The sequence below is a fragment of the Passer montanus genome, unplaced genomic scaffold (assembly GCF_014805655.1).
Source record: "Passer montanus isolate IOZ18808 unplaced genomic scaffold, ASM1480565v1 scaffold101, whole genome shotgun sequence".
NCBI lineage: Eukaryota > Metazoa > Chordata > Aves > Passeriformes > Passeridae > Passer > Passer montanus.
The window spans coordinates 820822-949817 of NW_024356616.1; the positions used below are offsets into that span (position 1 = coordinate 820822).

At 59.0% G+C, this 128996-nt stretch overlaps 16 protein-coding genes and 1 long non-coding RNA gene across 28 annotated transcripts in view; 8 read left to right on the top strand and 9 right to left on the bottom strand.

The window, feature by feature from the left end:
- LOC120505834 overlaps nucleotides 1-1905 on the top strand; it is a 7517-nt gene extending 5612 nt beyond the window's left edge. The window contains exons 1-2 of the long non-coding RNA XR_005628353.1: nucleotides 1-152; nucleotides 239-1905. The exon at nucleotides 1-152 is cut by the window's left edge and continues 5612 nt beyond it. This is a non-coding gene — a long non-coding RNA (uncharacterized LOC120505834). The remainder of the gene's footprint in view (nucleotides 153-238) is intronic.
- A 5574-nt stretch (nucleotides 1906-7479) lies between these two features.
- ERLIN2 (ER lipid raft associated 2) lies at nucleotides 7480-18063 on the top strand. Its single transcript, XM_039716630.1, has 11 exons — nucleotides 7480-7638; nucleotides 7729-7810; nucleotides 8031-8077; nucleotides 8252-8313; nucleotides 9346-9471; nucleotides 11088-11161; nucleotides 11544-11602; nucleotides 12455-12546; nucleotides 12881-12970; nucleotides 14481-14560; nucleotides 15622-18063. The coding sequence occupies exons 1-11, from the start codon at nucleotides 7532-7534 to the stop codon at nucleotides 15829-15831; spliced, it is 1029 nt and encodes a 342-aa protein (XP_039572564.1). The 5' UTR covers nucleotides 7480-7531; the 3' UTR covers nucleotides 15832-18063.
- Nucleotides 18064-18913: 850 nt separating this feature from the next.
- On the top strand, nucleotides 18914-24124 carry LOC120505768 (pyridoxal phosphate binding protein). The gene is made up of 8 exons (XM_039716616.1): nucleotides 18914-19063; nucleotides 19284-19391; nucleotides 20364-20399; nucleotides 20955-21030; nucleotides 21375-21509; nucleotides 21620-21762; nucleotides 22201-22299; nucleotides 22566-24124. The coding sequence occupies exons 1-8, from the start codon at nucleotides 18968-18970 to the stop codon at nucleotides 22686-22688; spliced, it is 816 nt and encodes a 271-aa protein (XP_039572550.1). The 5' UTR covers nucleotides 18914-18967; the 3' UTR covers nucleotides 22689-24124.
- Nucleotides 23174-44068, top strand: ADGRA2 (adhesion G protein-coupled receptor A2). The gene is made up of 20 exons (XM_039715515.1): nucleotides 23174-23189; nucleotides 27515-27833; nucleotides 34481-34552; nucleotides 37190-37261; nucleotides 37367-37438; nucleotides 37570-37641; nucleotides 37745-37908; nucleotides 38073-38286; nucleotides 38619-38783; nucleotides 39203-39404; nucleotides 39480-39629; nucleotides 39760-39921; nucleotides 40023-40238; nucleotides 40307-40508; nucleotides 40758-40966; nucleotides 41102-41229; nucleotides 41625-41748; nucleotides 42277-42422; nucleotides 42558-42647; nucleotides 42889-44068. The coding sequence occupies exons 1-20, from the start codon at nucleotides 23174-23176 to the stop codon at nucleotides 44066-44068; spliced, it is 3975 nt and encodes a 1324-aa protein (XP_039571449.1).
- BRF2 (BRF2 RNA polymerase III transcription initiation factor subunit) lies at nucleotides 44066-49885 on the bottom strand. Its single transcript, XM_039716644.1, has 4 exons — nucleotides 49711-49885; nucleotides 49050-49109; nucleotides 48121-48442; nucleotides 44066-47318 (listed from the first exon to the last, which is right to left on the bottom strand). The coding sequence occupies exons 1-4, from the start codon at nucleotides 49862-49864 to the stop codon at nucleotides 45977-45979; spliced, it is 1878 nt and encodes a 625-aa protein (XP_039572578.1). The 5' UTR covers nucleotides 49865-49885; the 3' UTR covers nucleotides 44066-45976.
- Nucleotides 49886-51070: 1185 nt separating this feature from the next.
- On the bottom strand, nucleotides 51071-64766 carry RAB11FIP1 (RAB11 family interacting protein 1). Its single transcript, XM_039715525.1, has 6 exons — nucleotides 64682-64766; nucleotides 63144-63528; nucleotides 59622-60064; nucleotides 58673-59447; nucleotides 54398-54503; nucleotides 51071-53538 (listed from the first exon to the last, which is right to left on the bottom strand). The coding sequence occupies exons 1-6, from the start codon at nucleotides 64764-64766 to the stop codon at nucleotides 53320-53322; spliced, it is 2013 nt and encodes a 670-aa protein (XP_039571459.1). The 3' UTR covers nucleotides 51071-53319.
- Nucleotides 64549-67823, bottom strand: ADRB3 (adrenoceptor beta 3). 3 transcript variants are annotated; one of them, XR_005628376.1, is made up of 3 exons: nucleotides 66457-67822; nucleotides 65407-65591; nucleotides 64550-65224 (listed from the first exon to the last, which is right to left on the bottom strand). XR_005628376.1 is itself a non-coding variant. In XM_039716894.1 (2 exons), the coding sequence occupies exon 1, from the start codon at nucleotides 67713-67715 to the stop codon at nucleotides 66453-66455; it is 1263 nt and encodes a 420-aa protein (XP_039572828.1). In that variant the 5' UTR covers nucleotides 67716-67823; the 3' UTR covers nucleotides 64549-65591. The 3 variants fall into 3 exon arrangements, 2 of the variants coding, with proteins under 2 accessions (XP_039572828.1, XP_039572813.1); XM_039716894.1 differs by having other exon boundaries at nucleotides 64549-65591; nucleotides 66453-67823; XM_039716879.1 differs by having other exon boundaries at nucleotides 64550-65591.
- An 8244-nt stretch (nucleotides 67824-76067) lies between these two features.
- On the top strand, nucleotides 76068-80140 carry EIF4EBP1 (eukaryotic translation initiation factor 4E binding protein 1). 2 transcript variants are annotated; one of them, XM_039716735.1, is made up of 3 exons: nucleotides 76068-76306; nucleotides 78538-78708; nucleotides 79812-80140. In XM_039716735.1, the coding sequence occupies exons 1-3, from the start codon at nucleotides 76159-76161 to the stop codon at nucleotides 79844-79846; spliced, it is 354 nt and encodes a 117-aa protein (XP_039572669.1). In that variant the 5' UTR covers nucleotides 76068-76158; the 3' UTR covers nucleotides 79847-80140. The 2 variants fall into 2 exon arrangements, with proteins under 2 accessions (XP_039572669.1, XP_039572675.1); XM_039716741.1 differs by having other exon boundaries at nucleotides 76070-76306; nucleotides 79815-80140.
- Nucleotides 80141-85812: 5672 nt separating this feature from the next.
- NODAL (nodal growth differentiation factor) lies at nucleotides 85813-87580 on the bottom strand. The gene is made up of 3 exons (XM_039716353.1): nucleotides 87174-87580; nucleotides 86049-86794; nucleotides 85813-85965 (listed from the first exon to the last, which is right to left on the bottom strand). The coding sequence occupies exons 1-3, from the start codon at nucleotides 87559-87561 to the stop codon at nucleotides 85813-85815; spliced, it is 1287 nt and encodes a 428-aa protein (XP_039572287.1). The 5' UTR covers nucleotides 87562-87580.
- Nucleotides 87581-88295: 715 nt separating this feature from the next.
- On the top strand, nucleotides 88296-96313 carry ASH2L (ASH2 like, histone lysine methyltransferase complex subunit). Of its 2 annotated transcripts, XM_039716339.1 has the most exons (17): nucleotides 88296-88423; nucleotides 88588-88657; nucleotides 88893-89038; nucleotides 89681-89769; nucleotides 90073-90167; nucleotides 90253-90348; nucleotides 90553-90648; nucleotides 90817-90892; nucleotides 91411-91428; nucleotides 92700-92793; nucleotides 93552-93769; nucleotides 93944-94111; nucleotides 94193-94386; nucleotides 94718-94810; nucleotides 94932-95030; nucleotides 95342-95401; nucleotides 95749-96313. In XM_039716339.1, the coding sequence occupies exons 1-17, from the start codon at nucleotides 88317-88319 to the stop codon at nucleotides 95854-95856; spliced, it is 1827 nt and encodes a 608-aa protein (XP_039572273.1). In that variant the 5' UTR covers nucleotides 88296-88316; the 3' UTR covers nucleotides 95857-96313. The 2 variants fall into 2 exon arrangements, with proteins under 2 accessions (XP_039572273.1, XP_039572282.1); XM_039716348.1 differs by lacking the exon at nucleotides 91411-91428.
- On the bottom strand, nucleotides 96292-99805 carry STAR (steroidogenic acute regulatory protein). Its single transcript, XM_039716366.1, has 7 exons — nucleotides 99616-99805; nucleotides 98646-98759; nucleotides 98302-98429; nucleotides 98060-98218; nucleotides 97450-97634; nucleotides 97189-97282; nucleotides 96292-97103 (listed from the first exon to the last, which is right to left on the bottom strand). The coding sequence occupies exons 1-7, from the start codon at nucleotides 99677-99679 to the stop codon at nucleotides 96996-96998; spliced, it is 852 nt and encodes a 283-aa protein (XP_039572300.1). The 5' UTR covers nucleotides 99680-99805; the 3' UTR covers nucleotides 96292-96995.
- A 3018-nt stretch (nucleotides 99806-102823) lies between these two features.
- Nucleotides 102824-104734, bottom strand: LSM1 (LSM1 homolog, mRNA degradation associated). Of its 3 annotated transcripts, none has more exons than XM_039715475.1 (5): nucleotides 104605-104734; nucleotides 104372-104440; nucleotides 103809-103924; nucleotides 103191-103298; nucleotides 102826-103035 (listed from the first exon to the last, which is right to left on the bottom strand). In XM_039715475.1, exons 1-5 carry the CDS (start codon nucleotides 104648-104650, stop codon nucleotides 102988-102990), a joined length of 387 nt encoding a protein of 128 aa, XP_039571409.1. In that variant the 5' UTR covers nucleotides 104651-104734; the 3' UTR covers nucleotides 102826-102987. The 3 variants fall into 3 exon arrangements, with proteins under 3 accessions (XP_039571402.1, XP_039571409.1, XP_039571392.1); XM_039715458.1 differs by having other exon boundaries at nucleotides 103135-103298; XM_039715468.1 differs by having other exon boundaries at nucleotides 102824-103298.
- Nucleotides 104611-108756, top strand: BAG4 (BAG cochaperone 4). The gene is made up of 4 exons (XM_039715391.1): nucleotides 104611-104906; nucleotides 106235-106474; nucleotides 106841-107086; nucleotides 107434-108756. Exons 1-4 carry the CDS (start codon nucleotides 104649-104651, stop codon nucleotides 107920-107922), a joined length of 1233 nt encoding a protein of 410 aa, XP_039571325.1. The 5' UTR covers nucleotides 104611-104648; the 3' UTR covers nucleotides 107923-108756.
- On the bottom strand, nucleotides 108333-110548 carry LOC120505150. Of its 3 annotated transcripts, none has more exons than XM_039715413.1 (4): nucleotides 109866-110548; nucleotides 109391-109663; nucleotides 109096-109143; nucleotides 108333-108526 (listed from the first exon to the last, which is right to left on the bottom strand). In XM_039715413.1, exons 1-4 carry the CDS (start codon nucleotides 110290-110292, stop codon nucleotides 108363-108365), a joined length of 912 nt encoding a protein of 303 aa, XP_039571347.1. In that variant the 5' UTR covers nucleotides 110293-110548; the 3' UTR covers nucleotides 108333-108362. The 3 variants fall into 3 exon arrangements, 2 of the variants coding, with proteins under 2 accessions (XP_039571347.1, XP_039571339.1); XM_039715405.1 differs by having other exon boundaries at nucleotides 109096-109311; nucleotides 109559-109663; nucleotides 109866-110547; XR_005628172.1 differs by lacking the exons at nucleotides 109096-109143; nucleotides 109391-109663 and having other exon boundaries at nucleotides 108391-108526.
- A 118-nt stretch (nucleotides 110549-110666) lies between these two features.
- On the top strand, nucleotides 110667-120492 carry DDHD2 (DDHD domain containing 2). The gene is made up of 18 exons (XM_039715537.1): nucleotides 110667-110686; nucleotides 111004-111305; nucleotides 112397-112587; nucleotides 113136-113225; nucleotides 113503-113623; nucleotides 114466-114555; nucleotides 115250-115385; nucleotides 115923-116131; nucleotides 116460-116530; nucleotides 116650-116769; nucleotides 116960-117055; nucleotides 117143-117265; nucleotides 117356-117511; nucleotides 117591-117693; nucleotides 117779-117943; nucleotides 118285-118447; nucleotides 118709-118820; nucleotides 119074-120492. Exons 1-17 carry the CDS (start codon nucleotides 110667-110669, stop codon nucleotides 118797-118799), a joined length of 2247 nt encoding a protein of 748 aa, XP_039571471.1. The 3' UTR covers nucleotides 118800-118820; nucleotides 119074-120492.
- A 471-nt stretch (nucleotides 120493-120963) lies between these two features.
- The window catches only part of PLPP5 (phospholipid phosphatase 5), a 9033-nt gene continuing 1000 nt past the window's right edge, over nucleotides 120964-128996 (bottom strand). Inside the window, exons 1-7 of one of the 3 annotated variants that reach the window (XM_039715448.1) lie at nucleotides 124741-124932; nucleotides 124554-124662; nucleotides 123017-123107; nucleotides 122854-122917; nucleotides 122423-122547; nucleotides 121890-122060; nucleotides 120964-121507 (exon numbers count right to left, since the gene is read on the bottom strand). In XM_039715448.1, the coding sequence (XP_039571382.1) occupies nucleotides 121413-121507; nucleotides 121890-122060; nucleotides 122423-122547; nucleotides 122854-122917; nucleotides 123017-123107; nucleotides 124554-124662; nucleotides 124741-124802 (717 nt within the window). In that variant the 5' untranslated portion in view covers nucleotides 124803-124932 and the 3' untranslated portion in view covers nucleotides 120964-121412. Of the gene's footprint in view, nucleotides 121583-121889; nucleotides 122061-122422; nucleotides 122548-122853; nucleotides 122918-123016; nucleotides 123108-124553; nucleotides 124663-124740; nucleotides 124933-128996 lie in introns of those variants that run through there. The other 2 variants (XM_039715430.1, XM_039715439.1) reach the window with 2 other exon arrangements.
- NSD3 (nuclear receptor binding SET domain protein 3) overlaps nucleotides 124967-128996 on the bottom strand; it is a 39184-nt gene continuing 35154 nt past the window's right edge. The window contains exons 24-25 of one of the 2 annotated variants that reach the window (XM_039715326.1): nucleotides 126274-128996; nucleotides 124967-126183 (exon numbers count right to left, since the gene is read on the bottom strand). The exon at nucleotides 126274-128996 is cut by the window's right edge and continues 1661 nt beyond it. The gene's annotated coding sequence lies outside the window, so the exon portion shown is untranslated. The other variant, XM_039715335.1, reaches the window with a different exon arrangement.

A 128996-nucleotide genomic window follows, 5' to 3' on the forward strand; every position in this document is an offset into this window, starting at 1 on the left:
ATCCAGCAGCTCCCACCTGCTTCTGGGATGTCCTGGTGTGGAGCAAACCCTGAGCCTTCCTGGCTGTGGGGGAACCCCTCAGGGTACTGGGACTGTCCTGCTGGGTTTGGGGACTGGCTCTGAGCTCTGAGCACTGGAGGCGTGCACAGCAGGTGAGTCTGGGGGAGATGGGGGGGGTACTGGGACTGTCCTGCTGGCTTTGGGGACTGGCTCTGAGCACTGGAGGTGTGCACAGCAGGTGAGTCTGGGGGAGATGGGGGCCAGGGCAGCGCTGGCAGCTCTGGGGTGCTCTGTGCCAGCAGGGCACAGCACCACAGCCAGGGGTGGGCAGCGGGCACAGCCCCCCAGCCTGTGATCACACCCCAGATGGCCACAAGCCCCCCAGGGCAGCGATGGGCTCTGGGGACAGATCTGTGGGTGCTGTGTCCATGGGGCCAGCGATGCTGCTGGCACCCCGGGCTGCCCCTGCTCATCCCCCTGGCCCTGCCCTTCTCCCGCGGCCGGGAGCTGCCCTTTCATCTCTCGGGGAGGTACAAATGGAGCTGTCAGATGCCATCAGCCCCGCGATATGACAGGTTGTGGGGCCGGGGCCCCTCGAACAGAGCAGCCTTGTCTGTCAGAGCCGCCTGACACTCCCCATAATGGCCAGATGGATGAGACTCTGAAAGTAGGGCCCGGCGCGTTTTCAACTCTATTTTGGGTGAAAACACTTCTTGAAAGATCTTGAAAGGAGCTGGCAGTTTAGTAGTTCAAATGATTAATGAGCACTGGCTCTGGCGGGTGGATTTCTCGCGCCGTGCCAGCAGCTGGGCCGCTCCAGCGGGCCAAGACACGCCGCGCTCCCCCCGCGCCCCCCGCTCCCCCAGCCCCCCTGGCTTTCCCGGAAATGACACCAAGGCGACAGGCCCTGCATATGGAAAAAGTTAAATATAAATTACTGCTGAAAGAGGCCTCGCTGAGCGGAGTTAGTTAAAGATGTTTATGGATTCAGAAACACGGGCCTGCATATGTATTTAGGGATGACAAATGTGATTCAATAAGTCAGGAATTTCTCCGTGGGCTGAGGCGGGACCCGCGCGGCGCGGGCGCTGCTCTGGGCTCTGCAGCTCAGTGCCATAAATCCTGCAGACAGGCTCCTCGCTCCTTCCCAGCCTGCTTGGGACTGAGTCTCGCCTTTTCCCTGCGTCTCACCGAGTCGCAGGAGATGCTGTGTTTGGGATGTGACAGCCCTGCTCCCTCCACGGGTGTCCCCTGGGGCGGGTTTGGGGGGCTTGGGAAAACCCATGGGGGCACTGGGGACCATGCCACCACCAGTGCCAGGCACATCCCTGTCCCTGGGCTCTGGCAGCAGCCAGGCCCTTCAGGACTGTCAGCAGCTGATTAACGACCGACAGCTCCAGAGCAAGTTTGGGGTTTGACCTGGTGCTTAACAAGTTCAGCCCCAATTCTGCAGCCCCTTCACATGGGCAGCTGGGGGGTCTCCTGGAGCCTGGGGAGCACCCACCCAAACTGCCCCCTGTTCCTGCTGCTCTTGGGGTGCACATCAGGGACCACTGAAGCAGGAAACCCTTAAATTAAACTCCAGCTGCTGTGGTGGGGGCCTGGCAGGGGTGCCAGCTCCTTGGCAGGGGTGCTGGATTTGGGGTGCCCACCCCCAGCAGGCCCCCAGCAATGGGCAGTGCAGGAACCACCCCCTTGGCTCTCCTCATCCCACACCTCTGAGGCTCAGAGGGAAATGCCTTTCGGGGGGTCAGCGCCCGGCCAGGCCTTGGACCCACATCCACATTCCTTTGTCCTGATTTTATTCGTTAGCAACATTTGGCCTGGATATGGAGACAGCTAATGAGGGACGGAGTTTATTGCAGTTTGATTTTTCTGTTAAAACAATACAATAAAATAAATGCACTTGGAAATCTGGTCTGTGTTTGTACATAGGAGATTTATGGCTCTGAAGGCTTCCAGAGAGACGCAGCCTTTCATTCCCTTCCTTATTGGAACAGATCATGTTGCAGAGTTTAAAGGCCTCTGGAGCTGTGATTTATTTGAAGGGAGAAATAAGGGAAATCCAACTATCTGTTCCCTGGCTCGGATCATCCAGTAACTCCCAGCCAAGGGGACGGATCTGCACCTCCTCCACGGATTTTTTTTATTTTTTCCCCTCCTGTCGCTTACATTATCCCGCTCTAAATATATCACCGAGCCAGGGATGGCTCCTGACCTGGGCGTCAGCACCTCGCCGAGGTTTCCCCAGCCCTTCCTGGAATCCCACAGATAAATCTCTCTCCCTGAGCCCTGTCCGAGCTCCTCCACACTGCTGATGGGACGGGACCTGCGTGGGGCCAGCTGCTGCCTTGATCCAGAGCTGAGGTAAAGGCAGGCTCTTGGGGTTATCTCTGAATTCAGGTGGTAAATTCATGTCACCTGTTCCTGCTCCCCTCCCTTGCTGCTCTCCTGGGCAGAGAAGAGCACAGCAACTTGGAAGCAGACCAGGAATTGTGCCTGAAAACCTTTTCCATGAACTTGGAAACTCAGCAGGATGATGCTGCAGCTCCCACGCTCCAGGCTGGGGCTGCCACGGCCGCCTCCCTCCCACCCTCACGGAGGAAAACTGTGTTTTCCCCTTCTCTGAGGTTTCCTGCTGCCCAGGGGTGAAGCACTTGGAAGGCTCCGTGCTCCTGTGGTGCACCCCAGCCCATCCCAGTTACCCCAGTGGGTGCCCCCAGCAGGAGCAAGGTGACTAAAACATTTTTGAAGCACCAGGCATTTACAGGCTGGAGCTTTGTGGGTTCTCCTGCTTCTCCCAAGTATCTCCTGGACTTCTGGGAATGGTGAGTGTTGGCCCCATCAGCACCATCCATCCTTTGCTGTGCTGTTGGGACACACATGACAGGAGAATTCCCCTCTCCATCGTCACCATCTCACTGCGGGTCAGGGAAGGAGTGACCAAGGTTCAGCTGGGGAGGTGACCTGGCTGTGACAGCCACTCTCCTCCTCCTGGAGCTCCATCCCAGCTCCTCCAGCCCATGTTTTTGGCGGGCTATTCCCTCCCCCTGCACACAGACAGGCTCTGTTTGCCATTAGCTCCCTCCTCTGCCCCAGGAGCCCATCCCAGCACTAATTCTCACGCATGTTTCGGGTAAATCTACTTTCTTTCCCGGGATGAATTGTGGTTTCCAAGCACCATTAATCATTTCCCTTTAGAAAACAGCATTGGGGGGCTGGAAACACATTGCTCCTTTATTTACTGGGGGATGACCTGGCACGCTGGCACCCGGCCACGGGGCTGGCGCCTGCGGGACGACGAGGGGCGCGGAGAGAAGCCTCGGGGAGAGCTGGGAACGGGCTCCCAGCGGGATCAGCTCCCCCAGGACAGACCCCAGCTCCTGCCCAGGGGCTCGGGGAGCAGGGGATGGTGGTGGGGAGGAAAAGGCTGGGAATGCCAGCTCTGTAGCGCTTTCCCAAGAGCCTCCTCCCTGGGGCTGCTGCCATGGTGAGGGCAGGAATGTCTCCCCACTCCTCATCCACCCCACCCTGCCAAGAGGATGTGGGTCCAGGACCCTCAGCTCATGGGTTTGGGGGGACCCAAGGCAGAGGAAGCCCCCCTGCCCTGCTGGCCGTGGGGAGGGGGCACAGTGACCACGTGTGAGCTCCGGACTGTCAGGGGATGATTAATGGCCCACGCCACCGAGCTGCCAAGTGCTGCATTGTTAGAGCTGACAGGGAACGAGCCCGGACACTCTGGAACACAGCTCTGCCCCGTAATCAGCAAATAACGTTCCATGGAGGGAACTGGGGAAGTGTTCCCCCACACAGCCCCCTCCCTGCGCTGCCCTGCCCTGACTGAGCCACAGCAGAGCAGGAAAGGGCCCAGCCAAGCACCCTGCGGCTCCCAGCTCCTTCCAGGGATTTCCCTTCCTGGGCTCCACTGCTCCTTCAGGTTTCAGCTAGGGGACAGCTGGGATGGGATGGGATGGGATGGGATGGGATGGGATGGGATGGGATGGGATGGGATGGGATGGGATGGGATGGGATGGGGATAGGAATGGGGATAGGAATGGGGATAGGAATGGGGATAGGAATGGGGATAGGAATGGGGTGGAACTAGAAATGGAGGCAGAATTTGGGATGGGGTCAGGGACAGGATAGAAATGGAGATGGAGGCAGGAGTGGGGTTGGGGCAGAGCTTTGCACCCCCCGCTCCAGCTGCACAGGTAACCCTAAACGCCAAAGCAGGAGCACGGGGCCGGAGTTTTTCCAGCCCTATTCCCAGCTGTCAGGCAGTGATTAATGACCAACAGCCTCGGAATTGCCTTTATTGCCAGCCCGGCATTGTTACTGTGACAGCTAACGAGGGCAGACAGGCTTTACACCGCGCCTTGCGCCGCCCCGCCGGGACCGGGCCGGGCCTACCGAGAGCAAGCCGGGCCTGCCAGGACCAAGCCAGGCCTGCCAGGACTGAGCTGGGCCTACCGGGACCAAGTTGGGTCTGAGCGGGGCCTACCGGGACCAAGTTGGGCCTGCCGGGACTGAGCTGGGCCTACCGGGAGCAAGCCAGGCCTGCCAGGACCGAGCCAGGCCTACCGGGATGGAGCTGGGCCTGCCGGGACTGAGCTGGGCCTGCTGGAACAGAGCCAGGCCTACCGGGACCAAGCCGGGCCTATCCGGGAGCAAGTCGGGCCTGCCGGGACCAAGTTGGGCCTAACGGGACTGAGTTGGGCCTACCGGGATGGAGCTGGGCCTACCGGGACTGAGCTGGGCTTTTCCCACCCAGGGCTGCCCATGGGGAACCCAGCTATGCCCATGGCCATCCCAGCTCTGCCATGGCCATCCCAGCCCTGCCATGGCTAATCCAGCTCTGCCATGGCTAATCCAGCTCTGCCATGGCTAATCCAGCTCTGTCATGGCTAATCCAGCTCTGCCCAGGGCCATCCCAGCTCTGCCCTCATCCCACCCAGAGCAGAGAACCCAGCTGTGCCCATGGCTATCCCAGCTCTGCCGTGGCTAATCCAGCCCTGCCATGGCTATTCCAGCTCTGCCATGGCTAATCCAGCTCTGTCATGGCCATCCCAGCTCTGCCATGGCCATCCCAGCCCTGCCATGGCTAATCCAGCTCTGCCATGGCTAATCCAGCTCTGTCATGGCTAATCCAGCTCTGCCCAGGGCCATCCCAGCTCTGCCCTCATCCCATTGGGTCCCATCCCAGCTCCATCCCCATGAGCACCCAGAGCCCCCCAAATTCTCACTGAACTGCACAGAAAACCCCGCAGGATATTTTTACAAGGGCAGCGGGATGAGGTAGGGATGAAGGAGCTGGAGAGAACTGGGCGCAATAAACCATTTATTCCTACAAACAGCCCTGTTAAAACCCCGAGCGCCGTGGCACAGACACCGCTGAATGTTCCTGGACTCGAGTCCAGGAGCGGTAATGATTTTTTTTGGCTTTTATTTTTTTTTCAGGATTATTACAAATAATATTTACCTTTGTGCTGGTTCACATCTTGATGCTGTTAAACACGTGGCCACAGCTGGTTTCCCGCTCAGGGCAGTGATATAGTGCTGGTGTTATGAAGCAAAACCTCTTCTGCGAGCCAGAACACCCCACATTTAAAAACCTATTACTTTTCAATATTCCATGGATGCATTTTGCTCCAGCTCAGAGCAATTTCCTAGTTTACCCTTATTAAACTGAGAGGGGCTGAGCAGAGGCTGGTGATTTATGAAACACATACTAGATTCATTAAAACCTTTAAAGATTTAATACATTTTATCAAGGCCTTAAATCTGGGCAACCGCCTTTAAAAAAACACCAACTACAGGGTGTTTTTCATCTCTGGCGCCCTTTTGCGCTTCTTTAAGAGCTGTAAAATTTGGATTGACAAATATCGTGGATATTTCATTCCTTATTCCTAAATGGCGCTGAACCCTCCTGACAGGGTTGTTATACATAACCTCAGAGATCCATCACGAGTAAAGATCAAATCCTTCCCCTTTATTGACGTTTTATGTGTGGTTTTTAAGGCCCTTTCCAGGATTTCAGGGCTGGATGATTCTGTTGCCTGGCCCATCCCATTTCCTGTGATCCCAAAGCAGGTCCGGCCAGCGAGCAGGGGGGTCCGTGTGGGGGGTGACAGCAGGGGAGGTCAGAGATGAAATAAAAATGTTGTGGCTGCGAACAAGAATTGACAGAGGCGGAATTTGGGCTGGACATCAGAGTCAGAGCTCCAGGAGCATTTGGATGATGCTCTGAGGGACACGGTGGGGTTGGTGGGGTGAACTGTGCAGGGCCAGGAGTTGGACTGGATGACCCTGTTTTGGACAATGCTCTGAGGGACACAGTGGAGTCGGTGGGGTGTCTGTGCAGGGCCAGGAGTTGGACTGGATGACCCTGTGGGCCCTTTCCAGCTGAGGGTCTTCTGTGGGAAAAGTGGAAAAGTGAGAAAAGTGGGAATGTGGAAAAGTAGGAAAAGTGGGAATGTGGAAAAGTGGGAAAGTAGGAGAGTGGAAAAGTGGGAATGTGGAAAAGTGGAAAAATAGGAAAAGTGGGAATGTGGAAAAGTGGGAAAAGTGGGAATGTGGAAAAGTGGAAATGTGGTAATGTGGAAAAGTGGGAATGTGGAAAAGTGGGAAAAGTGGGAATGTGGGAAAGTGGGAATGTGGAAATGTGGGAAAAGTGGGAATGTGGAAAAGTAGGAAAAGTGGGAATGTGGAAAAGTGGGAAAGTAGGAGAGTGGAAAAGTGGGAATGTGGAAAAGTGGAAAAATAGGAAAAGTGGGAATGTGGAAAAGTGGGAAAAGTGGGAATGTGGAAAAGTGGGACAGTGGGAAAGTGAGAAAAGTGGGAATGTGAAAATGTGGGAAAAGTGGGAATGTGGGAAAAGTGGGAATGAGGAAAAGTGGGAAAAGTGGGAATGTGGAAAAGTGGAAATGTGGAAAAGTAGGAAAAGTGGGAATGTGGAAAAGTGGGAAAGTAGGAGAGTGGAAAAGTGGGAAAGTGGAAAAGTGGGAAAAGTGGGAATGTGGAAAAGTGGGAAAAGTGGGAATGTGGGAAAGTGGGAATGTGGAAATGTGGGAAAAGTGGGAATGTGGAAAAGTGGGAAAAGTGGGAATGTGGGAAAGTGGGAATGTGGAAATGTGGGAAAAGTGGGAATGTGGAAAAGTAGGAAAAGTGGGAATGTAGAAATGTGGGAAAGTAGGAGAGTGGAAAAGTGGGAAAAGTGGGAATGTGGAAAAGTGGGAAAGAGGTAAAGTGGGAAATGGAAATGTCCCAGCCCGTGGCAGAGGCTGCAGTGGGATGAGTCTCGCTGTCCTTTCCGACACCTAACGTTCTGTGCCCGGTGCCCCTCTCTGTCCCCCCCGCCCGGAGCGGCCTCGGGGGGCTCCGCACCCCAACCCCGCGGGCGCGGGCGGGTCTCGAACCCGCGGCCTCCGGCGCCACATCGCCGCTCCTCCACCGCCCCCTGGCGGCGGCGGCGGCGCGGTCGCGCGGTGATGACGCCAGTGGCGCGCCGCCGGTGCCGCCGCCGGTGCCGGGCATGGCCCAGCTCGGCGCCATCGCCGCCCTCGCCCTCGGCGTGGCGGCCGCCGCGCTCCTCTCGGCCGTGCACAAGATCGACGAGGGGCACATCGGCGTCTACTACCGGTGAGGCAGCCCGGCGGGGAGAGAACCGGCCCGCGGCCAGCCCCGCCGCCGCTCACGGTTCCCTCTGTCTCTCTCCCGTTCTCTCCGCAGCGGCGGCGCGTTGCTGACCTCCACCAGCGGGCCTGGCTTCCACCTCATGCTGCCCTTCATCACGTCCTACAAGTCAGTGCAGGTGCTGCTGGGCGCGGGCCCGGGCGGGGCGGGCACCGGGACACCGGGACACCGGGACACCGGGACACCGGGGTACCGGGACACCGGGACACCGGGGCACCGGGACACCGGGACGTCGCACGGGGCTGGCCGTGCCCGCTACCGGCGGCTCTCGGGACGCTCGCTGCCCTCCGTGCCGGGGAAATCCCTCTCCTAAGCCTCTTTCCTTCAATCCCCTGCAGACCACGCTGCAGACGGACGAGGTGAAGAATGTCCCGTGCGGCACCAGGTGAGAATTTCAGCTCTTCCCCCTCGGCTCCTCACGAACCGGGACACCGGGAGGACAGGGAGCCCGCGGGGAGCGGGGCTCGGGGCGTGCTGGGGTGGTCCCACAGAGGGGGCAGTGCCCCTCGGAGCCGCCCAGCCTCCCGCAAGGATCATTTGGTGTTTTCTCCCTTGGCAGCGGGGGAGTGATGATTTATTTCGACAGGATCGAGGTGGTGAATTTCCTCATCCAGAGCGCGGGTGAGTCACAGCTGTGCCCCGGGGCGGGGCTGCGGTGGCAGGAGGGGCTGCGCTGGGTTTGGTGGGGCTGGGTTTGGTGGGAAGGATCCAGGCTGTCCACAGGAGGAGCTGGATTTACCTGGAGGGATCCAGACTGTCCCTCAGGAGAGGCTGGATTTGCCTGGAGGGACTCATGTTGTCCCTCAGGAGGAGCTGGGCTGGGTTTGGTGGGGCTGGGTTTGGTGGGAAGGATCCAGGCTGTCCACAGGAGGAGCTGGATTTACCTGGAGGGATCCAGACTGTCCCTCAGGAGGGTCTGGGTTGGGTTTGGAGAGGGCCAGGCTGTCCCAGAGGAAGGGCTGGATTTACCTGGAGGGAGCCAAGCTGTTCCACAGGAGGAGCTGGGCTGGGTTTGGTGGGACTGGATTTGGTGGGAGGCATTCAGGCTGTCCCTCAGGAGGACCTGGGGCTGAATTTGGTGGGAGGGATCCAGATTGTCCCACAAAAGGAGCTGGGCTGGGTTTGGAGGGACCCAGGCTGTCCCTCAGGAGGAGCTGGATTTACCTGAAGAGACTCAGGTTGTCCCTCAGGAGGGGCTGGGGGCTGGTTTGGTGGCAGCCAGGCTGTCCCACACGTGTGCCCCAAGCACCTGGCAGAGCCCTGAGCTCCTGCTGTCACCTCTGCCCTCTCCCCCAGGAATTTGGGCTGTGGGTTGTCTCCATCCCAGCCCCCCCGAGCTGTGTGCAGCAGGTTGGAGTCAGGGGAGCCAGGGGCTGTGGGCAAAGGCTCCTCTGCAGCCCAGGGACAGCACCTGGGCAGCCTTTCCCCAAATCCTTTGGGTCTGAGCCTGGCAGTGCCTGGCTCAGCAGGGAGCTGGGGGTGTGTGTGCAGCCCCAGCAGGGCAGGGGAGAGATCCTGGGGAGACCTGAGCAGAGGCTGTGAGAGCAAGGGCTCCTTGATTTCATACTGCACTGAGAGTGAGCTGCAGGGCTTTCCCTGAGGGTGCTGAGCCTGCTCTCCTCTCCTCTCCTCTCCTCTCCTCTCCTCTCCCAGTGTACGACATCGTCAAGAACTACACGGCCGACTACGACAAGGCTCTCATCTTCAACAAGATCCACCACGAGCTGAACCAGTTCTGCAGCGTGCACACCCTGCAGGAGGTGTACATCGAGCTCTTTGGTGAGTGCTGCTGGGGGCTGTCCCCTTGGGCTGGCACTGCAGAATCCCAGCTGGTGCCTTTTATCCACGAATCCCCAGCTGGCTCTGCGTGGAGCTGGGGTTTTTAGGCAGCTGCCGTCGTTTATCCCTGTTATCTTTTGGAGCTGAGTGCTTCAATATGTTGTAACAATGAGCTCCAAGGCCAGCCCTGCCAGCAGCCTCCCTTCAGGGAAGGCAGCAGCAATTCTGTGGTGTTCTCTGTGCGTGCAGCAGCTGTGATGGATTGAATTGGTCACAGGATTGTCTGATCCAGATGGAAGAGCCTGGCTGGGCCTCTCTGCTGCCACAGAAACCCTGAGCAAGCACCACTGGCTCAGCTTTTGGGCCTTTGTGCCACAAGGGCTGGCAGGGGCCTGCTGCCCTCCCCTCCAGGGAAGCACAGGGCAGGAGGGCTGAGCAAAGCTGTGGTTTCCTGGTGGGATTGGCCCAGCAGCTGCCAGTGCAGAGTGTTTTGTTTCTGGCTCTGGGCTGACAGGAAATCCTCCCAGGCTCTCAGCACTGCTGGCTGTGGGCAGGGGGCTGCTGGGGGCCCAGCAGGACGGGCTTTGTGCCTGAGTGAGCACAGGGTGTTTGCAGGCTCCTGTTCTCCCTTCAGCCTGGCTTTCCAAGGAGCCTGGCTGCCCTTCCCACACTGCTGCAGGGGCTCAGATCCCCCCAGTTCCAGCTCCTGCTGGTGGCTGGACGGGTTCCTGGCCCGTGCAGGCTCCAGATGTTGGCAGCTGCTGCTTGAAATGGGCTGAAAGCTCTCACTCTGCACAGAAGGAACTTGTGCAAACTGCCTGGAAGCCCTGGGCCTGGCTGGGGCTCTGCAGTGGGGCACAGCCCCTCTGAGCAGCCTCAGTCACCCTCTGCCCCCACAGCTGCCAGCAGGTGCAGGGAACTGATAACAGCTGCTTCCCAAACTCCTGGCTGGCCTTCATTAGGAGCCTGAGCTCCAGATAGGAAACTGGGCCCAAAGCAAACATCCAGGAGTGTGATGTGATCCCTCTCAAGGCCCTTACTGTTTGATTTTCCCTCTGCACTTCCCAGCAGGCCCCAGCTGGAAGCACTGCCCTCCTTGGAGCTTTCATCAGAGCAGGGTTTTAGGTTGTGTTTCCTTTTGAAATCCTCAGCTACGCTGGAGTTCTGGGACTCCTTGAGCCAGAGAGACATTACTGATGATTTTTGCAGCCTGCTCAAGTAACTGATGCTGCCATTTCCCATTCCTGCCTTTCCATTTGCTCCGTGTCCTGCTGGCACAGGTGCAGGTCAGGATTTACCTCGTCACTCCAGGATTTGTGGGGCAGTTCAGTTCAAGGGGGTCAGAGCACAGATTGCTGGTTGTGGAGATGCTGCCTCTGGCTCAGGAAGGTTCCAGACTGCAGGTTATGGGAAACTGCAGGGTTTCCTTTCATGCTGCCACGTTCCTGTGGTGTGTCCCATTGCTGGGAGCCTGCCTGGGGGTCAGCCCAGCACTTCTTCAGCCAGCTGCCATTTGTGCCTTCCAGGAATAAGAAATGGGAGCCATCCCAGCTCACTCTGGGTGCTGACACTGCCTTGGGGGATGTTTCATTCCCTTTTCTTTTCTCCCCATTCAGATCAAATTGATGAAAACCTTAAACTGGCCTTGCAGCAAGACCTAACCACGATGGCCCCCGGATTAATTATACAGGTAATCAGGGTTTGATTGAGATATTGAAGGGGCAGACTCTGAAGAGGGGAAAGGGCTAAAGAGGAGCAAGAAATTGAGATTTGTTTAGGAAATTGCTTTACAACAGAGATTTTATTTAACCTGGGGAGTGGGAGCAGTGTCCTTCTGGTCCCCTCACAGTTTTGGTGTGTTGAGTTTCTCCTGGAGTTCCTCTGGGTGCTGCTTTGCCCAGGTTACAATCTCCTCTCATATCAGGAGACCTTTCAGTGCTGTTTCTCTGTGGGTTTTGGGCCTGCTCACAGTCTGTGCAGCTCTGGTGGCAGAGGATGCCCTGAGTGCCACCCACAGCCCCAGGGGCCACGCGGCTGCTGGCCCAGGCTCTCTTGTGTGTCTCTCTCTGCAGGCAGTCCGAGTTACAAAGCCAAACATCCCTGAAACCATCCGGAGGAATTACGAGCTCATGTGAGTGCCTGTGTGTTCCCAGAAGGGGCAGCTGAGCTCAGGGCTGGGGCATCCTGGTGCCCCTCAGGAAGGGGCTGGGATGGGGCAGCTCTGAGCTCTCCCTGGGATGCTTTTCCCTGGGGCTCCTTCCCCTGGCCCTGTGCTCCAGAGCCCTCCCAGAGCTGAGGCTGAGTGGCAGAGGGATGGATTTCACCACTAATCCTCTTGTTTGACTGGGATGGAGAAACTGTTGATTCAACAAGCTGAAGACTTGCAAAGCTTTGAAATAACTCTCTTTGACAGCACTTGACGTGCTGATCCCCCTGCAGTGCCCTGAGCCAGCTGCCAGCACTTTGCTCAGCCAGGATTGGATCCCTCTCATGCTCTCTGCTTCCCCAGCACTGCCTCTCACCCTTTGGGCTTGTGGTAAATCCTGTGTGCTGTGGTCGTGGCAGGAGGCCCCAGATCAGCCTGTGCTGTGTTGCCATAAATACAGCAGGACGTGTTGAGAAACTCAGTTCCAGTGTCTCTTCCCTGACTGGGAGCAGCAGCAGAGTTTTAATTTCTGTTCACTTTAAAAACTCATGAATGTGAGTAAAAACCAGTAAGATAGAAAAGGCACCAGTGCAGCCTGCAGGGACTGTCACAGGGAAATCTTCCTGCTGTGGAGGGGAGGAAAGAATGCTTTGATTCAGGCAGAAAGCTCTGTGCAGGTGCCTGCCCTGACACTGCTGATCCCAGCTGCCCTGGACACATGCTGGAAGGAGGGGAGAGCCAGCAGCTCGTTCTGGGGGTGTGCTGTGTGTCCCACACCAGTGAGCTCCTGGTTTTAACTGGTTCTAATGGGTTTAACTGGTTTTTCTTGCTCCCCAGGGAGAGTGAGAAGACAAAGCTGCTGATAGCAGCACAGAAGCAGAAGGTGGTGGAGAAGGAGGCAGAGACAGAGAGGAAGAAAGCTCTGATTGGTCTGTGGGGCTGGGGAAGGGATGGGGGGGAAAAAATAAGGGTTTGGGTTTGGGTTAGGATTAGGGAAGGGGGGGACAGGGAGCAGAGAGACCCCAGGTCCCAGGGAGGGATGCACGTGGTTCACTCTGGGACCTTCTCTGATCTGATACTCCCAGAGAAGCTCAGGAGTTTTTCAGGTGGGCTCCAGCTTTGTTCTCTGTGGGCTGGAAATGTTTCCCACCGTTTATTTCCACCTGAAGTAGGTGATGAGTGAGGATTTTCCAGGGTGAGGCTGCTCCTGGTGTTAGGAAAACGTGTGATGACAGCGTGGGCGTGTTCTTGTTTTCATTTCAGAGGCAGAAAAGATTGCACAAGTTGCTGAAATAACTTATGGACAGAAAGTGATGGAAAAGGAGACAGAGAAGCGGATTTCAGAGATTGAAGGTGAGTGGGGGTGAGCTTTCCAGTCAGTAAATCCTGAAGGAGTTCTTGAAGTGTGTGTTGGCTGTTCCTCAGTCCAGGCTGATGTTCACAGGGGTGAAGTTCCTGACCACAGGCAGGAATAGGAATTTCTTTGCAGGCTGTCCTTCTTGAAACTCCCTTTCTCAAGGTGATCTTTGTAGCGGTTTGAACTTAAGGAGATGTTCCCTCACCCCTCTGGTAAAGTCAGAGAAACTCCAGGGCATGGAGAGGGCTCTGCAATTCCAGCTCAGGAGTGGCAAGGCTTTTTTTCCCCTTATATTCATTAAAGTCCCTGACAAGCTTTGCAGAAGCCACTGAGGAGCCAATTAAGAGTTTTACAGGTCAGCAGCTTCTCATTAAGAAGTTCTTTGCAGGAATACAATGGGGTTTGTTTCTTATAACTGTGTCAGCAGGTGTCAGCCCTCAGTCTGGCTCTGTGCTGGCAGAGGATTCCTGCCTCCTCCTCTTTTCCTGGTGTCTCTGACTGGGACCAGCCTCTCCTTTTAGCCAGGAGGGGCAGATGTGGGCCAGACCATCCAGCTGTTTACAGGATCTTTAAGTGCAGCAGCTCCCAGGCCTCCCTGCTAGGGGAAGTAAACAAATGGTTTATCCAGCTGTGCAGCTCTCAGCCCCAGACTGACATGTTGCAATTGTGTGGCTCCGTGCCTTAGGAGGAGTGGCAGGAGGTGGCAGGATTCCACTCATTTTATCTGTAACCTGCTGGCCTGATACCCATCATTATCACTGGATGGATGCAGCGAGGAAAAAGTGCAGTTCAGAAAGGGGAAATGTTCCTTAAGTGTCTGTGCCAGGAGTCAGGAACTGCAGTATCCACAGAGACATGCTGTTGATACAGCAGAGAAAAGCTCTCCAGCATCTGTGCAAAGGGCAGAGCCTGTGGAGGTTGAAATCCCCTGCTCTGTGTGCCAGAACCTTCATCTGCATATCCCAAATCCCAGCTGGGAATGCCATGCACAGCACAGACCTCACTGCACAGTCTGCTGGGCTGCCCAGGCTGCTGCTGGCACCCTGGGCAGGGGCTGTGGGTAAATCCCACCTCTGCAGGAGAGCAGTTGCTGTGTTGGAGCACAAGAGTCAGCCCTGGCTCGAGAAGAAAGGCTGAGCTCAGCCCACGTGATGGGGATAATCAAACCCTGATGTTTGTGAAGTTCTTTGAGCTCTGCAGTTGCAGATGCAATTTGCTTCTTCATGCTCTTGTTCTGCAGCCATTTGGCTGCAGTAAATTGAGCTCCCATTTCTGGGTTTCCCATTTTGTAAATGGGAAATTGAGCTCCCATTTCTGGGTTTCCCATTTTGTAAATGGGAAATTGAGCTCCCATTTCTGGGTTTCCCATTTTGTTCTCTCTTGCCTTGGTTGTATCCTGTGTAGCTCAGAGGTTCCCCTGGCCACCTCCAGAATAGTTAGCAGCTGCAAGCAGTGCTGACGTGGCTGGAAATAAAAATGTCACTCAGAGCATGTGTTTGCTTCCAGATGCTGCATTTCTTGCACGAGAGAAGGCGAGAGCTGATGCTGAGTGTTACACTGCAATGAAGGTGGCTGAGGCCAACAAGGTACTGTGCTTTCCTTTGTGGTGCCTCAGAGCAGGGCCCCTGGCACCAGGCTGAAGGGAAATACCAGCACAAGGGCAGGCAGTGATCCTTGACGTCAAAAAGCAAAACAAGGCCATCTCCTCTCAGCAAAGCTTTCATCTGAAACAATTAGTCAACAATTAGATCCTTATTTGCAAGTTCATTTTGTTCTCTGGATGGATCACTGTCGGAGAATGTGAAATCTCTGCTCTGCCAGGTGCTCACTGGTCCTGGCTCTCTGTGCAATATCACTTTCAGTGCTGCCCTTTCACACTGTTGTGATGAGAAATGTGGTTTCATTCCAGTCTCAAGCTGGCAGGCAGAACAGGGAGATCTCCAGGGTGACAGGCAGGGGCAGAATAAACCACAGTGCAGAGAAAGAACTGAGCTCAGACCCCTTGGAAGAGCCTCAGTACTGCGAAGTAAAAACAACAAAAAATCCAACCTGGAAACAGAAAAATGGCATGGATAGAATGGCCAGGTGTGCTCCTGATACAGCAAGCTGCCAGCACATCCCAGCAGGGAGTTCCAGTTGTGTGGTGGTCAGTGAGAAGGGGCAGAGGGCCCAGGTTTTGTCCTCTCTGTTACAATGTCCTTATCCTGAAGGAGTGAGCTCCTCTCAGCCAGACAGGCTGGTGGATCTGCTCCCTGGAGGGAGACAGGGATGTTTCCCTCCTCAGCTCTCCCTGCAGGGGCTGCAGTGAGGGATGTGCTCCCTGGAGAGAGCCAGGGATGTTTCCCTCCTCCTCAGCTCTCCCTGCAGGGGCTGCAGTGAGGGATGTGCTCTGGAACACTCCGTCACGCTTGCACTGAGCCTTCCCTTTCCATTCTGCTCCCTTCCCTTTCCATTCTGCCATTTAGTCCCTGGGTTCTGGAGTGCCCTCAGCCCTGCTGGAGGAGAGCCTGGCTCTGGGCACTCTGTTTTCCCTGGGGAGGGCTGGCCATGCCTGCTGGGCTCCTGGAAAGCCTGTGCCTCATGTGCTCAGGCAGGAATTCCCTTTTCCCACCCCCGAGCTCTTGTGACCCGTTTTCTCTCCCTGCAGCTCAAGCTAACTCCTGAGTACTTGCAGCTGATGAAGTACAAGGCAATCGCAGCCAACAGCAAGATCTACTTTGGCAAAGATATTCCCAACATGTTCATGGACTCTGCAGGGAGCCAGAGCAAATCTGCAGAGGGACTGGCAGAAGGAATCCAAGAGGAGGACGGGGCAGGAACCAGTGAGGACACAAAACTACTTCATAACATCAACTGAAAAGAAAGATTTCTATTCATTTTATATCAAAAAATAATGAACTGGGAAATTCCTTTTAGTTTTCCCCCTTTTCCTGTGCTGAAAGAGATGAATCAGATTTAATCCTTTCAATCTTTTATATGACAATTAGACACTAGGACTTTGGTATTTACGGGGTGGGTTTTCTGGTAATTTCTAAGCCCCAGGTATGTTTTGTAGCTGCTCTTGGTCACCCAGACCAAGGATTTGGGAGAGGTTGTCATGCCTATCAGCTTGGGTGGGAACCTAATTTGGGACTGAGGTGGTTCATAGCAGTTGCAGGTAAAGAAATGTTGAGGTTTTGGAGGGAGGGGATTTGCTGCTACAACTTGTTTTGGTTTTTTTTCTTACTGAAAATTCCAAGTACTTTATTTCAATCCCCTCTGAAACTAAGGTGCTAGATTTTGTACATTACACACAGATGGCTGCTCAAGGCTGGGGCCACACGAGGTGACCCCGTGAGGGACAGAGGCTCAGCTGGAGTCCTGCAGGTTCCCACCCCTGGGGGGATCGAAGCCTTAGACCACATCCCACAGGGAGAAACACAAACTCTTCATTTTCTGTGTCCTGACTCTGCTTTGTTTTCCATTTGTCATGTTTGTGTGGTGGAATTGTCCCAGCACTTCAGCTGCTGGGGGAGGGTGTGGGCAGCACCCTGGAGTGCAGAGCTGGGTGGGATCTTCAGATGGAAATTGTCACAGAAAACCAGGGAGGAAAGAATTTTTGTCTCAGGGACCCTGAGTTTACAAAAGGCCTTGCTGGGGAGGAGCTGCTGGAGTGAGCAGACAGCTTTTCAGCTGATCTGCTCTGGGAGCAGCTGGAGCTCAGTGTTTACAGTGTCTGAGTAGAAAAAGGACCTGCAGGTGAGCACAGCAGAGCTCCTGTGGACTGGGGCTGAGGGACCTTGTGGAAGGAACATTTCCCACTGGCCAAGGACAAACCACGACCCTGAGAGGCCACAGGGCAGAGACAAGCAGCTCTTCCTGAATTCCCAAAGATGGATTCCCCTTTTCCTCTCAGAACAGTGTTCCAGAATGTTCCCTCTAGAGACGGAACAGAGCTTTCTTCTCCACACATGCAAAATTGGAGGATAAAAGTCCAGGCCTAGAGAGAACATTTTTTTTTCCCTCCCTAATCCATCTGCATTTGGCAGCAGAGCCTGGTGATTAATTGCTGATGTAATTAGAGGCCAGTATCCTCTTCTGAGATGATGCCAGTGCTTGTCAGAGACCAGCCTGGTGCATTCACAGGCTCCTGCCCAAATTCTTGCTCCCCAGCACCCCTGGTCTCACCCTTCAGTGTTCAAACCTTCATCACTGTGTTGCTCTGAGAGCTCAGTGAATCACTCCAGGGTTTTTACAGCAGTTTTCTCTTCCTTGTTGATGTTTGAAAATGCAAAATAGAAATGAAACATCAGTTTCTGCTGGAGCAAAGTCCCATCCTCTTTGTATTTCTTAGGAAATAGGAGCTAAGGGATGTCCCATCTGCAGACCTACATCAGACCCAGCAGCATCCCCAGGGAGGCTGTGATATTCCCAAATACTCATAAATAGGTCTGTGCAGGCTCTAACAGGGAATAGCAGAAGTTTTTAGCCATGAGGATGAGCTCACTTGAGATTGTTCTGCGTTTGTGCTCGAGGTTTCCATCAGCAACTAACACCTCCTTTTACACAAGTATTGTTCACTAATGAAAGGACCCTACTAAGCCAAAGTGGTGTTATAAAGGCTTTTTTTTATGTGTGATTTCACAGCAAGACAATAGCTTGGGATAAAGAGCTCTTAATATTTTTTTTTTTAATTAAAACCCTAATTGCTAAAGCATTAGTGTAATTTAGTTAAGTTGTACTAAGAGTAAAAAAAGAAAAGTGAAGTTGAGAGTGTGTCAGTCTTCATAAGCCAGAATGTGTTGTTGTGTCTTCATTCAGGTTTCTTCACACTAAAATGTCCTGAATGTTCCAGAGTGGCTCAGTCTCCATGTAAACCTGTATTCCTCTAACAGGCAAATTGTCCTGTTTCTCTAACCTTGAGGTGAAGATCTGAACTTCCAACCCACTCTGTAGCAAAGGGAGCAGAGGTTTGTGGCACTGCTGATTCCTGGCAGCACGGAAATGCTCTGCCAGTGCAGTCCTTGATCTTCTTATGTACTGAATTCAAAGCCTTTTTATTTTGGTATTTGCTATGACAATAAAATGGCCTTCAATTTTAGAACCTTCAGTGTTCCCCTCGGGGTTTCTGGATGGATTTTAATCCCACGATGTGTTTGCAGGGGAGGATTTTGCAGAGGGGAGGTCGAGGTGGGAGTGGGGGCTGTGGGGTGCTGGGGGTCGGTGCTGTGCTGGTTCTCCCTTTCCAGGGAGGAGGAGGAAGGTGGAAGAAGGCTGGGAGGAATCCCAGTCTGTCAGCGCCCGCTTTGCTACAGAATGAGCAAAAAACAGACCGGAGCAGCAAACACCTCAAAACCCTTGTCGTGTTTTACCAGACAAAGGGCAGGAACCTTCTGGGTGTTTTTCACCAGCTGTGTAAACACAGAATCTGCAGAGGGACGGTGAAGTTCTGCACTTTAGGACAAATATTTGAGTTCATGTGCTGCAGCCGCGCTCTCCCGCCCTGCCCGGGCCTCGTCCCTCCGCTCCAGCTGCCCGAGGGCTCTGGCCGGGCTCTGGCCGGGCTCTGGCCGGGCTCCGGGCTCTGGCCGGGCTCCGAGCTCTCGCCGCACCTCAGGCGGGGCCTCAGGGGCAGCCGCGTTCCCTCCTTGCCTCCGAGCCGCTTTTCCCCTCAGCAATCGGGATCCACACCCTCGGCAGGCCGCTCGTGCAGGGATAACATCATTTTTGGGGGTGGGCAGGCCGGAACAGCCGGGTGCGCGGCTGGCAGCGCTCGCTGCGGTTACCGAGGGCACGGAACGATTTGGATTTGTCCCCAAACCCAGGCGAGGGCACACGCGGGGAGCCCCGGCCGGGCCCCGCTCCCCGGCGCCGCCATGGCGCCCGCGACCTTCCCAACATGGCGACGCCACGCCCCGCCCCGCCGCTCCCATTGGCCGGCGGCGCCGCACGGAGCGATCCAATTGGCGGAGAGCGGGGGCGGGGCGGGTGTGTGGCGGAAGCGGCGGGCGGGGATGTGGAGAGCGGGCATGGCCGCCGGGGACGGGCTGGGCCCGGCGCTCCGCGCCGTCACCGAGCAGGTGCAGCAGGCGGCGGCGCGGCGGCCGCAGGTGAGGGGGACACGGGGGACAACCCGGCGGGAGCCGCGGGGAGGGGGCGCTGCCACGGCCACAGGCCTCCGCCACCCTAGGGACGGGCCCGCGCTGAGGGGACAGGTCACCGGTGACCGCGGGGACAGGCCCGCGGTGGCACCGGGACGGGCCCCACCGTGGGGACAGGTCACCGGTGACCGTGGGGACAGGCCCGTGCTCACCCGCCGTGCTCCCGCAGGGGCTCCCGGCCGTGCAGCCGCGGCTCGTGGCCGTCAGCAAGACCAAGCCGGCAGAGATGGTGATGGAGGCCTACAGCCACGGGCAGCGCAGCTTCGGGGAGAACTACGTGAGTGGGGGGCTGGCAGGGGACAGGGAGGGGGCAGAGGAATGGGACAGGGTCAGCAGGGCTGGAAAGGGTCAGGGAGCTGGGAGGGGGCAGCAGGGATGGGACAGGGTCAGAGTGATGGGACAGGGTCAGCAGGGATGGGTCAGGGTCAGCAGAGATGGAAAAGATCAGCAGGGATGGGGTCAGAGTGATGGGACAGGGTCAGAGGGATGGGACAGGGTCAGCAGGGATGGGACAGGGTCAGCAGGGATGGACAGGGTCAGGGGCTGGGACAGGGTCAGCAGGGCTAGGACAGGGTCAGGGGCTGGGACAGGGTCAGTAGCAATGACACAGGGTCAGCAGGGATGGGAAGGGTCAGTAGGAATGGGACAGGGTCAGCAGGGATGGGTCAGAGGGATGGGAAGGGTCAGCAGGGCTGGAAAAGGTCAGCAGGGATGGGACAGGGGGATGGGACAGGGTCAGTAGCAATGACACAGGGTCAGCAGGGATGGAACAGGGTCAGCAGGGCTGGAAAAGGTCAGCAGGGATGGGACAGGGGCAGGGGGCTGGGACAGGGTCAGTAAGAATGGGACAGGGTCAGAGGGGTGGGACAGGGCCCCTGCAGAGGGCACAGAATCCCAAAATCATTCCAAGCCCTCCAAAGGCATCGAGTCCAAGCTGTGCCCCATCCCCACCTTGTCACCCAGCCCAGAGCACTGAGTGCCACCTCCTGAGCCCTTCCTTGGACACCTCCAGGGGTGGGGACTCCAGCCCCTCTCTGGACAGCCATTCCAATGTTCAACAGCCCTTTCCATGAACAAATTCCTCCTGAAGGCTTGGACCAGCCCTGTTTGGGTGGCTCTGTGGGTGACACATCATTCCCTGGCCTCGTGGTTTTGGGGCTCAGGTTGCCCCAAGATCACACATCCCAAGGACACCAATCCTCTGCCTGCTGTGGGTTTAACAGAATTTCATTCTCCTTCATTCTCCCAGGTTCAGGAGCTGCTGGAAAAGGCATCAGACTCCAGGGTGAGCCCACAGTTCACTCCATGCTTTCTTACCATGTCTAGCTGTGTCCTAGGAGCTGTTCTGTCAAAGTCCTGGGGTTTGTTAGGGCTTTGGCTGGATCCTTATCTGTGCAGATGAATGGTGGGTTATTCTTGGCTCTCTGCCTCTGCCCTGTTCCCCCTCCTGCCTGGCTGGCTCCAGAGGAGTTTGGGAATACATCTGCCTTAGTCCTGACCTGTCTGCACTGTGCTCTGCCTTTTGTGCTCTCTTTAGGAGAAGTACAGTCCTTGTTGAAAAAAAAAAAAAAAACAAACAAACATTAGCACTCAGTTTGGGGAAAATATCATTTTATGACTGTTGCACAAGAGCTTTGCCTTCACTGTTCCCAGGGACAGCATTCCCTGCAGTCACAAACCCATCCCTGTCCAGGCTCAACCCCAGCACAACCACAGGCTGAGTCTCAACAAACAAAGAAATTGGGTGTCTGGTATTTGGTTGTGTGCAAACTAAGACTGAAGTGCTGCGTGGGGGAAGGGGGAGTTGTTGTTCCAACCTGAGCATTCCCTCTGCTTTCAGATTCTCTCATCCTGCCCAGACATCAAGTGGCATTTCATTGGCCACCTGCAGAAGAGCAATGTCAACAAGCTGATTGGTGGGTCCTGCTTGCTTTGATGTGGGCAGTGGTCTTCTAGGGCTCAGGTGTGTCAGGGAGGGTCAGGATTTGGAAAGATTCTCCCCCAGAGGGTGCTGGCACTGCCCAGGGAATGGGCACAGCTGCCAGAGCTCCAGGAGGGTTTGGGCAGCACTCCCAGGGATGCTCAGGGTGGGATTTTTGGGGTGTGTGGGCAGGAGCAGGAGTTGGACTCAGCCATCCTTGGGATCCAGCTCAGGATCTTTCATGGTTCTGAAACAATCCCCATGAACTCCCCAGTGCCTGTTGGAGGTACCAACAATCCCCTGCCAGAAGAATTCCCTCAGCCTGTGCTCTCTCCCCAGCTGTCCCAAACCTGTTCATGCTGGAAACAGTGGATTCTGTGAAACTGGCAGACAGAGTCAACAGCTCGTGGCAGAAAAAAGGATCACCCCAGAAGCTGAAGGTCATGGTGCAAGTTAACACCAGCGGGGAGGACAGTGAGTGGCTCTTTGTGACAAGTGCATGGCTTGGCAGGGAACGGGGATGAGCTGGGCTGGTTTGTGCTCTGGAAGCAGAGCTGGGCACTGATGTCCCTGTGCTTTTGCAGGCAAGCATGGCCTTGCCCCCGGGGACACCACGGCTGCTGTGGAGCACGTCATCAACAAGTGCCCCAGCCTGGAATTCGTGGGGCTGATGACCATCGGCAGCATCGGGCACGACCTCAGTAAGGGGCCAAATCCTGACTTCCAGGTAAGGTTTTCTCACAGCAAATGGCACTGTGGGCTGGTTTCCTGGCATGGTTTGTCTGTCCCAGTCAAACCAGTGCGAGTCAGGCTGTCAGGAGGTAGGGACACCTTGTGCAGAGCCCTCAGTGCCAGTGTCAGTGCAGCTGTGAGGCTCCTTTCTGCAGGGTGTTGCTCCCACCCACCCTCTGAAGCTGCAGGCAGGATTTTGGCAGGGCAGCAGTTGCTGTGCTGGAGCCCCAGGTGAGGTTTGAGCCTCCTGTGTGTTAGTAAATCTGGGGGACCTCCAGACCCTGTTACACTGCTTCTGTGGAAATGTGGGAGTTTCAGCTCCTGTGTGGAGGAGACATCAGGGACAGGCAGGAGCCAGCATCTGTGGCACCCTGGAGGGGAGCTGGCGTGGCTGTGCAGGTGAGTGGCCTCTCCTGTCCCCTGTGCCCTGCAGGTGCTGCTGTCCCTGAGGCAGGAGGTGTGTGAGAAGCTGAACCTGCCCCTGGACAAGGTGGAGCTGAGCATGGGCATGTCCACGGACTTCCAGCACGCAGTAAGTGTGTGTCTGCCCCTTCCCTGGGGGAAAAAACGTGCCTGCACCCCAAATTCTAGCCCAGGTGCCACCCAAACCCAAGGCTTCCCCTTGGGTGAAGATCCCAGCGCAGCTCTCCTGGTCCTGGGGGAGATATCTGGGGTCAAAGCAGCCCCTGGGTGTAGCTGTGGGTGCTGAGTCTGTGAGGAACCATCCTGTGGGAGCCCAGGCTGGGCTGTGGGGTGGTGGCAGCCCTGCCCTGAGCTGCTCCTCTCTGTCTCTCCCAGATAGAGGTTGGATCCACAAACGTCAGGATCGGGAGCACTATTTTTGGAGAGAGGGATTATTCCAACAAAGCCCCCGCTGGGGGTGGAGGCCAGCCAGAGGCTGTGACAGTGCAGGGGCACTAGAGGGAAGACAAGTGGCCTCAGCACAGGAGAGACCTCGCCGTGGGAGACCTCACTATGCATTTTTACCTCCCTCCGTGTGGGCACCCATCGTGATGGTGAGAGGGAATTCCTCGGAGCAGAGGCCGGGATGCCTCGTGATCATTGTGATTATAGAGTACCCCTAGAAACTGGAGATCTTCATAACCAACAAGGAAATCGAGGGTTGGAAGTGGCTGTGGTGTCTTGGTTCCTCAGGGTCGTCAAGGACAGAGACTTTGGGGTAACTGGGCTGCACAAACAGGTGTTTGTCAGGCTGGAGTTGCTGCTGAGCAAGGTGGGTGTCCCTGCAGCAGTGCTGGTGGTTGTTTTTTGCTGAGGACTAAACGCTTCATTCAACACATTTATGATTGCCAGAAACCTGTAAATGTTTCCCCAAGTGCAAGTTCAGCACGTGGGATGGTTGCACAGGAGCTGGGATGGGGCTGTGCCGTGGCACAGCAGAGGCCATGGCCGTGGGAAGGGGTGAGTGACAGGCACAGGGGACTGTGAGGAGCTCAGCTGCCACTGTGAGTGCATGGTGTGGGGCTTTGGCTGCACAGCACAAGTGTGGGAGTGTCTTTTCAGCTCAATTTTGTCCTTTTCAGCTGACACTAACTTTTCCCATGGCTCTGTGGCCGCCCAGATCTGGAATGCTTTCCCCCCTTCCCTTCCTTTCCTTTCCCCTCCTCTGTTGTTGGGAATTATTTTCATCCTGCCTGGTAGTTTTGCTGCTGTTTTTTGGTCAGAATGGGGGTTTCCTGCCAGGCCTCTGCTCTGCCACCAGCTTGCTGCTGCTTTCCAAGGTTTGGTGCCTGTGCCATCCCCTTTACACCTGTGTGAGGATATCAGTGCTTGGCTCAGGGCAGCAGGGAGCTTTCCTTGGGAAAATACTTCAGAAAATGAAGTTTCATTGTCCCACTGCATTCTGAGTTCCTGAAAAAAAAATCATTTGGTCCCTGAGAGAACTTCTAGAGTGTCTTAACATCCTCTCCTGCTTTTGGAAGAGGGAAATGGGACTGTCTCTGCAGTAACTTTCCTCCAGGTGTGAGCAGAAGCTCCTGCCTTGCCCTGTGGTGTTTGGCCAGTCTCACAACCCGTGTCACAGCTGATTTTTGAGCTTTTGTGTCTGCTGAGAGGAGGAGAGCTCGGCTGCCAGCAGGACCATCCTCCCCAGGCTTTGCTCTGTGTGCGCGTGGTTAAATCTTGCTGTCGGTTTCACTCTCCAAAAGCTGAATGTAAACGAGAAGAGAACTCCACCTCCAACCCGTCGTAGCCCCGTGGTTCAGCAGCGCCGGGGGTCGGGGCCGCCCCCCTGGCGCTGCCCCGTGTGTGGTTCATCGTCTAGTAATAAACAGTGCTCCGTTCACTGCCATCTGTGCCAGCTCACGAGCTATTAAAGATGTTATTTTTACCTTCCAGCCTGGTGAGTGAATGCCCTGAGCTGCCCTCGGGGCTGGGCTGGGGAGAGGAGGGCGGCTGAAGGCAGCTGAGACGGGGCAGGTGACAGAGCCCCGGGCGAGCTGTGGCATGTCGCGAGCTGTCCCCGCAGGAGCCCCTGGGTGTCGCTGCCGGCCCGGGCACGGAGCCCCAGCCCCAAAGTCGCCGTGTGCCCACCTGGCTCAGGTGCGGAGCCCCAGCTGAGGCCGGCAGGGGGCTTGGGGGGCTCCCTGCGCGGCTCGGCGGCCCTGGGGACGCGCTTGGCCCAGGACACCTCTCCAGGACACCTCTGGGCTGCTCCACGTGGCCTCGGGGAGCAGCCTGGATGCTGTGCAGGCACGGCCCGAGCTGGGCTGGAGAGCAGCGGGGATCTCAGAGAGCTTCTGCTCCTTCCCCTGCAGCTGCTTCTCCCACCCGTGGAGCTTCCAGCTGCCTTTTCTCGTTATGCCCGGAAGGTTTGTCCTTCTTCCCACGGGTCTGAGCCTCCCCGGGGCCGGGGAGAGGGCGCTGCCCACGGGCACATCCCGAGGACCCGCCTGGAGCCGGGGGATGCGGCGCCGGTGGCACCGGACACCTGCCGGGGGTCGGGGGGCGCAGACCCCCCACTCCCTGGCAGAGATCACCCGGCAGATGGGAGCTGCTGGTCACTGGAGTGCAGCCAGCGGGCCGCGGATGAAAGAGCCCTGAAAGAGTCCTGAAAGAGTGCCCGGCCCCCGCCCCCGGCCGGGTTTGCATCCAGCCGAGCCCCGGAGCGGCGGCTCGGGCTCCCCGCACCGGCCCCGGCCGGGTTTGCTCCGCCCGCGCCGCCCTCGTGGCTTCCAGCAGCCGATGGTGCTGGCGTTGTCCCCTCTGGAGCGACGGCATGGCCCCAGGATGCCCAGCGGTCCCCCGAGGTCACCCTTGTTCCCACATGTCCCGTGGGTGGGGGCTGGACCGGGCTGAGCCCCCCAGAGCCTCAGCACTTCACGTGCTCTGTGGTGAAAAACTTCCTGGGGGCTTGGAGCACACCCAGCGGCAGAGCTGGCTCATTTATTGAAGAATAAACCCCTTGGTGAGGCTGCACAGGGTGGTTTGCTGCTGCTCTTCCTCCAGCTCCTGGGAAATGAGTCCTCCTCACCCTCGGGAAGGAGCAGGGCCCGAGCAGCAGACGTGGGAGCTGGGGCTCAGCTCCCTGCTGCTCCTGGGTGCCACAAAAATGGGAGCTGGTGGTCAGCTCTGGGCTGCTCCTGAGTGCCACAAAAATGGGAGCTGGGGGTCAGCTCTGGGCTGCTCCTGGGTGACACAAAAATGGGAGCTGGGGCTCAGCTCCCTGCTGCTCCTGGGTGCCACCGAGGTGGGAGCTGGGACCCCAGAGCAGCTGGGCCCAGGCGGATCCCCCTGCAGCCCTTCAAAGTGGGAAGCGTGTTTATTTCTGGGATATCGGCTTTCCGGCAGGAAGGACGGCCACTGCCAAGGTTTTTATTGGATCCCAGTGAAAGGAACTGAGAGAGTCTCGTGCTTGTTGTCTTGCCCTGTGCCTGCAGTTCAGGAGGTTTTTACCTTCCAGTGGGAGGGAAGGAGGGACACAGGGATTTGGCATCCAGCACCGTGGCGATGGAGTTTCAAAGTTGCCTTGTCTCCTGGGCCGGAGGCATCAGGAGGGGTCGGGGCTGGAAAAGCAGGGAGAGGGGCTTGGAAGCAGTTGAAAGAACCCGAGCTCTCAGGCTCAAAGCATGTGGAAAGTGTTGCTTGAGCTCCTCTCCTCCAGCGGGGCTGGGGCAGGGTGTTCCACACGTCGCAGCTTGGACAAGGTTCTCACTGTTCTTGGAGGGAGTTTAGAGGCTGAAATTCTGAAGAGCAGGCCCAGAGGTTTGACTGCTTCACAGTGTCACGGATGCAATTCCATTGCTGGTACTGGAGCTCCTGGAGGTGCAGATTTCTTCATTTCAGCTTCATCCAGTGAAAGGAGGTGGCTGTGCCCGGTACCCTGAGGTGTTTTGGGGTGCACTGTGTGGTGCTGTGCTGGGTGTGTTGTGAGTGCCTGAGACAAGGAATCTCCCCTCCCTTGTGGGAATGCCCAGGGAGAGCAGCAGGCTCCAGCCTGGCCCTGGGAGGGAGGGGAGCCCACTCCTGCTCTGTGCAGAGCTGGAAGGGGGGCCCCACTCACCGTGGGGGGCTTTGGGGGGGCTCCCTGCTGGGCTGATGCTGGCAGGGTCTCAGGACGGATGCTGGACACAAGCAGCTTCCTGCTTCTCTTCCAGCTTCAGGATCCGGGACCAGCACAGAATCAAGGAATGTTTTGAGTTGGAAGGGACCCACAAGGATGGTTGGGCCCAGAGCTCTTGGTGCCGCACAGGACAGCCCCAGGACAATCCCACCCTGTCCCTGAGAGGCTCCTTGAGCTGGGGGTGTCCTGTGCCAGGACTCACTCCTGGAGCAGCGACATTCCATGGTGCAGGGCAGACCCAGGCAGGGAAAATTCTGCTCAGTGGAAAAAAATGAAAGGAAAAGAAAAAAAAAGAAAAAAAAAAGACGGAAATCCGTGGGACACCTCATTGTCTGTCACCAGCAGGACGATGCTGGTCTCCAGGGCTCTGGGGTCCCACAGCTGATCCCAAGTGCCAAGCTGGGATGTCTGGGGGGTGGGACTGGCCACGGAGGAGCCCTTGGGGCCACAATCCTTGTCCTGCTGGGTGCCCGGGCCGGGAGCTCTGCGGGCTCCGGGCTCTTGTGCTCGCCTGGGCTGCGAGCTGAGCAGCTCTCGCTCCCCGGCGCCCACCGCCGCGGCGGGTTCTATTTGTTTGGAGAGAGAGGAGTAAATTTCTTTTCCCCTCCAGGAACTGTTGGTCCTGGAGAGAAACCGCATTCCCAGCGTCGTCCCGTCGTCCTTCCATGACCCTTTTCCTGCGCTCCCTGGCACGGGGTCCTGCAGACTTCATTGCCGGCTTTTGATCCCCTTTGATTCGGCGCTGCAGCGAGCCGTGGCCTCGGAGAAGCCGAGCCCCGGGCGGCCGAGGCGGAGCTGCGGGGATGAGAGAGGGGGGAGCGGGAAGAAAAATATTGAACTTAGTGAGAAAAGCAGTGAAGCAAACAGGGAAGCCGAGGGGGACGAGTGTTAACTGCGGAGCGGAGGCTGGGAGGGGACAGGGCAGCGTGACCACGGAATGAACTGTGACAGTTTGGGCAGGCGCGGGGTCCCAGGTGGGCAGGCAGTGGGGGACACCACAGAACTCACAAAAAAAAAAAAAAAAAAAAAAAAAAACCTCACAAAAAGATCTGCCGGGCCCACGTGCGTGTCACCACCCCCGACACGGCGCCCTGTGCTTGTCACAGCCGGGATGTCGCGGCGAGGCACCGCAGGGTGGCCACACGGTGGGCTCTGACCCCCGCAGGCTCTGACCCCTCACCCCAGCTCGGAACCGGGCTGGGAGCAGCCGGAACCCTCGGGGGCTGCCGTGGGACCCGGGCACCGTCGCTCTCGGTGCTGCGGGGGTCTCGGCTCCCGCCCGCGGGGGTCCCGCTCTGCTCCGTGCGGGTCTCCCCCGCTCCTCCACACCGGTGCCGTCGGGGGGGCCGAGCCGGTGCCCTCGGCGGGGCCGGGGCGGGCCGGGGCGGGCCGGGGGAGGCGCCAGGGGGAGCGGGGGCGCTCCCCCGGCATGGGCTCCCCGCGCCGCCCGAGCCGCGCCTGCTGCCCGAGGGCACCGTCACGCTGTGAGTACCGCGAGCGGCAGCGTCCCGGGCATCCCCCCTGCCCCCGGCATCTCCCCCGGGCATCCCCCCTGCCCCGGGCACCTCGCATCTCCCCCTGCCCCCGGCATCCCCCCGAGCATCCCCCCCTACCCCTGGCATCTCCCCCTGCCCCTGGCATCCCCCCGTGCCGGGCAGATGCTGCGGGGCCTCGGGAACCGGGGACGGGCGTGAAGCCCCGCGGGGGCCGGAGCGCAGTGAAGTGACTTTTTCCTCTCAGTACTTTTTCCTCTCAGTACTTTACTTTTTCCTCTCAGTAAGCGGCTCTGCAGCCGCGAAAGCGTCGCTCGGCGCTGCGTGGCGTGGTTTAAATCGCGTTCAGGGGTGTCGCGGCTCTGGGCTGCCGGGGGGACGTGAGCTGGAAGCGCAGGAAACGGGCTCCTTCTGCTCCTTCCCTCCGCAGCGTGCTAGGGGAACATGTTTTTGTTTGAAAATGACGGCTGTCCCTGGAAATATTTACTGAGAGGCCATCAGGAGCGGTTAATGGGTCTGGGGTTTGTGCAGAGGTTCTAACGCTGCTGCTTGATCCCTAAAGGCTCCTCTTCCTCGCGGCCCCGTGCCGGGGGTTGGGGGCTCGGCTGGAGCTGGCAGCCGTGTGCTGCTCGCTGCAGGGTTTATTTATAACTCCAGAGGAGATGTTTGAATTAAAATCTGGATTGGAGGCTGGGCTGGCAGCTCTGCAGCCGGGGGAGCGTTGTCCCCCCGTCAGGGTGGCTGTGCTCATGGCTCCCACCTCGCCCCCCAGATGGAGTGGGTGGGATATTCCAGGGGTTGGGTCTGGGGGCTGCCTTGTCCTGAGCCCATGGGCCGTGTTGCTCTTTTGATGCTTGCTGCTTTGGGGTGATGGTGGCAGTGAAGGTGACCCCGCTGGTACCACTGTCCCCACTGTGGCTGTGAAGGCACCGGTGCCACGGCATGGTGCCATGAGCAGGGGTGCAACAGCCACACTAAAAGCATAAATTGGCCCAGAACAGCAGCACTGCTGGGTGTCTTGGCCTTCCCTCGGTGGGGGACACTGGGGGTCCTCAGGCAGGTGGCAGCTGGGCTCTCCATCACACTTGTGAGCTTTGCTCTTCGTGCCTTTCCCCTTAGGGCCCTTCCTCGTGTGTCAGCCCCTCGCAAACACTCGTGGGGACACTCAGTCCTTTGTCAGTTTGTATTTGGGGGAAGCATCCCATCCCACACCCCGGGCCTGCTCCAGTGCCTGCCCAGCTGCTCCCAGCCCGTGCTGAGGGCTCCTCGGAGGGGCCGGGGTGACCGTGCAGAGGCATTAGGGCATTACACGATCCCACTAAAACGTGACATGAAACCTACAGGCGTAGGCAGAAACCTACAAATATGCGGTGACCCTGGCTCTGCTCTCGTGCAGTAAACATGATTTATTCCAAACCCTTTCCAGATGGAACAATCAAAACCAGAGGCTCCAACTTTGGGAACGTCTCCTGGAGCCACTGGGGTGCGGGCAGGGAGCGGAGGGGCCCAGGCATGTGGCAAGGGCTGCACGTGCCTTGGGGACATCCTGCTGGGGACAGCCAAATCTTGAATTCTGCGGGTGAGAAGGGCTCCTACACGTGCCCCAGGGTGCCAGGTCCTGTTTGTGCCCTGGGGTGCTCAGGTTCCCTGTGTCCCCACGGTGCTCAGGTTCCCTGTGTCCCCATGGTATGGTGCTCAGGTCCCCTGTGTCCCCAGGGTGCTCAGCTCTGCTGTTGCCCCTGCTGCAGGAAATGTGTTTGGGGCAGTGACACTTCAAAGCAGAGCCATGTTCCAGCGCTCATCCGGTCCAGCCTGGAGTCAGGAGTGCTCAGCTCGGGGGAGGCTCTTCCCAGCAGCCGCCAGGCGGGAGGGACGCTGGCCCAGCCCAGCTCCAGCTGTCCAGGCTGGGGACAGGAGGGTGGCCAGAGAGGCTTGGGTGGCTGTAGGAGGTCTGTCACCCTGTGGGTCCCTGCTCCCGCCTCCCGTTTGGCTTTTCCCACACTCTTGCTTTATTTATCTTTAATTATCAGGCTGTGCTGAGGAATCCTGCGCTGCAGCTGCTGCGCATTTACCCCCCACGCCTGAGAAACACACCCTGGATGGGCAGGGCAGGGCTGGGGGACAAGGACAGGGGCTGGGGGATGCCTGTGGCCCCAGGAACCTGCCCTGCAGCCACTGCTGGGCTCGGCACGGCCCCGGTGTCCCAGCTGATGGGGAGTGTCTGCTGAGCAGAGCTGTGGCTCCTCTGTCCTGCAGGGATCTCCAGGGAGGGCTGTGGGTCTGGGGAGGGGGTGATGCTCACACATCCCAGGTTTCTCGGCGTGTGCTCCCCAACACCACCCCAGTTTGTGCCCAGGTCGTTCCTGTGCCCAGCTCCCTGCAGGAGAGGTGCCAGCCTTGGTGCTTTGGGCTGTCACCCTGCTCTGACCCGTGGCCCCAGAGGGGTCACCTGGCTGTGCTGGCAGGGCTGGCCCCAGCCCCACTCCTGCTCCAGCTACAAACGGGGGATTTGGCACTTCTGGGGCGTCCCCCCAGCGTGGCTGTGAGGTGCTGGGGTGCTGCAGACAGGGATTAAGGAGGCTTTAATCCCCCCAGCTGACCCTGTGCTAATGGCCCCATGGAAAAAGCGCCACATCCCCAACGAGAGCTGCAGGGGCTGGGCCAGCCCCGCTGTCACACGGGCGGGAGCCCAAACCTCTTCCAGATGTGGAATCCCAGCACAGGCCTCATTTATGTGCACAGCTTGATTGCACTGAAATTACAGATTGTCTGCAGGGAATAGAGGGCTTTGACTTATGACCAATTTCCAGTTCTACTTGAACTCCCTGCTCCAAGGCTGCTCTATCCTGGGCCCTGCAGATGGTTTCTTTCTCAAGCCTTCTCCAGCTTTTTATTTGTTGTTTATTGGGCTGCAGCTCCATCAGGTTTGGGTTTTTCCAGGGGCTGCAGGTCGTGGTGCTGCCTGGAGCATCCCGGCCCAGGCTGGCTCGGGAGGCTTCGCCCTCTCTCCGGGGCTTTATTTTTCCTGTGCTGACAAAAGCCGAGGCTTGGAACAATAATTTTCACCATCCGAAATAGCCCGGCGTGACGTGAGGCTGGAGGAAACGCCCGGGCCCGGCACAGGGAGGGGAAGAGCCCCCGAGCACCCAAACAAAGCAGGGAGGGGGGATCCCCCGGGGCTGGGGTTGGCCAGTCCCAGGGGGTTGGAAGGTGTGGGGTCCCCTCTGGGGTGCAAGGTTCCTTCTGGGAGCTGTGGGCTCCTTGCTGGAATGGGGGTTCCCCCCGGGGGGTGGGGGGTCCCCTCTGGGGTGCTGTGGGGTCCCCTCTGGAGTGCACGGTTCCTTCTGGGAGCTGTGGGCTCCTTGCTGGAATGGGGGTTCCCCCCGGGATGCTGAGGGTCTCTGCGTGCCCCCCTTGTGATCCCACCACCCCCAGAGCCTCTCTCTCTGCCAGAGCCTCCCGCAGCTCTCAGCGGCCCCGGGGCCCCTCTTTTCCCTTCCCGAATTCCCTGTTCAGAGCAGCCAGCCGTGCTGGGGGCTCAGCCTGCGCCGTATCTGCTCCCATATGCTTTGAATTACTGCGCTCGGAGAGCGGAGCCGGGCGGGTCCCCGCCCCCAGCGCGGCCCCCCAGGAACGCCGCTGCCTGCCCTGCCCGGCCGGGGAGCCACCGTCTCCCCGCGTCCTTTTTTGGTTGGGTCCAGAGGAAGTTTATTGTTTCAGCAGCCCAGTTTCTGGAGCTGTTATTTATCCAAGTGGATTCCAGCACGCTTGAAAAAACAATCTTGGGGTTTTTTTTTTTTTCACTTTTGGCTCCTCTTTTTGGGATGAAAAAAGAGGAGGAGGAGAAGAAGGGATCTGTATCTCGCTGCCGGCAGCCTCGCGGGCTCCAAGCCCCCACAGCCCTGGCTCGGGGCGGGGGTTGGAGCTCGGGTGCTGCTCCCCTTCCAGGCCTGGATCCCCGGGATGGGAGGATGCTCCTTGGGGCTCCCCCCGCCGTCCCCAGCGTTTCCGTTTGACTCCGTGCTCCAGCCCTTAATCCCCGCATTGTCCAGAGGGACTTTTCCAGCCGCCGCTCAATTAGCCGATTATTGTCCCCGTGGCGGGGCTGTCCCCGGCGGGAGCCCCCCGGCGTGGCCGGAGGGTCCCCGGGCACCGGGCAGGGCGAAGGAGCCGTTCCCAAAGAGAAGGGAGGGCTCTGGGGTGCACGGAAAAGCTCGGGCAGCGTGGGCTGGGGGCGAGAGGGACCCCAGCCCTCCCTCCAGGACTGGGCTGGGTCGGGGTGGCCTCGTGGGGACAGTGACCCCACTGGATTTTGGGGGTTCTCAGTTAATATCCTGTAAGGGGACGGTGCCAAGGACCCACACACAGCTCTGCTGCCTGTGGACATGTGGGAATGGAAAGTGCTGTGGAGCCTGATGAGAACTTCCTGGGGAAAAAAAAAAAACCTAAAAAACCCAAACAGAAAACAATTTGGAACATAATCTCCATGAAACTAGAGAAAACAAAACAAACCCGCGTCGGAGGATGTGGGTTGTAACTGGGGAGTGCGACCCAGATGGCTTCTGTGGGACAGGGAAGAACAGAGCCAGCATCCCTACCCAGGAAATTTTAACTGGGGGGAAAGTTTGGGGCAAACAGAAGACCCTTTTTGTGCCAAACCCTCCTTTTAGTCAAGGATCTTTGCTCCTTGAGAAGGAACAGACCTGGGCAGCACCTGGGTGCCCTGAGCCGTGTGGGGGTCCCAGCCTTTTTCTGGAGGGGCTCCGGGGGTGGCTTTGTCCCCCGCCGGGGTGGCCCCGGGTAGGGCTGCAGATCCCAGGGGCAGCCGATCCTGCTGGAAATCCTTTAAGGCGGGAGCTGTGGTGGTATGGCACAGGGTGGATGGTCCCGGGGGTCTGATTGAGCCTCCCCGGGGTCTGATTGAGCCTCCCTGGGGTCTGATTGAGCCTCTCCGGGGTCTGACTGAGCCTCCCCGGGGTCTGATTGAGCCTCCCTGGGGTCTGATTGAGCCTCCCCGGGTCCGAGCGAGCCTCCCTGGGGTCTGATTGAGCCTCCCCGGGGTCTGATTGAGCCTCCCCGGGGTCTGATTGAGCCTCCCCGGGTCTGATTGAGCCTCCCCGGGTCTGATTGAGCCTCCCCGGGTCTGGTTGAGCCTCCCCGGGGCTCGGCCGAGGGCTGCGGGTCTGGGGCTCTGGGTCCGGGTTTCTGCCCCCACGGCCGCGGCTGCATCCCCAGCACAGCCCCTGCTTTTGGTTGTGAAATCTCCTCCCGCTGGAGTGAAAACCTCTGGGACAGCTCGGCCTTGAGCGACAGCCCCCACCGATGCCGTGGCGGGGACTGGGGCTGCCGGGGCCGCGCCCGGAGCCACGGAACCATCCCTGGAAGCTGCGCCCTGCCCTGGGAAGGGTCCTGGGCCGAGAGTGATGCCGGCGGGGAGGAGAGGGCCAGGCACGGCCGCTCCGGCCGTGTGGAAGCAATTTGCAGCCGCCGGGTTTCCGCTCCCCGCCGGCCGCTCCGGGGCCCCGCGGACACTCCGGTGCCCGGTGGCGGCTCCTCATTAGCACAGGATGCGGGGGCTGCGCCGCCAGAGCCCGGCCCTTCCCTCCCAGCGCCGCTGCCGCTCCTGCCCCGGCCGAGCGCGGCGGCGGCTCCGGGGCAGCGCGTCCGGAGGGGCCGGGCGGCAGCACACAGCGGCCTTTCAGCCGGGCCCGCCGTGTGTAAACAGCCCGGCCCGGCCCTCAAAGAGCCCTTTTTCCAGCGGCTCCCCCGGCCAGGCCTCCAGGATGCACTCCCGGCCCCTGCCCCCGCTCCGGCTCCGGGTGGCTTTGCCGGCGCTGGCGTCGCCGCTGCTCGCACGGGAATTCCGGGGAGGCAGCGCTGGTCCCCGAGGGCCGGGTCTGGCTCTGCTAATTGGGCTAAAGAGCTTTAATGAGCTCCTGGCTGAATCGCCGCGTGCTGGTGCCCTCTGTCCATTCCCGTCACCCCGCAAGGGGCCCTTTGGTCAGCAGAGCTAGGGTTTTTGGGGTAAAATCTCACTGCTGGGAGGCTCCCGGGATAGCCACAATGACCATCACGAGCTGGGGGGCCCCTTGCAGCTGCAGATCCTCGGGGTGCCCCCTTGGCGTGGGGTGGGGGTCACTTCCTGGCGCTAAGGAGATGCCCCAAGAGCCAGCACGGGTGGCAGTCAGTGTGGTCCATGGCGTGAGGACCACGCAGAGCATCCCGGCACGGCTCCTGCATCCCTAGGGCATCCTGCATGGCTCCTGCATCCCTGGAGCATCCTGCATGGCTCCTGCATCCCTAGGGCATCCTGCATGGCTCCTGCATCCTTAGAGCATCTTGCATGGCTCCTGCATCCCTGGAGCATCCCAACACGGCTCCTGCATCCCTAGAGCATCCTGCATGGCTCCTGCATCCCTGGAGCATCCTAACACGGCTCCTGCATCCCCACGTGGCCATTGCTCCCTGTTCCCACCTGTCCCTGGCGGGGACACCTCCGTGGCCACCACCGCGGTGGCACAGCCAGGGCCGTGGGGGTCTGCCTGTCCTCCTGCCAGCCCCCGGGCCACCAGGGCACGGCTGGGGGGCTGTGGCAGTGAGGTGACGGGGCCGCCCCTCTCCCTCTGCTCTCCCCGCAGGCTGCTGAGCAACAACAAGATCACGGTGCTGGAGAACGGCTCCTTCTTCGGGCTGCGGGCTCTGGAGAAGCTGTGAGTGGGGCTCGGGCAGGGCAGGGCAGGCTGGGCTTCCACGGTGGGCGGGAGCACCATCACTCGAGTTGTGCCCCCGATGTGCTGCAGCACAGGATTTGCCGCTGGCACCCCCGGGCATCGCGGGGACCCCGGGAGCTGCAGTGGGGCGGGAGGCGCCGGGGGGGTCCCTCCGTGAGGGCCGGTATGAAAAGAGACATTGTCCCCCCGAACAAAGTCAACTTTCTTATCTCTCCATGAAAGGCATCTCTATGGAGGGAGCAGCGAGCAGGGCAGATTTATGGCCCCCATATGGGTTTGATCTGTAGGTATGCAGGCGCGGGGACCGGCACTGAGGGTGTTTTGTTCCCCGCCGCGGCCCCGCGAGGGTCTCACGCATTCCTGCGCTCTGTGGGCTCCCCTGGGAACCCCCACGGGACCGTTTTTGGGGTCCCATCCCACGTAGCTGAGCCCTCCCCAGCAGGGCTCAGGGTGTGGGGTCACCTCCTGCTCCGGGCACTGAGTGGGAGGGATGGTGGGACACGGGGAGGAGCACCCGGGGGGACACCAGGGGAGGAGCAGGGCTCAGGGTGTGGGGTCACCTCCTGCTCCGGGCATCCTTGTGAGCAGCAGGGATGGTGGGACACGGGGAGGAGCAGCCCCCGTGAGCCCGGGGTGCCCCTAAAGCTCTCCATGTCCTGGCAGAGCAGCTGCCCCGGGTCACCTCCTGCTCAGCCCGGGCTCAGGGGGCCCTGGGGCGCTCCCCCAGCCCTGCCGGCCCCATCGCGCCTCATTGCCCTCGACAGGAGCCATAATTGTTTTCCTCGGGTCGCTTCGGGGCCGTGGCGCAGACGTGGCCCACGGAGAGCCCGTGCTGGCACCGGGACACCGTGGGGGCTGCGGGGCCCCTCGCCTCCCAGCCTGGGGCTGGCAGGGCTTCTGCCCACCCTGGCACCCACCCGAGCAGCTTTGGGGTCCCAGCAGAGCGGGGAGATGGGAGATGACATCCATCCCTGGGTGTCAGGGGTGCCCCCACGGGCCGCCTCCCCCCGGCTTGGCATCTGCAGTGATTTGTAGCGGCCTAATGAGATTAATGAGTCTGAGCGGGGACGGTATGCGGCGGCGGCTCATTAGCAGAGCGCCGCTCGGGAACGGCCCTGGGGGGACGCGAGGGGGCTCGGAGGGTGACAGCAGGGACGGGGATGGGCTCTGTCCGTCCATCCGTCTGTCCGTGCCGGGCTGCACAGGGAGTTGAGGGCTCGCAGCCCACAGGATGGCTCAGGTCCTCGGGGTTTGCTGCAGTGGGGGGGTCTCTGTGCCCTCGAGGTGATTGGGGTCCCCACGCCCGTGTGGCGCTGGGGTGTCGCCGTGCACTCGTGGCACTGAGCCACTGCTGGCTGAGGGAGGAGGGGGCTCGGGACCGCAGGAAATGCAAAGGCAAGGGCGCAGAGCAGGGAAAAGAGGAGCCTTATCGGAAATCAGCAGCAGCAGCCCCCGCCCGCGGGAGGAAGTGCCGGAGTGGGGAAGGCCGAGCGCCAGGCTGGCTGCAAAGCCCTGGGGCCCAGCTCGGTCCCACCCCCGCCTGGTGGTCCCTGCAGCACCCAGACACCCCCCCAGACCTGAGCCAGGGGCCGCAGCTTTGTCGCTGGAGCTGCGTTTTGGCCGGCAGGGTGTGCTGGGGGTCCCTGGGTTTCAGCTGGGCGGGGGGCTGGCAGCGCTGGGGGCGCTGGGCACCAGCCGGGGGGGCTCGCAGGACCGGGATTCGCGGGGTGTTGGTGGCAAGGGGACTCCTGCCGGTGCAGGTGGCGGGGCAGGTGAGCGGAGCTGTTCCTTCAGCACCAGCGCTCACCTGCGCGCACCTGGCGGCTGCCAGGACGGGCGTCTGTCTGTCCGTCAGCAGCGCCGGCAGCGGCAGCCGTGCTCCTGCAGCAGCCGAGAGGGCCGGGATGAGCCGAGGGACCCCTCTCGTGAGGGGACACCCCCACCTCGCACCCCGGCTCTGCTGGAGGGGGTCGCACCGCTCTCATCCCGGCCGCTGGTTTGTGGGGGGCTGTGGCTCACGGGGTGTCCCCAGAGCAGCGGGAGAGCCAGCGAGGAGCTCCGCGGGGGCTGCTATAAATAAACACGGATCCGTATGGATCCCATTTCCTCTCCCGGACAGCGCCGGGGCTCGGCAGAAGTTGCCGCGGGTCCCAGGGGCTGGCAGGGCAGCCGGTGCCACCAGCGCTCCTGCAGAGTGTGTGCCAGGCGAGCCCCTGATTAGATGTGCGCCTGCAATCAAGCTAATTGCTCAAACGAGCTGTCTGGGCCGTGCTCTTATCCCGCACACTGGAGATAAGCCGCCGGGACGCGGCTGCTCCGGAAACAATGCGGGGCCGGTGCCAGCAGCCAGCGCCAGGCTGTGGGGACACCAATGCTCCGCAGAGTGTGCCCAGGGGCTGGCATCCCCCCGGGATGCTCCTCCCCTCCATCCCTCGGAGAGATAACGAGAGAAACGGGATGGAAAGCTGCTCAAGAGGCCCCCACAGGGGGTGGGCAGCGCCTGGGGGTCCTGGAGGGGATGGGGGCAGAGCGGTGTGCTGGTGCCCCCGGCGCTGTGTCTCCCGGAGATGGGGCTCCCCGCAGCACACCCCCAGAGCCGGGTCTGTCTCCCCACAGGGACCTGAAGAACAATCTGATCAGCACGGTCCAGCCAGGCGCCTTCCTCGGCCTGCCCGAGCTGAAGCGGCTGTAAGTGCCCGTGCAGCCCTTGCACCCCGTGGGGACAACACTGGGGACAACACTGGGGACAGTGGGGCATGGGCAGCCCTGATGGCCCCTGCACTCCCCTCGCAGGGACCTGTCCAACAACCGCATCGGCTGCCTGAGCGCCAGCGTCTTCCAGGGCCTGCCCAGCCTCCTCCGACTGTAAGTGGCTCCCTGGGGACATCCTGGCCAGCCCTGTCCCCTGTCCTGAGAGCGAGGGGGTGTGCGGGCACAGCGAGGGGCCTGGCAGCTCCCTGGCCCCCTCCATGCCCTCTTTCTCTCCTGTCCTGCAGGAACATGTCCGGAAACATCTTCTCCAGCCTCCCGCCCGGTGTTTTTGACGAGCTCCCCTCTCTGAAAGTCGTGTGAGTTGGCGCCCTGGGATTTCACACCCGGGGAGGGGGGTCCCTGCCGAGGGTCTCAGGGTCGGCGGGAGCCCCAGCCCTGCGGTGACACCATCCCTTGCAGCGACTTCGCCACCGAGTACCTGACGTGCGACTGCAACCTGCGCTGGGTGCTGCGCTGGGCCCGCGAGCGGGCGGCGCAGCTCTCGGAGCGGACGGCGTGCTCCTTCCCCCGGCAGCTCCGCGGCGTGGCCCTGCGAGGGGCGCGGGACGGGCAGCTCCGCTGCGGTGAGCCGGGGCCGGGGCGGCGGTCCTCGCTGAGGCGCCGCCGGAATATTCCTGATCCAGATCAATCAGCCGCCCCGGGGAGCCGAGCATGGAGGAAACCCGGCGGCCGGAGCCCCGGGGCGGCGGCGGCGGCGGCGGCGCGGGCTCACCTGTGTCCCCCGCAGCGGGAGCCCCGGAGCTGCACACCCACCACCTCATCCCGTCGCTGCGCCAGGTGGTTTTCCAGGGAGACCGGCTGCCCTTCCAGTGCACGGCCACGTACCTGGACAACAGCACCCAGATCCACTGGTTCCACAACCGCGAGCCCGTGCGGGAGGATGAGCAGACGGGCGTGATCGTGGAGGAGAGTCTCATCCATGACTGCACCTTCATCACCAGGTCGGGGGTGGGAATGGGGATGGGATCGGGACTGGGATGGAGATGGAATTGGGATGGAGGTGGAATTGGGATGGAGATGGAGATGGAATTGGGACTGGGATGGAGATGGAATTGGGATGGAGGGGGAGATGGAATTGGGATGGAGATGGGGACAGAGATAGGGATGGAGAGGACCACTCGTGGCCACAGGACTCACGGGTGTGTGAGTACCAGGTGTCGAGTGTGGGCACCTTTGGTGCTTCATGGCCCACGTCCCCCTGTCCCCACGCCTGGGGGATCGCTGTGAAGTTCCAGCCGTGCCAGCCGTGCCAGCCCCTCTCCTGTGCCCGCAGCGAGCTCATCCTCTCCAACATCCACGTCTCCGCCAACGGCGAGTGGGAATGCGCCGTCTCCACCTCGCAGGGCAACGTCAGCAAGAAGGTGGAGATCGTGGTGCTGGAGACCTCAGCATCCTACTGCCCTGCCGAGCGGGTCACCAACAACCGCGGGGACTTCAGGTGGGGACACACAGAGAGCAGGTGGTGCGTGCGGGGCCTCTGCTCGCCGCAGGTGACCGCGCGTCTGGTAGCGATTATCGGCACGGCTTTTGAAGGGCTTCCCGTGCCGGCGGCGCAGCCTGGCTCCAGCAGCAGAGGTGTTGGAATTTCTCTGGCACGAGACGAAAGGCTCCGGGCGCCCGCCGTAACCCCGGCGGGGCCCTTACGGAATATAAATTACTGGCACAGCCAATGTGGCTTAAATTAGCCGTGCCCCCCGCTGCCCGCTGCTTCCCCCCGCGCTGCCGGAGCCCAGCGGGATGCAGGGCTGGAGAGGGTGGGGGTTTCTGGGGGAGCACCACGCCAGCCCCCCCAGAGCCCAGGGCGGCAGCGGCTTGCAGAGGGGGCTGCAGGGGGTCACCGTGTGTGTTTTCCCGCAGGTGGCCCCGCACCCTGGCGGGGATCACGGCCTTCCAGCCCTGCCTGCAGCACCCGTTCGCCGCGGGCCCGGCGGGCGTGGGCTCGGCGGGCGAGAAGCAGGCGTGGCGGCGCTGTGACCGCAGCGGGCGCTGGGAGGACGGCGACTACTCCCACTGCCTCTACACCAACGACATCACCCGCGTGCTCTACACCTTCGTGCTGGTGAGTGGGCGGCCCGGGGGGCTCGGCTGGGCCGGAGGGAGCCCAGCTGGTGACCGTGGCCGTGCCGCCCTGCAGATGCCCATCAATGCCTCCAACGCCCTGACCCTGGCTCACCAGCTCCGCGTCTACACGGCCGAGGCAGCCAACTTCTCAGATATGGTTGATGTCCTCTACGTGGCCCAGATGATAGAGAAGTTTATCGGCTACGTGGACCAGATCAAGCAGGTAATGAGCGCTGCAGGTGTCCCCTGCCTGCCCCAGTGCAGCCTGGTGTTTTTGGGGCAGAAAAGCAAGAATTGGGGTGTTTCCTTGGGGGACGGCGGTAGCTCTTTGCAGAGCTGCTTGCTGTCCCCAGCTGACAGACGTGATCGTGGAGATGGCCAGCAACATCATGCTGGTGGACGACCACATCCTGTGGATGTCCCAGAAGGAGGAGAAGGCCTGCAGCAGCATCGTGCGCTCCCTGGAGAGGATCGCGGCCCACACGCTGGGCAGCAACTCCCAGCACATGGCAGTGGTGAGGCTGGCTTTGGGGAGGAGGGCTGGGTGGGCTCTCTGGCCATGCCAGTGGGGTCTGTGCCCGTGCCAGGGCTGATGATCCCGCCGTGGTGCTGGCAGAACTCTCGCAACATCGCCTTCGAGGCGTACGTGGTGAAGCCCGAGAGCTACGTGGGGCTGAGCTGCGTGGCCTTCCAGCGGTGGGATGGCACTGGGACCCCCCCAGGACGGGCCCCCCAGGCCGAGCGGGGGGCCGAGCCCTCCCCAGACCAGCAGCTCAGGCTGCGCTGCACCACGGGGCGCCCCAACATCTCCCTGACCAGCTTCCACATCAAGGTACGGCAGCGCCGGGGGCCGGGGGGCGCTGGGGTCGGGCCCCGCTCACCCGTGACCTGCACCCGCAGAACAGCATCGCCCTGGCCTCCATCCAGCTGCCGCCCAGCCTGTTCGCCAGCCCCGCCCCGGCCCCGCCGGGGGCCGACTGCAAGCTCCAGCTGCTGGTCTTCCGCAACGGGAAACTCTTCTGCAGCACCGGGAACTCCTCCCGCCTGGCCGACGATGGCAAGCGCCGCAGCGTGGCCACGCCAGTCATCTACGCTGGGACCTGTAAGGGCAGCGTGGTGGGGGGCTTGGGGTGCCCCGTGGGGCTCCCTGGGGCATTGTAAGGGCAGCTTGGGGTGCCCCGTGGGGCTCCCTGGGGCATTGGGCTGGTTCTCCCGCAGTGCAGAGCCACCCCCAGGGTCCTCACGGGGAGGTGGCATTGTGCCTGTGGGATGTCCCCTGTGCCCAGCCCCTCTGGGGGTGCAGGTGGAGAGGTGTCACTTGTCCTGCCGACCGGGTTTTCTGTGGCTGCAGATGGCTGTGGAGTGGGGAACCTGTCGGAGCCAGTGGCCGTGTCCCTGCGACACCCCGGGGAGGGCACGGACCCCGTGGCTGCCTACTGGAACTTCGAGGTGCTGGGGGGCATGGGGGGCTGGAGCGCCGAGGGGTGCCAGCTGGCCTCCCGCGAGCCCAACGTCACCTCCCTGCACTGCCGGCACCTCAGCAACGTGGCCGTGCTCATGGTAGGTGTGGGCGAGCAGCAGGGAGGGAGCGTTGCCAGGGCAGGGGGCGTGGGGGGCAGCAGGAGGGTGGTGGGGGGGTCAGGGGCACATGCTGCTGCTGCTGTGGGGTCTGACGGGTTGTGCTGTGCTGTGCAGGAGCTCAGCGGGTTCCCCAGTGAGGCGCAAGGCGCTGTGGAGGTGCTGCACCCGGCCATGTACACCTGCACGGCCGTGCTGCTGCTCTGCCTCTTCACCACCATCATCACCTACATCGTTCACCACGGGTGAGGGGGTGTCCAGTGCCTGTGCTGCTGCTTGGGGGCCGGGCTGGGCCGGGCTGGGCTGGGCTGGGCTGGGCTGGGTCTCTGTGGGCAGCAGGAGCAGCTCCCCAGGTGCCAACAGCCTGGAAAGTTGAACGGGCATGGCCGTGCAGTGACACGGCCCTTTAGGACAGGGTGCTCAGGAGAGTGAGGAGCACATTCTCGCACATTCTCAGGGAACGTGCTGCCCCGTGAGTGACCCTGGGTCCTGGTTCTTTCCCCAGGAGGTGCCTGGACACGTTCCTTTGTGCAGGACATCTCCTCCAGGCACGCTCCGTGGCCAGGGACGGGCAGGGTTTGTGTCTCTCCCGGGGCCGGGCAGGAGCTCACAGGTGCCCGCTGTGCTCTTGCTCTTGCAGCACCATCCTCATCCCGCGGAAGGGCTGGCACATGCTGCTTAACCTGTGCTTCCACATCGCCATGACGGCCGCCGTCTTCGCGGGAGGCATCACCCTCACCGGCTACCGGGCCGTGTGCCAGGCCGTGGGTACCGGGCAGCGCCGCGGGCTGCTGCGGGACGGGCACCGGGGGGCTGCAGCTTCCCCTGCCCAGCCGCCGCCTCCTCCCATGTTGTGGTGCACCAGTTTAGTTGTTCTCTTGCGCTGGGTGATTGGGAATTTGCAGCTATTTGGGAATAGTTTTGTATTGCACTGTGTAGCTTATATTATGTGGCTTGTTACCCCGTTTCCCCATCCCAGTACCCCCTGGTGGTCTCTCCCCTGGGTTACCCCTCCCCTCACCACTCCTCACTGTGTCCCATTGCCTGTGGGCCTCTCCCTCTGTCCCCATCCCGGGGTATAAAAGCTCCCTGCTGCCAGGGAACGCTCTCTTTTCTCCCATGGGTTTGTCCGCCTGATGCATGTCTTGCAATAAAGGACAACATTTCCCACGTGGAGGAGAGCACTTCTCTAATCTTTTACCATTGTCTATGAAGTATCGTGGGTGCAAGGGTCTGTAGCTAGCCAGATTGGACCCCGACAGCCCAGGAAACACGTTTGTTCACTCCCGCAGGTCGGCATCATCTTGCACTACTCGTCCCTCTCCACGCTGCTCTGGATGGCGGTGAAAGCCCGAGTGCTCTACAAGGAGCTGAGCTGGAAGGCGCCACAGCAGCCGGACAGGGACACGTCCCAGGCAGCCCCCAGACCCATGCTGCGGTATGAGCCCCCCTTCCCCCTGCCCCGGGCCCTCGGGGCACCTCCAGGGGCAGGGATTGCTGCTCTGCGGGAGCCCATCCCGTGCTCTCCCGAGGGCTCCAGGTGTGCGGTGACACTTCCCCCCTCTCCCTGCAGGTTCTACCTGATCGCTGGCGGGATCCCCCTCATCATCTGTGGGGTCACAGCAGCTGTCAACATCCAAAACTACCACGACAACAACCCCTAGTAAGTGTCCCTGCTCCACCTTTCCTCCCTCCCACGTGGGGTGGCCTCCCTCTGCTGGGGCAGGGGACTGGTGGCGCTGGGAATCTGGAGAAGTTTGGGAAGAGGTCAGTGAGGTTTTTCCTGAGAATTATCAATATACTGGGGGAAAAAATCACGCAGGCAGCCGGCACAGCTTCACAGAGGGCAGGGGTGCCGAGCAGCTCCGGCCACGGCCCCTCAGAGCCCCTCTCCTCCCGCACAGCTGCTGGCTGGTGTGGCGGCCCAGCCTGGGCGCCTTCTACGTCCCCGTGGCTTTCATCCTGCTCGTCACCTGGATTTATTTCCTCTGCGCCGGGCTCAGCCTCCAGTGCCGACCCTCGCAGCAGAAAGAGCTCCCGGAGCCGCTGGAGCCCCCGCCGCGGCTGGGGGCCACCGGCGACCTCCTGACGGACTCCGGCTCCATCTCGGTGACGCTGAACTCGGGGCCGCCCTGCCCCGAGGGGGACGGTGTGTACTCGCTGCGGGTGCAGTTCTGGGCGCTGCTGGCCACCCACGCCCTCTACGTGGCCCTGTGGACGTTCGGCGCCATGGCCGTGTCCCAGCGCTGGTACCTGAGCATCGTCTTCAGCTGCCTCTACGGCGTCACCGCCGTGGCGCTGGGGCTCTTCATCTTCACCCATCACTGCCTGCGGCGCCGGGACGTGCTCAGCTCCTGGTTCTCGTGCTGCCCGTCGTACCGGAACGCGCTGCCCATGCAGGCGTACGTGCACGCCGGGCTGGGGCCGGAGGACGGCTCGCAGGTCTTCATCGGCTGCGAGCCGGAGGCCGCTCGCTCCGGCGCCTCCTCCTCCTCCTCGCCCAGCAGCGCCGGCTCTGCCGGGGGCCGCTGCAAGCTCACCAACCTGCAGGTAGCCCAGAGCCAGGCGGAGCCGCGGCCGGCGCCCTGCCCGGAGCCGGACGCTGCCGACGGGAAGCCCGCCAGGCACAACAGCAACCTGCACGGCCGCCGGAGCCACCGGGGCAGAACTAAGCCGTGCCGGGACGGGAAGCACCACCGCTTGAAAATGCTGCGGGGATCCTCGGAGCACCCGTCCAGCGAGAGCGGCAGCCTCCACAACAGCCACTCCGAGAGCTACCCCAGCGGCAGGACCAGCCCGGCCAGGGTGCCGCACGACGGGGACGCGGCCCCCAGCCCCTCGGAGGGCAGCGACGGCGGGCGGAGGGTGCCCGACGTGGCCGAGGCTCGCCGGAGGAGCGGCAGCCGGGACAACCTGCGGCCCGGGACGAGCTGCGAGAGGGAGGCGAAGCGGCGCTCGTACCCGCTGAACGTGGGCAGCCACAACGGCGGCCTCAAGGGCAGCAAGTACGACATCAACCTGGCCAGCGGCGACAGCGCGGCCGGCATGAAGACCGGCCTGTGGAAGAGCGAAACCACCGTGTGAGGGTGGCGAAGGACCGACGGCCGCAGCGTTTTCCTCGGGGAGCATCACCCGGTGCACTAGCGGGGATGGGCGGCACGGCCGGGGGCTCCGGTGCCCCCGGGCACAGCACGATGCCGGGCCCACCCATCTCCCCGAGGAGGCTCGGAGCTTCCCGCCGCGGTGGCGGAATTGCAGCCGTGCTTTAATCACTCCCGCATGTCACTTGAGATTGATCCTAAATGCTATTTTATATTCTACAGAGGAAACGTCTATTTTTCAAAGCTATATTATTGAATGTATATATGTATAGACAGAGCCGTAGGTGGCACGAGGGCCCCCTCCCGTGCCACGACTGCAATATTCCCGCCGAGGGACCACTCCAAGTGCCCTTCACGTCCAGGCAGCGCAGCCCCAGCCTGAGCACGCTGCCTCTGGAGGGCAGCTGCTCCCTCTGGAACGTCCCCAGCTGTGCCAGCTGCGCGGGCTGCCTGCTGCCAAAGCCATATTGCAAAGCCAAGCACAAGGTAAGAGGAGCCTCAGCTCCGAGGTGAGGTGATTGTCTGCACTGCTTTAATGCCAGACACTAAAATAAGGGCCAGAAAAGGCTCCAGACACTAAATTCGGTCAGAAAATGCTCCCAGGCCCTCAGAGGCTCAAGCCATGCACTGGGGTGGGCTGGCAGACCTTGCTGCTGCCAGGACTGACCCTCTGTGCCAAAGCACCAAAGAACCAAGATGTGAGAGAGGCCCAGAGCAGCTCTGTGTCCTTAATCCAGGCTTCAAGCTCACAAAATACCTAGGTTTGCTCTTAAGAAGGCAGAGACCATTCTGGGGAGCAGGGACCATTCCTGGGAATGCAAGAGAATGATGCCAAGGAATTCGAGCCCTTCCTTGGACTGTCAAAGGGCTGGAACCTGGATAAGCACTTATTGTTCCCATTGAAAAACAAATCTCCCCTTTTTCCCAGCACACAGGTAAAACAGCCAGGCTGCAGAGAGGCTGCAGCAAAGCAGAGAAGGAAGGTGGGAGCCTGGTGCCTCCCCTGCCCTTTCCAGCCTCCCCTGCCTCACTTTCCCCCGCCTGCAAATGAGTTTTGTAACGTAGCTACCTCCGAGGGGTCGTGGGGCTGGCAGGGCCACGAGCCAGGGGAGGAAAAAGCACTTAGTGGGGACTGGTCTCACCTGGGAACCACTCACCCCACGGGGCTGGGGCACCCCTGGGCTTAACCTGCCACTCCCTGCCTGCCTCGGCTTCTCTGCCCAGTTAAATGTTGAAATATTTCATTGTCCCTGGTGTTTAACACAGTTTAAACCCTTGCTGCAGCTCCTGCAGCCTCCCCAGCCTGGCTGATGCCCCGTGGTTCTATTGCTTGCTGCATTGTGACAGTATTAGAGAAAAAGCTTTGTATTCTTAATTACACTTTGTCTGTTTACAAGCGAATGACATATCAACAGAGCTTCCTGCAATATCCGGGGGGAGGGGAGGGAAATATGCCAAAGAAATGTCTTTAAAGGGGTCTTTTTGCATTTTTATATGAATAGAATGTTTCTAGCAGATATGTTTTGTTTAATATATTAAAGATATGCCAATCTGCCAAGATCTACTGTGATTTCTCTCAGGCTTCATGCTCAAATGCAGCCTGGTCTGCAGTTTTGTGACCCTCACAAAGTCATTCTGCTGAAGAATGAGAAGTCCAAGGTGAGGCTGCCCTGGAAAACCTGGCACCTGCACTTTTATTTACTTAAAACAGAAATGTAACACGACCTGAAGCAGTCACTCCATCCAAAGCCCCATTTTGGTCCAGCACATTAAGGAGGACGCAGCTCCCTCCCCACAGCCTCATTCCCTGCCCCCTGCAGCACAGTCACTCTGTCCCTGCTGGGGTCCACACTTCTGGTCCCCAAATCGTCCCTCTGGGCCAGGGCCACCCTCAGAGCCAGGCCTGGGCCCTGCTGAGGGCGCGGATCTCCTCGGGGCTGCGCAGGTACTGCTCGATCTCGCTGTCTGAGATGGGCTCGTCGCCCGTCACGGCCGCGGCCGCGGCGCTCGGAGCTGCCCGCGGCCTCTTCCTGGGGTGGATGAGGCAGGGGGGCAGCAGGGGCCTCAGGGGGCCCCCACGCTGCTGCTTCCCCACCCAGGGACTGCCCCGCTGCTGTGCCAGCGCAGGAGAGGTGGGGGGAGCCTGGCCTGGGCAGCTCTGGCTTGGGGAGTCCTTATCCAGGGAGCCCTGGCTCACAGAGCCCTGTCCTGGGCAGCTCGGGCCAGGGGAGTCCTTATTCAGGGAGCCCTGGCTCACAGAGCCCTGTCCTGAGCAGCTCTGGCCAGGGGAGTCCTTATCCAGGGAGCCCTGGCTCACAGAGCCCTGTCCTGGGCAGCTCTGGCCAGGGAAGTCCTTATTCAGGGAGCCCTGGCTCACACAGCCCTGAGCTGGGCTGCTCTGGCCGGGAGAGTCCTGGCCTGGGGAGTCCTTATTCACAGAGTCCTTATCCAGGGAGCCCTGGCTTGGGGAGTCCTTATCCAGAGAGCCTGGGTCCACAGAGCCCTGTCCTGGGCAGCCCTGGCTCACAGAGTCCTTGCCCAGGCAGCCCTGGTTCACAGAGTTCTGGCCTGGGCAGTCCTGGCCTGGGGAATCCTTATCCAGGGAGCCCAGGCTCACAGAATTCCGGCCTGGGCATCCCTGGCTGGGGGAATCTTTATTCACAGAGCCCTCATCCAGGGAGCCCTGGCTCAGAGAGCCCTGGCCTGGGGAATCCTTATCCAGAGAGCCCAGGCTCACAGAATCCTGGCCTAGGCAGTCCTGGCTCCCAGAGCCCTGGCACCCCTGGCTCCCAGAGCCCAGGCCCACGTCCTGCTCCTGCCCGTCGTGCTGGCTGAAGGCGCGTTTCAGCAGGAACAGCCGGTGCTGCAGCAGGTCCCCGATGTGCTTCACCACCGTCTTCTTGTCCAGGCGGAAGGCTCGCAGCCAGGAGAGCTGGGAGGCCATTCCCAGCAGGATCTCCAGCAGCTCCCTCAGCCTGAGGCGGGCCGGGGGGGGCAGCTCCACCCCTGCCAGGCGGCAGAACCGTGCCAAGGGGCAGCAGAGGCGCGGGCCGGGCCGCAGCGACTGCCAGGCCAGGAACGCCGCGGCCGTCACCACGGGCACCGGGTGCCGGCCCGTCACCAGCCACGTCTCGCTGGCCAGCTCCACTATGGCCATGGTCCTGGCCAGCAGCTTGTCCTTGTCCTCCAGGAAGGGCGCAGGGACGCTGGCTGTGGGCTGCACCAGCCGGAAGCTGCGGGGGAAAGAGTCAAAGTCAGGGGGAGCCTCGGGGACCTGTCACACACACCTGTCAGTGTCGTGTTTTCTGGGAAAATCATTCAGCAGGATTTCTCTCCTGGGAAGCTGAGAAGCCTCAGAGGAAAAGGGAAATATTATCTCGTTGCTTTTCCTGTGTTTTGCTGCTTTGGAATGTGGTAGGTGATTGTTTGATTGGTTTCATGTGAATTGTTTGGGCAATGATGGCCAAGCTGTGTCAGACTCTGAGGAGAGAGGCAAGAGTTTTCATTATTATCTCTTTAGCCTCCTATCTGCATCCTTTCTGTATTCTTTAGTAGTTTAGTACAGCATTCTTTAATATAATCTAGATCATAAAATAATAAATTCGCCGTCTAAGAACATGGAGTCAGACTCATCATTCCTCACTTTGGGAACCCAGCAAATACAGGACACACCCTGCCCCTGCCATGCTGCTGCTCGTGGGCACCAGGAGGAGTTTCCTTATGGAAAGGGTTCCCAGGCACTGGAATTGCTGCCAGGGAGGGGTGGAGTCCCCACTCAGTGCTCCGGGCTGGGTGCCAGGGTGGGCATCGGGCACAGCTTGGACTGGACAGCCTCAGAGATCTTTTCCAACCTCAGAGATCTGGGATCCCGTGACCCATGGTGCCTCCCTGAGCACCTCTGTGCCCTCTCCAAGCTGAGAATGGGGCAGGATGAGAGAATCACAGCCCAGGTGTGACACGGGAGGGACAAAACCAGCCCAGTGTCACCCCCCAGCCCCTCACCCAGCCAGGACCAGCATGCCAGGGCCCCATCACCTGCTCAGGTGTGTTGTCACCAGGTCTGCCAGGCTCAGGGCGGGCACTGAGAGCCCCAGCTCCTTCTGCAGGCTCAGGAAGACGCTGGCAAACAGCTCCTGCTTGGCGTAGAGCAGGGAGCACACGGTGCCCATGGTCAGGGGCCAGCGGTGCTGCCGGCACGTCACCAGCACACAGCAGCCCCCCAGCAGCTCCTTCTTCTCCAGGCTGACCAGGTGGAAGGCAGGGAGCTGCAGGGCCCTCTGGAAGTAGGACACAGCCGTCTCCTCGAAGGTGGCTGGCAGCTGCAGCACCTTGCAGAGGTCCTGGACCCGCCGGATCCCTGCGGGGAGAGAGGAATTTCTGCTCAGAGGCGTTTGTAGCAGGCTGAACTGCTGCCAGCACAGCCCAGCAAGCCAAAAGGGCTTGTGCATGATATGCACAGATGTTTTATTCAGCTCTGCCCTGAGATTTCAGCACTCACACACACACTTTCTCTCTGCAGGGGCAGGGGCTGACCCTGCTCTCAGGGCAGTACAAAGGTGAGGGTTAATCAGGGAATAGGGAAGGAGTGGCTCAGGGATGTAGGAACAGGGGAAGGAGCCAGTGGGGTCTGACAGCATGGCTCAGGGATGGAGGAACAGGGGAAGGAGCCAGTGGGGTCTGACAGCTTTTTGAGGCAAGCTTCTTGTGTCTCCCTAGACCAGGGAATGCCCCCTCGGGTCACCACAATTATATTATAAAGAAAGCTTCCCTGAAGGATGAACTGAATCAACACAAAAGGACAAAAGCAGGCAGCGCTCACCCAGCCCTGCCCAGCACTGGAGCCCCTCAGGGCAGGTGCTGGATGCAGCACCAGGCTCAGCTCCAGGGGTTTTGGGCCCTTTGTCACCATCAGAACCAGGTGAAACAAGCTGCAGAGGCAGGCAGGGAGGAGGGGGTGCTCTCACCTCGCTGCAGGCAGCGGCTCAGCTGCTCCTTCTGGCCAGTGCTCTGGGAATAGGCGACCTCTGGAAAACAGGGGGGTCAGTCAGTGCTGCAGGGAATCCGGGCACGGGGATCTGGGGCCAGCAGGTGCCCACGGAACCGGGCTGCAGCAATCAGAGCTGTTTGAGGGCGCTGAGTGAGAGCAGCACAGGGGAAAAGGAGCTCTTGGATCTCCTCTGAGCCGGGGATCCCCTCCAGACAGAGCCAGGCTCTGCTGCACTTAAAGCTCCTTTGAGGGCGCTGAGTGAGAGCAGCCCAGGGGAAAAGGAGCTCTTGGGTCTCCTCTGAGCCAGAGCCAGGCTCTGCTGCACTTAAAGCTCTTCTAAGAGATTTCAATGCGATTTTAACCGTGTATTTTAACAATAAGCGATCCCCCAGTTTAAATTTAAATCTCATCACCGGCTCCAAGCCAAACCCTGACCGGGAAATGCCGCGGGTGTGCCCGGGATGGAAAACCCCGCCGGTGTTTGGGGGGATGGAGGCGGGGGACAGTGCTGGCATGGCTCTGGGGGCACTCCGAGACACAGCTCGGGGAGCGCTTCGCTTCTCGGGCCGGCTCGGAGCGGCCCACACGAGCTGCGCACCGTCGGTCCTGCGCCCCCCACCCCGAGCGCGGTGCCGCACCCCGCAGATGCTCCTCGTCGGTGTAGGTGGTGGTGAGCAGCCCCTCGGACAGGACGCAGCCGCAGGCGGCGCAGACCAGCTGCTGCTGCGCGTAGTGCGCGTCCTCCACCAGCGACGCCGAGCCGCACTCGGGGCAGCGGCCCCGCGCCGCCATGGCCGCAGCCGCGCTGGGGGAGCGCCGGGGCGGGCGCACCGCCAACAGCCAATAGCGGCGCAGCCCGCCCCGAGCCCACCAATAGCGGCGCTGCCCGCGGTCCGTCCCCACTCCCGCCCGGCCGCGCCGGCGCCCCTGCACGCTGCGTTCCGGCCACGCCAGTTCCGCGGGGATGCCCCCGGGGGCGGCGGCGCTGGGAGCGAGGGGGGAGCGGGGCCGGGGACAACGCGGCCTCCTCGGCGGGGAACCGCAAAGCACCCCGCCCCTCACGGCCTCCCCCTCCTGCCAGCCCCGCGGCAGTGAGGCCAGCGCTGCCATGAGGGCCCAGCGCCCCTCCCGGGCTGTGGCCGGTCTGTGGCGGTGCTTACGGGAACTCCCGGGGCTGCAGGGGCGGACGAGCCCGTCCGGCAGGTTCCCACACCCCGCGAGGTGCTCAGCAGGAAGCTCCCGGCAGGGATGGAACCAGCCCGGAATGCCCGGAGGATGAGGATGAGCAGAGGCACAAGGAGGGGACGAGGCCCTGCTGAAACTGCTCCTTCAGAACAAAGACACAGCAGTCAGAAATCTGGGTTTAAGGTGTCTTTATCTGATAATTTATCATCCTCTTTACCTTAACTTTATCATCCTCTGGAGGAGCATGAGCAGAGAGGCACAAGAAGGGGACGAGGCCTTTCTGAAACTGCTCCTTCAGAACAAAGACACAGCAGTCAGAAATCTGGGTTTAAGGTGTCTTTATCTGATAATTTATCATCCTCTTTACCTTAACTTTATCATCTTTATCTTAACTTTATCATCCCCTGGAGGATGAGCAGAGAGGCACAAGAAGGGGACGAGGCCTTTCTGAAACTGCTCCTTCAGAACAAAGATACAACAGTCAGAAAACTGGGTTTAAGGTGTCTTTATTTTATCACTTCCTCATCCTCTTTATCTTAACTTTACATTCTTTACCTTATCATCCCCTGGAGGAGGATGAGGATGAGCAGAGAGGCACAAGGAGGGGACAAGGCCCATCTGAAACTGCTCCTTCAGAACAAAGACACAGCAGTCAGAAATCTGTCTTTATCTGATAATTTATCATCCTCTTTATCTTAACTTTTTAATCTTTATCTTAATCATCCCCTGGAGGAGGATGAGCAGTGTCACAAGGAGGGGACAAGGCCCATCTGAAACTGCTCCTTCAGAACAAAGACACAGCAGTCAGAAATCTGGGTTTAAGGTGTCTTTATTTTAGTGTTCCATAAAACCAAGAGGTGTTTGAAAACAAACAGTACCAGGGCTAAAAGCAGAGTACAAACATGCATTAATCCTTCAGTAATAAACAACAGGTTTGATTCTTAAGGCCCTTGAGGATGTAAATGCCAGTCCCCTCACACCAAAGGAAGGCTTTAATAAAAACAAGGTTTGAGGGCTGGGCCAGGCTTTTGGGACAGGAGCCCTGCTCAGCTCAGGCTCCCCCAACACACCCGGCTGGAACTGGCTCAGAAAGGCTGCCAGAGGCTGGCCCAAGTGTTAAGGCTTCATCTCTGCTAAGAGCAGAGCATTATTTATTTTTATGAATAATAATATTATTTATTGCTTTGGTTCTGTGCAGCTCACTCTCCCCCAGAGGAGAAGAAGTCTAAAATACAAGTTTATCAGTGAGGTACAGGATCCTGTGAGCACAGACCCACGGAGGCACGAGGAGGAAACAAATCAATCCTTCATCTTCCTCACTCGAGGAGGCACAGGAGGCAGCAGCAGCTCCAGCAGGGCCAAGCAGCACCCCTCAGAATGAAACCACCACCCAGGCTGCCTGCCCTCAGACAGAGAACACCCTCACTGCCCAAGTAACACTAACATGAGATAAAAGCACCTGGAGTCTTGCAGGACTCTCAGCTCCTAATGCTTGTTTGAGGCCAGGCTGCCCATGAGGGACAGCTCTGCCACTAAAGCTCCAGACTTTGGTAGCAGGAAGAAACGGGAATAAAAAGGTCATTAAATTAACAGCATCTCTTTGATTGTTTTGTAATAAATGTTTACATCTCTGTGCAAATCTATCAAACTGTCCCTCGCTCCAAAATGCAGCATTTGAGACCTCCAGTGGTTTGTGACATTGTAAGCAGACTGCTCACGGGGTGAGAGTCCATCCAGCTGCTCCAGCCCCCCAATAAAGTGCTTTCCTGCAGAAAAATGGAGTTAAAAACTCACTCCTGGGCCAGGAGTGACTCAATAACCCAACCATTTCCAAGGTAGGAGTGTTTATTTCCAGAGAATTAAGGCTGGAAAGCTTTAAGCTTTGGTCCTTGTGAAGTTTTGGTCCTTTGCAGGGCTCCGCTGGTTTTCCAGCTTCCCTCTAAGCCTTTCCTGGGCTCTCCCTACCCTGGCAAATCCCAGATCTGGGTCCCAGGGGTCCCAGAAGGCATCTGGTGGTTTTGCTCTGTGCCGAGGGCTCAGCAAAGCAAGCCCTGGTCACTTTGCAGTGGGGGAGGCTGCGGTGGCTGCTCCTGCAGCCTGAGGGGGTGGAGGCACCCCTGAGAGCCCCAGGAGCTCTGCCCTGTCCAGCACACCTCAGCTGCACAGGCTTTTCCTCAGGCAGGAGCCCCAGTGCAGGGCTGATCACCTTGGAAGGGCTTCAAGGTGAGCCCCAACCCCAAAGGATTTCTGATTCCTCAGTGCAGCGTAGAAATGGTCACTGAGCTCCCACAGGGCACAAGGTGTGAGACCAGGGCTGCCTCTGCCTGCTCTGAACAACCTCCAGAGCAGAAATTTAAGACACTAAGAGAACAATTTCTGATTTAAAATGTACCTTTGGCCTAAAGTCATTGAGGTAAGAACTCCTATGGTAGGAATGTACCGTGAACCTCAATGTCTCCTACTCCAAAAAACCTGAAAACCTTCCCTTGAAGGACTCTTGGGAATGCCCACTTGATGAGATGAACTGAGATTTGGTCAGCTTACAGTCAGCTTTCAGGGCATTAATTCCTTTTAAATTACAGCCCCAATCTGAAGCTGGGCCATCTTTGGACTTCTCCAGTGTAGTTAATTATTATTTTAAAACCAATCTAATCCTCAAGCTCTACTGTACAAGGATTTATATTGCACTACAACTTCAGATGTGGAAAGGAAAGTAACTGATCTCTAAAAGCTGCTACAAAACAAAACCATTTAAAAAATTCTTCCTAAAGGATCATCAGTGCCTTGCTGGGAAGCAAAACACATCAAAAACCCTCCTCCTTCCCATCACAACCAGCCTTGGGATTAATGCCTGACCTTCCCAAATAATGGGAAGAAACCAAAAAATAAAAACCAAAATAAATAAGGTGAGACTTCATTACAACACCTGATGGAACTATTAATCAATCTGAGGGTTGCTCAAGGCAGAAAGAGGAAAAGGTCATTTTCTGTGAGCAGCACAACCAGCTCCTCCCCCTGCCCTGGGGGGGTTCAGTCCTTGCCCACCGACACCCCCAGACCCTTCACATCTTCCCAGCTTTTTTGTTGCCAGCCATGGGAACTCGGAGGATGTTTGGGGTTTCTTCCATGACTCTGACCAGCAGGTTGTCGATGTAGTCCTCGAGCTCCCGCACCTGGAGGTCCTTCCTGGTGATGGTGTCCTTCTGCTTCAGCACCAGCTGGATCAGCTCGTCGTGTGTCAGCTGAGCATAGGCATAGGCAGGGTCTGAGGGATCGTATTTCTTGGGAGGGAGGGAGGGAAGGCAGGGTCAGAGCAGGCACAGCACATTCCAAACCAGACACACAGAGCAGCACGGTGACAGCTGCTGCCAAACAAACCTGGGAAAGCTCAAACCAGCTGCTTAAATGCACACTGGGAAAGCCAATTTCGGGTTAAACAGCAAGAAACACCCACCCAGGCCTTTGCTGTTTCATCCTATTGCTTTGAAAAATCTGTTTTTAACCCTCAAGCAGCATGAGAGGTACTGGGCAGCTTCTGCTGACCCCTCCTGCTCCCAGAACACTGCCCAGGCAGGGAGTGTGAGTACAAGAGGCTCCTGTGGGGCATCTCACACAGCTCAGGTGCCATCAGAACACCACAACACCCCCTGCAAGATCTGAACCCCTTGAAACAGCAGCGTGTCAGTCTGAATCACTCAGCTCCCATCCTCTCACCAGGAGGAGGCACTGCTGTCATTTCCGTTCTAACTTCCCTATTTCCCAAAAAAACCCTGGCAGAGCATAAGGGGACCCGTGGTTTTCCCTGCTGAGCCAGGGATGCTCCAGCCTGCCAGGGAAGCTGTGCCTCAAGCCTGGAGGTCTCTCTTGAGGCCAGGATTATGCTGAAAGCTCCTGTCAATCCCACTGCTGACCCAACTGCATGATTGTGCTCCAAGGAAGTGGCTGTGCCTGAGAATCTTCCCCACAAAACATGAGCCACAGCTCTATTTTTAGGTCAGTCTGCAAGAAAATAAGCATTTAAAGACTGCTCCCACTCTTGGGGGCTGACCAAAAGGATGTTCATGTCCCAGTTATCTGGAATACACAAACTCTTCAAATCAATCAAAGCTTGGGCAGTGAAAGTGCCACTTCCCTCCATACCTTCACACTCATTTCCAGCAGCTTTTCATTCATGGTGCTGATGACATTCAGGTTCTTGCTCTGAGGCTTGTTTGCCATGGCATTCATTGGCTTCACAGGATGGAGTCTGCAACAGGAAAAAAAAAAGAGTGCTGTTGTTCAGGCAGAAGAGGTAACAGCAGCATGGCACAGATCTTTAGACTGGGAACAAATACAGCAAGAAATTGGGGATGATTCCCTCCCTGCTCTATCTCCTGAAAGAAAAGAGATTCAGCTTCAGGAAGACAAGGTATTTCAGAGTATTTTCCAGTTCTCTACTATCTTTACTGACTTAAGGCATTGGAGATAAAGCAGCAGCAGGAAGGGAAATACATCCTGTGTGTGTCATGGAAGAAAAGCCAGGTCAGGCTACACGAGGAGACAGAACACAGGGCAGCTACTCTGATCCCTCAGAAACTGGTATTTCAGCCTGACTTTCCTAATCAGAACATATTTGTGATCTTACAACATACCAAATACTTCTGCTGTCCTGAGACAAGTGCTAGGCCTTGTCCAATCTGAACTGACACCACCAGCTGTGAGAAGTGCTGTCATTATTGGCCTGCACAGGTCTTACAGCACCAATTTTAACACAGAATCAAAATTTAACTTCTACTCCAGCAAACACTGGCCCAGGGGTGCCCTAGAGCCCAGGCAGAGCTCTGCAGGTGAAGTCTCAAAGGCTGACAGGTCAGTGGCACCACTCCCACCGAGCAGGAGCTGCAGCAGTGGTGGTGATGCCTGAGGAGCCCACTCAGGCAGGAAATGAAGCAGTTACCAGGTGTCCCTCCTCCCTGTCTGACAAACAGCTCAGCCCCAGCCTTTCTGCCAGTGGGATGAATGACTCCATTCCCCCTGCACCTTCCCTAAGAGCTGTGAGGAGCAGCTGCTCCCCTGGGCACCCTGAGGAGCTGCACAGACCCTCCTGGAGTCAGCAGCAACCCCGCAGTGGGTGACAGCAGCCAAGCCCTGACAAACCCAGAGGAAATCAGGGCTGTCCTGGCCTGATGCAGCAGCCTCAGGGACAGATCTGCACCCAGAGGGCAAAGCAAAGCTCACAGTGCACGGAGGTACCTGCTGGGATCCCCACATGCCTCACCTGTGCTGGGGAGACACGGTTTCAGCACCCCGAGGGGTTTGCTTAGGGAACGTTTCAGAGGGTGAAACCCGTGCCTGGAGGAGTTTCTTCTTGCCCGAATTTCCCGCTTTATCTGCGAAGCCCTCGGCTCTCGGAGACTCTGCTCTACGACTCGGGGTGTCAGAGAGAAGGGAATGAGAGGAAGAGAAGGGCTGGCAAGGACTTGACAGGGAGGAAGAGAAAGCAGAAGGCTCAGAGAAGTCACGCTCTGCACGCTCCTCAGCGCCTGCACTCCTTTCCAGCTCCTGTTTCTCAAAATGACTGTCACACTCCGTGGAATGAGATGTCACACCTAAGCCTGAGTCAGCTCCCTGCACACAGACCCTGGGAGCACCCACTGCAGCAGGCAGCACAGCCAGGCTCCCTGGCTCACAAGCACCAGGAATGGCTCCTGCTCCTCCTCCTGGAGCAGCCGGGATCACAGGGGCTGCATCAGAGCTATCAGAGAGCTCTGGCTGTTCTCCATGCAAAGGTGTCAAACCTCGGGGCTGCTCTCCATTCCCTAGAACACCTTTGTCACCTGCAGTGGCCCCACAGCTGTCCTGGCAGTCCCCCAGCAGCTCATCATCAGAGCCTCCCTCCGGGATCACAGGAAGACCGGCCAGTGCCGAGCCCCGGTCCCCGGGAACAGGAACTGCAGACCTGACATTTGTGAGACTGACACACAAACCATCACCACCCGCCTTTCCTAAAGGCCTGCCACTGTTCTTACCTCTGGGTGCCACTGCAGGGGTGACAGTCCCCAAGGAGCCCCCTTGAGGGAGGCACCCAGGAGCAGCTGCGGGCTCAGGGAACGGGAGCCCTGGTGTGGATTTTACACCTTCCCCTGAAGCAGGAACATCAGCCCTCAGCTCAGCCCGGGGAGGGGCTGGGGATTTCCTCAGCAGCACAGCCAGTCGTGGGGCTGGCTTTGGGGGCACAGGGACCTCACTGCCAGCCCTGCCTGGATCCCCTTCCCCAGGGGACACCATGCAGGCTCTCGGTGTTGCTGGGACCTGAGACAGTGGCTCATTTCCAGCAGGTGGAGGTGCCTGGGGCTCTAACCTGGGCACACATTCTGCCCACTGCTTTCCACCACAGGTCTCCTGCTCATCTCTGAGCTCGCTCTGGGGGGATTGTGCTTGGTCAGCCTCTGGCACAAGGCTGTCACTGCACTTGGAGAGAGACACAACACCTTTGCCACCCCTCGTGCAGGCCTCAGTGCTCCCAGCAGTGACCCCCACAGCTGTTCCATCCCTGTTCCAGGTGGGATGAGAGAGCTCTGTTGATGGGTCACCCCCTGCTCCCAGCTCACCCCCAAACCCTGCTGGCTCTCCTGCTGCCCCTGAACTCATCTGTAACCTCCCACTGGAATCCAGGGGCTGCTCTCCACCTTCCTGCCCACACACACCCACATCACCTGATGGAACACCCTGCCATTCCCCAAGGACAAAGGACACAGATTTCCCACGGCCTGGCTTGCTGCTTTCCAAAGAACCCTCAGGCTGAAGCTGGGCAGAATCCCAGTGTGGCTCTGGAGCCAGCCCAGAGGGGCCAGCAGGGGGGCCAGACAAGGTGCCCAGAGGGTCTAGCACAGCTGTGACATCACTGGTTAAAGCCACATGTGCAGAGCCCCCTGAAGCACCACGAGCAGGGTGTCCTGCAGAGGAACAGTCCTGCCCACCAGGAAGGCAGGAAGGGCAGGAACCATCCTGGGAACCTGGCACTGCCTGCGCCCCACGCTTGGGCACGAAGGGATTGTTGGCATTGAAAGGACAGCCAGAGGGGACAGAAGGTGTGCGTGGGCCAGAGAGACCCTGGGAAGCCTCAGAGCCCTCAGGAGCCTGCCCCCAGTCAGCAGCAAAAGGATTCTTGCCCCTGGCAGACACCTGCCCAGGAAGAGGCACTTTGGGAACAGAGGCTGCAGGGTGATGGGGTGAAGGGAAACGGGCGGTGCTGTCGGGATCCAGGGCTCTGGATGCCCTGTCCCACTCAGGACTAAAGGGGTTCTTGTCATTCCAGAGCTCTGCAGCAAAAGCAGGAGAAGTGAGAGAGGCAGGAGGACTAGTGATGTTTTCAGAGTCTGGCACTTGGACTGCCTGCCCCACTTCAGAAATAAAAGGATTATTGGCACTGCTGATACGGTGCACAGAGAGAAAAGCAGGGAGGGGGTCAGGTGCAAGAGTAGGAAGCGTGGCTTTGGGTTCCTCCTCTGGAGACAGGCCCAGTCTGCAAAAAGGGACAAAAAACTCGCATGTCACTTGCAGATGCAACACGAGGCAGGAACAGACAAGCTTTAGCACCAGCCTCCATCAGCTCTGCCACTGGAGATGAGCTGTACCTTAAAGAGACCTCAGAGAGAGGTCCCCTTGTCTGTGAGACTTCACATCCTTAATTTCACCTTTACCAAGCACTGGGCTTATGTCAGAACTCTCCTACTGCAGAGCTTGGTTTTGCTGCTTTAAGCACTGCCTCTTTGCACCCCAAGCAGGTTTATTAGTATGTAAAACGCTGCACAGGCAAGAAACTCAAACTTGAGAAGCACTGAAAATGAGGAGTTAGGCACAGACACAAAACACAGCCTTATTAGTAGGGCACACCTATATATATAATAAACCCCATACACAATTTATATATTTGTATGAAGGATAAAGGAGCAGAATTTCCAAAAAAACCTTGTGTACAAATCCACACAAGGTCCCTCTGTGCTGCTGTGAACGATGCCAAAAGCAGAAGGGCTACAGGGCCACCCTTTGGAAGACCAAAGCCAAGTAGGGAAGAGGAAAGCAGAGACGTTAGAACGGGCATTTCAGACCCTGGGGAGGCTGCAGCCACACAGCTCAGACAGAGTTAGTTTGTGCAAGACAGCCAGCAAGAAAATTCACCCCTTCAGCACCTGCACAGGTGCCTCCTGCACTAGAGAACCACCACTGCAGCATCACTTACAAGGAGCACCCCTACATCCATCTTTTTTTCACACTGAGGAAGAACCTGGGAGTTGTTCTTTGCTAACAAAGCCACCAATGCTAGCATAAAACCCACAGGTACCCAGAGAGCAGCACCTGAGCCCAGGTGTGGCAGACACAGCCCGCTGCCACCAGCATTGCCCACCCCAACTCCTGCCAGCAGCTGGGACCCACCTGGGTTTCACAGCTTTGGTCTTGGCCGGCGCAGCTTTCTCAGGTTTCTGTTCCTCCTCCTTGGTTGTGAGGGCCTCCTCTGCGTGGTGGGAGTCTCCTGAGGGGCTCCTTCTGCCCACATCTGCTGGGGCTTCAGGGCATTTGGCCTCCTCTTCACTCTTCTCTTCTGGAATTGTATTTTCCTCACTCTGCAGGGTCCTGTCGGGAATAATCTCAGCATCACTGGGCTTCACCATTTCCTTCTTCCCAGTGACCAGGGAGAGCAAGGCAGACTTTTTGTGGTCTGGTTTTTTGGTCTCTCTAACAACCTCGATGCTTGGTGGAACGCTGGTGTCCAGGTGCTCCTCACTGCTGAGCAGTTTGTATGATGGCAAAGTCATGGACTTGAAGGTCTCCAAGGATGTGGACCCAGAGAATGCCTGCCCAGGAGAGGTTCTCCCCATCTCTTCAGGTGATTTAGTGGACCTGGAGAAGAGATTTTCCTCTGAAGCAAAGTGCTGCTTCCTCCTGAGGTTGTGAGGAGAGGGGGAGGAGGTTGGAGTCTTGTCCTTCGTCGTGGTCTCTTCCATATAAACGTGACTGCCATTGATGCACAGACTAGACTTGGACACGGGATCGTTTTTGGATTTAAGGCCACTGAACAAAGACAGCCCATCCTTTTTGGTGTGGTTAGTGGTGCCCTGGGTTAGCTGCCTACTGTCCAAAAAGGCTGGTTTACGAGATTTGAACAGAGGAGAAGGAGCTGGCTTCTGTGCTGGCACACTTTCAAAGGATCCTGGAAAAGAAAACAGGGAGAAATTGAAGATGCAAGAACAACCTTTTCTCTGACACTACAGCAGCCTCAGTGCCAGCAGGGACCTTCTGTGGATTTGTTCAGAAAGGAGAATTTAACCAGCGCTGTGAAAAGTGTAAAGAACCCTTTGGGGGAAGGTTTTGTGCCAACACTCACGTTCTGAGACAGGAGAGGTCTCGGGCTCCTCCTCATCCCACTGCGCCTGGAAGTCGCTGGGCCGCAGCCGAACCCTCTGGGTGGGGGGCTGCTGAGTGGGCAGCACTGACATGGACTGGGACAAGGATGTCTTCTGCAGGCCAGGCTTGGAGAACAGCGCTTTGAACTTGGATTTCTTCTTCTCCTTCTCCACTGCCTCATCCTCGCTGTCAGCAGGGGAGTGGGAGGTGCTGGGGACGATGGCCGAGGCCGTGTCCGAGAGGCCACTGCTCCTCTTGCCCTTGAGCTTGTCTTTGAGCTTCCCAAAGGGAGAGCGGGGCTTGTCCTTCATGGACAGGTCAAACATGCTGGCTGTCATGTTGCTCCTCATGAACTGGATGTCCACCTCGATCTCCCCTCTCTCCTTTTCCTTCTTCCCTGGTTTGGAGTGAAGCTTGTACCACCTGCAGCAACAGGGAGATTTCTTTAACCGCCGGTAATTGAGAACACAGAGGGTGCTTATGGCTGAAAAATCAAATCAGCCCACAGTGTAGGAAAAGAAAGACTTTAATCTTATGGTGACGTCATGGTCACGGCCCCAGGTGCCAAAGAAAACACTCCTTATCGTAAACAGAAAGTTATTAATAAGATTTGCTTTAAAACCAGATCAGGAAGGGTTAAAAAAAAGGAGAAAAAACAGAGGCACGACGTGGAATTCTTGTATTTCAGCTCAGCCGCTCTCCTCTGCCCTTTCATCTCTCCTCCTGACACTGGCAGGGGCCACAGCTTTGAAGTGGAGTGAGAGCAGCAGCCTCAGAGCTGCACAGGCGTCCCACGCCCTCATACCTTTCATTCCAGCTCCTTAATGCCTCCTAAGCCCAGGAACCCCTAATCAACAGCAGAGAGCCAACCCCAGCCTCCCAGACCTCGGGGATTTCCACTCCCCTCTCCAGGCTCGTGACTGGCACACACCAGGAAGGGCACTGCTCAGCCAGAGCCTTCTCCCTCCCCAACAAGCTCTGTGTGGGCAGTGCCCAGGGCATCCCAAACCACAATCCCACCACCCACACACCCTCAACCACCCCTCGGTGACACTCAAGCCACATCTGAGCCAGCACAGCACGCCAGCATGGTTTCATTTGTTGGTGGAACCGCAGCATTCCCGACCCCACAGGACCCATAGGGAAGGGCTGCCTGGAAATTGCTTTGTTTCTTCCTCCTCACCAGCTGGAATGGGAAAATAAAGGCAGCAAACAGAGCATGCAAATGTGCCCTGCCATCAAATTTGCACTTCAACCTCCAAAGGTATGCTGGAAGCAACAAAAGAGAACGGGAAAAGGTGATTTGCTCCAGAGAAAATTCAAAACTAATGGGGATAACTGAAGGAGGTGGATTCAGGAATCTGCTGCAGACACTTCAGAGGGAAATGAGGAAGAAATTCTTCCCTCTGAGGGTGGCGAGGCCCTGGAGAAGCTGTGTCTGTCCTGTCCCTCCGAGTGTTCAAGGCCAGGTTTGGAGCAATGGTCTAGTGGAAGCTGTCCCTGCCCAGGGCAGGGGGTGGAACAGGATGGGCTTTAGGGTCCACTCTGGGATTCTGTGACTCTAAATGAACAGCTGAGGGACATTCAGGTGCTCTGGCTTGGGCTTAGAAGACACCCAGAAAAGGGCATTTATCAGGAGACCGAGGTTTTGCCCAGTGCCTGGAGCTGCAGCAGCCTGGGGATCACAACCCCTTTGCCTTTAACTCGAGTCAGCACTGTTTTGTTGGGCTTTTTGTTCCAAAGCTGTGATTTCCAGGAGCATCCTGTGCTCGCAGGGCTTCAGTGCCACAACTGATCCTGGGCAAACACCGTGTTCAGCAAAGGCAGCTCAGCCCCAGCTGAAAGCAGCACCCTGGGGGTGGCTGGAAGGAAATCACAGACTGACAATCCCCAAACCACAAAAAAAATCTCATTAGTGGCATTTATGGTGTTAGAAAGCACTTGTCAATCATCATCTATCTATTTTCCAATAAAACTGGCTACACATCACCATGGCAGCAGGCTTCAAACAGGAAACCGAGGGCTGCAAACAACTGAAAACATGAGAAACTTCCCCAGGAGCAGCAAAGCTCTGCTTTCCTTTTTTCTCCCCCTCAATTTTCCTCTGCCCAGACACAAAGGAACGCGCCCGGGTGCCTGAGGCACCGGCCCTGAGCTCTGCTGACCAAGAGGCTGCAGTGTAAACACAGCCAGAGTCTGACACAGCCCTAATGAACCCGCGGCCTAATTAAGCCCTGACAAGCGGGACGGCGCTCAGGTGAGGCAGGGGAGGAAGGTGACTCACCAGCACATTACAAGGCTGCTGACTCCCAGCAAAACCCTCCCGGGCACCACCCCTGGGTTTCACCGTGCCCGTGTTTGTGTTCAAAGCAGCGAGTGTGACACAGAGCTGGCGCTGGGCAGGAGCGGCCCCGGCTCCCAGTCAGCCCCTGGAAGGTGGAATTATCCACCCTGACACGCTTCAAAAGTGTTTGTTAGCAAAAATAAATAACCTGGTCCCTGCTGGAAGGAGGCAGCACTGTGAGGATGTCAGGTTTCGGGGGGCAGGCTGGCTGTTTGCTCTGTAGTGGCAGCACTCACACAGAAACGTTTGGAAATCAAACCCAAGGACCAGGCAGGACTGGCTGGAACAGCGCTCTCCAGACCCCCAGCCATGGGGGCTCAGAGGGCTCACCTGCTCCAAGGGGTCACCCCGTGGGGCTTCAGGGGTCCCTGTGTCCCCCAAGAGTCCCCCAGCACTACCCTGGGGCACGGAGTGAGCCCCAGGCTGCGGGACACACAGATTACCATGGGGACACACGGACTCCTTGAGGACACACGGACTCCATGGGGGCACACAGACTGCCATGGGGGCACAGGAACTCCTTAGGGGCACACAGACTGCCGTGGGGACACATGGACTCCGTGGGGACACGGGGACTGCCATGGGGACACACGGACTGCCATGGGGACTCCATGGGGACGCACAGACTGCCATGGGGGCACGGGGACTGCCGTGGGGACACACGGACTCCATGGGGACTCCATGGGGACACACAGACTGCCATGGGGACACACGGACTGCCATGGGGACTCCATGGGGACACACAGACTGCCATGGGGACACACGGACTGCCATGGGGACTCCATGGGGACACACAGACTGCCATGGGGACACACAGACTGCCATGGGGGCACGGGGACTCCTTGAGGACACAGAGGTCTCCCCCGTGCCTGAGGAACACAGAGATTTCCACCAGGAACAGGGACATCATCCCACGGGGGACTCCCCACAGCATTCCACCCCCGAAGGGCACAGAGCTACCCCTCACTGTCCCCTGGGGCACAGGATCCCCCTCAGACCTCCGAGGGCCGCACAGCTCCCCTCACACCTCTCCGTGACCCCCCCAAAACCTCCTCAAGACCCGGAGGGGCCTCTCCATCCCCCTCCCCGGCACACAGCAGCCCTCACCCCGCTCTGCCCGAGGGTGCCCATCCCCTCCCCGGAGCGCCCCGGTCGCACCTGGTGTGCCGCCGGCCCCCATCGTCCCTCAGCGCGGCCAGCTCCACCTCGGCGCGGCCCAGGAACTTGTCGGCGCCGGCCAGGGCGCGGTGCAGCACCGTGAGGCGCAGCTTGGCGGGCGGCGGCGGCAGCTCGAAGGTGGCCTCCTCCCGCCACAGCGGCTCGCCGCGGCACCGCTCGGCCACCGACGTGCGGAACTTGTCGCGGCCCAGCGCCATCACGGCGTACGCGTCGCTGCCGCCCGCCGCCGCCTTGGCGCGCAGCCCCCGCGCCCGCAGCACCGTCACCCGCGCGTGGGTGGGCGCCCAGCCCGGCGGCGGCGGCGGGAGCGCCGCCCCGCCCCTCTCGCGAGAGCGCGCGGAGGGCGGGGCCGGAGGGGCGGGGCCTGGGGGACAGGTGAGTGCAGGTGAGTGCAAGTGATACAGGTGTGTGTGTACAGGTGTGTACAGGTGAGTACAAGTGATACAGGTGGGTGTGTACAGGTGTGTACAGGTGAGTGCAGGTGATACAGGTGTGCGTGTACAGGTGAATATGTACAGGTGATACAGGTGTGTGTGTGTGTGTGTGTGTACAGGTGAGTGCAGGTGTGTACAGGTGTGTACAAGTGAGTGCAGGGGTGTGTGTACAGGTGAGTGTACAGGTGTGTGTGTACAGGTGAGTGCAGGTGAGTGTGTGTACAGGTGAGTACAGGTGTGTACAGATGAGTGTACAGGTGTGTGTACAGGTGTGTGTGTACAGGTGAGTACAGGTGAGTGCAGGGGAGTGTGTGTACAGGTGAGTACAGGTAGGTGAGTACAGGTGAGTGCAGGTGAGTGTGTTCAGGTGTGTGTGTGTACAGGCGTGTACAGGTAGGTGAGTACAGGTGTGTGTGTACAGGTGAGTGAGTATAGGTGAGTGCAGGTGAGCGTGTACAGGTGAGTGTGTACAGGTGAGTGTGTACAGGCGTGTACAGGTAGGTGAGTGCAGGTGAGTGTGTACAGGTGAGTGAGTACAGGTGAGTGCAGGTGAGTGTGTACAGGTGGGTGAGTACAGGTAGGTGAGTACAGGTGAGTGCAGGTGAGTGTGTACAGGTGTGTACAGCTGTGTGTGTACAGGTGAGTGTGTGTACAGGTGAGTACAGGTGAGTGCAGGTGAGTGTGTACAGGTGTGTACAGCTGTGTGTGTACAGGTGAGTGCAGGTGTGTGCCGGTCCCTGCGGGGACACCCTGCACCATCCCGGGCGCGGTCCCTGCCCCGAGCCGGGGTTGATTTCCGCGGCACCGGGAGCTGTCAGGGCAGCTCCGCCCGCCCGGCTGCGGGAACCGGGCAGCGCTCGGGGCAGCGCCGTGCCCAGCCCGGCTCTCCCGCCAGCCACGGCCCCAGGACGGGATGGACCCCCCGAACCTCAGGCAGCCCCCCGGGACAGAGCTGGGGGCACCGCGGAGATCCAGAGGTTTATTTCACAGGCAGGGGGACACAAACCGGGATAAACCTGTGCACACACTGTGAGATGAGAATCCACCTCCCGTCCCCCGGGGACACGGGCACCTGTCCCCAACGAGAGGGGGAACTGCCGAGGGGCCCGAGACCATCCCAGCTCGCTGCGTTTGGGAGTGCTCCGTGCTCGGAGCTCTCCTCATTCATCCCCCTGAGCTTCTCCTCTGCTGAAGGCGTCGCTGCGGCTCCTGGATTGAGCTCAGCCCTGGAATGCAGCAGCTGGGGCAGGGATGGAAGTCCTGGGAAGGGCTCGAGCCTGCAGGAGGCTCTTGTCTCCTTCTCGGCAGACTGTCCGAAACTGGCCAAGCCTGGGACAACAGGGTCCTTTGTCCTTCAAGAGGGCAGAGCTGGCAGTCTGCACATCCCACTGCCAGCGTGCCAGGAGCACCCAGATGGGAGCTTGTCCCCTGTCCATACATCCCTGAGGCTGTGCTGCCCCTCGCTGAGCAGCTCCAGGGCTTCTCCCCAGCTCCGGGTCTCCAGCACGAAGGAGCTGGTGCTGTCCCAGGACCACCAGGGAGATCCTCCTCCTCCTCCTCCTCTCCGGGTCGGTGCAGGCTCCTGGCAGCCCCGTCACCCCCGGCGCTGCTTCTGCAACCCCGGCCCTGCAAGGAGAGGGTGCGAGGTGACACAGGGTCACCCAGCGGGCTCGGCTGGGGACAGGGACCCACAGCCGCCACCCCAGCGGGCGCGGGGGGATCCGGGAGCGGCGTGCAGCTCCAGCGAGCCGGCCCGGCAGCAGCACAAGCAGGGTTAAGGGGCTGCGGCCGCGCCGATCCGGACTCACGTGCCCGAAGCCGGGCAGCAGCCACGGGCTGGCCACGGGCTGCGGTCCCCGGGGAGGGCGGCGGCCAAGGCGGGCAGAGGAGAGGCCGGAGCGGCGCTGGCCCGGCCGGGGAAGCGCTCTCCTCCCAGCTCTCGGCTGCTCGCAGTCACTCGGATGGACCCGCGGGAGTTTCTCCGCCAGCAAACCTGAAATGGGAGAGCGCAGGGGTGAGAACAGACCCTCCCACCACGCAGCGCCCAGCACGGGTGAATCCTGCCCAGGAAACACCTCTACCTGCCCATCCCTGGCAGGAAACCTCTCCTGCCCTCAGGCATCAGGAGAGAAACACGGTTAAAATCCACAGTAACCAGAATAACTCCAATTTTGTCATACTAATAAAAAACCCCACCCTGTAACTGGAGGTGTAAATCTGTGTCAGGGTGCCGGCTGGGCAGAGCCACAGCATGGGCATCCCTGCCAGCCCTTGCCAGCCCCCTGCCAGCCCCCAGCAGCCCCTGCCAGTCCCCTGCTCTGTGCGGGCTGCCGGCTCCGGGAGCGCATTTCCCGTCATGGGACCGAGCGGGGTGAAATTAATTCCCTTCCCAGATTTACACCGCTGGAGGGCAAAGCAACCTGCAGAGCCCGGAGTGGCGACGGCAGCCGCAGTGCCTCGCTGGGAAGGGGTCCCCGCGTTTTCCTTCTTTAGCAGCAGAAAGCGGGATGGGGAGGAGAAGGGGGAAATGCCAGGTTTTGGGACACATTCCGGCTCAGCTGGTTGGCTCCCCTGTTCACCAGCCGTGTTTCCTTTACCCAGAAACAGCAGACAGGTCCTGGCGGGACTGGTTGGGACCCCAATTTTGCAGCCCAGTGGAGGAGCCAGAGTTTTAGGGGAACATCAGGGAGCAGGACAGTGGTGCCCAGTCCCACATCCCAGTCCCACATCCCTGCTCCCCCAGCTCTGCACCGCGCCGTCACAGCACAGTCCCAGCACCGATAGCCCCCCAGCCACCCCCCAAAGGGCTGAACCGGACCCCCCGAGCCCCTCCCGAGCAAATGCCTGCAGGTACCTACTCATGCAGCTGGGAGCACAGCGCGGTCTGCGCGCCCTGCAGCCGCGACTCGCCCCGGGGCCGCTGCCGGTGGCCACCGCCCGCGGGCAGAGGAGCCTCCTCTGCTCTGCTGCCGCTGCCCCGAGCCTCGCCGTCCTCCCCGGGGCGCCCGGGGGCCGCCTTGCTGTCCCCTGCGGGCTCCCCCCGGGGGCTGAAGGCGCAGGGGCAGCGCTGCAGGTCCTGCGAGACGGCGTGGAGCCGGCGGTCGGCGCGGCGCGGGCAGCACAGCAGCTTGCGGAAGGCGCTCCTGAAGTCGGGGCTGCGGCAGTAGATGATGGGGTTGAAGGCCGAGTTGATGTAGCCCAGCCAGTTGAGGAAGAGAAAGAGCTGGTCGGGCACCAGCGAGCGGCAGAAGACCTTGATGATGTTGGCCACAAAGAAGGGCAGCCAGCAGAGCGTGAAGACGCCCATGATGATGCCCAGGGTTTTGAGCGCTTTGTGCTCCTTGATGGCCAGCAGGCGGGAGGGTCGCCGGCGCCGGCTGCTCCTGCCCGTGGGGCTGGGGGGCTCCTGCAGGAACCTCACCTTGTCCTTGCCGATGAGCTGCACGTGCCGCGTGGCCACGGCAAAAACCCGCACGTAGACGAAGATCATGACGAGCAGGGGCACGTAGAAGGAGATGGTGGAGGAGACGATGGCGTAGGTGACGTTGGTGACGAAGTCGCAGCAGCGCGGGTCGTCGTAGCAGCGCGCCGCCCGCTCGTCCGCCCCGTCCCTCCACCAGTGGTTCATGATGGGGAGGAAGGAGATGAAGGCAGAGATGGCCCACACCAGGCACACCACGGCCCGGGCCCGGCCCTTGGTCACCAGCGCCTCGTACTGCAGCGGGGAGGTGATGGCCAGGTAGCGATCCACGGCGATGGCGCACAGCGTCTCGATGCTGGCCGTGACACACAGCACGTCCAGCGAGGTCCACAGCTCGCACACCGTCGTGCCGTAGGGCCACTGGCCGCTCAGCAGGATGGTGGCCCCCGGCGGCACCACCAGCAAGCCCATGATGAGGTCGGCGCACGCCAGCGAGGTGATGAAGACGTTGGTCATGGTCTGCAGCCGCGGCGTCTTGGCGATGGCCACGATCACCAGCAAGTTACCGGCCACGGTGACCAGGACGGTGAGGCTGATGGCGGTGCCCAGCAGCCACTGCCGGCCCAGGCTGCCCGCCCCGCTGCAGTTGCCGGAGCCCCCCCAGGCGCTGCCGTTGCCCGCGGGGAGGGGGCTCATCTCGGCCGGGCTGGGGGCACCGGCCCCGCGCCCCGCCGCGCTCCCCGCCGCGCTCCCGGCGCAGCCCTCGGGCCGGACCGGCGGGGCCGGGGCCCCTCCGCGCCGGAGGAGGAGCCTTTAAAGGCGAGGGGCGGCCCCGGGCTGCTCGCTCCGGAGGGCGAGGGAAGGGGAGCGAGCGGCGGCACCTCCTCCTCCTCCCCCCGGACGCGCTGCCCCGGCCCGCCCCGCTCCCCCCCGGTGTCCCCGCCGGACATCTCAGCCTCTCGCCGCGCTCTCCCGCCCTTCCCCGTGCTCTCCATCCCATCCCTGTGCCCTCCAGCCCCTCTCTGAGTCCCCAGTGCCACACGTCTGTCCCTGCTCTCCACACACCATCCCGCTCCTGTCCTTCCCCGTGAGCCCTCAGCCCTCTGTGCTGCCCTCTCCGTGCACCCCTCGCTGTGCTCAGACTCTCCCCGGGCAGGACAGCCTGTCCCTGGTGGGGACAGTGTCACCCCTGTCACCCCCCACCCCGACATCAGCACAGGTGACACAGCTCCACCCAGGTGACGCTCAGGGCCACAGTCACCACTTCGCTCCCACAGTTATTGCCTGAGCCTCCTTCCCAGTGGATGGAGGAGCCCTTTCTTGCCCCCCTTCCTGAATTTCGGGGGTGCTGGTGTTTGGAGACCCCCACCCACACTTCCTGCCCTGCTCACTTGGCACTGGAGAACCCCAAAACTCTGGGAGGCTCCACGGCCCCAGCGCAGTTCCCAGGGCCCCTGGGCAGACTCCAGAGTGGATCATCCTTCCCTATCAGTTATTTATACAAATACTGGAACTTCTAAGACAGGCGGTCTCCAAACGCGGCAGTTTGAAGTCTCAGCCAAATGGGGGAATGTTGACAAAGACGGAAAAAATATGTGTAAAAACGATCTGGTTGGCATTTCTTCCCATTCATGAGCTACGAAAGCAGAGTCCTGCTTTTACGAGCTTCATCTTTACAAGGCTGTTTTGGATTTTCAGAGCCCTCAGCCAAGGGCTTGGTCGGATCTCACTGAGCTCCCAGCGCCGGCCTTTGCTGCTGGCTGGGAGCGAGCTGGGAATTGCTGTTCACAGGGCACTTTGTGCTGGCCCAGAGCGGCCCCTGGCACACACACAGCCTGCAGGGAGGCTGCCGTGTGTCCTGCCTGGCTGCACAGCTGCTCCGGGGCACTCAGGGCTGGCTTTGGGTCTCAAAGCAAAGCAGGAGCACCCGTGGGATTGTCCCTGGGTGATGAGGGCTCTGGGGAGTCACCAAGGGCCAGCCACGGGGCAGGATGCCCAGCTCTGCCACCCCCCTGGGCTGCTGGCTTCCCACCCTTCCCTAGGCTTTCCATCCTCACCTCTGCTTCCCATCCTCGCCTCCTTTTCCATCCCTGCCTCCATTTCCCCGGCAGGGCTGGGCTCTGCGCTGGCCCCCAGACACCCACGGGGCTGCCAGCCTCATCCCGGGCATTTTACATCCCGTTTTCCTTGCCTTCCTCACCCTGCAGGGAGCTCCCCCCGCACTCCCAGCCACAGACAGACACACTGCCCACAGCAGGACAGACAGCCGGGGACAAGCAGGCGCCCAGCCCCGGTCCTGACGGCTTCTCCCCGGAGCTCAGAGCCGGGCCAGCCCCCGACAGGAGGGCTCGATGCCCTGCCCCGCTGCCGGGGGCCGGGCGGGGCTGGGGAGGGGAAGGCAGAGCCCCGGGCTTTCCTCCCCGCCGGGGAAGTAACGCGGCTCCGTATCTTTGTCCCACTTTTACAGCTGGAAAAGCTGAAGCTCAGAGGTGCTGGGTCTCACCCAGCCCTCACCCCCACCCCTGCTGCTCCAGAGCTTTGATCCAAGCCCCCACAGGGATGGAGGCTGTCCAGGGGAAGCACCCTCGTCCCTTTCCCATCCCTGCCACCCTCCAGGATCTCTGGTTTGGCTCTACCTGCACGGCCACTGGCAGTGGGGAGGCAGGGCCAGCCTGGCAAAACGCCACAGGAAGCCAACGGGTCAAGGGTTGTTTAGAAAACTCTGGGAAAATATGTTTATACCATGGATCAGAGCAGCTCCTCTGGCTGTTGCTGCAGAATAAACAATGGGTATTTAAAAATACATTTTACACACAGAGAATCGGAATCAATTAGGGGAGATCCCTGCTTGGGGAGGGCTGGGATGAAGGGAGCAGACTTCTCCTTGCCGGGCAGCACATGGAGTTCCTGGTGCCCACGGATGTGTTTGGAGAGAGGAAACAGATGCCTGAGCTGATCCCAGACACATCTGAGGGCACATGGGCCCTGCTTGGTCCCAGAGAGTGAGGGGTGAGAGCTCAAGTAGCAGCTATGGATAAAACAAAAGCTTTTTATAGCTGAGAACTCGCTCCCTCCCTGGCATGTGGCTGCATACTGGTACAGGACACGAGATAAACCCAGCACACGGTGGAGTCGCAGTGCTGCCACTGCTCTGGGGGACACCAGAGTCCCCCTCTCCCCTCTGCCTCAGCCTCCTCAGCCTCCCATGGCAGCACAGGGTCCCAAACCAGCCCCAGTGCAGCAGGTGATGGCACCAAAGTGGGTTTCACCCGCCCATGCCAAGGGAGGACAGCACAGGATGAGGGCCATGGGATGCTCTGCATGACGAGGTGCCAAGGAGCACCACTTCACCCAAATGCCCTTCCCAGGGTGGCAGCTCTGGGCTCGCTGGGGCGGGCACAGGGCCAGGCTGGGCTTTGGGAATGGGTCTGCCCTGGCTGTGTCCCCACAGAAGTGACAGGCTCCCCTGGACTTTGCAGAATGCTTCCCATATCAGATCCGCAAATCTCGCTTTGAAGTTGTTTGGGATTCTCTGTCACCACATTTCCTTGTCAGCACATAAACAGGCTGTGATGAAGCTTTAACCCCTGGGTACTGCCTGTCCCAGGAAGCCTGCAGGAAGCTCCACATAAACTCAGGTCCCCATATAAACCCTCCTCCCCTGGCAAAGGCGGGCACAGCTCTGGGAGCTGCAGCAGCCAGCCAGGGCTTGTGCAGGAAGGGAAAAATCGGTGTCAGAATAATAAAAAATTATAAAAATGTGCTGTTTCATGGGCATGCTCAATATCCCGAGGCAAATATCCTACAGACAGTGTGTACCCCATAGAGTGTACCCCACAGACAGTGTGTACCCCACATTTACAGGGCTCAGGCAGGGTCTCAGCTGTGTATCTGTGCATCTTCAGACCCTCTTGTACATCCCCTGAGCCGGCTGCTGCCCCAGCACAGCTCCCCCATCACCCAGTGGGACGATCCCTGTGCCCCCACCCGGCTCTGCCACCCCAGCCCCGGGCATCCCAGGGGCTCCAAGCTCCCACGTCTCCAACACGCACATCCTGTTTTCCAGGCGAAGCTCCTGGGAGCTCCTGCCTCCCTGGTGATGAAAGAGGCACCCCGAGGTCGGAGCCGGCCCAGCCGGGGCTGAGGTCGCTCTCTGTCTGTTTGTCCAGCGGGGTTTGCCCCACGGACACACGGCTGGGCAGGAGGAAGGAGCCGTGCTGCCCTTCAGGGGCCGGGCAGGGCTGCAGGGATCCCCCTCCTCGCCTGGAGCACCCCAGGGTGGACAGCTGGGGGTTGAGGAGTGGGAAACCTGCGATGGAGAATGCGGCTCGGGCGTGGCTTCAGAGGGCAGCGGAGGGAGGCACGGGTCTGCCCCGGGGCCATCCTGGCCGGAGCAGGCAGCCTGAGAGCCGGCACAGCCCCGCAGCCCTTCCCGAGCCACGGCAGCACCGGGAGAATGAGGGAAAGGGGCACCGAGATCCTGAAACCCAGCCAGAGACAAAGGCTGCACTGAGGCCACGGCGGGTCCTGCTCCTGCCCCCCAGATCCCTGCACAGTTCTGGTTGCAAATTAAAAACTAAATCAGGGTAAAGCTGTTTTCTTTCCTGCGCTGTTGAGAGGAAAGCCTGCGGCAGCAGCAGGGCAGCGCCTGCAGCAGTTATTCCAAATTTCTGGCATTTTTATCAAACCTTGCAGGTTCCGTTTCTGACAGGTCCCATCTCCCTCCAGCTGTTGGAGAAGGGACAGTCCTCATGCTGCCATCAGGACCACAAAGGCTTTACGGATGTTTTCACAGCTCCTCTCCCGTTGTTTCTGGTTTTCTTTCAGCTGTTGCTAAAGCAAACTGGGGTGGGGGGAGGAGGGAGAAGTCTGCAATAGCACGGGTGCAGATTTCACAAAAAGTGTGGGAAGTATCGAGAAAAAACAACAGCAGAAATGACCTCAGAGGGAGCGGAGCTTTCAGGCAGGGCTTTCCCGGGGAGAGAGGAGCATCCATGTGGCACTCCCAGCTCTGCCCCAAAGCAGGGTGGGAGGGAGAGGGTCCAGCCCCACATGGGGGGAGCTGGCAGGGATGAGGGAGCTGCCAGTGCCACCCAGATCTGCCCCTGAATGCCAGGCACCTGTGCCAAATCTGTGCCCAGTAGCGCCCATCCCTGCTCCCCATGTCACCTCCTGGGGCTGGCACCGGGCTGTGCTCGCTTCCAGCCCGATGTCCGCAGGGACAGAACCAGCAACATCGAGGGGGAGAAGGAGGAAGAGGAGGAGGAGGAAGAGCCAAACACTCCCTCCCTGGCTCTGGCCAGGGGTACCACGGTGAATCCCGTGTTTCCAGACCCAAAGAACCCATCCCAGGGCTGCGTTTTTGGGGTGCTGAGCACCCCAGCAATGCCAGGGTTGTCCCAGCCAGGGTTGTCCCAGCCAGGGTTTCCTGCCCAGGGCTGGGGCCAGCGGAGATGCCCTTCCCAAAGGCAGGATGGGCTTGTTTATGGGCAACCTTTATCTGCACGAACAGCCCTGGGGCGGGCAGCAGGGCTGTGGCTTCGTCCGGGTCTGTCCTTATCGGCCCCGCCATCGGAGGGGAATGTAAACACCGAGGGACGGGGTGGAAATGCCGCGGCACCGGGACATCCGTGGGGTCCACCGTCATGCCGTCCTTCACGGGGCTGCGGAGGGGTCCGGGGGAGGGCTGGGGTGAGGAGGGGGCTGGGGATGAGCCTTCACCCAGACAGGAGGTGATGGATGGGGAGAGATGAAAGCTGCCGGCGCTCCAGGCAGGAATTTATCCTTCCCTCGGGTTATCGGCTTCCTGTGCCAGCAAATCCCGAAATCACAGCCCAGGGCAGGTGGGGCCGGCCGGGGCAGGGCCGGTGATGGCCCCCAGCCCCTGCTGCATCCCCAGGGCTGCTCCCACAGCGGGGACAGGGGCGTTTCGTGACTGGAAAAACACATTTTCCTCCCCAGGAGCTGCCAGCGGAGTGAATCCTCCCCCAGAGCCAGCCCTGACCCATCCAAAGCGGGTCGGGAGCAAAGGCAGGGCTGCCGGGGGACGCACACCTCGGAGAGCACTGCTGCTCCCGATTTAGAAGGCAAAAATGCGATAACTCCCCTATCACATGAGGATGACAAAGGGCTTTCCAGCCCGGGGAGCTGCCCGTGGAATGGGCAGATAAAATGCCCTGGAGGGGAACACTCTGTAACCGGAGGGTGCTGGGAGAGCACCCAGTGCCTCTCCCTGATCCCGGGCAGCTCCTGGGCAGCTCCTGGGCAGCTGGAGCTCTTGTGAGGGGCAGGAGGATCCTGTCCCCGTCCCCGTCCCTGTCCCTGTCCCCGTGTGCTGCCCGGAGCACTGAAGGTGACACCGCGGTCGGGCTGGCCGTGCCAGGATGTGCCCTACACCCTGACCTTCCCCGGTCCCTGACCCCACAACAGCCCAGCTCTCCAGCAGGAGGAGGAGGAGGAGGAAGCGGCAGCGGCCGCCTCTCTGGGTTGGGGGTCACTGCTGATGTCACCCCGTGCAGGAAATGTTGTTTTCCTGCCCCAGTGCCCACTAATCGATTCAGCAGCTGGCACGGGGCGAGGGCTGCCGCTTCCCGGAGCATTGAGGGTGACACCGCGGTCGGGCTGGCCCTGCCGGGATGTGCCCTACACCCTGACCTTCCCCGGTCCCCGACCCCACAACAGCCCCGCTCTCCAGCAGCAGCAGGAGGAGGAGGAGGAGGGTGCTGCCCGGAGCACTGAAGGTGACACCGCGGTCGGGCTGGCCGTGCCAGGATGTGCCCTACACCCTGACCTTCCCCGGTCCCTGACCCCACAACAGCCCAGCTCTCCAGCAGGAGGAGGAGGAGGAGGAAGCGGCAGCGGCCGCCTCTCTGGGTTGGGGGTCACTGCTGATGTCACCCCGTGCAGGAAATGTTGTTTTCCTGCCCCAGTGCCCACTAATCGATTCAGCAGCTGGCACGGGGCGAGGGCTGCCTGCCTGGCACTGCAGCCTGCCTGGGGTGCCGGGGGGTTCTTGGGGACACCGCAGCCTGCCTCTCGGGGGGATTCTTTGGGGACACCGCAGCCTGCCTGGGGTCTCGGGGGTTTTTGGGGACACCGCAGCCTGCCTGGGGTCCCGCAGGACCTTGGGGGCACTACAGCCTGCCTGGGGTCCCACAGAACCCTAGGGACACCGCAGCCTGCTTGGGGACCCGCAGGACCCTGGGGACACCGCAGCCTGCCTGGGGGCCCGGGGGGTTTTTGGGGGCACCGCAGCCTGCTTGGGGACCCGCAGGACCCTGGGGACACCGCAGCCTGCCTGGGGTCTCGGGGGTTTTTGGGGACACCGCAGCCTGCCTGGGGTCCCGCAGGACCTTGGGGGCACTACAGCCTGCCTGGGGTCCCACAGAACCCTAGGGACACCGCAGCCTGCTTGGGGACCCGCAGGACCTTGGGGACCCCGCAGCCGTGCCCATTCCCGGCCTGGCAGGACACCGCTGCCCTGCACGCCGAAACGCTGCCCCGCAGAGCTCTCAGCGACCCCCGGGACCCGCGGGACGGGGCTGGCCCCGCCGTCCGGAGCCGTGCGCGGCTGCCGAGCTCCATCTGTCGGAGCCGGGGATGCTGTGTCCCACCGGGACGGCCCCGCCGCGGCCTCGGTGCCCGGAGGGGCTTCACGCCGGGTTTCACCCCTGGGTTCCTCCCCCTGCCCAGCCCGGGGGTCCCAGCGCTGCTCTTTGGATCTTCTATTTATTAAAGAATTGAGACAAAGCCAATTTCCCACCGGGAAATTTCTCCCGCCGGGAGAAGCGCCCGCGGCACCGGGAAACGGCACAGCCAAAAGCGGGGGGCACGGGCTGGGGGTGCCTCGGGGGGGAAAGGGGAGGAAATGGGGGGAAAAGGGAGAAAATAAATGGGAGAAAATGGAAGAAAGAGGGAGGAAAAGGGGAAAAAAGGAGAAAAAGGGGGGAAAAGGGAGAAAATAAATGGGAGAAAATGGGAGAAAGAGGGAGGAAAAGGGAAAAAAAGGAGAAAAAGGGGGGGAAAGGGAGAAAATGAGAGAAAATAAATGTGAAAAAATGGGGGAGAGAGGGAGAAAAAGGGGAAAAAGGGAGAAAAAGGGAGAAAATAAACGGGAGAAAAAGGGAGAGAATAAATAGGAGAAAGAGGGAGAAAAAGGGGAAAAGGGAGAAAATGAGAGAAAATAAATGTGAAAAAATGGGGGAGAGAGGGAGAAAAAGGGGAAAAAGGGAGGGAGAAAATGAGAGAAAATGGGAAAAATAAATGTATGTTGTTTTATGTGAAAAGGGAGAAAATAAATGAGAGAAAGAGGGAGAAAAAGGGGAAAAGGGAGAAAATGAGAGAAAATAAATTGGAGAAAATGAGGGAGAGAGGGAGAAAAGGGGGGGGGAAAGGGAGAAAAAGGGAGAAAATAAACGGGAGAAAAAGGGATAAAATAAAAGGGAGGAAAAGGGAGAAAATAAATGAGAGAAAGAGGGAGAAAAAGGGGAAAAAGGGAGAAAAAGGGGGGAAAAGGCAGAAAAAGGGAGACAATGGGAGAAAATAAACGGGAGAAAAAGGGAGAGAATAAAAGGGAGAAAGTGAGAGAAAATAAATGGGAGAAAATGGGGGAGAGAGGGAGAAAAAGGGGGAAAAGGGAGGAAAAGGGAGAAAATGGGAGAAAATAAACGGGAGAAAATAAATGGGAGAAAGAGGGAGGAGAAGGGAAAAAAGGGAGAAAGGGCAAAAATGGGAGAAAAAGAGAGACAATGGGAGAAAATAAATGGGAGAAAAAGGGAGAAAGAGGGAGGAAAAGGGAAAAAAGGGAGAAAAGGGGGAGAAAAAGAGAGACAATGGGAGAAAATAAATGGGAGAAAAAGGGAAAAAAGGGGGACCCGTCGGGGGTCCCGCCCAGACCACGCCCATTTAGCGCTAAGCCCCGCCCCCGCCCGAGCTAAACCCCGCCCCGCGGCAATCCCAAGATTACATTAGCATAACCCCGCCCCCTCCGACCAAACCCCGCCCACCCCGGTGCGAGCCCCGCCCACTCCCGTTCCTGCGGCGGAAGGGGCGTGGCCCGGGCCGGAAGCGGCGGGCGGGCGGCGGCGGCGGAGCCGGTGCTGCTCCCGGTCGCGGTCGCGGTCCCGGTCCCGGTCCCGTCATGTCGGGCCGCTGCTGCCACGGGCAGACGCCCAGTCGCGACATCCCGGGCCCCGGCAAGTGCCTCGCCCTGCCCGACGGGGCCCCGCTGCCGCCCGGCGACTACAGCACCACGCCGGGGGGCACCGTGTTTGGGACCACGCCGGGCGGTGAGCGCCGCGCCGCCGGGGGACGGCGGGGAGGGCTCGGTGTGAGCACGGGCTTACCGCGGGGCAGCGCTGCCGCCCTGCCCCGGGACGGGGACCGGAGCCGCCGCCCGGTACCGGGGCTCGGTGGAGGTTCGGGGGCCGGGACGGGCGGAGCTCGGCTCGGGAGCCTCGGCCGCGGTCACTGATCAATTCTGGTCGCTGATATTTGCTCTGGCGGCAGCAAACCCTGCGGCTTTTTGGGTTTTGCTTTATTTCCAGCCCCAAAGTGGAGGCACGGGCTCGTTCCCTCTGCGCTGTCCTGGGCAGGACGTGCCGGGACTTGCCCTCGAGCCAGGGCAATAAATTATTATGCCGAGGGTTCTGAAATAAATGGGCTTTCTATTCATAACAGGTTCCTCTGTCGCGGAGGTTCTGTGTCCCCATCCCCTTTGGGAGCTCGTTTTTGGCAGCCAGAAGCGGCTGCGGGTGGCGGCACAGGCTCGGTTTGGGCAGTTCCAGCGCCGGGCTTTGGGGTGATCCTGGGGCGATTTCCTTCCCACACCTCCAGGAACCCCCTGGTGCCGATGGCTGCAGCCTGCCCGGAGCCGGGAGAGCAGCGCTGCGGGTCCCGCGGGGCTGCAGGGGTTAAAGCGCGGGGACACGGGGAGGTGACACCGCTGACAGAGCCGGGCTTGGGGCTTCTTCTGGCCGGGCTTTCCCTCCTCTGCCAGCAGCACCTGCAGGAGCCTTCCCCGGCCGGGAGCAACCGGCAGAAAGAGCGATTAACACGGCAGAAATTAAATGAGCAATTAGCGGCAGGCAGTAATGAGCCCTCCGGGGCTTTCGAGCCCGGGGAGTTCCTGGGTGTTTGTGCCCAGGGTGTGCCCACTGTTGGGGACACCGAGCTGGGGACACCGCGTGCTGCCCGCCCCTGCTGACGGGAGGACAGACAGGCGGGCGTGTGTCTGCCCCGAGGGGCTGCCAGGGAGCAGAGCATCCCCTGGTTGTGTGGTTTTTGTGCTGAACACACCCAGGAGCGCGGCTCTGGGCGGGTGCAGGAGCTGTGACAGCCTGCCCGGGGTGTCCTGCTCCTCCTGTCCTGCTCCTCCTGGCTTTCAGGAGCTCAGGGCATGATGAGGCTGTTGGAGGAAGGTGGAAGAAGCTCCCAGTGCTGGTACAGAGCTGCAGTTCCAGGAATCCCTGTTCTCTCCCTGGAGAGTAATTCAGCACTCCTCTCCCAGCCAGCTGATTGTAGATCCTCCTCCCGAAAGAACAGGATCATCAGTGAAAAGGTTTTTTTTTGGTGTTTTGAGAACTCCCTGGCAGATCACAGCTGCTGGAGGTGTTGTTTTATGTATTTATCGGATATTTACAGTGCTCAGGCCAAAGGGAGTTGGCTGTTCTGGGACAGATGGTGGCAGGAGCTGTTTGCCCACACGTGTGTACTTTAGTTAACACTTCTGGGGAGGGCACAAGGACAAATCCCTTTCCCTGTGGCTGGAAGGGGAGCAGAGCAGGACACACCTGCCCCAGAGGGCTGTGCAGCCTCCTTTGGGAAGCAGAATTGTTTTCCAGCACTTGCTGGGTTAAGGCTGTGGGCTGTTTGGAGGGATCCCTTTTTCTGCCTGTGGTTTTTGAGCTGCTTCCATGAAATTCCTTTACAAGAACAGGGTGTTCAGTGGTGTTCCTAGAAATCCATGCCTGGAGGCTCAGCGTGCTTGGCTGGAGCTGGGTGGTTCCTGGTTAAGCTGTGGAGCATTAACCAGCAGTGTAAACCCTGAGCAAGGTGTGTGTGAGTGCTGCTGTGCCAAGGGAAGTGTCCACGCAGGAATTCCCGCTGGGCAGAGCTCAGAGGGACAGCCCTGCCCTGCCCCCTGCTCTGTGTCCACCTGCAGCTTTCAGCCCCGCTTCTGGCCATGAGAGGGAATTAAATTCAGTTTTCTGTTTGCTCTGTGGGCTGGTGTGGCCTTGAGCAAGGTGGAAAGGGCTGAATCTGCTGCTTCCAGCCCCTGCCCGGGGTTTGGAGCCCTGTGCTGCCTCGGGGCAGAGTCTGGGTGCCTGATGTGTCACCTTTAGTGGAGATACAGTGTCAGTGCACCCAAAATTCTGGTGAGGTAACCCAGACTGAGGTGCTGCATCACAATTATCGCTTAAAATCCAATCCCTGAGCGTTTTGGGCTGTAAGGGACCTTAAAGATGATGGAATTCCCTGCCCTGGGCAGGGAGGGCTGAGCCTGTGCTGTCCCCCCCAGGTACCAGGATCATTTATGACCGAAAGTTCTTGATGGAATGCCGCAATTCTCCGGGTGCCAAAACCCCTCCCTCCGACCTTCCCGACATTCCAGGAGTCACCAGCCCCAGCGTGGAGGAGCTGAAGCTTGAAAACCACCACGTGCAGAACTGTGAGGAGAAAGTGAGCGCAGGTGAGCTCAGGCAGCAGAGCCCCAAAGCCCCAACAGCCTCGGAGGGGCTCTGCTGGTTCCTAGAAGTTCCAGAGCTGGAGTGGAGCCAGGAGGTTCCCAGGAAACGTGGCCAATTCTCCAGTGACTTCTTGGAAAGTCACAGTGGGCTCAGTGTCACAGGGTGATGGGGTCTCGCGGTTTGATCCCGCTCTGGGCCCCAGCAATGTGGCTTTGGCAGTTTTTGGGTGTCATTTGATATGATTCCCATCAATTCAGGGTTTGGGAAGCTGCTGTTGGGTGAGGAGCCCTGTGGAGGGCAGAGGGGCAGCTGCTGCTGCCTCTCCCTGAGCTGGGCCGTGCTGCAGCTGCTGGAGTTTCAAGTTACAATTCAGAGCAGGATTTTCTTGGGTTTTTAATATCAGCCTGAGTGGTAAATTCCTCCTGCCTGTTCTGTCCCTGGTATGACAGGGACGCTTCTCTGAGGCCCTGCTGCAGCAACACGAGCCAATATTGCCCTTGAAGAATTGTTTTTAAAGTTATTTGAGGTTATTTTTTGGTGCAACCTGAACCTACCAAGTGCAAGTATTTATCTTCTCTCTAAAAATAAAAATCCAAAGGCTCTTTTTGTGTGCTTGCTGCAAGTAAAACCTTTCCAGAGTCAGGATTGCCTCGTGCCTGACACACTGCTGTGGCCTGGAGTGGCTCACAGGAGTCCCTGAAATGCAGGCTGGGCTGTGACAGCCAGAGAATCCCTGTCCCCAGGAGCAGCTCCTGCCTGTCAGGCTGTGGGAGCAACCCTTGGGATAAGGGGTGTGAAATGTGCCTGGCTGGCTTCTGTCCTCTGTACTTCTTTCCATTCCTTGTGAGGAGGAAATCCAGGGGTAAGAATCAATGATTTCAAGGGCATTTTCTCTGCTCTGATACGTCTGAGGGAGATCCCCCAGCAGTGACACCTTTACCAGAGCTTCACAAGATGATTTTCACACCAACCCTGCTGCCTGAATGCAGCTTTTAAGCCCAAACCACCCCATTTCTGAAGCACAGCTGCCAGCCACTCCTTCACTGGAATCTTTGCTATTTAATGTTCAACCCTGAGGCCTCACCCATGGTTTTGTCCCTCCCAGCAGGTGAGGAAGAGCAGTTTGACATGGACATCTAACACACCTGCCTGCAGAGTGCTGATCCAGTGAAGCACCAGGACTTGTCTGGAGGATTCCCACCAGCCCATGCCTTGAGTGCCTTCCTGCTCTGGGAAAGGCAGGTTCCCTCAGGAGAGCAGAGTCCTGCTCCAGGGGCCAGGCCTCGGGGTGCTGCAGGAGACACTCTCCCCCCCTTGGTTTGGGTTCCAGTTTTATGCTTTTGTTAATCATTTTAATACTGTAACAGAAATGCAATATAAGGGAGAAATAAAAAATCACGTGGAGTCTCCTGGTGTGGAGATGAATGCAATAAATGTGGCTTCTGTCCCTTATTCCAGCAAGAAACTGCTGACCTGAGGTGCTGGGGCTGGGCCAAGCATCCCTGGTCCCTGGGGGAAGTTTTGCTCTGCCAAATCTGCCCCCAGAATAGACAACAACTGTCCCCTGAGTGCCACAAGTTGTGTTCTAGTGCCTGCCAGGCTCAGGCTGCAGGTGGGATGTTTGGGGTCAGTTCAGCTGCAGGCTCTTGGAGGGCTCCTGGCTGAGCTGTTCCTGCCCTGCCAGGCAGAGGAAGGAGCCTCCAGCTTTGCCACTGCAATTCTTTCTGGCATGTGCTTGCCTGGGTTTGTGATCCATGGTGGAATTTCCCTGCTGCTTCACCCTTGCTTCTCTTTTTTATCCTGTGGTGGACAGGGAGAAGAGCTTTGGGGAAGAGGGTTAGAAACAAAGTCTGGGTTTGAGAGGGGGATTTTCATCAGAGAAAGTTCATTTTGATATGGGAAAGTCCAGTCCCCAGGGCAAATATCTTCATTTTTAGCCTCAGTGAGGTTTGATAAATGTGGTCTGGACAGTCTGTAAGACATTGCTGTTACTGCTGGGGGGTGGAGGCACCTCACAGGAGGAGAATTCTTCTGGGCACAGCCTGAACTTCAGACTTCCCAAACCACAGGGAGTGTCTGTGCACATCAGGTTAGGCAGATAGCATTTAAATATCTGCTAATGATGCCCAGTGGTGACATTATGATATGCAAACCCTCAATAATGAGTAACAGAACAAAGCAATTGCTGCAGATAAACCTGCATTTCTCTGAGATAAGATTTAAGGGTTTCTCTGAAACCTTAATGGGAACAAATCCAAATTTATTGCCCTCAGGTGTGACTTTATCGGCCTCAGCTGCACCAGTTAGGTTCTGAGGATGGTTTAGAGAGGAGCTGCTGCAGCTGGGACTGACTTTCTGTTCTAAATTGGTGGTTTTGGTTTAAAATGGCATTGCTGTGGAGCAGCTGCAGTTTTTGGTTTAGGAAAACTTCCCGTGTTGATGGTAATTTCCCCAAAGTTCCCCTATTGAGGGAAAGACTGAAATAGCCCTGACAGGCTCTGCAGGGATGAGTCCCTGTGCTTGTGCTGGGGCTTCTCCTGCTGCCCCAACCAAAATGAGGAATTCCTGCTCTGCTCTGGGTTTACTGGGAAGGGCTGGATGGATGGAGAGCAGGTTTCCTGCACAGGGACCCGAGCAGGACTGGGTGTCACCCTCCCTGACCTGGGCTGTGTCCCTGTGTCACCCAGGACAGGATTTGGAGTGACACATGATGCTGGTGACCCTGTGTGGCCCTGGGATCCCTGAGTTGCCATCCCAAGCTGCACATCCAGGCACTTTTGGGATCCCCAAGGTGCCATCCCAAGCTGCACATCCAGGTAATTTTGGGATCCCTGAGGTCCATCCCAAGCTGCACATCCAGGTAATTTTGGGATCCCTGACATGTCATCCCAAGCTTCATATCCAGGTAATTTTGGCATCCCTGAGGTGCTATCCCAAGCTGCACATCCAGGCAGTTTTGGGATCCCTGAGGTGCCATCCCAAGCTGCACATCCAGGCAGTTTTGGGATGCCTGAGGTGCCATCCCAAGGTGCATGTCCAGGTAATTTTGGGATCCCCAAGGTGCCATCCCAAGCTGCACATCCAGGCAGTTTTGGGGAGCAATGAGCTGATTTCAGCCTTGACCAACCATGGCTTTTGGAGCAGGAGCCTTGTGGTGCTGGGCTTTGGTACAGAAGGGGCTGCCTGGTTTTTGGGGGTGCCAGGTATTGCAGGTAGTGCTCTTAAATGCCATTCCTGCCACCTGCAGGAGAGGTAACACGTGCTGGAGGTGTTAATGCTTTGTGTCCCGGCAGCTTTGGCAGCTTTGCATCGGTATCTGCCGCTTATGCAGATGTGGGAGCATCAAAGCGCCAGGTGCCCGCACACCGATAATCCAGAGGGAGGGAGGACAGCCTGTGAAACACCTGGCCAGGTGTGACCGGGGTCCTGCTGGGCTCTGGGTGCAGGCCCCGGGGCCATGGGCTCATCGTGGGGGCAGAGAGAGCCGGGATGTGAGGTGATGTGCACATCTGCTCTGCTGCAATTTGTCCCGAGCCCATTCCTTAAACCTTTCCAGCCGCGGTGTGGGGCCAAGTGGTCTCAGCATCCCCTTGCTCTGGTCCTTCACTCCCTCCCTTCCCCCTCCCAGCCCCAGCTGCTGCATCCTTCAGCCAGGCCCTTTCGGATCCATCTCCCTCGTGCACTCACGTTTACAGCTCTCCAAGCTTTGCCCCGAGCCCTGCCAGGAGCAGCTCAGCATTCCAGGGCACATCTCTGCTTCCCCAGGCTCTGCTCCTCACCCACCTTGTGTTTTTTCACGGGCTGAGCCCAGTTGTGCACTGTGGGAGGGAGGGAGGCAGTCGTGGGTGGCTGAGGCACAGCTGGGATGCTCCGGGGAGGTCCAGTGACAAGTTGGCTTTGTCCTTGCATTTCCCATCCCAGCCCCTTTTTGTCTCAACCGGGTGTCCCTGTGTCCTGCCCCATGTCCCTGTGTCCCCATCAAGGGACAAACACCACCTGCCCGACCCAGCTCGTGCTTTAATGCACCATTTGTACAAATACCACCCTCAGTCTGTTTGTTCTCACTCTCTCTGTGTCCAAAGCAATCTGTGCCTGCTGTCCCCCTGGCCGAGCCAGCCCTTCCCAGAGCAGGAACCTGCCAGCTCCCCCAGCCCTGGGATGCTGAAGGGTCGTGGGCAGGACGGGGGCTGTCCCCCCACTTTATTGTCCCCGTGTCTGGGCTCCTGCGTCCCCCAGCCGATGTAGATTGGGGCAGGAGCAGGGCCAGAGCTCTCCCTGCTCAGGTCAGGTCGAGCCTGACAGATCCTTGCCTAAACCCGACTTTATTGTCATTATCCACACTTTGATGTTTTCCTTACAGCCCTGGAATCCCAGCCTTTATTTTTCCACCCGGCTCTTCCCAGCCAACGGCCTCTGCCTCCCCCTGCCCCGCCACAACTTTTGAACCCGCGGCTGGATTCCAGGCAGGCGTGACGGAGGGGCAGAGATGGCAGAGGGAGATACAGCACCGGGGAGAGGGGCAGAGGTGGCAAAAATACAGCACCGGGAAAGGGGGGCAGAGATGGCAAAAATACAGCACCAGGAAAGGGCAGAGATGGTTGAGATACAGCACCGGGGAGAGGGGCAGAGATGGCAGAGACAGAAACAGCAGTGGGAAAGGGGCAGAGATGTCAGAGAGAGATACAGCACCGAGGAGAGGGGCAGAGATGGCAAAAATACAGCACCGGGAAAGGGGCAGAGATGGCAGAGACAGATACAGCACCGGGAAGGGGAGCAGAGATGGTTGAGATACAGCCCCTGGCAGAGGGACACTGATGGCAGAGATACAGCCCCGGCGGGACAGGGGTCCCTGAGGGTCGTTTGGGGCGTGAATCCTCCTGCTTTGGAACCCTCCGTGAGTCTCAGTAACAAAACTGCGGCGAAAGAGGCAAAACACTGTAATTTTCCATCACGCAGAGCACAGACGGGCAGGTTCCTGCTTTGCCTCCTGCCGGGGGTCAGCCCCGCGCCCCCGGCCCAGCCTTGACAGCTCCTGCAAATGACCCTCTAATGACGGGATGGTGGCAGTGTGAAAGCTGCAGGAATATGGAAGCGGCCCCGCGGAGGGCCCGCTGCGGCGGGGGAGCAGCAGACACGCTTTGTTTATCCGCCGCCCGGGATGTGGATTGCGGATAATCAGCCCGGGCTGGGATGTGGAGTCGGGGCCGCTGCTCCCAGGAGGGGCGGGGTGGGGGTGGCCGCTGTCCCAGGGCCACCCGCCGCCAGCCCCGCTGCTCGCCTGGGGTCCCGCGCGTCCCCCTCGGCTGCCTGGGGGTGGCCGGCGGGTCCCCACGCGTGTGTCGTGTCCCCCGTGTCCCCGGCTCCCCCAAAGCCGGGCTGGTCCCCCTGCCCGGGGGGACATGGTGACACCAGGGCTGCCATACAGGGGGACACGGTGACCCCAGGGCTGTCATGAAGGGGGACACGGTGACACCGGGGCTGCCAGGCAGAAGGACACAGTTACCCCGGAGCTGCCATGTGGGGGGACATGGTGACCCAGTGACACCGGGGCTGCCATACAGGGGGACACGGTGACACCGGGGCTGCCATGAAGGACACGGTGACACCGGGGCTGCCATGTGGGGGTACATGGTGACACCGGGGCTGCCAGGCAGGGGGACACAGTGACCCCGGAGCTGCCATGTGGGGGGACATGGTGACCCCAGGGCTGCCATACAGAAGGACCATGGTGACCCCAGGGCTGCCATGAAGGACACGGTGACCCCAGGGCTGCCATGAAGGACACAGTGACACCAGGGCTGCCATGAGGGGGGACATGGTGACACCGGGGCTGCCATGCAGGGGGACACGGTGACCCCAGGGCTGCCATACAGGAGGACACGGTGACACCGGGGCTGCCATGCAGAAGGACACTGTGACACCAGGGCTGCCATGCAGGGGGACACGGTGACCCCAGGGCTGCCATGCAGGGGGACACGGTGACCCCAGGCCATTCAGGACCCCGGCATCGCCCCCAGCCCCAGCTCCTCCGCATGGCGACCCAAAGGAGCTGCACACTTAGGATTCACTGCTCTCAGAGGGCACGGCCATTCCCTGATCTCCGAGGGGTGAATAAAGGAGGAAAATCCCTCCAGCCTCCCCTGCCACCCCTGCAGGTGACTCCCTTGCTCTTGAGGAACCTCTCATCAGGGTGGGAGCAGCTTCCTCCGTATCTCGTGTGAGCTTTGGAGCTTTCCAGCATCTCTTGCAGGGTTGGAGGGACTCCTTGCTCTGGTGTTTCAGGAGCAGGCAGAACCCACCTGCTCACGGAGCAGGCTGCAGCCAGGGCAGGGAGGAGCTCTGGGTGCAGCAGATGGGACACAGAGAAGGGGACACTCACACCCTCGTGCCATCAACAGCAAAAATCAGCAGAACCCAATGGACATTTTTAATATATATAATTTATTGATGAGTTGTACAGCTGTGACCTTTTCACTACCAGCCCATCCAACGAGGGGGAAAAGGTTTGAGCAGAGCTGTGGTTACTCCTCTGTGACAGCTGCCCCCATGGATCTGCCAGCTGGGGCTCTGGACATTGGCTAACACATTCACTTGTCTGAGTTGCAATAGAAATCTGACAGTTTTAATAGAAATATAACAGAATTTTTAGGAGAAGCGCCTGAACTCCAGAAGAGATTGAAAATCCCCGTGGTGTGTGTGCTCAGCATGGCCAGGGCCCTGAGAACCCGTGGCTCCTTGATGATTCCCACGGCTGGGAATTCCCGTTGCCTGAGCCGTGTGGTGGCAGGGAGCAGCTGCCCTGCCCCAGCCCTGCCTCCGTCCCACACACAGCACCCTCCAGCTCCTTGGGAAGCACAGCACGGGGCACCACCACCCCAGAGCTGCCCCTGGTGCCACAGAGAGGTGCCTGGTGGCCTTTCCCACCTGCAGCCTGGATCCAGCCAGGCTCTGTGGCCGTGCAGTGCAGCAGGGCTGCCGGGCACCCGCTCCTCCCCAGGTCCAGCCAGGGCTGTGCCAGCCCGCAGGGCTTCAGAGACACCCTGCCCTGTGCTGCTGGGTCCTTCTGGGCACAGATTTGCACCTTCCTGGCGGGGCAGAGCTCAGCCTCAGTTGCAGCCACACTCCTCGACGATCATGTCCTCGTGGTGGCGGACCACGACCTCGCCCCTCTCGTAGTAGAGCATGGAGAGGGGGCTCATCTTGACCGGGGAGCAGGCGGGGCACGGCACCTGGTTGGGCTTGTAGAGCTGCAGCAAACTCTGCAGAGGGAGACACAGAAGGGCAGAACACCTCCTTGCCGGGCTGGGGGGCGCGGGGGAGGCCGGGGCAGCGCCCCTCTTACCTGGATGTAGGCGTGGTTGGTGGGCTTGAAGGTCTCGTCCACGGGCGAGGGGCACAGCCCCTCGCAGCGGTACGCGTTGTACTTCTTGGGGTAGACGATCCAGCCGCCCCAGCCCGTCTGCTCGAAATCCACCACCATGTCCACCCTGCGGCACAGGGAGCGGCCCTGCTCCCTCGGGGCGGCCGCGGCTTTGATCCTCTGCCGGTCCCTCCTGTTCCTGCGCTGCCGCCGCGCCCCCGCGCCCTGCGCGCCGCTGTCGCGCATGATGTACTTGGAGGTCTCCGCCGTCCTGATCAGGCTGTGCTCCCCGGGAGACTTGTCCTTGGAGAAGACGAGCAGCAGGACGCTGTCGGCCACGTCCTGGGGCAGGGCTGGGTCCCCGTGGGCGCCGTGTCCCGGCGTGGTGGGGGCAGCGCTCAGCTCCCACTGCCCCGCACCCGCGGGGTGCGCGCCCAGCGCCGCTTGGTGCAGCCAGGCCCGCAGCAGGTTGGTGACCTCAAACACTTTCCAAGAAGCCTGGGCGGCGGAGGGAATGCCAGCCACGGTGCCCAGGAAGAGCTGGTGGGCGCAGGCCCCGTGCGGCCGGCACCTGCGGCGCTGGCTGTGGTAGATGTCCAGGGAGACGTTGCGGGAGCGGGAGAGGCCGGGCAGGCGGACGCGGAGCTGAGCCAGGCTCACCTCCTGGCTGCTGGACAGCGAGGACATGTCGAAGGAGAGCGCCCAGCGGGAGCCGTTCTGCAGGGAGCCTGGAAGGCGAGGGCACGGTGAGGGGAGCGGTGCCAGGGGTGCCAGGGCTGGGGGGGACGGTGCACCCCATGATGCCGGGAGCCAGCCCCGCCGGGGAGCCTGAGGCTCGGGAGAAAGCGGCTGGGTCAGCTGAGAGCCAGCCAGAGCCTCCGGCAGGGCAGGGATGGAGAGAGGGGATCCCTGGGCAGGGGTGCATGGGGACAGTGCCGGTCCCGGGCATGGCGCTGCTCCCAGGACAGGGAGGCTCGGGGACAGCGGCAGTCCCGGGACAGGGATGCCCGGGAACGGTGCCGGTGCTGGGAATAACGCGGGCACAAAGACAGGGATGCTCGGGGACAGTGCCGGTCCCGGGACGGGGATGCCCGCGGCGCCACTCACCGTGCGGGGAGAGGCTGAGAGCGGCGGCGGCGGCGGCGCGGAGCGGGGCGGGAGGGGCGCGGAGCAGCTGCAGCATCAGCGGGGGACAGCGCGGCGGGGCGCGGGCCGGTGCCCAGGTGAGCGCCCGGGGGGACGCTCCGGTGGGTGCCCAGGTGAGCGCCCGGGGGGACGCTCCGGTGGGTGCCCAGGTGAGTGCCCGGCTCGGAGCGCAGCCCAGGCGGAGCAGGGCGAGGGCGCAGAGCGCCAGCGCGGGCACGGAGCGCAGCGGGACCCGCATGTCTGCCCGGGCCACCCGCAGCCGCCCTATTTGTACAGCGGCCCCGAGCGCCGCCCCGGCACCCCCCTCCCCGACAGCCCCCTCCCCTCTTCTCCCCGTCCCTCTTCCCATCCCTCCGTCCCTATCTCTGTCCTCCCTCCCCTCCACCTCCCGGCCATCCCTCCCCGTTTCCATTGCCCTCGTTCCCCGCCCTGCTCTTTCTCCGATTTTCCTTTTCCCCATCCTTCCCCCGCTGCCTCCAGCCTTATCCATCATCCCATCCATCCAACCAGCCAGCCATCCATCCATCGCTGCCTCATCCCTGCATTCCTCCACTTCTTCTCTTTCTCCCCGTCCCTCCTGGGCTCGTCCCCACCACCCCCTCTGTCGCTCTGTCCCTCTGTCGCTCTGTCTCTGTTCCTGGGGGTTGGGGGCGCCCACCCCCGCGCTGTGTGAGGCCGCTGCTGTCCCCAGAGCCCGGGACTGCTGGTGGCGAGTGTCCCCTGCACATCCAAGCCCAGCCCAGCCACCCTGCCCCGCTCCTTGGCGAGGGGAGCAGCACCGGGCGCTCCCCTGACCCCCCAATCTCCGGGGCGGGGTTACCACGGGGGTCCCCCCCTGCCCAGAGAGGCGACACTTATTCTTCCCGGGGGGAAAGGCGCTCGGGCCTCCCACGGGGCACCGGGACCCGCTCCCGGTTCGTGCCGCTGCTGGCAGCCCAGCAGAGTGACGTCACGGCTGTGAAGAGTGACGTCACGGCGGTGCAGGGTGACGTCACGCCTCTCCCGGCGGCCGCAGGCAGGGGGCGCGCGCGGCCGCGGCGGGGCCCCCCCCCCGCGCGCCCAGTCTCGCGAGATCTCCGCGCTTCTCGCGGCAGCGGCGCGAACATGGCGGCGGCGGCGGCGGCTGAGGGCGCCGAGCCCCCCCCGGAGCCGCCCCCGGCCCCGGAGCCCCCGGCCCCGCCAGAGCCGCCCAACACCGACGCCGAGACCGGGTATGTCCCTCATTGGGCGGGCCCGCGGCACCCCCGCGCTCCCCGGGCCGCGTTACCATGGGAACGCGGATGGGGCTCGCGGCCCTCCCTCAGTCCCTCCCTCCCCGGGCGGGCCCGGGGTCCCGCCAGGCCCCGGCTCCGCTCTGATCTCTGTGCCCTGGCAGGGGCGACGCCGCCGTGGTGGATGCCAGCGCGGCCCTGGAGACCGAGTCGGCCAACGGGAAGGAGCCGCTGGTAGGTGCCGTGGGCACGGCGGGGTTGGTGCAGTCCCTTAGCGCCAGCGCTGCTTCCTTAAAGGGTTTTTTGGAAGTTAAATCTCCGGCCGTGCGGCTCATCCTGACCAGCGGAGTGTACAAAACAGCTCCAGCCTGCTGGCGGCACGCCGTGGGTTAGGGGAAAGGATTTATTCCCGTGGTGGCAGAATGCTGCCCCAGCCCCTGCTGCATTCCTGCCTCTGCTCCGCCTCCAGGACCCCGCCGGGGACGGCGCCGAAGCCATGGATGCCCAGGGGGGCTCGGGGGACGAGGAGAACGCGCGGCAGCTGGGCGAGATCGAGCTGCAGTGCGGCATCTGCACCAAGTGGTTCACAGCTGACACCTTCGGCATCGACACCACGTAGGTGATGGGGCTGGCAGGGCCGGCACGGGGCTTTAGAGGGGGGTGTTCGGAGTCTTGAGTTCCCGAGGAGCTGCCCGTGGCCTTGAACGCTTGGGAACTGGTATTTACACAACTGCTGTTGTGTAAATAAAGCTTTGTCCATGATAAAGGCACCCCCGTGAAATGCTGCTGAGCCTGTAAGGTGTCTGTGGTGTTAGGGAGGGAAGGAATACTTGGGTTTTAAGCTGGAATAATTAGTTTCTTAACCCAGTGTAGTAAAGAATAAATAATTTTCTTTCACTCCAGGAAGAACATTGAGGGGCTGGAGAGTGCCCAGGGAAGGGAATGGAGCTGGGAAGGGGCTGGAGCTCCAGGAGAGGCTGAGGGAGCTGGGAAGGGGCTCAGCCTGGAGGAACGGAGGCTCAGGGGGGGTTTTGTGGCTCTGCACAGCTCCTGCCAGGAGGGGACAGCCAGAGGGGTGAGGCTCTGCTCCAGGGACAGGACAAGGGGAGGTGCCCAGGGAGCCACTGGAGGTGGCACTCAGTGCTCTGGGCTGGGGACAAGGTGGGCACTGGGCACAGGCTGCACTCACTTTGGGATTCTTTAACTTTATACAATAATCCCACTGTACCCAGCCCTGACAAAGCTGCCTTTCCCTAGGTCGTGCCTGCCCTTCATGACCAACTACAGCTTCCACTGCAACGTGTGCCACCACAGTGGCAACACCTACTTCCTGAGGAAGCAAGCAAGTGAGTTTGGAAACAGCTCCCTGGGAGATGTTCTGTGCACCTTCATCCTGCAGGGCTGGCTTTGTCTGAATCAGTGGGAGGGCTCTGCTGAGACTTTCATAAAATGAGCCAAAATCCCATATTTACAACCACATGTGGCTTCTTCTAAAAATGTTTTGCTGCTGATTTATGAAGGTGTTGGGGCTGGTTCAGGGGGGCTGAGTGAGGAGATAATTTGGGAGGTTTGGCAGTTTCTCAGGGTGCCCACTGTGTCTGATCTTACCCCCAAGTGTAATTGCAGGCCTGGGGTGTTTTGTTTCCCAGATCTGAAGGAGATGTGCCTTAGTGCTCTGGCCAACCTGACGTGGCAGTCCAGGACACAGGACGAGCACCCCAAAACCATGTTCTCCAAGGACAAGGTCTGGCTCTCTGGGACCCTGGGCTCACAGCACTGCTGCTGTCAGCAAGAGCAGGAGCTCACACAAATGCTGTCTGTTCCTGCAGGATATTATCCCCTTTATTGACAAATACTGGGAGTGCATGACAACACGGCAGAGGCCTGGGAAAATGACTTGGCCCAATAATATTGTCAAAACCATGGTAAGGATTGAGGGTAAATCCCTGGAAGAATTCCCACAGCTTTGGGTTTTTGACATCTGTGTGTGCTGAGGGCTGGGCTTGGGAGCTGCAGGGTGAAGATGCTGATGTACCTAATACATATTAATAGAAACTACTGGAATTTAAACACTTGTTCATGAATTTGGTATCATCTTACCCTGTGTAACTAAAATTCCTTTGTTTTAGTGTAAAGAAAGAGACGTGTTCCTGGTGAAAGAGCATCCAGACCCAGGCAGTAAAGACCCAGAGGAAGATTACCCCAAATTTGGGCTTCTAGACCAGGTATGTGATGGGAGACAGGAGGAAGGTGGGGAGCTGAGAGGGGGGTGGGGGTCCTTTCTGCTCAGTCTCTGCTGTGAGCCCGAGCTGTGCCAGCACCTGCAGTGCCCTGCTGAGGCTCAGTGTTCCCTTTGACCACGTGTGTACAGCAGAGTGTTTGATCTCCTGCAGGATCTTGCCAATATTGGTCCAGCTTATGACAACCAGAAACAGAACAGCGCCGTGTCCACCAGTGGAAGCTTGAATGGCAAGTTCTTTACTCAGAGGGGTTTGGGATTAGGGAATGAGCTGCATTTCCCAGTCCTCTGGGTATCTGTGCAGTTAAACTGTCCTGTGAACTGAGCTTGTGCTTGTGCTCACAACAGTCTCACTGTGCCTTTTTATAGAAAGATTAACTTTGTGTCTTGGGAAGGTTCAGCCCTTTCTTTGCTGTGACCAGATAAATCAAATTCTTGCTGGAGGCTGAGCTTGTCACTTTGCTCCTAGAATGGTTTTAAATTATCTCCTTGAGTTATTCAGATTTCCTGTTTCCCATCTTGCTGAAGGTACTCAGGGCAGCATTGCTGCAGTAAATGAACTGTTAATTGGTTTATATATTAATAGTCTGTATTAAATACATCCCAGTAGTACAGACAGGAGGTATTTGGGTCTTTTTAAGGCCGGTAGAGATATCTCAGGTGTGTTGTTTCCATGTCATGCACTGGTTGTTTTTGATTTCATTTCTGGGAGACTGACAAACATGTGGTGCCACTTCTGTTCTTGCAGGTGGAGCCTCTCTGGGAGGTGAATATTTACCTTTCAGCTTCTAAAACTTAAGTATTGCTGTTTGCAAAGCTTTTCTTGCTCGATTCTCTTAGAAGCCAAAGTCAATCAAAAATGAAAGCGTGTCCTGATGTGATTGCAGTTGGACTTCAATACAAACCAGCAATTCCAGTCTTTAATCTTAGTAGTTAGAAGCTTTTAATTGCCATATTCTGCCCTACTTGACTGGTTTAAAGGTTTTGTTTATTTATTTTACACTTATGTTTATTTTTTCTGTGTCAGTTGACCTGATGTTGTAGTTTTAATGCTTAAACAATTGATCTGAAATTTACAGTGCAATGGTTTGTTGGACAAGTAATTGTTTTTTTGGGCAAGTAATTGCTGACAAACTGGAGAACCTGAATGTTTGTCTGCACTGAAATCAGGGAGTGCAGCTGGATCAGGTCATGTTTGTGCAGAATATGGCATTCCCTGGATGGTTTGGATCCCTTACCCTGTAAGGGAATGCTGGTAATGGAAGAGCTGACTGGATTTTTAGTTACCACAGGAATGTGGTTTGTGCAGGTGTTTATCTACAGTACATGAAATTCCCATGGTGTTCCTTATAAATCAGCAGTGATATCTTTGGAAATAGCAGGATGATAAAATGCATGTATGATTTAATTTATTAAAACATGCTGATATTAGTTTGATTAAGTTTGACACGTATCTTTTCCTACCCTCAGTTTTATTACTGAGTGCTGAGTTCAGACTGATTTGCTGCTCAATCATAGAACTGATTTCAGTAGTACTGAAGAGAAACACCTCTTGCTTTTCATTTTTCCTCCACTCAGGTGTATTTTATTTTGTAGATGGAAATGGAACATTGAGTGCTTGTTGCTGGTTGGTGTCAGTGTTCCTCCAGCACAGGGTCACCTGGCTGGTGATTGTGCTGTAGGGTGGGTTTCTGCCTCTGAAGTGGATCCCAGTCCTGCTGCCTATAAATCTTCTGATGACAGAAAAGATTCTTAATTCTCACTGAAAAGCTCAGACTGAGCTTCTTTCTCTGCTCAGTCTCCTTTAGCTTCTGCTCCAAATTCAGACACCTCAAAAGCTGACCAGGAGCCACATGAAAGTTGTGGGCTTTGCTGTGCTCGTTGGCAGTGAAGTCTGGTTCACAGTAACTGTGGCCAAAGGCACCCGAGCCCACGAGCTGGTTTGGTGTGGCTGCTGTGCCCTCTCTCCCTGGGGGTCCCGGGCGGGCGGGCGCGGGCGAGCGGCAGCTCCTGAGCCAGCCTGGTTTGTGTGTCCAGGGGGAATGGCTGCCGGGGGCAGCGGGAAGGGCCGAGGGGCCAAGCGCAAGCAGCAGGACGGGGGCACCACGGGCACGGCCAAGAAAACACGGAGGTGAGAGCAGAGGTGCCATGGAGGGGCAGGGATGGGCACGGGGATGGCACAGGGATGGGCATGGGGATGGCACAGGGATGGGTGTGCAGATGGACATGGGGATGGCACAGGGATGGGCAGGGCACAGGGATGGGTGTGGAGATGGACACAGGGATGGCACAGGGATGGATGTGCAGGTGGACATGGGGATGGCACAGGGATGAGTGTGAATATAGACATGGGAATGGCATGGGGATGGCACAGGGATGGATGTGGAGATGGACACAGGGATGGCACGGGGATGACTGTGGAGATAGACATGGCAATGGCATAGGGATGGGCATGGGGATGGCACAGGGATGGGTGCAGGGATGGGTGTGGAGATGGACACAGGAAAGGCACAGGGATGGATGTGGAGATGGACATGGGGATGGCACAGGGGTGGGCAGGGCACAGGGATGGGTGTGGAGATGGACACAGAAATGGCACAGGGATGGGTACCAGTCAGGGACAATGGCACTTGTGATGCCCTGAGCTGCCTCCCAGCTGTCTCTGCCCTGGGTGGGTGTCTGGGGGTCACTCCAGAGCCCTGTGATGTCACTGATGATGTCATGGATGACTGATGGGTCACAGGCTATAAGTGATTTGCAGTGGGTGACCGCTCATTTCACACAGACACGAGTGTGCAGCATCGAGCACAGGGACAGCTCTGCTAGGGTTGTCCTGGGGTGACAAGTGACAGCACCTGGAGATGCCAGCGTGGGGTTTGTGTGTTTCAGTGACCCGCTGTTTGCTGCTCAGCGCCTGCCCCCCCACGGGTACCCTCTGGAGCACCCCTTCAACAAGGACGGGTATCGCTACATCCTGGCCGAGCCTGACCCGCACGCACCCGACCCTGAAAAGCTGGAGCTGGACTGCTGGGCAGGAAAACCAATTCCTGGGGACCTGTACAGAGCCTGCCTGTATGAGCGAGTCCTCCTGGCGCTGCATGACCGAGGTACAGAGCCTGTTAGTCTGTGCAGGTTGGGTTTCCTTCCAGAGGCCAGTCAGAGCTGTTTCATCTGCCCCTGCTCTCACAGGTGCAGAGCTTAAATCCACCTCTGTGTGTTCACTTGCTTTTGGCATCACCACGTTAAAAATCACAAGTGCATGCTCGTGTGCTCCCCTGCAGCTCCCCAGCTGAAGATCTCTGACGACAGGCTGACTGTTGTTGGGGAGAAGGGCTATTCCATGGTGAGGGCCTCGCACGGCGTGCGGAAGGGAGCCTGGTACTTCGAAATCTCCATGGACGAGATGCCTCCAGACACAGCTGCCAGATTAGGCTGGTCACAGCCCTTGGGTAAATAATTTCACAAAGCATTTCTCAGCAGGTGCTCCTGCTGCACTCCCTGTGCTCACCATGAAGCGTTTGTTTCCACAGGGAACCTCCAGGCCCCTCTGGGATACGACAAGTTCAGTTACTCCTGGCGCAGCAAAAAGGGAACCAAGTTTCACCAGTCCATAGGGAAACACTATTCCTCTGGCTACGGACAGGGTGATGTCCTGGGGTTTTACATCAACCTTCCAGAGGATACTGAGACGGCCAAATCCCTGCCTGACACCTACAAAGACAAGGTGAGGTGCAAGTTCACTGTTGGATTGGCAGGTGGAAAACTGGAAAATGGCCTCACTCGTGCCCCTTTCCCTGCATCCTTCCCATCCTGCCTCTCGGTACCTCTGTGGTTCGTGGGGAGAGGCCCAAAGTGTTGATCTCAAGAAAGCAAAATACTCCTGGATGGGATTGCCCACATCTCCTTGCACCTTCCCCTCCTGGCTCTGAAATGTCTGAGCTGTGGGAATCACTCCTCACAGGTACTCTGACACCAGGCACGCCTGGCCCTGAGCAGGGCAGGTGACAGGTAACAGGTTTCAGGCTGGTTCCTGACATTGTTTGCTGCTGTTTCAGGCTTTGATCAAATTCAAAAGCTACTTGTACTTTGAAGAGAAGGATTTTGTGGACAAAGCAGAGAAGAGCCTAAAGCAAGCCCCTGGAAGCCAGGTGAGTTGTTGCTGTCATTTCAGCACGTGCCTGGCCTGAGTGAAAGGGAGCAGGGATTAATCTTGTCAGGGTTGCTGTGTCCTGACAGCCACCATCAGTGGGAAAACCCTTCATTTTTCAGATCATATTCTTCAAGAATGGTGTCAGCCAAGGAGTTGCCTTTAAGGACATCTTTGAGGGGGTTTATTTTCCTGCTATCTCTCTGTACAAAGGCTGCACGGTAAGTGAGGGGTCTTTGAAAGGGAATCCCTAAATGCATCAGTTTCACACCCAAAGTGTTTTCATGCACTGGGTGTGGGCACTCAGGGAGTGTGCCAGGTGAAAAGATGGGAACCATTTTAGTGACTCTGGAACAATCTTGCTGTTCACAGGTGTAACAAGATTATCAAATTGCTGAAGTAACATCAGCAATGTTTGTTCCTGTGGGCTTGTACAGGGTGTGGGGAGGCTCAGGAGTAGGAAGGGATGAGGACAGAAGACTAAAGAGATTTTCCTGGATTTTTACATTTAATGAAAATGTATCTTCCACAGGTTTCCATAAACTTTGGACCATATTTCAAGTATCCACCGAGAGACATCACTTACCATCCTGTAAGTACAACTGAAGCTTCTCCCCCCATTTGAGAGCCTCATTGTTTAAATCAGAGATGTTTTGGTGTGATTCATGCCACACCTGTACCTGTCCTTCATTCTCAGTACCTGGGCAGTGTAGCCAAAAGGACTGTGTTTAAAATACATATAAGGACAGATATCCAGGTGCTGTTACCTTGTTCCTCTTGACAGATTGTTGCCTGTGTTGGCCTCATTTGTCAGTAAGGGGGCTGAATTGTTGAAGGGGAATTTCCCCCCTGCCACTACTGTTTTGAGGAGGGAAACAGCTGTGGGCTGTGTGCTCCCTCCTTGTGCAGGAGTGGAGCTAAGTGTGCTTCCCTCTGCAGATGAGTGACATGGGCTGGGGGGCCGTGGTGGAGCACACGCTGGCTGATGTCCTGTACCACGTGGAGACAGAGGTGGATGGCAGGAGGAGCCCACCCTGGGAGCCATAAACCCCAGCAGCGTGGAGGAGCATCCATCTCCCTCTCAGTGATCAGCCAAGGACCCAGGAGGCTGAGGTGGATGCAGCCCTGGCTGGCAGGTGTTGTGTGTGTGTTCACAGCTCCCCACTGCCCCAGGGGGCAGTTCTGGGGTGTTCTGTGCTAGTGTGGGGCCTCTCTGGGAGCCCTCAGTCCCATTAGAGTGTCCCTTGCTGGAGAAGGGGGTGTTGAAGAACCTTCTGGGCTGTGGCAGCTCGGGGTGTAGCTGGACCTGCCAGGTGTGGCTGCAGTGACCCCTGTGCTCAGGAGTGTTTGGCTGATGGTGACCAACAGCTCCCAGCCAGGATGGCTCTGTTGGAACAACACGGCTGCATGTAAGACTGAAATTTGGGCTTCTGTCCAAACTGTATTTTTTTTCCCCACAGACTGGAAACCAGTTTAAAAATAAAGGCTTTAACTCTTCTTTTTATTCTTGTTTTTGTCTTGTAAATTGTTACAAGTGACATTGAAACTCAAAGTAGCTACATTTGGAGATCTTTTGAGCTGAAGATCTCTGTGCACAGGAGTTATATGGGCCTCCTGCTAATGATCATCATTGCAGAGCTTTGGCTGAATAAATAATTTGACATTTTTTATGTGTTGGTACAGGAAAAAATAAATTAGAGCTGCTTTGAAGGGGAAAGGAAACAAAATTGTTAAGTAAGTGCTGTGTTTCAGCTTTGGGAAAGTAAAATTTGAGTTCAGTCAGGCTTGTGTTTGCCTCACTGAGGATGTACTTCCCAGTCAGCTGTCTCCCTAATAACTAATTAGCCCAGACCTTTAATTGTAGACAGCACTAATTAAACGTTTATTTATTCACTGAAAGTAATTAGGGAGGGTGGAGTTGGCTGACTGGTCCAGCACGTGCTCAGTTAAGCAACTGCAGGAATTAAATTTTTAGTCCTGCACTTACACAATAATCTTCAATAAATAAACTGATTAGAACTATATATTAATTAGTGGAATCAGCTATTAAAGGCCTTGGCTGATTAAAGTGACAAGATTCCATACTTGGCCCTGGAAGGGAGCCCTGCACAGGTGGTCAGCAGGCTGTGGTCAGCAGGTTGTGGTCAGCAGGCCGTGGTCAGCAGGCTGTGGTCAGCAGGCCGTGGTCAGCAGGCTGCAGGCACCGGCTGGGCCAGGCGCTGCCGCAGGTGTTTGGCAAAGTCCACCTGTGTCTGGGACAGGACCTGGTTGATGATGGTCTTGGGCAGCCAGCCCTGGGGAGGAGCAGACACAGCCTGTGAGCAGAACCAGCCCCCCCCAGAGTCCCCAGCTCCCCCCAGCTCCTCCAGGCCCAGGTACCTTGAGGTCGATGCTGAGCAGCCAGGTGAGCCTGGTCTGGGAGGGGCTGCCAGGCAGAGGGCGCAGGACCATGCAGGTGGGACCATTCTCAGCCCTGGTTGGGGGAGAGGCCCAGGTCAGACCCAAACTTGGACTTTTCTGCCTTAAAAATGCACTTTGGGCTTTCTGCAGCAGCTCCTGCCGCCCACAGAAACCCAGAAACCTCAGTGCCCTGAGGGAATCCCCTCCCTGCACAGGCATAAAGGGCTGAGCAGGGGGTACCTTATGAAGCCCTCCTGCTCGGGCATGGCCCCGTAGGTGGTGGACATCCCAGCCAGGACACAGGTGGAGCCACGTCTCCTGGAGCACCGCACGCTCACGAAGTCCCGTGGCCCCACGATGTTCCCGGGGGTCGCGGCCGCCTTCTCGTGGGTGATCACCGTGTCCTTCCCAATCTTCTCCAGAATCTGCAGTTCGGAATTAAAAACTTTCATTTGAAGTGTTTACTGCAAGCACAGCTAAAAGCTGCCTTTGGTTAGCAGGTGTTCAGATACAGGGTCTGACATAGAGTTGACAGTGACAATAATTCCAAATACTTGCTCGCCCCCAGATAAGAACTGTTTTCGATTCCTGAGGGAAAAGCTATTCCCTTACTGCCTCTCTGATTCTTTGTGCCTTGGGGCTATTTCTTCCCCAGATCAGCCCAAATTTCCAGCAGAACTGGCAGCTCCTTGCAGGAAAGTGCCTTTCCTGCAGAATTAGTCACACAGCAGCTGCTCCAGACTCGCCTCTGCTGCAGCAGCCACACAGATACTGCAAAACCTCCTCTACATCTGCAGCAGGAAATGGACAGAACACAGGCTGGCTGGGACAGCTCTGACACGTCTCCTACCCTGACTTCTTTGACGTTGGGGTTCCAGTCTCCCATCTGCTCCATGTTGTCCACCAGCTCCCCGTACACCCTGTCCAGGGGCTGGTCCACCACCACCTCCAGCCGGAACACCTTCCCCACGTCTGGCAGCACCTTGCTCAGCACTTTGTCCCCGTTGCCCTGCGGAGGGGATGGCAGGGTTACCTCCAGAGCTGCTCGCAGGGGGAGGGCTGCAAGGCAGCACCCCAGGGCACGGCACCCACCGCCACTGTCTCTGTCTTCCAGTCGTCCTGGTCCTCCAGGATTCTGAGGGATTTCTGCAGGGCCTCCTCTCCTTGCTTGATGTAAGACATTTCCATCTCGCTGAAGGGTTTCTCCTCCAGCCTTGAGCCTGCAGACAGAGGCAGGGCTGAGCAAGAGCAGTGTAATGTGCCAGATGAGCTTTACCCACACCAAATACCCTTCTCTGTGCCCAGGGGATGGGGATTACACCCAGTTCCAACTCTGCCTTTGGTTCAGCAGAAGCACCTCTCTCAAGCAGGTTTTCCCTCAGCCTGTGAGGGTGTCCCCCCAGCAGGAAGGAACAGACCCCTCGGGTGTCACTTACTGAGCAAGGAGCTCCTCCTGCGCACCTGGTGGATCCAGGTGCTGGGTCCTGGGCTGCGGCTGGCCAGCCTGCTCAGCTCCTGGCTGATGGCCACAGCAGCTTGTCTCCTCAGACCTGGGGAGAGAGCGTGTCACCCACCAGCACCACATGGCCCTTACCATGGGCTTTTCCCCCATTTAAACACACAACACGGAAAAGTCCTTGCTTGTCACCATCTCGGTGTCCCTACAGTCACAGGGAGCAGCTGGTTGCCATGGGGTAGGCTGTCCCAAGCAATCCTGAGCTTGGCTCCAGCTCTGAGCCACACAGCAGTAAAAACACTTGAGTGTTGTGCAGGTGCCCAGGAAAGAGCATGGAAATGGAGCACAGAGGTACAAAACCCTCACAGCCAGAGGGAGTGTGACCCAGAGCTGGTCACAGGGACATGAGCCAGCCCTCAGGCCCCAGTGACAGGTCTCAGGGTTTCAGGGACAGTAAATCAGAGAACCCACCATGCTACGGAGCGGGGAGAGCATCGCCGAGGCCCCAGCCACCACTCTGAGGAGTTTAGGAAGAAAGAGAGCCCTTTCTAGAGCCTGTGACTCAACAGCAGCTTCTCTAATAAACTTTTGTCAGAAACTCTGACTCTGCCTGTGACAGCAGAGAGAGAATCCCCGAACCCTAGGCTGCCGGACAGGGACTGCCTTGGCCTTGCCCTGTCCCAGACAGATGGACCTTGTCCTGCCCTGGACAGCCGGACAGGGACTGCCCCGACCTCATCACGTCCCAGAGAGCCGGACAGGAGCTGCCCCAGCCTTGTCCTGTCCCGGACAGCCGGACAGGGACTGCCTTGACCTTGTCCTGTCCCAGAGAGCCGGACAGGAGCTGCCCCAGCCTTGTCCTGTCCCGGACAGCCGGACAGGGACTGCCTTGGCCTTGTCCTGTCCCAGAGAGCCGGACAGGAGCTGCCCCGGCCTGCAGCCGGACTCACCGGTCATGTTGCGCAGGTGGCGGTAGGAGATGGCAGCGCAGAGCTTGGACGTGGCTGGCAGCATCTCCCTGAGGGGCTGGAGCGTGGGCAGTGGCAGTGGCTGTGGCAGCGGCGGTGGCCGGGCAGTGGCGGTGGCTGTGACAGTGGCTGTGGTGGTGGCCTCGGTGCCCGTCCGTCCGCTCCGAGCGCTGCTCTGCCCCGGCCCCGCCGTGCACGGCCTTAAGTACGCGGGGCTGAAGGATTCTGCCCCGTCAGCCGCGAGATAAGAGCCGTCACTGCGGGCCGGGCCCCGCGGGCCAAGGCCGGCCCCGCTCCCCGCGCGGCGCACGGGGCCGGGGCCGTGAGGGGAGCCGGGGCTGCCCGGGCCGGGGGCACGGCGGGCACAGCCCCGGGGCCGTGAGGGGAGCCGGGGCTGCCCGGCCGGCAGAGCCCCGAGCTGCTCCTGCCCTGCTTCGCAGCCATCCTTGCAGGGACAGAGCATAGCACACGGGGCTGGGGCCCATGACGTGGACGATGACAGATAACAGATCAGCACAGTCCAATCATTAATGCTGCAAAAGTCCTACAAGTCATCGAGTCCAGTCTTTGGTGGGTAACAATGGATAATGAGGGATAACGATGGACAACGCCATCTCATATTGTGGAATAATGAGCCAGGCTGAGCCTCTGTGCACACACTGTGCACAAGAACCAGGACAGCCCACAGAACGCTGAATATTAAATAAATTGAGCTGCAGAAATTGGGGCTGAAGTGAGGGGCAGCCCCAAGCAGCCCCCAACTCCCCAGGCCCTGTTATCTGCCCCAGCAGTGGGACACGGCGGAGCAGCGATAACGCTCAAGGCTGAAATGACATTTCTGGGATGAGTTACGGCCTGGAGACCAGCACTCCCAGGAACCTGTGAATTACAGCTGCTTCCTTTGACGTCAGCCCCTGCACCCTCCTGCAGGGAGCCTGGCCTTGCTCCCCCATTTCAACAGCTTGGCCCAGGGGCAGGTCACCCCCTCACTGCGCCAGCAGCCCAGCCCGGGGAGCCCTTTGTCACCCCCCGCCTGTCCCCAGCTTTTCTGAGATGATTTGAGTCCCACCTGCCTTCCAGAACGCTCCTGCTGCTCCCCAGGATGTTCCTCACCATTGCAGGGCTGCGTTCACCACTGTGTGCCAGAAACACCTCAGGCTCAGGTCAGCACCGTGGGGTTACAGGGAGGTGCTGGAGGCACCAGGAGCTGCACCGTCCCTTTCCAAAAGCTCTGCTGGGCCCTCCTCTCTGCAGCCGTGCTCCCACAAGTGTGATTCCCGGGTCATGCCACAGCTCTCCCCACCTCTGGGCTTCCCCCACCTGCTCCCACCTCCCTGCACTCGTGGGGAGGGTTTGGAACCCCCGAGTCTCAGCCAGGAGTGCCCAGCCCAGAGCTCTGGCCAAGCACACGCTGACAGGCCTGGGTGCTCGGGGACACCAGAAACACCCCAATATTTTGCTGTGCCCCAGCCCTTGCAGTGCCCCTGCCCTGGGAGTGAGGGCACACAGCCCCAGGGGCCGGGAGCCCCTGGCTCTGAGCGATCCAGGGCTGTTATCCCAGATGGAGCCGCCGCTCCCGGCACGAGGCCTCGGCACAAGGACACGCAGTTGTTTGTGAGAAGAACCAAAACAAGGCACGCAGAGCCGCCCCTCTGGCTCCAGGCTGGAGGGGCATGACCCCAGCCATGCCCTCAGGAGGGGACACAGGCACAGCCACAGCACGTGAGGAAATGCTGCAGGTGACCAGGCCCCACAGCAGGACACAGACCCCAAAAAGGCATACAGAACCCTCAGGGGGATCTGGTTAACTGGGACACCCCAGCCCCCACAGCCCCCTGAGGGTCCTGCACAAAGTCACCACACAGCTCCACTTGCATTCACTTAACAGGGCTTGAAGTACAAAATGTACAAAAACCAAAATTATGCCAGCCATAGGCACTGAAGCTTCACCAGGGCCTGAAGGCTGAGGGACCCAAGAACCCTGAGGCTGCCCTGAGCCCCCAGCCCTGCCCAGCTGAGCCTCCTTTGGGAACATTGTCCTCTCCCAGCCCATTCCCACAGCAGGGGCTGCAGCAGGGCAGCTCTGTCAGGGTGACCCTGTCCCCCCACCCCAAGGCTGAATTGCTATTTGGAGAGCACAGACAAACCACAGCCCCTGGTGCCACAGAGGGCACACCCGACACCCTGATAAGATAATGGGCTCCAGAGCAGCAAGAGTGGGTCCATGTCTTGACCCCCACCAGCTCCTTATGCCCCCCAAAGCTGTGGGCTGCAGGGCTGGGACCCCAGCACTGGGGCTGGGCAGCTCTTGCCTTCCCTCAGCCACCATGGGCATCACTGCCCTGATCCCTCCTCACCCCCAAAGAGCCACCCGTGCCTGCCAGAGACTTTCCAGCCACAGGAGCCAGCTCCATAAATGCTTTTTATTAATTAAAACAAGAAATAGCATCTCCTTGTTTAAACCTTTGCTACCCCCAAACCCACAACACCCACTCAAGCCCAGTGGGGCAGGAATGTTTCCCCCCAAAGCGAGTGGTCCCTGGGCCAGCACTGGCCACAACAGCTGTGTCAGGACAGCTGTGCTCAGCCCCAGCAAGCAGAGCTGGGCTCATCCTGTGTCCCCCCAGCACGGACCCTTCACCCAAAGCCCCCCCCACTGCCCAGGGCAGCAGCCCCAGTCCCGCAGGGATTGTCCCTGCCGAGGTTTGCCCACACCCAGCAGGCTCCTGGGGCCTGGCAGCTGCCCAAAGCCAGCCCCGAGGCCAAGGACTCTCCTCCCCACGGAAGGGCCGGGACACAGCAGGGCAAAGCACTCTCCAGCCTGGCACAGCTGCAGCAGCTCCAGGGGCCAGGAGGGGCTGGAGCTCCAGCTCTGCCGTGCCCCAGCTGCAGCAGCTCTTCACCAGCAGGTAATTAGTGGGTTCAGCTGGTGATTAGCAGGCTCAGCTGCAGGGGAGTGGCACAGCCTGGCTGGGGGGTACAGTGGTCTGTGTTGGGGTACAGGGTATCTGTATCTCAGAGCAGGATCTTGCCACAGGCTCCAGCGTTCTCCAGAGTGAGCCCAGCCCCTGGCTGGACCAGGGGTGCCATCTGTCCCTGCAGAGCACATGGAGGGGACAAGAGCTGGCCTGAGGGGTGCTCGTCCTCAGAGAGGGGAACTGGCAGGACCAGAATAGCGGAAAGCCATCGATGTCAGGATCAAGGATTTATTTACATGTCAAGGAAAACTCTCACCCAGAGTCATGTGAGGAGGAAAAAGCAAACAAACCCGAGGAGCAGTGATTTGCCTCCCAAACACAAATGCTTGCGCTCCCAGTGCGCTGGGCCCTCCTCATCTCCTTCTCCACGAGGAGACTAAAGGCATGATTTGTGTACAGTTACCAGCACCACGGAAAAGACAATCTGAAAATGAAAGCTGCCTTTGTGAGGCAGTCTGTGCCTGCCCAGGCGGGTCCTGGAGCAGCCCTGGCTCCCTGCAGGAAAGGGGCAGCCCCTCAGTACTCATCCAGCGTGTCGGCCCGCGGCACCGAGAGGCCCCGCTCCTTCAGCGCCTGCACCTTCAGCTTCTCCGACTCCTGCTTGGCCTGCTGCTCCACCCGCTGCTCCTCCAGGATCTCCTCGATGGACACCTGCTGCAGAGGCGTGTCGCTCTCCTTCTCCAGGTCCTGCAGGAGAAAGGAGCCTTCAGCTCTGCGCAGCACCATCATCTGAGCCCTCCCGCCTTCCATGAGTCCCAGCTGGTGGGGCTGGCAGGAAACCGAAGTGCTCTGAGGGGTGGGGACGTGGGCAGGGATCCCCAGCACAGCCCTGGGAAGGGGCTCCTGGGGACCCCAAAGCAAACAGAGCTCAGCTCCTGACTCATCCCAGATGGTGCCCGCTGGGGCAGTCAGCAGAGAGGAAACAGGCAGGCAGCAGTGCCACCCTCCAGCAGTGCCACCCAAGCTGGAGCTTCCCCACAGCTCCCTCTGCGTTGTTCTTCCTCCTTGTGTCATCCCAGAAGGGCTGTGGCAGAGGGAGGCAGCCCTGCCCTGCAGGCTGGCCCTTCTGTGATGGCTCAGCCCTGGAGGCAGCTCCAATCCCAGCCCAACACAACAGCAACCACATTTCACAGCAGACAGACAAACCACAGCCCCCCCCAGCCCGGGCCCAGACTGCAGCGGGAGCTGAGCACTTACAATTTCCCCCAGCAGCACCACATTCTCGCCCCTCACCACGAAGATGCCCCGAGGGATGTCCCCATACTTCTTGCCCACGTGGATGCGCTCCACAGTCTGGTGCAACACCAAGTTCGCTGCAGCAACGAGACAGAGAGAAACAGCGACGTTCCACCGCGAACTGTGGCTGAGCCGCGTCCCCCGCCCACCGGGGCAGCACCGGCTCTGCCCCGGCACTCGGCGGCTGCCCGGAGCCGGGTCACCGAAGCCACCGACACTCTCCCCACCCAGCGAGCCCCCAGCCCACCGCAGCACAGATGATGATGATGGCGATGCTGGTGCTGCAAACTCCAGCAAGGACGGAGCATGGACATCACCCGGCTCCTTCTGCCGGAGCCCCAGCGCTGGATGCACCGCGGGACGGGGCGCGCCCGGGGGGAGAAACCCCCGCACAGGGGGCACAGGACACCGAGGTTCCAACCCCAGCACAACCACACTGCAAAGGCAGCACGGCTCCCTCCTCCTCTTCATCATCCTCCTCCTCTTCATCATCCTCCTCCTCCCCATCCCCATCCCGGCCGTACCGAACTGGTCGATGCTGCGCAGGTACCCGATGAGCGTCCGGCCGTCCCGCAGCAGCACCAGGTGCTTCTCTGCGGGAAACGAGAGCGGGGCGTCGGGCACGGCCCCCGCGGCTCCGCGGCGCACGGGGGGCGGCTCGCTACGGGGAGAGGGGACCGGGCGCGGGGCACGACCCGGGGGAGCGGGAGCCCGGGCCCCACGGAGGGGACGGGGCGGGCCGCGCCGGGACACTCACTGTCGATGTCCTGGATCAGGCTGGCCGTGCCGGGCATGTAGTTCATGGTGCCGCCGCGCCCGCAGCGGAAGCGCCGCCATGCGCCGGTGCCGCCGCCGCCCCGGAACCGCCCGCGGCGGGCGGGGCCCACCCGCCGCTGCCCTTTTAAGCCGCGCCGGCCGTGCGCGCGGGGCCGCCGCCGATTGGCCGGAGCGAGAGGGGAGCGGCCGCCGATTGGGCACGGGGAGAGCGGGGGCGTGGCTTTGGCGGCGGCCATGGAGCCCCGCACGGCCGGGCTGGGCCCGCCCGCGGCGGCCGCGCAGGTAACGGGGGCGAGGGGCGGGCACGGGACCGGACACGGGATCGGACACGGGATCGGACACGGCCCCGGGGAGGGCACGGCCCTCGGGAAGGGCACGGCCCCCGGGGCGGGCGGGCAGCGCTCAGCCCGGCCCTGCCCCGGTAACGGCCCGCAGGGCGGTCCCCGGCCGGCCCAGCCCGGAGCCTCCCAGCCCCGCCGGTTCTCGTGGCTCTGCTCGCGGCCCCTCCGGGCGTGTAACGGGGCGGAGGGGAGCGCGGGGAGGCGCTGCCGGCGGAGCCGCTTCACGGGGACGTTTCTGGGGCGCCTGTGCGGAGATCCCGGGAACCCCGGAGCTGTGCGGAGCGGGAGGGCCCCGGGGCTGGGCATTGCCGGGTCCGGTACCACGGCTGGGCATTGCCGGGTCTGGCCCCGGGGCTGGCGTTACCGGGTCCGGTGTCGGGGCTGGGCATTGCCGGGTCCGGTACCGGGGCTGGGCATTACCGGGTCCGGCCCTGGGGCTGGCGTTACCGGGTCCGGTACCACGGCTGGGCATTACCGGGTCTGGTACCGGGGCTGGGCATTGCCGGGTCCGGCCCCGGGGCTGGCGTTACCGGGTCCGGTGGCACGGCTGGCATTGCCGGGTCCGTTACCTGAGGGGTTGATGGCAGCTGGGTTTCGGGCTGCCGTGTAAATTCCGTGTTTGCCGTGCCGGAGCAGGCTCTGCTCTCCAGCCTCGGTTCGGTTCGCTTCGCTTTGGTTTTTCCTCCGGGCTGTCCGGCTGCTCCGGCCCTTCCATAAATCCCGGCGCACAGGTTGCCCAGCCTGCGCTCCGGGCAGCAGCTCAGGGTGGAGCTCTGCTTCGCCCGAAGGTGCAGGGAGTCATTCCCCGAGCTCCTGAAACCCTGTCCTTCAGCACCCCTCTGCCATCAGGTGGAAACTCACCTTCCCTACACGTCAGTTATGGGATGGATCCAGGTAAATCCTCAGATGTGCCCTGGGTGTGCAGACCTTCATACAGAGACCCACATGAGCTGCAGCTCCAGGAGCTGAACACTGCCTAGCAGAGCTTCTCTGTTTGAGAATGAGCAGTGAGAACTTTCCTGGGGAGTTTTCCATCCTCCTGTTGGTGATGCAGTGCTGGCATTGAATCCTCCAGGAGCTGCTCAGTGTGAGGGGCTGCACACCTCCCCCTGAGCTCAGCCAGATTAGACCAGAAAAGTCTAAAACCGAGGCAGATCAGCTGGAGGGCAAAAGAACCTGCTGGCTAAATGCTGCAGGAAGGGCCAGACCTTGTTCCTGTGCCCGCATCCCTGTCCCATCACCATCCCTGTGCTCTTCCCTTGTCCCCAGGCCATGGATTCCCCCTATGCCAACGGAGCCTACAGCCCCCCGTACCCGCACTACGCCAGCCTGCCGCAGGCACGGGGCTTCTACTGCTCGGGGCCCCCGCGCAGCCCCTACCCCCCGGAGCCCGCCGGCCTCTACCGGCCCCCGTCGCCCGCCCCCGCCTGGAGCTACGTGTCCCCGGAGTGCCCCCCCGAGGGCTCGGCCCTCCGCAGGCAGCAGGTCCCCGCCTACTCCCCGCCGCAGGTAAGGGTGGCTGGCACGGGGCTGTGCCAGGGTGGGGCTGGTCTGGTGGGGCTGGGGGGTGGCCGCGGCTCTTGAGCGCCTTGTCCTGGCTGGTTTTAGTCTTGGCAAAACGGGTGGTCACGGCGTTCTCTGGAGAGCTGGAGCTTTTGGGTCAGAAGGGTGGGAATTGGGTGGCAAAGCTGAGTTGTGGCTGTTCTGTCCAGCTCCCAGGGCTGTGTGAGGGGACAGGGCTGGCAGTGACCCCCTGTAACGCCTGTCCCAGGGCTGTGTGAGGGTGCAGGGCTGGCAGTGACCCCCTGTAACGCCTGTGCCAGGGCTGTGTGAGGGTGCAGGGACCCCCTGTAACGCCTGTTCCTGTCCTTGCAGACCCCAGCAATGCCGGTGCCGCAGTACCAATACGGAGACAGCAGCTCAGGGGTCACGGGGCAGGGCCCGGTGCCGCAGCCCCGAGCCCTGGAGGACTCGTGGGGCCCCCACTCTGGTTTTGGGGTGCAGCCTCGCTACGCCTGGCCTGCCTCGGGGCACAGCAGCCTCTACATGTCGGATTCACACCCGTCCTGGACCGGCAGTGGGACTCCTTCCCACCCTCCCTCCTGGGAGGCACAGGGACAGGTGAGGTCCTGTTTGCACACAGAAGACTCCAACCCGTGGCTGGGATTCTTGTGAAGGACAGGATGTCCTGGGTGGGTCTTGAAATGGGTCAGACAGGCTTTCTCCTGGTTGGATGAGGAGTTGACTCCACGTTTTCGGTGCCCAAGCAGTAGCAGCCCTGATGGGGGCTCAGCCTCCTCCTCTGGGCAGGTGCCCCTTGCTGGGTTGTTGCTTTCTAACGTGGGGAGCAGAGCACAGGTCCCTGTCCCAGCATCCCCAGCCCTATCCAGTGTTGGTGCAGGATGAGAGCAGAAACCTGTGGGTTGGAGAGAAATGCACTTAGAGATGTTTTCTCCCTCTGCCTGCAGGACTGTGTGTACGACAGACCTGAGCAAAGCCCCAGCCAGCACAGTTACTACTCTGATGGCAGCCAGCGGCACTCGGGGCCACTGAACGAGCACAGGGTGGCCAAGCCTGCCCCGTGCCAGCCCCGGGTGCAGTACAGTGCCCAGCCCCAGCTCTACGACCTCGGCCCACGGAAGCCCGTGGCCAGGAGCCAGGAGCTGGGCTTCAGAGCTGCTGAGCAGCCTGCCACGCATCCTGCAGCCCTGCAGCCGGAGATCCAGAGGATCCTGCACGTCATGGGGGAGGCTGAACGGCTGGAGGAAGAGGTGGATGAATTTGTAGGGAAAAAGACAGATAAATCCTACCGGCTGCTGGAGGAGATGTTGACCAAGCTGCTGCTGGAGCTGGATTCCATTGAGACTGGGGGCCAGGACAGTGTCCGGCAGGCCAGGAAAGAGTCTGTCCACAGAATTCAGGCCATACTGGAAAAACTGGAAAGAAAGGGATTGTGAAAGCACACGAGCCACAACACACAGCCTGGTGTTGAGGTTCCAAAGAGTTCTCTTCAATCTCAGCTCTTTCTGCTACGCACTATTGACAATGGAATAGCAATAAGCCCTGAGTTAACAAATCAAATCAAACCCACCAAAAAGCCAGCTCAGAAGCCCAGCCCTGACAAACAGCTCAGCAAAGGACAAATGGAGAGAGGTTTGAAGCAGCAAAAGTATTTAATGAAGATGTTGAAGGAACTGGGCCAAGGATGGAGCCCTGTGGGGTTGTGTACAGAGTTCCCCAGGCCAGGCCCAGTCTCTGGGTGCCTCCTACAGCCACAGCCAGTCTTCAAACACTCGTCAGATGTGCTGCAATGTGCAGCCACCAACCAAGACTCTGGGCTTGTCCTCACTGCCTGTAATTGCAGCTTCAGCTCCCTTGCCATGAGCCCCGTGTGTCCTCATAGGGGTTGTTTGGGTTTAGTGCACTCAAGGAGCAGCACTGAAGTGCTGGAGGGAGGGACTGTGCTGGCACATGTCACATCCTGCTGTTCCTCCTGTGTGGCACAGCCAGTGTGGGGTGTCCCTGTGGGCATGGCAGCAGACTGGAAATCCCCTTCTGCCACTGGAAAGGAGAAGTACAAGTCAAGGCAGGATGCTTGGAAATGATTTCCAGGTCACTCGGGTCAGAATCTCCTGTTTCATGTCCCTCTCCATCCTGTGAGTTCTGTGTCCCACTGTGCAGCACCACGGGGAGGGAACAGCTCGGCCTGTTCCAGCCTCCTGGTTAGCACCTGCACAGCACCTCACTGCTCTGTGTGGCACCTAATAAACCCTGACCAGTTTTAAATGTTATTTTGTAATTGAGATGTCTCAAAGTCTCTTTTTCTTTCAAGAGAAGCTGTGGGGAAGGTTTTTTAACTCAGACCAAAGCTCCAGCCTGGCTGTACCAATGAATAGAACATCTGAGAAGGCTGTTTTGGGGTGCCAGGGTGCCCCTCCCAGGCAGTGCACATTCTCCAGGAGCCTCCAGCTGTGGCTCTAGAGCCAGTGTGGAAGAGGGTCAGGAAGGGATTTCAGATGCCTGGGGCTGGGAGTGCCCTGGCCATGCCCTGTGTGCTGCCAGCCAGCCCAGGCCCTGGAGGCAGCCAGCAGATCCCACATTCCCAGACAGGCTGTGGGCTCAGGACTGACCTTTGGAGCTCGCTGGACGTGTCCATGACCACACGTGGTCAGCTGGATGTCCTGGGACAGGGAAAGGCTCTGCTGCTGCTTTGTTTTGTGTCATGCAGGGAGCAGCCAGGCCAAGCTGTTCCATGCTTCCAGCCTGGCAAGTGCTGGGAGATTCATAATTCACAGTACTCAGGGAGTGCTGCCCTGTGAAGCCACCCCTTCCCCCATCAGCTGCACCATCCAGGTAGGATATTCCTGAGCAGTATTGCTTGTCCTTTGGACGTGTCCATGACCACACGTGGCCAGTGAGCTGGATGTCCTGGGACAGGGAAAGGCTCTGCTGCTGCTTTGTTTTGTGTCATGCAGGGAGCAGCCAGGCCAAGCTGTTCCATGCTTCCAGCCTGGCAAGTGCTGGGAGATTCATAATTCACAGTACTCAGGGAGTGCTGCCCTGTGAAGCCACCCCTTCCCCCATCAGCTGCACCATCCAGGTAGGATATTCCTGAGCAGTATTGCTTGTCCTGCCTCCTTGGCGGAGGGTTATGTAAATCCCTGGAGGAAAGCCCACGAGAGAACACGGAGAAGTGGGCTGGAATGGCAGGTTAGCATGGCAGGTTAGCATGGCAGGGCGTGGGGATCCCGCAGCTCCGTGGGACAGCGTGGCTGCCCGTGACACTCCAGCACCCCTGGGTGGGATTTGTGTGTTTCCCCCAAAGCTGAGCTGGGATCAGGGGTCAGGAACACGTCCCACACCTCAGCCTGCAGGAAGCTCTGCTGTAACCCATCCCTACCTGCTGCCTCTGCCTCCTCCACGCAGGACCAGAGCGCGTCACAGTCTGGATGATCCCAGTGGGGACGGTGTGACACGGGCAGGAGCTGTGTCAGCACCGGCTGCTGCAGGCTCTGCAGGGGCTCCAGCTGCAGAACGGGGGAGCTGAGCACTCCTGACCCTTCTGTTTTCCTCACCCGTCCCTGCTGTGCCATGCTGAGAGCTGGGATAGCAGATCCTGGCAACTGGTTCATCTTGCAGCATCCACTTGCAGCATCCACCCACATCACAACCCCCAAATTAGAAAGTCTGTCTCTGTTTATCGCTGGGCTCATCTCTACAGAAACCAAACTCTTACTCGGGGGTTGCCCGTTGCTTCTCCAGCGGTGCTGGAGTTTCTCAATCACCACAGAGGCTAAAGTGTCACAGAGGGACTGGAAAACAAACATTAAATCAGCACCGCGTGCTTTCTGCTGCAATCACCCCATGCTGGAGTGTTTGTTCATGCCTGGCACGGGGCCGGGTGCTTCCCTGCACCCCAGTGCCCTGCATCCAGCTCGGGGCCACCATCACCCCCACCCGGGCCACTGCCGAGGGCAGGGGTCACAGGGAGGGGGCAGGGAACAGACAGGGAACAGGGTCAGGGAACAGGGACAGGGAACAGGGGCAGGGACCAAGGACAGGGACCAAGGGAAGGGACCAGGGGCAGGGAATAGGGACAGGGGATAGGGATGAGAGGCAGGGAACAGGGACCAAGGAAAGGGACCAGGGGCAGGGAATAGGGACAGGGGATAGGGATGAGAGGCAGGGAACAGGGACGGGGATGAGGGGCAGGGACCAGGGGCAGGGAACGGGACAGGGGTCACAGAGAGGGACCAGGGACAGGGAACAGGGAATGGGACAGGGGTCACAGAGAGGGAACAGCGGCAGGGATGAGGGCAGGGAACAGGGGCAGGGACCAAGGACAGGGACCAGGGGCAGGGAACACGGGCAGGGAACACAGGGAGGGACCAGGGGCAGGGACCAGGGACAGGGGTCACAGGGAGGGACCAGGGGCAGAGAACGGGACAGGGGCCAGGGCCAGGGGTCACAGGGAGGGACCAGGGGCAGGGGCCAGGGAGGGCTCGCAGGCAGGGATGACAGGCAAAGGGCACGGGCAGGGATCGCGGGCAGAGTCGCGGCGCTGCGGGCGGGGATCAGCGGCAGGGGCGCGGGCAGCAGCTCCAGCCGGGCCTGCGGGCACGGACTGCGGGCGCTCCCCGCTCCGCCCCGGCCGTGACGGCGGGGGCGGAGCCGCCGCGGCCGCCCCCGGCCAGCGCCGAGTCCCCGGAGCCGGAGCCCGGCGGGCGCTACGAGGCCGTGGTGCCGCACTGGTTCTACTGCAGGGTGGCGGACTCGCGGGAGCGCTGGGTGCCCTTCAGCGCGCAGGACTCGGAGCGGCTGGAGGCGGCGCACGGCGCAGGTAGGGCGGCAGCACCGGGCCAGGCGGGCGGGGGTCCCGCGGCAGCGCCCGGGGAGGCGGGCGGGGGTCCCGCGGCAGCGCCGGGCCCGGCTCCCTCCGCCCTCTGCTGCTGCATCCCTCCATCCACGCTCTGGGGTCGCCCCAAGGAATGGGCCTGCTGAGGCTGGCGGGGGAGCATCAGGTGTGTGTGTGCTTGGATGCCAGGGAAGAATTCCCTGGGCGCATCTATGGCTTACACCTAGGATGCTAGATTTTCCCTCGAGGAGTTTTAAATTGGGGTTTTTTTGGCCATGTGCCGGCTCCCAGTAGCCGAGCGGATGCATCAAATGGTCTGACCCCATTCAGCCGATGCTGCTGTGAATTATATATAATCATACTGCAAAGCATGCTCCGGTGAGCTGGCTGGGAGGACGCTGCCAGGATGGCAGGAATTCCGCTGGGAGAGTCCTCGCAGCACGGAGCTGTGCCTGCTGTGGGAGCAAGGACTGGAGGTCAGCTCCAAGCCCTGTGCTGAGACCCCTGTGTGCCAAATGTCACCATCTGTGCCACCTGCTGCTGCCACAGGCAGAGCTGCGATTGCCCAAGGATCGCCTCCCGTTCTCCCTCGCCCAGGAAGTTTCAGATTAGAGGCTGTGCTGCCTGGCCCAGCCTGGCACGGGGTGCTGTGCCACCAGCCCAGCCCCACAGGCAGACCAAAAGGCAGCGAAATTCACAGTTTGAGGTCTGTATTGGGGTCTCTGTTTTGGAGAGGAACGCCTTAGAGACAGGACACCCTGGTGCACCCCCACTGTTACACAACGCACGTCCCAGGGCCTCAGTGCCACTTTTACCCTCCAGGCCAGGCAGGGAGAGGCCACGTACCCATGTGCCTAGCTGGAGGCAAGGACAGCGCAGTGCAATGTTTTTATCTCACCTTCTGCCTCTGGGGAAAGTCTGACTCGGGGCATCTCGCCCTGGCAGCGCTCTCTGAACCTGAGTCCAGGGGACGTTGGCACCTGCCCTGGTGGCACTGACCTGCCGGGCCGTGCTGCCCAAGGGTGCTCCAGCCACTGCAGGCCTGAGAGGACTGACTGCAGGCCCCGTTCCCACAGGGAAGGACCAGGATGGCGTGGTGGTGCCCACCTCGGGGGGCAGGTACGACGTGCAGCTGCGGGCGCGGCGGCGCGTGGCCGTGTACTGGGAGGAGGAGGCGGCCGAGGTGCGGCGCTGCACCTGGTTCTACAAGGGGGACAAGGACAACAAGTTCATCCCCTACTCCGAGTCCTTCAGTGAGGAGCTGGAGGTAAACACACCTTTCCTGTTGGTTTCCATCTCGGCTTCTCCGCACACGCTGCCTCTGGTGTCCCAAACCCCGTACAAGGCTGGTGGCAGGGCTGAGGACATGAACTCCAAAGAGGCTTTGGCAGGCATTCCTGCAGCTGATTGATGCAACTGTGAGCTCTGCCGTGGCCTCCCCTTCCCCTGCCCTCGTCTGGCCTCGCTGCATCCTTCCACCACGCCTGAAAGTGCCAGGCTTTCCTTTGGGATGATGCAAATGCAGAGATACATAGGCAGATGTATAAAAATACCCATCTTTGCAATAATCTCCATTCTGCTGTACCAAAACCAGTTCTAAGGGGATGGGGAAGTCTGATGCTGCTGCAAAGTGGGGAGCTCTTAAACACTCTGAGCATCCTGGTGATCCTGGGATGACCCTGCTGCTCCTCCAGCTGATTCCTCTGCTTCTTTTGCAAAGTACTGATAAGAGGTTCTGAAAATTGGGTGGGGAATGTCCCAAGAGGTTGATGGGCATGCTTCCAGCTGACTCACAGTGGGTGTTCCCTTCTGTAGGAAGCTTACATGATTGCCATGACCCTGGGTGAGTGGAAGAAGAAGCTGGAGTCCCCCAACAGAGAAGTCATTATCCTGCACAACCCAAAGGTGAGCAGGGTCTCCGTGGTGACCAGTGAGGACATCCCTTTGGGCCTCTTTGTGCTGTTCCCTTCAAGTGGGTTTGTTCCAAAGGCATTCCACTCCCCTGCCTGTGCCAGAGGAGGGGGCAGTGGCAGCTGAGCCTGCCAGCAGCTCCACGTTTCTTTCCAGCACCTCTGTGGGCAAAGGGCTGGGCCCAGCACGGTCTGGTACCAGCCCGTGTCACCCAGCAGCTGCTGTGGCTGTCCTGCTCCGGGCTCTCTGACAGGCTCTTCTTGTTCCCAAGCTGATGGTTCACTACCATCCCGTTGCCAGCTCCGACGACTGGGTCTCCACCCCCACGGAGCAAGGCCGGCCCCGCACCGTGAAGAGAGGAGTGGAGAACATTGCTGTGGAGATCCCCAACGGTGAGCTGCTGCTCCCTGCTCCCATTCCAAAGCTCTGTTTCCAGCCTGATCACTCACAAAGGCTGGAGGAAGCTGCCACGATGCTTTAAGTGAAATGCACGTCAGAACATTTTGTGCCCAAAGGATCCAAATGGTTTGAGAAACCTCCCCAGCCCCAGCGAGCTGCAGATCCAGGGGAGGGTGGTGAGCTTCCAGCTCCTGTGCAGAGGCAGAGCTGCTGGGAGCTCTGCAGTGCCTGAAATGACCCCTGAGGTCTCGATTTGTAGAGGAGGGGAGTTTCTTTCCCTGCTGGGGACACAGCGCTTTATCACTTACCTTTGTGCTGGTGACTCTCTGGGGCACATGCTGTCCCCATGTCTGCAGCCAAGTGTCAGCTCTGTCCCCTGAGGACGTGTCCCCATGAGGACATCAGGCAGTTGCTCCATTTTCCATGGGTGCCTGCCCTCAGGAAGGCACGTATGCAGGCTGAGGTGTGTGGGAAGCAGAGAACAAGCCCTGGCTGCACCTGGGACCTGCCTGGGAGATGCAGCTCCCAGAGTGGGCTGGGCGTGGGGCAGCTGCACTGAGACCTCCTGATCCTGCTGAACCATCCCTATGGATGGGCAGGGGTGAGGGGCAGTGGGACAAGCCACCACCCCTTCCTCTATTGTCCTGTTGGTCCAGATCCATCCCAGAGCAGGACTAAGGGAAATGTGAGAACTCCCAGCAGCCTTGAGGCGTAAACGCAGGCCAAGTGAGGGTGGCAGGCTCCAGCCCTGCACGGGGCTGCCCCCAGCACCTCTGGGCCCTGCTGGGCGCCGTCTCCCCAGCAGCCGTGCCCTGAGCTGCCCTCCCCTCCTCAGGAGAGCCTCTGCAGATCGACCACCTGGTGTTCGTGGTGCACGGCATCGGCCCCGCCTGCGACATCCGCTTCCGCAGCATCGTGCAGTGCGGTAGGGGCCGAGCTGGGAGGGGAGCCTGGGAGGGAAACCTGGGAGGGAAACCTGGGAGGGGAGCCTGGGAGGGAAACCTGGGAGGGAAACCTGGGAGGGAAACCTGGGAGGGAAACCTGGGAGGGAAACCTGGGAGGGGAGCCTGGCAGGAAAACCTGGGAGGGAAACCTGGGATGGAAATCTGTGAGGGAAACCTGTGAGGGAAACCTGGGAAGAAAACCTGGGAGGGAATCAGGGAGGGAAACCTGGGAGGGAAACCTCACCCTGGGGCTGGCCCACGCTGCCTCAAAGCACCCCGAGCCTGGCAGGCTGCACCCAGTTCTGCAGGCATTGTGAACAGAACGTTCACCGAGCGCCAAATCTGCCTTCTGAAAGGGTTTAGGTGGCTGCTGCTCGTCAGTTTTGCTTCACAACAGAAGCAAATTTGATAAATTTCTGAAAGTTTCTTGTCCTGGCTGGCAGATTAAAGCCCTGCCCCTGTGATGGGGCAGCAAAATCCAGTAAGCACACGTGGCAGGACATGGAGCCTCCCCTGATCTGTAGTTAAAGATTCAGGGACTTAGGGGAGCAGCAGCAGATTAAAGACCCCGGTGGGATTTCCCTGTAATGATCTTTCATCGTATTAAGTGGTGTTGGTGCCATGGGCTGGCCCCAGAGCCTGGTGCATCTCCCTGAGAGCTCTCCTGTTTTGCAGTGAATGACTTCAGGAACGTCTCCCTCAGCATGCTGCAAGCACACTTCAAGAAGGCCCAGGAGCAGCAGCAGGTTGGGCGGGTGGAGTTCCTGCCTGTGAACTGGCACAGCTCCCTGCACTCCACCGGCGTGGACGTGTAAGTGTCCAGCAGGCCAGGGGGTGGCAAGGGGCACGGGCAGCCTCCTGCCCTGGAAACTCCACTGTTCTGATGGAAAAGCAAAGGGAAAGCTGTGAGTTTTTGGGGTAGGGGTGAACAGGGCAGACAGGGACCCCCAGAGCACCTCCCCAGCCTGCAGCACACAGCAGGCACCTGCTCTGATCAGCATGGGAGAGCAGAGGCTTCTGCCTTGCCTGGATCTTGGGAGGGACCGTGGACATCCACACCTTGCTAAAGGCTCTGAGAGCTGAGTACCCTCAGCTCTGCACTGCAGCACTGCTCTGCAGTGCCCCAGCAAGGGCAGAAAGCAGGCCAGGCTCCTGGGGAAGAACGGGCAGGCTCTTTATTCTTGCAATGTAAGAGCACAGGCTGTGCTTTGCCTTCAGTCTGGGCACCAGCCGAGGGTCTGGATTACAGCACACATCCTTGAGACTGTGTCAGTGTTCCTGTGAGCTCTGAGCAAGGTGGGGCTCCGTGGCTGCCCCAGCTGCAGCCCCCCGTGTCCTTTCCCCGCAGTGACCTGGAGCGGATCACGCTGCCCAGCATCAACCGCCTGCGTCACTTCATCAACGACACCATCCTGGACGTGTTCTTCTACAACAGCTCCACCTACTGCCAGACCATCGTGGACACGGTGGCCTCGGAGATGAACCGCCTGCACCGGCTCTTCCTGCAGAGGAACCCGAGCTTCAGGGGCGGGGTGTCCATCGCGGGGCACAGCCTGGGTGAGGGCTCGCCCCGGTGCCAGGGAGCAGGGAGGGCACAGCCACAGCTGCTCTGGCTCACAGGGGACACCTGCCACCACAGCAGGTTGCTCCGAGCCCTCTCCCAGCTTCCAGGGGTGTGGCAGGCACAGTTTGTCTGGGCAGCATGTGCTTCACCACTGTAAATTATCCCTGCTATCTAATCTAGCCTGTCCTCAGTTTAGAGCCATTGTCCCTTGTCCTGTCATTATCTGCCTGTAAAAGTGTCCAGGGTGCAGCTCTTCCATCCCAAGAAGGAGGTGGCTTTTCCCCTCCAGGTGCTGATGCTCTGCCCATGCCTGGTTTCTAGGGTCGCTCATTTTGTTTGATCTCCTGACGAACCAGAAGGCTGATCCCGAGGAGGATGAGCACTGTGCTCAGGTATGGGAGGCCCCTGACCCTGCCCTCCTGCAGCTGCGTGGGGATGGGGCAGAGAACACAACGTGCACAGGAGCAAACTGGTGAGCAGAAAGCATGATCCCTTCTGGATCTGTTCACAGGGGTCCAGGACAACCTCGAGCACGGGGGGTATTGAGGAAGTGAAAGAAATCCTGAAGAAGCTGGAGCTGTCCGAGTATTGTGATGTTTTTGAGAAGGAGAAAATGGACAAGCAAGCATTGGTGAGAAGTTCCCCTGTTGTACTGGCTCTTCTGGCTCTTCTTTGCTTTTGTTCCCCATCATCCCAGCAGTGCACGTCTTCTGGTACTGAGTCACACATGAACCATCTCTGAGGAGGAGCACAGTCCCATAGAGCAGACACCTCACCACACCTTTGCTCCTGGACTAACACCAGCCTTGCTTATTTTCCAGTTCTTGTGCACAGACAAAAACCTGAAAGAAATGGGAATTCCCTTAGGGCCACGAATGAAAATACTCCATTACATCAGCTCCAAGACAGAGATGAAGGTTTGTTTTCTGCATGGCTTGTGCTCATGCCATCACCCCCCATCCCATGGCATTCTCTGACACAAGGACCCTTTTGTGCTGCTGCAGGGCCAGAGCTCAGCAGCTCCTGGGCACGGTGCACGAGGGGCTGAGCCCAGGTCCCCATCCCAGCACGGGGACAGCCCCGAGGACGGCAGGAGCTGCCAGTACCGGGACGTTGGCTTGGGACAGGTACAGCTCAGCTCTGGCTGCACCCCAAAACCCTCATGCACAGCACAGGGGTTGTCTCATGAGCAAACTGAGCATCCCCCCCTGTCACAGGTCTCGGCAAACTACCCCCAGCTGAACTACAAGCCCACCATCTTCTTTGCCTTCGGCTCCCCCATCGGGATGTTCCTCACCGTGCGAGGAGTGAAGCGCATCGACCCAAACTACAGCCTGCCCACCTGCAAAGGCTTCTTCAACATCTTCCACCCCGTAGGTATAAGAACCAGAGCCGTCCTGCGTGAGGCACGTGGAGCACGGGCCCTGGCCACTGTCCCCCTCTCGTGTGCAGTTTGACCCGGTGGCGTATCGCATCGAGCCCATGATCGTCCCAGAGCTGGAGTTCGAGCCCATGCTGCTGCCCCACCACAAGGGCAGGAAGAGGATGCACCTGGGTATGGCACAGGCAGCCCCTGTCCCCCGGCCCGGGGCTGCTGCTGCAGCCCCCAGCCCCACAGCCAGCCCCCTCCTGCCTTGCAGAGCTGAAGGAAGGGCTGACCCGCATGAGCGTGGACCTGAAGAACAACCTGCTGGGCTCCCTGAGGGTGGCCTGGCAGTCCTTCACCCGTGCCCCCGTGCCAGCCCTGGAGGCAGGGAGCTCCGAGGCTGAGGCAGAGGCAGAAGCTGGCACTGAGAAGCAGCCAGGTCGGTGGTGGGGGGCAGGGGGCAGCCAGGGATGCAGCTTTGGGAGTCCCACAGCCACGTTGCCTGGCACCTGTGCCCAGCAAAGGGCACCTCTGGGCTGTGCAGGCCGCTGGATCTCCCTGAATGCTGTGGCTTCCCCTGGTGACAGGGTTTTCTGGGCGGGGGGAGTCTCCCAACACCATATTTTAAGCCCACCCCCCTGCTCTGGGTGTCCCTTGCACTTCAGCTGCCTCTCCCCTGTGTGAGCTGTGGAGGGGTAAGGGGAGGGCACAGCCCTGCTGTTGTATTGCCATGGCTGCTGGTGCCCTGTGGCTGAAGCATGCTGCTCCTCCTTCCTGCAGAGACAAAGCCAGAGGAGCCCCTGGCAGCAGTGAAGGAGGAGACCCCCCCCATCAACGTGGGGAGGCTGAACGGGGGGAACCGCATCGACTACGTGCTGCAGGAGAAGCCAATAGAGAGCTTCAACGAGTACTTGTTTGCACTCCAGGGCCACCTCTGCTACTGGTGAGTGTCTGTGTAATGCTCAGGGCTTCAGGTTTATGTGTGGTGAAGCAGAATGGCATCAGTTTCAGAGCCAGTGTAGTGAGAAAAGGCTCAGCTGGTGAAGGGAGCAAGATCTGTCTGTGACACAGAGGGTGGGCACGGACAGAGGAAGGAGACTTGTGGTTCTCCTTGTGCTGCCTGCATTGCAGAGCACTGCATCTACCCCAGCCATCACAGAGGGCAGGCAAGCACTCCCTTCTGATTCCCTTTCCTCCCCTGCAGGGAGTCAGAGGACACTGTTCTGCTGGTTCTGAAGGAGATCTACCAGACCCAAGGCATCACACTGGATCAGCCTTTACCAGGAAGCCAGTGACCCAGCTGTGCTGTTCTGGCTGTAAGTCACCTCTGCCTAAACCCCTTCTGGACTTCCCAGGACACCTCAGAGGAGATCTGGTTGGTTTGGGGGAGTAAATCCATTATCTGAGGCAGGGAACTTGTGTCAGCTTTCTTCTTTGGCCTGTCAGCACCTTTGGCTTTTTCCTCTTCCTGCACACGAGCACAATCAGACATGAGGAGAGGAGCAGGGAGGGCCCAGGGGGCTGGATTCTGACTGCAGCTATTCCTGTGTTCTCCTTCTGCTTTCTCAGGTTCAACCCCACAGAGCACTCACCAGGAAAGTCCAGATCTCTTCTCTGCCTTCCTCTCTCCTCTGCTGCCGTGTCCTGCATGCTGCTTCCCAAGTACTTGCTGCTGCCTGGAGATAAGGATGGATTTTCCTCCATTTTGGGTAGGGGTAGGGGGAAAAACTCTCAAGGAAAACCACTTCTGCTCAAACACACACACACCCCACCTGTACAGCGACTCCCTGTGGCAACGTGTGCTTTTAAACCTGCACCCTGTGAGTCCCCACAGCAGCAGAAGAGCTGTCCAGGCTCAGCACCCGAGCCCACGCCTGGCTCCACTCACAGCCCAGGACCCTGAGGAGAAAAAGCCTTAAACACAGCGTGGGAAGAGCTGCAGCAGCCTCGGAGCCAGGGAGATTGCTGACTGCTGACACAAACCCCCCAGCAGCACTGCAAGCCCAGGAGGTGAAGCCCAGGGCTCAGGCTGCAGCGGAGCCACAGGGGCTGTGCAGCACCTCATCCCTGCACTGCTGCTGCATGTGTGCAGCCCTGCACTGCAGCCAGGCCTGTGAAGCACCCCGTGACAGTGGCATGCTCGTGCTCCTCCCTGCTGGGCACAGCTCAGCACCCCAAGCAGCCCACCCTGCACACCCAGGGTGTCCCCACAGCCCTGGGCCAGCTGTTCCTGCTCCAGGAAAGCTTCCCCTCAGCTGCTCCTGCCAGGGTGAGCCCTCTGAGCCCTGCAGGGACACGGAGCAGTGCTGCTGTCCCACGGGGCTGGCAGGTGAGCACAGAGCTCTGCCTGCCACGCTCCCGTCCTGCTTTAGCTTTAAATGTACAAAACACAGCCAGCAAAGGTGGAGCCCAGACCCAGCAGGGTCTGGCCACTGCAGAATGACACCAGCTCTGTGGGCAGCTCAGTCTGCACTGCCTTGAAGCTCTTTTCTGAGGGGGCAAGGCTGGGGAGCCTCTGTGAGCCTTCCCTGGGCACCAAAGCCCTGGGCTGGGGCTCCAGTGCTGTGGGAGGTGTTGCTGTGCAGCCTTTGGAAGAGCCAAACCACTTTCCCTCCTGCTGACTTTTGCCCTGCATGGGGTAAGGAGCCTTTTTTTCCCCCCCACAAGCTGTTGGTTTGTTTTTCCTCCATTGTCTGTTATTTGCACTATTGGAAGGGTTTTGTTTGCAGCCTCCATCCCTCCTCCCCTCCCAAGGAACAGGAGCTGTTCTTTACCTGACTGCAGGAACAGCCAAGCTGCTTGGTCAGCACCTGACCCACTGCTGGCTAAGGTCTCATGGGAGTAGGAAAAGGGACAGTCTTAACATGAGACACTAATGATCAGCTTTTTAAGTTATGCACTTTGTTAAAAAAAAAAGAAGTTAAATACATTTTAAATGTTATTTAATGTCTTTTCCAGTAAAAAGCCAAAATAAATAAGTAGATGACTGTGGTGTGTGCATGTCTGGGGGGAGAGGGAGGGGCTGGAAAACTCACATGTGCAGTTTTAGAGGAAAGTGAAGCTGTTTCTGTAATTCTGTTGAAGCTGCAGAGTTCTAGAGGATGCAAACTGCAGCTGCTGGGGTGGTGTTCCATTACTGACTCACCTGCCTTGCTCTGCTGCAGCCTCACCTTGAAACCTTCCTCTGAAGGCACCAGTGACAAACAGCTGCTGCCAGGCTGCAGGCCCTGGATCTCAGCAGCACTGAGACAAACCATGGGCAGGGGAACGAGCTCCTGTGCAGGATGCTGTCACACAGGTGCAGGGATGCTCCCAGACACCATTTCATTTCCTGCTGTCATCTCCTTGAAACTACTAAAGCTGCAAGGAAAGCACCCATCAGAAACCCTTGCAGATACCAGAGGAAATGGCTTATGAAGCAACAACTCATACCTTGAAATAAAGTTTTAGTACCACAGCTCATTACAAAAATTAAACTCCTTTATTTGGGAAATTAGAAAAGCTCAAAGTTGGCAGGTCCTGCACTTCATTTCCCAGGAGAAGGGCTGGGACAGCTCGGCTGGACTGCAGGGAGGTGGCCAATGGTGCTTCCTGGACTGGCCACAGGAACTGCCACCAGACTGGACACACTGGGCTGTCACATTTTCCCAGTTTGTGTTCAGGACCTTCACACCCCAACTGTCTTTGTGCAGGTTGGCACCCCGAGTGCCTCCCTCGCTCCACAGTGGGCCTGAAGAGAGTGTGGCCTACAAAATCCAATGAAATGAAGCAACACAAGGGCCAGGGCAGGAAACTCACCAGCTTGGCAGGGAACACCTGCCCAGGGGCTCATCCTCACTCCTCCTGAGCAGCCTCCCCCAAGCCTCCCCCTGCCCTGGCACCCAGGGGAGGCAGGACAGAGCCTGGCACTAAATGTTCATGTGGAAGCCGGGGGCTGGAGGCTTCTCCTCGTGTGCTGGCAGCGCTTTGGGCTTGGCCAGAGATGGTTTGTGGCACGTGGTGTCTGTCAGGGGAGGGTAATACTGCCTGTAGCACAGGTAGGCGAGCACCAAGCCCATCACTGAGCCAGCCAGCACATCTGTGGGTGAGAGCAGAGCAAAGTTAATGGCCCTTCACCCTCCCAAGCCTCGTGATCAATTCCTCAGCAGCAGCTTTTCTGCTAGATCCATAACCTGTAAACCCAAGCTTGCTTTGTATTTCAAAACCACAGAGGAAGGCACCAGTTCCCTGCAGGTGGCAGCAAAATTGCCACTAGAGGAGTCAAAAAAAAAAACCCCAAGTTGCTGTTTGGGGCTCTGAACACTTCTGTGGCACCACAGCCCGCCGTGGCTGGAGTGCCCTGCCCAGGGCACCCTGTCCAGGTGCACCAGCAGATGCTCACCCACCTTCCCAGTGGTGCTTGTAGTCGCAGGTGCGGGACACGCCGATGAGGGTGGCGAGGAAGAGGGGGAGGAGGAAGGCACAGAAGCGCAGGGCCCGGCCCCCCCGGCCTGGAACGAAGCTGTGCAGCTTCCCTGCCAGGTAGAAGGCGGAGAAGGCAAGACCAGCAAAGGCAACTGGAAGAGAACAGGACAGTGTCAGCTCAGAACTGCTCCAGGCTTTGCTGCCAGACCCTGACCCTCTGCTGCTGCAGTGGAAGGGCTGTGAGAGGTGTCTGCCCGTCCCTGTGAGCCAAGGGAAGTACCAGCTGGGACTGATGGATCCTAGAAGCTGCTACCTGGCACACATCCCTCCTTCTGGGTTGCAGACAGCTTTGGACCACATTTCCCACCCCATTGCTTTGCAGAGCGAAACCCGAACCCCTCCCAATGCAGCCAAAGCTGTGGGGTGCAGGAAAGCAGATCCAATGTGCCCTCCCCAGGACTCCTGCTCCCCAGAGCTCGCTGGCAGGGCTGCAGCAGAGGGGGGTGGCACTCACAGGAGGCGTGCCCGCTGGGGAAGCTCTTGCGGCCCTCGGTCACCCTGCGGGCGTCCCCCGTGCACAGCAGCTCGGCGTTGGCGCGGCCGTCCGGGAAGCAGCGCTGCAAGAAGTCGGGCCGTGGCCTGGCACAGGGAAGTGGAGCTCAGGGCCCCCCTGCGTGGGCACCCCCAGCACCCCCAGGGCAGCAGGGAGCAGCAGGGAGCTGCCCGTGCCAGCGCCATCCTCCCCAGCCTGGGCCTAAGTGAGCCCGTCTGAGTGACGGCCTGAGACAGCAGCTCCCCAGTGTTTTTTCTATGGCTGGATTGTCTTTGCAGCTAGGAAAAAAACCACATTCTTTCCAGGCTGAGCGTGTGCAAGTTCAGCTCCTGGCCCTGGGTGTCACAGACCTGCCTCCCCCGCGGCGCAGCTGGGAAGCAGCCAGTGCTCACCTCCCCACAACGAGCTTCAGGGCGTTGGTGAAAACCCCGTTCAGGGCAAGAGCAAGGCTGGCAGCTGAGAGAGAGCACAAGGGTCACGTCAGCATCGTCCCCACCTGGGAGTGCAGCACGCTCAGGGCCCAAGCTGCCTTTCCCTGGAGCAGGAGGAGCTCACCAAGGCAGGCTTCCCTCGTGTCCTCGTGGTCAGCGCCCATGAACAGCCTCGCCAGCAGGATGAGCAACAAGGGAGACAGAAATGCGATGAACTGCACGACACAGGGAGAATTTTAGGTGGCAGTGAAGCAGGTTTAAGTCCTCACCAGAACACAGAAAGCTCTGAGCACACTTCCCTTCCCCAAAGCCAGGCAGCAATCTGTCCTCTGCAATGGCTGCAGTTCCATCAGAACAATCCCACCCAGCTGGATTTGCAGCAGGCCCTGATCAGCCCAGCACGTCCTTTGGTTCTCAGACAGCTCTTCTGGCAGAGTGCTGCTCTGGCTGGCTGCTGGGGGTGTCCCCAGGCACAGCACCTCAGCTCTCCCCTCCCTGCCAGCCCCAGCATTAGCGCTCTGTCAGCAGCACCCGCGCGCTGTCAGCAAAACCTCAGCAGTGCTGATTCAGAGCAGGCAGTTATCATCATCCCCATCTCAGCCCTGGGGACTCACCCCGGGACATCCTCACCCCTGCCAGGCTCCCACGGACTCTGTTCACACTGCCTGTTCCCAGTGCTGTCCCGAGGTTTTGTTCCTAAATGTTTAGTGGCCACCTCTGGCAGGAAATCCCACCTGCCAGTTGCCAACTCAGAGCCACAGCCCTTCACCTCACACCTGTGACAGAGGGTGCCAATCCCTCTGACACACTGCTCTCTCCTGGAGCTCCAACACAGACTTAGTCAAACTCTTCTAAGCAAGCCTAGAGCCGTTGGGAAAACATTTGACAATAAAATGACAATAAATCCCTGCTAAAAATAGCAGCTTGCAAGGAAAACATTCCCTGATAGTGGGAGCTGTGCTATCTTCCACACACCCGGCAAGTTAGACGTGGAATGGATTATGGACAACAGTGCAAAGTCCTCATTAGTTTTATGAACTTCAAATCCCAAAGGCAATGCATGGTAAAGCCTCAAAATATGACAAAAATCACAGCCTGGCTGGTACTAATCTCACAGGATGGGTAGAAAGGGACCACTGGGGACCATCAAGTCCAACCCTCTGCTCAAGGTCCTCAGAGCACATCAGGACTGTGTCCAGATGGATTATGAGTATTCCCAGGTAAGGAAACTCCCACTGTCTGGACAGCCTGTGTCACTGCTCAGTCACTCACACAGCAAAGTTCTTCCTCCTGCTCAGGTGGAAACGTTCCAGCCTGAGCCTCTCTCGCCCCACTGAGCAGAGCTCGGCTCCATCCTCGCAGCCCCTCCCCGCAGCTATTTATCCACATGGATACCAGAGCCTGCACTTTCTGCTGCGCGCACTAGGAGCTGCAGGTATTGCAGCACAATTTGGCCAGCAGCTTTGCTCCGAAAGGAGAGCTGGTAATTCGAGAACAAACCCAAGTCAACGCAGGAAGCACTGGTACAGGGAAGCTGTGGATGCCCCATCCCCGGAACTATTCACAGATTATTTATGGTCTGGTGGGAGGGAGGCAGGGACGGAATGATCTTTTCAGCTCCCTTCCGACCCAACACCACGTGAGGAACCCGCTGCACTTACAAACATGAAGACGGTGGGGACGTGGTCCGCTTCGACGTAGGGCTTTTTGTAGAGCCACATCTCCTCGGGCTGCAGCACGCGCTGGAAGGGCGGCAGGAACTCCATGATCCTGGAAGAACGAGACGAGGGAATGAGGCAGGGACAGGACAGGGGCAGGGGCAGGGCAGGGCGGGGGTCCCGCACCCACCCGAAGGTGGCGAGGAGCAGAGCCCGCAGCGCTGCCTCGGCAGCCAGCTCCGCTCGCCGCATGGCCACTGCTCGCCCGCGGAGCCGCCGGGGCGGGGCGGGCTCGGCTCGGCTCGGCTCGGCACGGCACGGCACGGCACGGAGGAGGGACCGCAGCCGGGAGTCCCGTTATCCTCCCACCCCGCCCCGCCCCGCCCCGAGACGGAACTGAGTCATCTCATCATTGGAACATTCAGAACGATTTATTGAAGTCAACCTCAAGCAAAAATTTCAGATCAGTGGAATGTCGTTAAAAACCTTTCCAAAGGAATCCTCACGGAAAAGCAAAAGGGAAAAAGAAAAAAAAAAAAAGAAAAAAAAAAAAAAAGGGAAAACAAACCAGAAAAACAAACCAAAACCCAAAAAACCCCACATCTGAATTCCAGAGTATTTGTAAAATAAAATAAAAAAAAGGCAACATCTCAGTAAATAGAATGTACAAAAATTATATGTTCTACCATCACACACAGTCAGTAAGAAGCTAAAATATTACAGGCAAGTCTCGATACGCTCTACCTAGAGGACAGGAGCTATCTATGTACAGGGAACCAGCTTTACAGGCTTCACACTATGCAAGAGGACAGAGGCCAACACAAACCCCCCAAAATATTGGATATCTCAAAGTCTATGCGGCAACATCAAGTCATGATACAGTAATGCCCCGTGGAATCAGACACTCCTCGGTAGTGCCAGGGCTGATCTGCGTCCAAAATCTCTTCCATACCAACTCCGGTGAATACCGACGCTTTGCTATTAAAGACTCGAGTGATTTCCTTAAAATAACATTTCACAGAATCTACAAAGTTTGTTACAGATAAACAAAGTCTACAGAAATAACGACTCTACAAAGGTCCATCTTACAGAGCACGTGGGGATGGAGAGGGATCCGCGGGGATCTGTGTTGTGCAACATCACTGGAGACAGACGGGCTGGGGTCCTCACAGCACCCCGAATGCAACCCCCAACCCCTGGCTCAGATGGGACAGGGTCACCCCAGGGGCTGTGGCAGCGCTGCTGGCTTGGTGGAAAAGGAAAAGTGACACCAGAATGAGATACAGATCCACCTGGAACAGGGAGCGTAGGGGTTCGTCCAGTCTGGTTATGACCCAAAAGTGAGAGAGAACTGCAAGGTGGGGGGCTCCCGGGGACCCCAGGCAGCTGGGATCTCCAGATATACCCTGCACACAGCTGGGATCCCCAGAGGGAACCCACACACAGCTGGGACCTCCAGAGGGAACCCACACACAGCTGGGATCTCCAGAGGGAACCCGCACACAGCTGGGATCTCCAGATGTACCCTGCACACAGCTGGGATCCCCAGAGGGAACCCGCACACAGCTGGGATCTCCAGATATACCCTGCACACAGCTGGGATCCCCAGAGGGAACCCACACACAGCTGGGACCTCCAGAGGGAACCCACACACAGCTGGGATCCCCAGAGGGAACCCACACACAGCTGGGATCTCCAGAGGGACCCCACACACAGCTGGGACCTCCAGAGGGACCCCAGGCAGCTGCCTGCCCCTGGAGCTGGTGGTGGCACAGCGAGGGCACAGCCCCAGGGCACAGGGAGTGGTAAATGGCTTTGGCAAATTCATACATGTTTTCCCTTTTTTATTCACATTAATCACAGAAATCCCCTACACAAAGCACAGTTCCAGCTCCCTACCTCCCGCTCTGGAGCAGCAGGACCCCTCCCAGGGGAACACAGACCTGAGCTGCTCACTCAGAAATACAGTATCACAGGAAACAACCTTTCTTTTCTTCCTGTTTTGCCTTTTTCTCTTCTTTTTTTCCCTCAGAACAACACTGGGAATACATCCAACGTGTAGGAGTGTATCGTAAGTGCAAATGTTTTTTGCTACACAAAGAGAAATGGTGGGGAAAGCTGATGGGAATGGGAAGCAGAGGGACAGCATTGCTCCAAGGTCGCCTGGGGAGCACACAGCTCCGAGCCAGCTGCCCCCAAACCCTCCCGTTTGCCGTGGATCCAGCAGGGAGCAGGAAGGAACTTGGGGGAAGTCAAGGACATTTTCAATGCAGTATACAAAAAAATCATGTATAAATAAAAAAAAGCTGTAAAAGGAACCGCAGAGCTTCAAGTACATTAAACCCTGAATTCAATGAGGCAGAGGTTTCCATGTTAAAGTGACTTTTCCGTACCAGCGTCGGACACCCCCATCCCACCCTCCCCCCTCCCCACCCACATAATTCTGTAAAGTTTCAATATATACAGATTTTATGCTCATTGATAATTACGTCTAGTAATTGTGTCTTTCCCATTCTATCCTGAAATTAAGATAAAAGAAGGGGTTTTTTTTTAGAAGAAAGGCCAAAAATCCACATTCCAGCCCTATTACTCCATTTGAACTGCTTCTCCAAGACCATGTGGTGACCAGAGAAGGTGATTTGCCCACGAAATTTCCTTCCTGAGCTGCAAACGCCTTCACCAGTCTATGGACAGGACAAGTCTATACAATAATCTGACAGCTACAACAGCTAATGCTTGCACCACATGTTCAGGAATGTTGGAACCAGCCTCTGCACCACTGGAATCACAGAATTGTGGAATTCTTGCTTCATCTGGCCATGGGCTGCAGGATGCCTGTACTGTGCCCAGGTGCAGCTGCAGAGAAGCTCCAGTAAACCACAAACCCTGTTCTCTGGGCAGGTGCCACAGCTGGAGGCAGGAGGACATCAGAAGTGTGGGGCCACCCCAAAAATTTAACACAAAAAACATGTCGGTGTGTTCCCATGAAGGAACAACAATGTGCTGGGACAGCACACTGCAGTCCTCCACCAAAATCACCAGTTCTGTAGATTTCCCCTAGGTCTCAGCATGAAATGACCCAACTATCCAAGATTCCTTATTTTGGAGCCCACACAAATTAATTCAGCAGCTGCCTCCCACTCTGCTGAAGCCAATCCATCAGAACAGCTGTGCAATCTTTTCCTTACAAAGGAGCTGCTCTAAGCAAACTACATTCTGGTTAATTACTCAGCTTACAAAGACATGGTTAAAATGTACATTTTAGCATCTGAGCTGGCACTCAGAACAGCCCCTGCAGTCACCAAGATCCTCTGAACTGGCCTTTTCTCATCTAACAATGTTAAAGCTTTTTGAAAGACTCACCTTCAGTTCAGAGTTTGGTTCACAAACTGAACAACCTCTCCTGCTTTCCCTTCTGAGTCCAAGCCCAGCTGCTGGCTGCTATGAATCACTTTTTGGTGGAAAAAAAGCATCTCTAAGAAGTCTGAGCACAGAGTGAACCAAGACATCGAGTGGCACAGGAGGAGCAGCAGCATCCATCACAGCACTTGAGAAGTGTAAAGCCTTCTGTGCCCTGGCACAGCACTGTAGCACAGCCAGGGTGGCCACTGGCAGTCTGTGGCTCTTGTCCAATGTCCCCAAGGTGTCCTGGTGCTGCCACAGCACGTCCCTCTGCTCAGCAGGTCACCTTGGACACGGAATGCATGGAGCAGGTCGGGGCACTCACACAGCAGCATGATATCAGCAACATATCTGATATATATACATACATACATATATATAAAATATATCAGCTGATAGCTGCAGTATCAGAATGCTCTGACTTCAGAGAAAATCACTGAACATTATCAAGCCTAATAAAGAATATAAAGTGAACACCTCAGGCCCTACAGACATGATAGCAAGAGCTGTGTTTGGAATTTCTGAGAAGGTTAAACATCCTCAATAAGAGCTTAAAAAGAGATATTTCCCACACAAAACGTTAAGAAAAATAAAATCCTTTTTGTACCTTATTTTTCTTTAAAAATACCAAAATCCAGCACTGCTTTCCAGCAGGGTTAGTGTTGGACCCTCACTGGAGCACGGCCCAGAGCAGGAAGTGCTTTAGGGATCCCAAGAGCTGCTGGCCCAGGAGTGCCCCAGCCACCTGTGGGGTCTGGCACCCCAAGGGAGGTGAGGGCAGGTGCTCTGGGCCAAGTCCAGGCACAGCAGCTGCTCAGGGACTGTAGTGTATCCATCACTCTACCATTGCACACAAAAACTCCCCCTGCACATCAGTTTGAGGATGAGAAGGACACCAGGCAGAGGCAAGACATAAATTCCACACAGACTTCTTTGTGATCTGAGAAGTCTCTGTGTTCCCACGGGTGTGTGTGAGGAGTTTTCCAGAGACAAGGTTCTTAATTCCAAGGCTCAGTTCAGCCAGATGCCAGCAACACTTGATTA

What these genes read in the sequence shown, in the direction of transcription:
- EIF4EBP1 (XM_039716735.1), top strand. Translation starts at nt 76,159, where the DNA reads ATGTCGGGCCGCTGCTGCCACGGGCAGACGCCCAGTCGCGACATCCCG. An exon ending in GTTTGGGACCACGCCGGGCG is followed by an intron (nt 76,307 to 78,537) that starts GTGAGCGCCGCG and finishes TGTCCCCCCCAG; the next exon opens with GTACCAGGATCATTTATGAC. An exon ending in TGAGGAGAAAGTGAGCGCAG is followed by an intron (nt 78,709 to 79,811) that starts GTGAGCTCAGGC and finishes TGTCCCTCCCAG; the next exon opens with CAGGTGAGGAAGAGCAGTTT.
- RAB11FIP1 (XM_039715525.1), bottom strand. Translation starts at nt 64,766, where the DNA reads ATGAATGAGGAGAGCTCCGAGCACGGAGCACTCCCAAACGCAGCGAGC. An exon ending in CCTCGGCAGTTCCCCCTCTC is followed by an intron (nt 63,529 to 64,681) that starts GTTGGGGACAGG and finishes CCTGTCCCCCAG; the next exon opens with GCCCCGCCCCTCCGGCCCCG. An exon ending in GGGGGCCGGCGGCACACCAG is followed by an intron (nt 60,065 to 63,143) that starts GTGCGACCGGGG and finishes CTGTTGCTGCAG; the next exon opens with GTGGTACAAGCTTCACTCCA.
- ADRB3 (XM_039716879.1), bottom strand. Translation starts at nt 67,715, where the DNA reads ATGAGCCCCCTCCCCGCGGGCAACGGCAGCGCCTGGGGGGGCTCCGGC. An exon ending in CTGTGCTCCCAGCTGCATGA is followed by an intron (nt 65,592 to 66,456) that starts GTAGGTACCTGC and finishes CTCCCATTTCAG; the next exon opens with GTTTGCTGGCGGAGAAACTC.
- DDHD2 (XM_039715537.1), top strand. Translation starts at nt 110,667, where the DNA reads ATGAGGGGCAGGGACCAGGG. An exon ending in GGAGGCGGCGCACGGCGCAG is followed by an intron (nt 111,306 to 112,396) that starts GTAGGGCGGCAG and finishes CCGTTCCCACAG; the next exon opens with GGAAGGACCAGGATGGCGTG. An exon ending in CACTCCACCGGCGTGGACGT is followed by an intron (nt 115,386 to 115,922) that starts GTAAGTGTCCAG and finishes CTTTCCCCGCAG; the next exon opens with TGACCTGGAGCGGATCACGC.
- BAG4 (XM_039715391.1), top strand. Translation starts at nt 104,649, where the DNA reads ATGGTGCCGCCGCGCCCGCAGCGGAAGCGCCGCCATGCGCCGGTGCCG. An exon ending in CCGCCTACTCCCCGCCGCAG is followed by an intron (nt 106,475 to 106,840) that starts GTAAGGGTGGCT and finishes CTGTCCTTGCAG; the next exon opens with ACCCCAGCAATGCCGGTGCC. An exon ending in CCTGGGAGGCACAGGGACAG is followed by an intron (nt 107,087 to 107,433) that starts GTGAGGTCCTGT and finishes CTCTGCCTGCAG; the next exon opens with GACTGTGTGTACGACAGACC.
- ADGRA2 (XM_039715515.1), top strand. An exon ending in CTGCCCAGCCTCCTCCGACT is followed by an intron (nt 37,439 to 37,569) that starts GTAAGTGGCTCC and finishes CCTGTCCTGCAG; the next exon opens with GAACATGTCCGGAAACATCT. An exon ending in CTCCCCTCTCTGAAAGTCGT is followed by an intron (nt 37,642 to 37,744) that starts GTGAGTTGGCGC and finishes CATCCCTTGCAG; the next exon opens with CGACTTCGCCACCGAGTACC.
- BRF2 (XM_039716644.1), bottom strand. Translation starts at nt 49,864, where the DNA reads ATGGCGGCGCGGGGCCGCTGCCCCGAGTGCGGCTCGGCGTCGCTGGTG. An exon ending in CGACGAGGAGCATCTGCGGG is followed by an intron (nt 49,110 to 49,710) that starts GTGCGGCACCGC and finishes CCTGTTTTCCAG; the next exon opens with AGGTCGCCTATTCCCAGAGC. An exon ending in GAGCCGCTGCCTGCAGCGAG is followed by an intron (nt 48,443 to 49,049) that starts GTGAGAGCACCC and finishes CTCTCCCCGCAG; the next exon opens with GGATCCGGCGGGTCCAGGAC.
- NODAL (XM_039716353.1), bottom strand. Translation starts at nt 87,561, where the DNA reads ATGGGAAGAGGGACGGGGAGAAGAGGGGAGGGGGCTGTCGGGGAGGGG. An exon ending in TCTCAGCCTCTCCCCGCACG is followed by an intron (nt 86,795 to 87,173) that starts GTGAGTGGCGCC and finishes CTCGCCTTCCAG; the next exon opens with GCTCCCTGCAGAACGGCTCC. An exon ending in CCAACCACGCCTACATCCAG is followed by an intron (nt 85,966 to 86,048) that starts GTAAGAGGGGCG and finishes CTCCCTCTGCAG; the next exon opens with AGTTTGCTGCAGCTCTACAA.
- STAR (XM_039716366.1), bottom strand. Translation starts at nt 99,679, where the DNA reads ATGCTGCCAGCCACGTCCAAGCTCTGCGCTGCCATCTCCTACCGCCAC. An exon ending in CCACCTGCGCAACATGACCG is followed by an intron (nt 98,760 to 99,615) that starts GTGAGTCCGGCT and finishes CTCTCTCCCCAG; the next exon opens with GTCTGAGGAGACAAGCTGCT. An exon ending in GGAAGACAGAGACAGTGGCG is followed by an intron (nt 98,219 to 98,301) that starts GTGGGTGCCGTG and finishes TCCCCTCCGCAG; the next exon opens with GGCAACGGGGACAAAGTGCT.
- ASH2L (XM_039716339.1), top strand. Translation starts at nt 88,317, where the DNA reads ATGGCGGCGGCGGCGGCGGCTGAGGGCGCCGAGCCCCCCCCGGAGCCG. An exon ending in CTGACACCTACAAAGACAAG is followed by an intron (nt 94,387 to 94,717) that starts GTGAGGTGCAAG and finishes CTGCTGTTTCAG; the next exon opens with GCTTTGATCAAATTCAAAAG. An exon ending in GAGACATCACTTACCATCCT is followed by an intron (nt 95,402 to 95,748) that starts GTAAGTACAACT and finishes TTCCCTCTGCAG; the next exon opens with ATGAGTGACATGGGCTGGGG.
- ERLIN2 (XM_039716630.1), top strand. Translation starts at nt 7,532, where the DNA reads ATGGCCCAGCTCGGCGCCATCGCCGCCCTCGCCCTCGGCGTGGCGGCC. An exon ending in TTTCCTCATCCAGAGCGCGG is followed by an intron (nt 8,314 to 9,345) that starts GTGAGTCACAGC and finishes CTCCTCTCCCAG; the next exon opens with TGTACGACATCGTCAAGAAC. An exon ending in CCCCCGGATTAATTATACAG is followed by an intron (nt 11,162 to 11,543) that starts GTAATCAGGGTT and finishes CTCTCTCTGCAG; the next exon opens with GCAGTCCGAGTTACAAAGCC.
- LOC120505150 (XM_039715413.1), bottom strand. Translation starts at nt 110,292, where the DNA reads ATGTTTGTTTTCCAGTCCCTCTGTGACACTTTAGCCTCTGTGGTGATT. An exon ending in GGAGGAGGCAGAGGCAGCAG is followed by an intron (nt 109,664 to 109,865) that starts GTAGGGATGGGT and finishes CTGCCATTCCAG; the next exon opens with CCCACTTCTCCGTGTTCTCT. An exon ending in GCCTTTCCCTGTCCCAGGAC is followed by an intron (nt 109,144 to 109,390) that starts ATCCAGCTCACT and finishes CTGTCCCAGGAC; the next exon opens with ATCCAGCTGACCACGTGTGG.
- LSM1 (XM_039715458.1), bottom strand. Translation starts at nt 104,650, where the DNA reads ATGAACTACATGCCCGGCACGGCCAGCCTGATCCAGGACATCGACA. An exon ending in CCTGATCCAGGACATCGACA is followed by an intron (nt 104,441 to 104,604) that starts GTGAGTGTCCCG and finishes CGTTTCCCGCAG; the next exon opens with AGAAGCACCTGGTGCTGCTG. An exon ending in TGGTGCTGCTGGGGGAAATT is followed by an intron (nt 103,299 to 103,808) that starts GTAAGTGCTCAG and finishes TTTCTCCTGCAG; the next exon opens with GACCTGGAGAAGGAGAGCGA.
- LOC120505768 (XM_039716616.1), top strand. Translation starts at nt 18,968, where the DNA reads ATGTGGAGAGCGGGCATGGCCGCCGGGGACGGGCTGGGCCCGGCGCTC. An exon ending in CGGCGGCGCGGCGGCCGCAG is followed by an intron (nt 19,064 to 19,283) that starts GTGAGGGGGACA and finishes GTGCTCCCGCAG; the next exon opens with GGGCTCCCGGCCGTGCAGCC. An exon ending in CAATGTCAACAAGCTGATTG is followed by an intron (nt 21,031 to 21,374) that starts GTGGGTCCTGCT and finishes CTCTCTCCCCAG; the next exon opens with CTGTCCCAAACCTGTTCATG.